Here is a 144,179-nt window from a genome sequence, read left to right on the forward strand (position 1 = left end):
GAATGTGAAGCCTTGGCCTAATTTCTAAAATTAAAAAAATGATGTTTTTGATAAATGCAAAATGTGTGCAGAAACTAAACAAAATAAAAAAAAAAACTCATTATTTTGTTCAAAGAGAAACTGAGGTGCTTTCCTTGATTCACACTAATTTGGGTGATTTAAAACAAACTATGACTAGAGAAAGTAAAAGGTATTATATTACTTTTATAGATGATTTTTCAAGATATACTAAAGTATATTTATTAAGGAATAAAGATGAAGCTTTTGAAAAATTCATTTTATATAAAGTGGAGGTTGAAAATTAGTTAAATAAAAGATTAAGAGAGTCAGGTCATATAGAGGAGGAGAATTTGTTTTATTGAATGAATTTTGTGAAAAAGGAATTATTCATAAGGTGACACCTCTATATTTGCTTGAGTTTAATGGTGTTGTAGAAAGAAAAAATAGAACTTTGTGAAAAAGAATTGATGAATATTTTGCTTGTAAGTTCTACTGCACCTGATGCTTTGTGGCCTGAAGTGATTTTGTTTACTTGGCTTTTGCAAAACAAAATACCTCACAAAAAATAAAGAAAACATCTTATAATTATGGAGAGAATTTTGCCCCTAATCTTAAATATTTAAAAGTGTGAAAAAACAAGTAGACAAAATCACTTATCATATATACTTTTAACTTTATCTTATCACAATTATTGCAGATTAATTGAGGCCAAATATAATGTTGTCAATTCTCTATTACGTTCTTAAGTGCATAAAACTTCTTGGCATATGTTGGATATTTTGAGGTTATATCATTATTAATTCAATTGTCATTAGTTTAAACTATGTCTTAATAATGAAACATTTCAGTTTACATCCTTTGGTCCAAAAATAAATCTTTTTTGATTTTCCTCCTCTAATTTCCTCTGTAATGTGCTTGTTTAGTAAGAAGAAATAGTAAGGAATGATACAATCCTCCCTAAATTGCATAAATTGTAAGGAACTAGCAAGGTAAAATGATCATCTCTAAATAGCAAGGGATTAGAGAGGAATAAATATTTCTCTTTAAAAAAGTTAATAGAAAAAATAAAAAATGATGAGAACTAGAAGGGTTCTAACTAGCATTTATTTATATAAAATATACTTATTTATGGCCAATAATTTGAGCCAAGCCTAACAGATCAATCTAAATAAGCCTAAAAAAATGTTAGAATAGGGATTAAAATTTTTTTGTATTTTACAGTCAGGCTAGAATGGACTCGACAAAATTCAGGCCAAGCCTGACTAGGTTCAGACTTAGCCTAAACACCTACTCCCTCCGTTAAAAAATATAAGGTATTTTTAACGAATATCACCCCCAATAAAGTAGTTACCTACTTTTCAACTGACCTTATCTTGTCATATTTACCCTATTAAATACTCTATAATAAATATAAAGTCATTATCAATAGAGGCAATTTTAACAAAAAGGTAATGATTACACTTCAAAAAAACTAAAAATACCTTACATTTTTGAACATCCAACTCTTTAAAAAATGCTTTATATTTTTAAACAGAGGGAGTAGATAAAAAAATTATTTTTAAAACATATACTCCCTCCGTTAAAAAATGTAAGACATTTTTTGAGAAGTTGGATGTTAAAAAATGTGAGGTATTTTAGTCTTTCGAGGTGTAATTATTTCCTTTTTTCAAAAGTGCTTCCATTGATAATGACTTTATATTTATTGTAGGGTATTTAATAGAGGTAAATATGAAAAGATAGAGTTAGTTTAAAAGTAGATGACTATTTTTTAGGGGTAATATTCTGTTAAAAATACCTTACATTTTTAAACGAAGGAAGTATAAAATATGAAGTAATTCATTAAGTTTTAGGTTATTTTATACTAAGATACTATATATTGAATACACAATTATAGATAATTTTTTTAAAATAAAAATATTATATTGTCAAATTTTTATTATTTTAATCTATAAAATATCTTAAAATAATATTTAAAATATATTCTAATCTTTATTTTTAAATTTTAAAATTCACATATCTTTTTAAAAAATGTTCAGTGGTCTAGATCTTTTAAGTATTAAAAAAATATATTTTATATTTATCATAAAATAAAAATAATTAGTTTTAAAATAAAAATTTAATTTAATTTTAAAAATAAGAAATTTTAATTCGGGTATTTGGGTTGGCCTAAAACCCAAAGAGTTTATGGCCAAACTTGACTATTCAAACTTTATTAAAAGTCTAGGTTATGGTCTAGCTTGAATATATCCGACCTGCTTAAATTACTGGCTCTATACCTTTTTATCCAACAAATTATTACTTTAGAATATTATATATATATATATATATATATTCTTAAAAATTTATATATATGTATTCTTAAAAATTAATGTCTTATATATAAAAAATTATTTTTAAAATTTTTAATGCCTTATATATAAAAGAGTTGTTTTTACTATTTTATAATGTCTTTTATTTAAGAAATTTTAAGAAAATTAATACCATATATTTGAATACATTATTATAGATAATTTTTTTAAAAATAAAAATATTTATATTATCAATTTTTTATTATTTTTAATCTATAAAATATTTCAAAATAATATTTAAAATTAATTTTTAAATTTAAAATCCACTTATTTTTTTACAAAAGTGATCTATATCTTTTAAGTATTAAAAAATGTATTTATTTTTTTATAAAATGAAAATAGTTAATTTTAAAAAATAAAATTTTAATTTAATTTACTTTTAAAAATAAAAAAATTGTTAATTTGAGTATTTGGGTTGGCTTAAAACTTGAAGAGTTTATGGCTGGGCTTGGTTATTGCAACTTTTTTAGAAGTTTAGGTTATTTGGCTTTGCATGAATATACCCGACTTTCTCGAATCACCAACTCTATATCTTTTTATCTAACAAATTTATTATTTTATAATATATATATATATATATATTTATATATTCTTAAAAATTTATGTCTTATATATAAAAAATTATTTTTAAAAAATTTATAATGCCTTATATATAAAAAATTATTTTTACCACTTTATAATGTTTTTTTATTTAATTTTTAAAAAATTAATATCTCCCTAGTTTTCATAGACTAAATTCAATCCCTTCATTTTCCTTTTTCACTCTCCTCCAATTTTCTTTTTCCCCATACCCAATAGTGGAAACCCTCACTCTATGCAGCCTAACCCTAACCCTAACCCTTTATCTTTCTCTTTGTCAAAGAAGACAAGGTCAACAGCTCACCTTAAACTCCTCTTTCTATTCTACCATCTTAAGTTATCACCTAGCAAGGTTCATTCATATCTATCGTCTCTTCTATTCATTTTTCTTATTGATTGTGATTTTTCAATTTTTTGCTCTCTTCATTTTCCCCTCTTATGGATGGTAATCAGCAGCTGACATTTAAAAGAATGACTACACATTTTTGAATATGCTGCTATTTTAGATACCCCATTTTTCATTTCTTGGTACATGATGTGCAGAAAAATGTATCACCGTAAATGTATGAGTCAAAATACAATATATTAGTGTGTTAAGGTCGATCCTACAAGGAATTAATAAAAATAACGATTACGAAATAAAGTTTTAACTTTTGTTTACGTTAAGTTTAAACTAATTGAAATTGATTAATTAACCAAAATTAAAGTTGAATTAAAAAAACAATGAAAGGCTTAAATCCAACAGTCACTTGAGTAAAAAGTAACTTAGAGTCACTAACCTCCTGTTAACTTTTTAGACTCCATTTTAACCTAATTAATTAATTTTAAAGCCAATTTTATTAACTAAGAGTTTTAATAGCTATTAGTCTTTCAATCCACTAATAACTCTCTCTTAAATTAATTATGTTATTTCTAACACAATTATCCAAGAGGCTATCCAAACCAAGAACACCCTACAATAATTATATGAGGCAATTAGGTCTATGTCTATTCTAATTACAAATTAGATAAAATCTAATTTCATATTACTCAATCCAATGGTCTAAATGAGATTCTCCTTTATCAAGAAAAAATCCCAACACCTAAAATTACATTTAATATTGGCCAAGCATCAAATAGACATTAAAGCATAAAAATGAGCAACCAAAATCAACATTAAGCTTAATTAGTGGATAAAAATGAGTATAATCTATCAATAGATTCATAGTTCCTCTAGGTCTAAAGAGATTCAGCCACACATAAGTTTGGAAATTGCAAAAATACAAATAATACATCAAAATGAAGAAGAGAATGAGAAGAAAAGCTTAATCAAAGTGATTTTAGATGAAAATCACTAATCTCCCATGAAACCCAAGCTTCTCCACCTCATCCATGGCATTTTTCTCTTTTCCTTGGTCAGTTTGTAGCTATTAGAGACAAGCCAAGACAAAGAATGACAAGCAAAAATGTTTAGAACCCTAAAAGTATTAGTTTTCAATAACGCGATGCATTTTATTAATTAACACTTATGCTGTGGCATAATCAGGTTACACTACAACGTAAGCTGCTGTATCACTAACACTATCACTGTCACTATGTATTATGCTATAGCGAAATCTAGATATGCTATATCTTAAGTCCTGTCTTTTCTTCATCTTCAATTTTTATTTACATATATCACTTTGACTCTTAATTTAGATCATGTATAGACAACATAACATCATAAATAAAATTTTAGCTCAAATAATCCATTTATTTCACCAAAATACCACCAATTCTCCCTTCTTATATTCAAAAGTACTTTTCTTTTTTTCCCCTCAAATAATAGTCTCATTTTCTCTCAAAATTACTTAGATGACTCCAAATTGAACCCAAAATTCCCTAATAACACATGAAAATTTTTGGAGTCATCAAAGCAAAGCCAATTTCTTGGTGCTCTATTCCATGCTGTCTATTTTTGAACTTGCAAATGGGAACTTTAATTTGTTGGTACTATACATTTGTCGTAAGCTGCATTTTTTTTATTACCATGTATTTCATGCATCTTGTCCTTGGAAGTGGATTCTTTAATTGTTTTTGTTAAACTAACTGAAATTTTCAGCTAGATTAGTTTCTGCTACTCATCTTGTCCCTAATTATGATATATAGATCATTTTCTCCAACCAAGTGGGTATAGGCAAAGCAACCTCTATTGGGTTGGATAGGGGAAGATGGGAAAACATAGGAATAGGGCAAGCAATAGACAAATATGAATATTTTTTAATATTTTAATTAAATTATAATATACAAATGTAAAGCTTTTAATCTCACCCATGAGACTCACCCTAAAGTCTGAACCATATGGATTGTTTTCTTTGCACTTGTGAGACAAGCAATAAATCTTCCACTCACAACAATTCCAAATGCATAAGAACATTGAAGTTGACTCAAGGGCTTGTGGGTTAAATAAAATATTGTGTTAAAATTATATATATATATATATATATAAAATTCATAATGCATTTCTTGTATTTGCAACTAATAAAAATGGCACTTTTTGCTTTTCAATTACTTTCTTATATTTGCAAATCGATTGTATATTGCTAAGTGTAGTGCCTACTTTATTTTCTAATTTTCTTGTCTTGCTTTGATTTCTTTCTTCCTCTATAGACATGTGTTCTCAAAGTGAGCATTCACTATGATGGGTGTTAGTAGAAAGTGAAGAAACTACTTTAGAAACTTGAAGGCCCTCACCTTCTCTTCTTTTCATGTTTTTTTCATTTAAAGCCTTATCCTTACTATTTAGTATTTACTCCTATTGCCATTTCTTTCTATTATCTACAATTTTTTTGCTTCTATTTTTGCCTCCATAAGAAATAAAGTTCATTCTAATAAGGTTTATGTTTTATTTGAATCCCTTACGGGGGACTGATATGAACGCACATCAAAGAGTATGACACATACAAAATTTTTGATGACAAAACTATAGCTTAATCATAGAAAATTTGCGTATCCTTTTTATTCATTATTTTTTTATTGCAAAGGGAATTCTATTAATAAACTAGAAAAATGTATAGAACTTGCAATAACAATCTAACAACAAAATCTAAGTCCTTTCACCATCCACCCCTCCTTCAATTTGAGGAGGTGGATGATTAAAGGTGCATAAAACATTAGAAGAAAGGTGACCAAGTTTATTCATCCTCATTACTTTATCTTTTCACGAGTTATGAGGTATGAAAGTCTAAGATCATATTTAATGGTCCTTTTCACAAGCTACATCTTCTCTTACTATGGTAGACATATTAACTAGACCTCTAACCATGCTTGAACATCTAGATTGATGTATATAAAAATGTATCATCACAAGTATATAGGTTAAAATGTAATATATTAGTGTATCAAGGTCTATCTCACAAAGAATTGAGCAAAATAGCAATTAGATAATAAATTTTTCATTTTTTGCTTACGTTAAGCAAAATTAATTGGAATTGATTAATTAATTAAAATCAATAAATCTTTAATGACAAACTTAAATCTAGCAACCATTTTAGTAAAGAGCAACCTATAGTCACTAATCCACTATTAATTTCTTACACACCATTTTAACCCAATTAATTAATTTCAAAGTTAATTTTGTTAATTGAGAGTTTTAATAGCTATTAAGGTCTTTCAATCCACTAATAACCCACTCTTAAATTAATTATGTTATTTCTAACACAATTATTCAAGAGACAACTCACCCAAGAACACTCTACAATGATTATATAGGATAATTAGGTATATGTCTATCCTAATTATAAATTAGATAAAATGTAATCCCATATTACTCAATCCAATAGTCTAAATGAGATTTCCCTTTGTCAAAGAAAAATCCCAACACCCAAAATCATATTTAATGTTGGCCAAGCATCAAATAGACATTAAACATAAGATTGAGCAACTAAAATCAATATTAAGCTTAACTAATGGGTAAAAACAAGTCTAATCTATCAATAGGTTCATATTTCCTCTAGGTCTAAGAGATTTAGCCACACATAGGTCTAGAAATTGCAAAACTAAATAGAGAATGCATAAAAATGAAGAAGAGAAGGGGAAAAAAAAAGCTTAATTGGAGTGATTTTGGACAAAAAATCACTAATGTCCCATGAAACCCCAAGCTTCTCCACCTTATCCATGGTGTTTTTCCCTCTTCCCTGGTCAATTTAAAGCTGTTGGAGATGAACAAAGATGAATAATGATGTACCAAAACATTCAAAACCCTAAAAATATCAATTTTTCATGAAATTGTGCATTTCATTAACTGATACTTAGGCTGTAGCATAATCAAGTTATGTTGTGGCATAAACCCCACTGCTACTACCACTATCAATGAATTATGTTGTAGCATATTTGTTGAATCATATGTTTTGATGATTACAAAACTAAAAGAAGAGGTGTGTGTTATGTGTGCAGATATATGAAGATTCATGGATGAAGACAAAACCTCAAGGGCATAAAGAATTAAGAGAAGAAGAATATTTATAAGATAAGTTATTTATTTTTCTTAGATTCAATGTGCAAACTGAGAGCTTAATCACATGTTATCATCCTTAAAATGAATGCATCGTCTTGGCTTGTAAGTTTTATTTGTGCATCTTAGAACTTGTTTTAGTCAATTTAAGCTTGGGAGTAATGTCATTCTAGCTTGAATTGGATCACAGAAGTTGAGTTTTTCTCTATATGATGATTCATGCGTGATTTGTCACTCTAGGCAAACTGATTGACGTTTCACACCTGAATCAATAGTGATCTACTCATGATTTGTCACCTGTGTTTGTATGATGCCTTGATAAAGCTTCTTTGCTCCAATTCATGCAAGGTATCCTTGTGTACGCATGCTTGAATTGTCACCTTGTGTTCCTTTACATTTTGTGTAGCTAATAAAGAAGTATTTTTAATAAAGCTAGATTAGGCTATAGATCGAAATAAAAATATAAATATTATAAGAACTTCTTTATTCTTGTGACTATGACTAACTCACCCAAGTCCATTTATTCATATTGTAACAAGAAAGGACACATGACTAAGTCATGTATTCATAGGAGGCAAGGGTTGAGTGAAAATATTAGTGGGTTCTAAAGGGATCTACTAACTTATCAGGACCTAAATAGATTTAGGTATCTAAGAAAACTTGATATTCATGCAGGTATTGAGAAGAGTCACAAATGAAAAGTGATATCTAGACAATGGCTGCTCCAAGCACATAACTGGTGACAACTCAATATTCTTATACATGGTAGAAACTAAAGATGGTGGGACTATTACCTTCAGAAACAATGAAAAGGGTGGAATTCTCAGTATAGGTAAGGTTGGTAAGAATTCTTCCAACTCTCCATGCATAGAAAATGTTTATCTTATTGATGGATTAGGATATAACCTTTTAAGCATAAGTTAATTATGTGGTAAAGGTTATGAAGTTATATTTAATATTGTGTGTTGCATTGTGACAGATGAGGAAATAGGAAAAATCATTCTAGAAGGGAAAAGAGTTTAGAATGTGTACTCAGTCAACCTCTGTGATGAAAATTCCTTAAACACAAAGTGCTTGATTTTTGTAAATGATGAAAATTGAATGTGGCACAAAAGATTAACTCATATAAATATGAAGTAATTAGACAAGCTGATTAAGAAGGATCTTATTATCAGATTACCAAAGATAAAATTTAAAGGTGACAAGTTATGTGATGCTTGTATGGAGGGAAAGCAAATCAAGACTACATTCCATAGTAAGAATGTAGTTTCCACCTTAAAACCTCTTAAGCTGCTTCATATGGATTAAATTGGTTTTTCAAGGATAAAAAGTCGAGGGGGTAATCTCTACAATTTTGTTATTTTGATGATTATTCTAGGTTCACAAAGCCTATCTTCATGTCTCATAAGGATCAAACTTTTGATTATTTTATGGCATTTATAGCTTAAGTTCAAAATGATAAGAGTTTGAAAATTGTGAAGATTAGAAGTGACCATGGTAGATAATTTGACAATTTCAACTTTAGTGAATTTTGTGAAGAACAGAGAATAAGTCATGAATTCTTAGTACCAAGAACTCCTCAACAAAATGGAGTTGTAAAGAGAAAGAACATAACCTTAGAGGAAATGACAAGAGCTATGCTAAACGAAAAGAAGCTCCTAAAATACTTCTGGACTGATGCAATGAGTACAGTTTGTTATATCACAAATAGAGCTCATATGAGACTAATTCTGAACAAGACACCATATGAGCTTTACAAAGGAAGGAAGCCTAATATCTCACATTTGCACATTTTTGGCTATAAATGTTTTGTACTTAATAATGGTAAGGATAATTTAGACAAGTTTGGCTCTAAGAGTGATAAAGCTATGTTTCTGGGTTATTCTAATAGAAGAAAATCTTTTAGAGTCTTTAACAAAAGAACTTTAACCGTTGAAGAGTTAATATGTGTTAGATTTGATGAATCCTTATCAAATGAGAACAAAGAAAAAGAAATTATAAATATTCCTCTTGATATTCTCTCACTAAATGAAAAGAAGGAAAATCAAACCAATAATGATACCATGACTGATGATCAAAATGGGTAAGCAAATGAACTTTCAAGAAGTTAGAGATATAGTAAGTCTTATTATATTTATGAAGTTATTGGAGAAGTCAGTGATAATCTTAGAAGTAGAGGTTTACTTAGAGAATTATGCCATTTCAATACATTTCTTTCTAACGTTGAACCTCTTGATATCAAAGAAGCCTTATCTAATGAATATTGGCTCATAGCAATATAAGAAGAGTTAAACTAGTTTGAGAGAAGTCAAGTTTGAAACTTAGTGCCTAGACTTAGTAATCATTCTACGATAAGGATGAAATAAGTCTTTAGAAATAAATTTGGTGAAATTGGTATTGTGGTAAGAAATAAAGCCAAGCTAGTAGTTAAATATTATAATCAAGAAGAAGGTATTGATTATGATGAAACCATTACCCCTGTTGTTAGATTTGAGGCTATTAGACTTTTACTTTCCTTTTATTGTATTAAAAATTTTGAGCTTTATCAAATGAATATTAAAAGTTCTTTCTTGAATGGACTAATTAATGAAGAAGTTTATATAAATTAGCTTTAGGATTTGAAAATCCATCAATACCAAATCATGTCTACAAACTAAAGAAGGCTTTGTATGGACTTTAATAAGCCCTAAGATCTTGGTATAATAGGTTAAGTACCTTCTTACTCAGTAAAAACTTCAAAAGAGAAATGGTGGATAAAACCTTATTCTTTCAAATTAAAGGTAGTCATATTTTAGTTGTTTAAATCTATATTGATGATATTGTTTTTGAAGCTACTAATGAATTTCTTTGTAAGAAATTTTCTATGATTATATCAGGTGAATATAAGATGTGTATGTTAAGGGAACTGAATTTCTTTCTCGAATTACAAATCAAGCAAATGAGAGATGGGATCTTTATAAGCCAAACCAAATACACATATAAGTTGCTAATGGAGTTTGGGTTTGAGAATTCAAATCCAAGCAATTTCCTTATAAGTGCTTCAATCGAGATGGACAAGCATGAAAAGGAAAGAAGGTGGATTAAGCTATATTTAAGCAAATATTGGATCTTTGCTATATTTCACTGCTAGCAGACCTGATATAATGTTTAGTATCTATATGTGTGTAAGATTTCAATCAGACTCAAGAGAGTTTCATCTAAAAGCTGTGAAGAGGATCTTCAAGTATCTCAATGGTACAGCACAGCTAGGATTTTGGTTTCCTAAAAGAGGAGAGCCTGAGCTGATCACATATTCAGATATTGACCATGTTAGATATAAAATTGATAGAAAGGGCAAAAGTAGAAGGCTCAATCATCTCATGGTTCAAAAAAAAGTAAAATAGTGTGTCTTTATCTTTGTGTGAATCTGAATATTTAGTGGCAGGACGTTGTTGTATATAGATCTTATAGCTGAAACAACAATTGAAAGATTTAGGAGTTCGTCTCAAGGAAATTCCAATCAGATGTGACAACACAATCACTATTAATTTGGCAAAGAATCCTGTCCAATACTTAAGGACTAAGCACATTGATATAAGATATCACTTTCTAAGAGATCATGTGCAAAAGAAGGACATTGTCCTGGAGTTTGTCCCTACCACTGAGTAACTAGCAGATATATTCACCAAACCTCTAGCTGAAGAATAATTTACTTTCACAATAAGGGAACTAGGAATGGTAAATCTTAATGAGTTGCGAAGTGTTTTAAAGTCTAATCTTATTATATTTGAATCTTTTACTAACTTAAGGTTTAAAGGGGTTATAAATTTTTTTACAGGGTTCACATTATAAATCTTGGCTTTCTGGATTGAGTTGGAATGATTCTTAAAGTAAAAGTCAGTTGATCAGGTATTACTTTCTTAAGAGAGTTGTTTTCTTATGTTTTAGGACATTTCAAGCATGATTACATGCTAAATCATGCATGCAATGCTTAACTGTAATATGTCTCTTATAAGGCATGACAAATCATGTATGAGACCCAATTGGTGCTTTTATGAGGCATGATAAATCACATGTGAGACCTAATTGGTTTCAAGCGTGAAATGTTATATAGAAAGCTACCTTGCTTAAGTCATGACAAATCATGCGTGAATGCACTTGTACTTCAAGCGTGAATCATCTTATAGAGAGGTATCTCCTTGAGTCATGACAAATCAAGTGTGAAGGTTGAAGCTTTCCTTACATGAATGTGCTTCCGGGAGCCTTTATCTTTTATCCTAAACATATCACGCGTGAGACTGATCAGTAACCATGCGTGATCAGCATAAGCCAAAATGTCGCATTTCTGGATTGCACTATGTGGACAAATCACGTGTGAAACATGTTATGTCTTAAATGAAAACATCCATATAAGTTGAAGAAATGACAATGTGAAGCACTTCTTCACCATGCATGATTGGCTTGTTACTATTTATACCCTTATGTCAAATCCTTCATTTCACACGTGCTCTAATGTTACAATATCTGATAGTTACAACTCTTCTTCATTAGTAATTGCCTTCTTAATCCTTCTCTAATTTGAATAGTGTTCAAAATTCATTACTCATCTTTTCTAAACACTATTTCACAGCTTAAATTCCTCTAAACCTTCTTAATCTTCAACCTAGACTATCTTTCCATTCTTTCTAAAATGGCCCGAACTAAGGTTACTAGGAAGAAACAGAGCTCTGATATGACTAAGAAGAGGAAATTCAGTGAAGCCTTGATTCAAAAAGGCAGTAAATCACTTGCTCAACCATCTTAGAAAAGAAGAACTCTGAGAATTATAAGAGATCTTATGATAATTTCTAAACCTACATCTTCAAGAAAGCAAGAAGATGAATTGACCAGGCTAGGTAGAGAATTATCCAAGGATGGCAGCAATGTGCCTCCTAGTGACATATCAGAAGAAAGCTTGAGAAAAGGGAAGCTGCTCAGCTTATAACATCAATCTCGCTACAACCAATTCTTTTCTTCTAGAGTGGTGATGACTGGTCACTTCACCAAATATGATTACTTTATCAAAGCTTACAACTTTAATATTGATGAATACTTGAGTGACTATAAGGGGTTGCTTAAGCTAAATATAAGTTATTCTTCAGAGGTTATTAAAGCATTCTATGCAAGCTTTGGCTGGGATAGAAACAAGAAAACATACAAGGCTTGTAACCTCCCTGAGGTTAAATCACAATTGACTTCAAATCATGGTAATTCAAGGTTTAACCCTTATAAGATTACCAAATTGTAAGGTAATCCAGGGTTTAACCCTCATAGGATTACCAAATTGAAAGTTCTATAAAAGGAATTTCTCAAAATTCTTTTAAAGGAATCCTAATGTCAATAATTCAAATTTCACACATTATTTAATAAGTCTGTACCAAAGTTTTAAAAGCAAAGCAGAAGCTTGAAAATTAATTGAAACCTAAAATAATGAGATTTAAAACTCAAAAATAGATTTTGTGCAAAAAGTGTCATGTGCACCGTGCATGTCTTCTCTATGCCATACACCGCAGCTCATTGCACAAAATTTTACAGCATTAGTGCTATTATTTGACAGCATGGGGATCAAACTTCTAACGCTTCCCAAAACTTCGTCCGACATCCAACTAAGGTTGTTTCAGTGTCTATACAAATTTTTCTCCTAGCTTTAGCTAATGGCACCAATTGCACACTTAAACTCATTTTCTATAAAAAGTTAAACACCAAAACTCATTTTGACCACTTTTTTATAAAATTTCACAAATGGGGTATCCCAACTCAACCACACGTGTCAAAAGCTCACACCAACCATTCAACCATACTTAATGAACTCTTACAGACTCGTACAATGCACTACACACAATCAAAAATAATTATCTCATAAAATCACCACTCAACCCTGATTTCACAAAACATAAAAGGGGAGGAAATGTTGCATAAAATCAACAATTTCATTCTAAATTTCTCAAAATATATATGTTTCTACTTGTACAAGTATTTTGATCCTATCCACAGGTTCACAACCAAAACTCATTAAACCAGGACACAAAATACACTAGTTATATACAAAATCATGCAAGTAGTGCATAAATCATATCAAATATCCTAGTTGGCAATTACATTAATAAATACACATAAAAATAACAAAAGAGAGGCATATAGAGGATTACTCCACAAATCCTAGGCCTTTGTATATCTTTCCCGACTCGGATCTGATGAGCTAGGTCCTGAAAATATTGAGAATTGAGGGGTGAGTACAACCACTCAATAACCAAGTTTACTTAACCCATATAGTTACATATCAATGGTAAATATATGCAATTAGGCAAATAAGCACGAATAAACACATAACACTCGACCACAGTTCATAAAACTAACAACCATGTGACCGGGCTTACCACAAAATACTTTATCATGTTATTTAGCAAAAATAACAACCATGTACCCTCAACACATGCCAGACCATAAAACTAACAACCATGTGGCTGGACTTATATGCATGATCATATGCCAACTTTATATTCTCCTGTTACCTCTAACATGAAACGGGTGGCTATCACGTGACTACATCCTTTACGGACTAACCCAACCTTCCACTTGTGAAAAGCTACCAGACCAGGGTAAACTCACTCACTTATGTAATCTGACTTCCTTTAATACTAACAACCATGGAGTGTCGTACCCATAATCTTACCTCCTCCTGAACTGGTGGAGACTAGTTAGATTCAAGTCCCTCATAGAATAAGTAGGACAGTCCTAAATCAACATGAGACAAGGGCTACCTCTCGATTCTAACGGTCGGTGTCAAGGCTAGTTCTCGATTCCAATGGTCACTGCCAATATCATGTGGATTTCAACCAATCTACTCCTCTCCCTAGGAAAACTCCCGCCAATGGTCATGCTATGCACATTTCTCATATAATATGTATTTTTAACAATCAATTCATAATACAGGAACTCATATAACTTAAAACTCCACAATTCAACACATAATATATCACAATTCGCTACCCATAGTAATAAATCATAATCAATTTTATAAAATACCAAGGGTGGTAAAATCAAGGTTTTCTTTGCAAAAATCATTTCACAAATCAAACACTTTGCCAATATGTATCATTAATTAACTCATAATTCACATTTCACAAACACAATTAACATTCAACTATAAAGATTAAGTTTTCCTCAATTACTCAAACTTTTGAAAGGTCAAACGTTTATCCCTTACCAACTTTCCAAGCTTCATAAGCTCAAATGGTGCTAAAAATGAATCTCTATACATCCATACCACAAGAATTTCATCATTGTCTAACTCTTGAAACTTTATCAACATATAACTCCACACATTCTATTTGTATTGACTCATAATCACTACCTATTCATACCCAATACGCTATTAAATTTTATTATGTACACTATTATTAACAACACCTTAAATCACCATTAATGCACATAAACCTCGCCCCCAACTACTATATTTATCAATTTTCAGATATTAAATGCTTTCATGACCAACTACTTCCAAAATCATTAATGTAGTGTTCCAATACATTAAACAACTCCCATTATACTTGTTTTAAACAATGAAATGATACCCATACTCCTATAGACCAAAAATCCATCTCCCAAGTCAAACCCTACCATAAATCATCATAAATAAGGGAGAGAAAGGAAGAATGAAGCTTAGATTACCTACCTTGAGTGTTTGGGAGCTTTAAAATATCAACAGTGGGAGCCAATGAGCATGCCTTAGTAGAGCTCTAACATTGTTTTCGTTTTCTTCCTCTTTTCTCTTTTGTTTTCTCCCATAGACGTGATATAATTATCAAAAAGTTTACCCGTGCATCGCGGCACATGGCACAGAGGAGCTTATTTATTTAAATTGGTCTTTGTGCACTACAGCGGACTAACCACGCACCGCGGCATGTGGCACAGAGAACAATTCTTCATTTTCTCTTCCTATTTCCTTACCCGAGTGGCCTGCCATCAATTTGGACTCACTTCTAGGGCTAAAATCACAACAATTATGCCAAGTTAAACCGTTCTGGGGCCACACCTCATCAACTCACTAATTACCCTCATCAGGTTAATAAACTAGGGTTAAATTTTCTCAGATGTTACAAGGCTCAAGTGAAAGGCTATCCCATATTCTTCGTTGCCAAGAGCTTGACGCATATTCTGGTAATTGAAGCAAGAATATGACAGTGCCACTAAGAAGAATGCTCCAAGATTTCATTATGTAAAGGAGAAGTATAAAACAATTATGATGACTGAAGGAAGTATTAAAGCTAGGATTCCCCTTAAGATTGATAAATTTCCCTTTCAACCATAGGATGCTAGCTTATGTTGTGGGGAGATTCTTCATCAATAAAAGGACTATATTCAACACATGCAGCAAATTTGAGGCTAACTTTTTGAATAGATTAATCAAAAAGCAGAAAATCAATATGTGTCACTATGTATTGATAAAGATGCTTTATGTGTCCAAGATAGGTTCCAATAAGAAGAAGGAGAAGAAGGATAAAAATCCCTACTTCGCAAACATATCTCAACAATCCTAAGGAAATTCAGAATAAATCACATTGAAGGAGTTGTTGTAGAGCCTAAAGAGTTCAAAGACACTGTACTCTTTAAGATGAGGTTCAAGCTTATTGGGAAGGACTTTATCTCAAGAGAAAAATATGAGCCCATTTATGTGATAAAGCAAGGAAGAGAAGAAAAATGAAGAAGGTTGAAACCGCTGGAGCTTTTTCATCTTAACCATGGCCACTTATGCCTACTCTTTAAGGGTAATATGTCCATTGCCTTTTTATACAAAATTCTTAATGGAATTGAGGGCAAGTTGAATCAAGCTGTGGTCTACCTAAAGAATGATATCAAGGGCCTTGGTGATATAATGCTCTATCTAAGTGGTAAATTAGATATAATTATGGATCACCTTAGCATTTCTGAGGCTCAAGGTAGAGAAATAAGGAGGGAAGATGAAGTTAGTCCTTCTAGATTCAGAGAAGATTCTATGCATACTGTTAACTTGTCCTCAACTTCCTAAACCAAATATGTGTCTCTACCCTCACCATTTTGAATACCCTCACCTCATGATCCTTCCTCACATGAACAAGAAAATCTCCTCTTCTATCGAGACCAAGAATCCTCCATTCACCATCAAATCGAAACTCAACCATAAGACTCATTTCATCATACTGAGTCTTAGACAGAGTCTTAAAGCCATTAAGGCATATCCAAGCCAATTCATCCTTTTGATGGCTTACCTAATCTTGAACTTCCTTTACAACCAAAATCCACTGACACCCTAACATTTAAAGAATTATATGAAGATATAGCTGATATGAGTATTACTAAACTTATTGGTAAACTCACCATAAATGTTGGAGAGCCAGCCATTTTCTTGTCCATTCCTATGGCTATGCCTTCACTTGCCCTCTTATCTACCCAATTCATCACTAAAACCTTCAAAAGAAAGAAATCCATCCTAAAACACAAGCACACCAAACTTTCCCTTCATTGAGAATACCTACTTGTTGAGGAAACAATTATTAAAGAACCTGAAGATTAAGCCACTGAAGGCCAGCTTTAATAAAAAGATCAAGAAGCTCTAACAACTAAAGGTCAGCTACAGAGCAAGCTTAAGGGGTTCAACCTAAAGATCTTAGAGCTACTGATGGCTCAGAAACTATATTAGATCCCATTCCTCTAATAGACCTAAATGACTCTTCTACATGGGTTATGGTTCCTTTTACTCAACCTTATAGCCCAAACTCTTTGTTTGATAGAGAAGTCTTAGAAGTATATCTCAGATCTAGAGTTCATTCTCTCTTAGGAAGGCCTGCATCTTTTTGATGATGCTAAAAAGGGAGAAAATACTAGACTATAGGCTTAAGAGGGAGTTACAGGAATTCATAAACTATAGGAAGAGTTTACTTAGTTTTTGGAGGAATAATCATTGATAAATTATTCTAATATTGCTTGTATCTTGTTATTTATTAATGAAATATTTTGTTCTATTCATTCATGTCCTTTTAATCTTTAAATTTTAAGTTATTATTCTGCGCTTATATTTTGAAACTCCTATGCCTGATTAAGGGGAGCAATTTATTAAATAGAACTAAGAACCTTGATCTTAGGTTTTGTCATCATCAAAAAGAGGGAGAATGTTGAATCATATGTTTTGATGATTGCAAAACCAAGAGAAGAGGTATGTTATATGTGTGCAGATACATAAAGATTTATGGATGATGACAAAACCTCAAGGGCATGAAGAATCAAGAGAAGAAGAAGATTATAGGATAAGTTATTTATTTCTCTTAAATTCAATATAAAAACTTTGAGAGCTTAATCACATGTTATCATCCTTAAATTGAATGCATCATCTTGGCCGTAAGTCTTATTTGTGCATCTTATGACCTGTCTTAGTCAATTCAAGCTTGGGAGTAATGTCATTCTAGCTTGTATTGGTCCATAGAAATTAATCTTTTCTTTGCATAATGATTTAGGCATGATTCAGTATGGTCACACGGGTGATTTGTCACTTTTCATGCCTGAATCAGTAGTGATCCACGTGTAATTTGTCACCTATATTTGTATGATGCCTTGATGAAACTTCTGTGCTCTAATTCATGCAAGGTATCCTTATGTACACACGTTTGATTGTCACCTTGTGTTCCTTTACATTTTGTGAAGTCTTATTTCATGCCCGAATGGGAAGGTATTCACACATGTTTTGTCACTAAGTCTTTTGAACACATTTTGCCAAAGTGAGTCCTTAGCCATTTCAAGCCTGTTTCATATTGTACACTTGTGTGATTTTGTCATCCATTGTTCTATATCTTTTCAATCATGCAATCTTCACTTGAATGCACATGAGATCCATGCATGATATGTTTAATAGAATGCTTAGTGTTGTAACTAGCCATTTCATGTGTGTGTAGTTGAGTGATCCACACGTGATCTGTCTTTTAGAATGGTTTGGGTTTTGTGACGAGCCATTCCATAAATTGGCCTTAGTTTTCTGCTAGCTAATTCATGCGTGAGAACTTGAGGCTCACACGCCTGTTTTGTCACACAGAACTTCTTACATCTTATTTTCTTATTAAACATGTGTGAATTACTCTGATATTCACGCTTGAATTGTCATATATGCTTCACTGGAACTTACCTAGCTCTATTTTACGCGTGAATCATTTGGTTACATGCAAGGAATGTCACTAATGGCTAGATATACTATTCCAATGGTCAGTTAACTATTAAAACTATATATGTGATATAATTCAAGTCTAGAACAAGAATTTTGATCTTTGAGTGAACTATTGATCATTAGAACATACTTAAAAGCTTTCAAAGTTGTGTATTAAAGTATTGTATTCATTCATTTATCATTTTTGATAAATCTTGTGAAAAACCCATTGAAGCTTATGAGTTTAGTTGAAAATCTCAAGGGTGATCTTGAGAACTAGACGTAAGCCAAGATTTACACTGAACCAGGATAAATCTCTTGTGTTAGATCTCTTTATTCCTTACACCTATCTTCCTCTCTTCTAAGTTCACAAGAAAAATTAAGTGTTACCTAGTTCACCTTCTCTTGGGTGCTAATCTATCTAACAGTATTCAGATATGCTATAGCATGAATCTTGCATTTTCTTCATCTTCAATCTTTACATACATGTAGCACTTTGACTCTAAATTTGGATCACCCTACACACAATATAACATCATTAATGTAATTTTAGCTTAATTAATCCATTTATTTCAACAAAACACTACCAATTCTCCCTTCTTATATTTAGAAATACTTTTATTTCAGTTTTCTCAAATAATGGTCTTATTTTCTTTTAAAATTACTTAGATGACTTGAAATAAAACCCAAAATTTTCTAAAAACACATGAAAATATTTGGAATAATCAAACCCCCACACTTGAATTCTTGCTTATCCTTAAGCAAAAGGAAATCACTGTACAAAAAGGACAAAAGAAATTATGAATGTATCAAGATCAAGATCAATTCCAACTTTTAAGGATTCAATTTGATTAGAAACTTTTCCAACCTTCCAAGAATGCAAGTAGCAAGGTAATTAATTAAACAAATATAATTTTTAACAAGTTATCCCTCACCAGTCATGTGTTTGCACTCTGTGCTTGATGCTACTGTCGAATAGCACCAAAATTAATAAAAACTAGATTTTGTAGCAAAGTATAACCTAGGTTGTCTCCTTAAAAGTCAATGGATTAACTACTTGAATTAGGATTATAAAAAGCTAAAAAGTGGGGGGATTTCTAATGAAGAAATTAATTTTAAAAAAAACTAAGTTAAAATTAAATAAATAAAATAAATTTAATTGAGAAAATTACCAAGAATAAGCAGTGCAATCAATCACAACCTACCTATAATAATCTTCCTCATCCACAAAATAAATTAATTTTATTTAAATTTATTATTCTAGTTTTATTATACATTTTTCAAATTATCATTCAAGAATTAAATAAAAAATTAAGTTATAGATTAATTGAAATCTCTCTTAATCCACAATCTAACAAATGTTTCTATACTAATCACACCAGAAACTGTAAGGTCTCTCTTATTAATCCACCTTAAACTCCAAAATCATGGTAATCAAGGGATAAATCCGTAAAGGATTACTAAAAGTGTAAAGTTTCATAAAAGAGAGTTTCTCAAATCATTTACAATGAAATCCTAAATTCAGCATTTCAAATCTTAAACAACACTTATTAGGCTTAAAACAGACTTTGAAAATAGTGGGAAGCTTGAAAATCAAGTGGGACCCAAACAATGAGTTTCAACATTCAAAACTGAATTTTGTATAGAAAACGACACGTGCACCGCGGCTTGTGACATGTGCATCGCAGCGTGAGGGGCCATGTGCCATGGCGCATTGCACAAAATTGACAACATCAGTGCTGTCATTTGACAGCATAGGGAGCGAACTTTCAACGTGTCCCAAATCTCCATTTGATGTTCGATTGAGATAGTTTTGATGTCTAGATGGAGCTTTCTCCTAGCTCTAGCTAATAGGACTAATTTCACACTCATTGTTTTTCTAGAAAAAGTTGGATATCAAAATTCATTTTGACCACTTTTTCATAAAATTTCATAAGTAAGATGTCCCAACTCAACTTACGTGCTAATAATGTACACCGACCATCCGACTACACTCAATAAACTTTAACAGACCCCTGTAACACACCACATACAATCAAAAACATATATCACTTGAAATCACCACTCAACCCCAAATTTTTACTAAACACAAGAGGGAGGAAATGTTGCACAAAATCATTATTTTCATTCTAAATCTTTCAAATTACACATGTTTCTACTTGCACAAGTGTTTTGGCTGTATCTATGGGTTTACAACTAAAACTCAAAAATTCAAGGCACAAAATACATAAATTATATACAAAGTAATGCAAGTAGTACAAAAATAATGTCAAGTGATCCTAATTGGCAAACACATTAACATATACACATGAAACAATAAAAAGAAGGCATATAGATGATTACTCCACAATCCTTGGCCTCCATGTGTTTTCCCTGACTCAAATTCAATAGGTTAAGCCTTGAAAATAATGAGAATTGAGGGGTGAGTATAGCCACTCAGTAACCAAGTTTCACTTAACCTATATAGTTGCATATCAATTGTAAAATAAATGCAACTAGGCAATTACACAAATATCACATATGAACACTTGGCCACAGTTCACAAAACTAACAACTATGTGATCGGGCCCTTAACATACAATATCATGTTAGTTTGCAAAGCACAACACGAGGTAGCAATAATAACAACTATGCTTCCCTAACACATGCCAAACCGCAAAACTAACAACTATATGGCTAGACTTATATGCATAATCATATGCCAACCATATACCCTCCTATTACTTTTGACGCGAAACCGGTAGCTATTTCGTGGCTACGTCCTTCACGGACTAACCCAGCCTTCTACTTGTAAGGAGCTACCCGGTTAGGGTTAACTCGCTCACTTATGTAAATTGGTTTTTCCTAATACTAACAACCATAAGGTGTCATACTCCTAATCTAGCCTTCTCATGAACTGGTGAAAATTAATTAGATTTGAGTCCCTTATAAAACAAGTGGGACAGTCTCAATTCAACCATAGGACAAGGGCTACCTCTCGATTTCAATGGTTGATGTCAAGGAAAGTTCTCAATTCCCACGATCACTGCCAATACCACGTGGATTTAAATCAATCTACTCCTCTTCCTAGGCGAACTCCCACTAATGATCATGCTATGCACATTTTACACATAATATGCATTTTAAACAATCAATTCATGACATGTAAACCTGCATACTCATATTCAATCACTCCACATACCTAAAACATCTCATATCACAATTTTTCACTTTCACAACAATATGCCACAAGTATATATATATATATATATCACAAATAAACACATTTCACGAGTTAAACACATTTTCCAATATGCATCGTTAACTTAATTCATCAATCACATTTCACAAATATAATTAACATTCAGCTATAAAAATTAATTTCCCTCGATTACTTCAAACTTTTGAGAGGTCAAAGGTTTACCCCTCACACAAAAATACTTCTAAAGCTTCTCCCAAGCTTGAATGGTACCAAACTTAACTCACACTACAATCAAAATCAAGACTATCATCATTATTCTAAATTTTGAAGATCTACCCATACCAAACTTGACATATCCATTCTATCAATCCATAAATTACTACCCATTCCTACCCAATGGGTCTACTATATTTCATTAATGTACATTATCATTAATAATTCTTCAAACCACCATTAATGGACATAACCCTCTCCCAACTACCTTATAAATGTCAACTTTTGGATATTTACTACCCCATGGACCTACCACTCTAACAATCATCAATGTGGTGTTCAAATATCTTAAATAACTCTCATTATACTCATTTTAATCAAGGAAATCAGACCCATAGTTTTATGGATCAAAAATCCATCTTCTAAGTCAAACTCTATCATAAATCTCCATAAATGAGGGAGAGAAAGGAAGAAAAAGGTATAATAAACTTACCTTAGGTGTTTCGAAACTTGAATTTATCCACAAAGGTCCAAATGTATGTGCCCTAGCAGAGCTTTAATGTTCTCTTTGTGTTTCTCTCTTCCTCTCTTCATTTTTCTCGCTCAGAACATGTCTAATTTATCAAAAATTTTGCCGACGCATGGCACAAAGAGGCCCGCCACAATCAAATCTACCCCCATGCGTCATGGCGGATTGACCATGCACCATAGTATGTGGCACAAAGGGTAAAATTTAACTTTTCCTTCCTCTTTCTTTACTCGGGTGGCCCGCCTTCGACCTAAACCCACTTATAGAGCTGAAATCATAACCATAACACCAAGTTAGGCCCTCTAGCCACACACCTCATTAACTCACTAATCACCCTTATTAGTTTAATAAATCAAGATTAAATTTTCTTAAATGTTACAAAAATAAAGCATGAATAATCACCCAAACTAAGCCAAATTGCTCTTGAGTTACTATATCAATCGATTATAGCAAGTAAAACCTCAAATAAAATTTATAACCTAAAAATTATGCAATAAGGCTACTCTAATCATCAATAGCAATTAAAGCATAAAATTTAGAAGTAGAAAGAAGAGGAGCAAATTGGAATAAAGCTAAAATAAATTTTTTTAAAATATTAAAAGCTCTGATCAAAGTTTAAGATCATGAATTATGATTGATCACACTAAAAAAATTAGTTCCTCATGACTCAAGACTTGTAAATCACAACTACATAAAAATGAATGCACGTCTACTCCTTTATTCCTTATTTCTATTCCAAAATGTCATGCATCTACTGCCTCCTTTATATAAAAACAACAATACGTCTCCTTAAAAGAATAAAATCTAATAATTTATAAAATGATAAAAACTACCCTTAATAACCCTAATTAAAAAACTAATCCAAAATAAAGATAAAAAAATTTTTGCTATTTGATTATTGACTTGATCTTCAAGTGTGCCCACATTCTTATATCCAAAATAATGTTTATTAATATCTTCTAAATTAGATGTAGAGAATCTGATAAATAAAATAACATTAAATAGCAACTGTGTAAAAATATCAAAGATATCATCTATACTTTAAAATCAAATATTTAGATAGTTAAAGTCTAAAAATTAAATATTGGCAAATAAAATCAAATAATATCCAATTAAGCTCAATTAACCTCAAATAAATATTTAAAAGTCTGAATTAAAAGGATTAAAATATATAAAATTGTCATTTATTAATTCCTACACACTTAGACTTTTGCAATCATGGGCAAAATTTAAATATCAAAATTCAAGAAAAGAAATGTGAAAGCAACAAAGAATAAGAACAATTATAGCTCTTCAATACTTTAACACTCTAATCAATCTCTCTTTTATCTAAAATAACAAGTATCATGATAATTTCATTTAGCAAGAATGAATCAAGTAATAGCCCTTTACAAAGGTTAAGTGTTTAACTCTCAACTCTCAAGTGTTTATAGGAAAGTATTTCACTCAAGTTTCCCTATGAAAACCTCACTACCATAGGCTTATTTATCATCTAAGTCTCCGCCATCTATGCCATATGCAATGCAAAAATTAAAAGGACTTTATTTTATGTTGTAATGAGATTTAGGTAAAGGTATGGTATAAAAATAGGAAAAAAAGAAGGCTAATAAACTTTAGGAGAATGAAAAGCATTTTTTAAACAAAATACATAGAATGAAATAAATAAAATAAATTGATTTGGGTTTTTTTCTCTTTTTTCTATTTCTCTTTTCTTTTATTTTGCTTTCCACACCTTTTCATTTTTCATTTTTTCTCTTTCTTTATTTCTTTATTTCTTTATTTTGCTTTTTGGCTTCTCTTTTTTCAAAATAACCCAAATCTTTCTTCAAACATTTTCTTTCATTTCAAAAAATATTATGATATGCTTTTCATTACCTAAAGTGGGGGTGAGAAAAATGAAGGAAAAAAATATTTTATTAGTTATATTTTTAATTGGCTAAAATTTTAAGGAAAAGGTCTAGGCTCAAAGGGACTAACAAGTGATAAATTGCAAGAGATGGCTATTTGGCTAAATAGGTTAAAAGAAAAGAATGCCTAAATCATCTTCATACAAAACATATGCAATTATAGTCTCAACTAAGAATCAAGACAAGTTCTAGAATAAGAGTAGTGATAGGAGAATATACACAAGAAGAGAATAATATTAGGCCCAAATCCTCACAAGCTAAAGATTATCACATTAATCCTTTAAAACTAAACTCATTTCCACTTAACTTAAATTCCAAACATAAGATCAATTACTTATCATGCTCAAATACATCCAAACTAAAATTGCTTTAAACTTGCAACTTCACATAAAAAGACACTAAAAGTATTAAACAAATGCAAGAAAACTTCATTTTGAAAAAAAAATTTCAAAATTTAGATAAATCCATTCTCCTACATTTAAATCTTACATTGTCCTCAATGCAACTCAATTTAGAATAATCCATTCAATCTAGTAATAGAATATTAAATGCAAGGTAAAAGTGAAAGGAGAAGAAACAACAAGATAATTTAAATCTTTGTAAGCTTTTAAAGTTGAAATTCTCATCTCTGATGGAGAATATATACTTGTTTAAAATATTCTTCTCTCCAACTTCATCAAAAGCTCCTCTTGGCAGTGGCTTTCGATTAATCGATAGAGGATCCAAAGTGTAAAGAAAATGATGAGCCAAGCCCTCTCTATATATGAAAAAACCAATAAAATTGAGTAGGCTCTCATTAGTAAGAGTCAAAGCTTTTGCAAAAAGAGCCATCAACACCTTCCCTTTATTTGGTTGAAGGTTACATGACAATATCTTCATTGAAGATAGCCTTAATGTAGTAGAAGGAATTTTTCTAATTACAAGTACCTGCTTATGAAGCTCAACAGAAATAAAATCCTCCACACAAACACTATTAGAGTCAAAATGCATAATATAATTAATAATCCCATGACTCTTAATATTATCAATACCATCACAAAAGGCCATAAAGATCACAAAATTAATGCTATTTAAGCAACCAATCGACTGCATGATCTCATAAGTATCATCATAATCAGAAGGCTCAACATAAATAGATGGACTAATAACCTTAGTAGAATCAATACAATCAAGTGGATCATCACACTCAATAGAGTTGATGCAAATAAGAGGATCCAAAGAATCATCAAATTTCATGAATTCATCAATTTTAACACAATCAATTATGTAAGCCATCAAATGTACAATGCATAATGTCTTCATAATTGACCATATTAGGCAATGCAACAATCAAATTATCCCAAGGCTCATCACATGGATCATCAACTAACATATCAAGCATGCTCACATTAATAACAAAATGATCCTTTACAAGATGTTGCATAACCTCTAAGAGATTGAACTAAATAACACGTCTTCCAAATTCCATAGAGAGAGTACTATCTTTAACATTACTGATAATGTTAGCTATCTTAAGAAATTGCCTACCCCAAATCAGTGGCGGCGGCCCATAACTATCATCTTTATCCATATCCAAAATATAAAAATCAACAAAGAAGACTAAATCCTTTACGTTGACTAAAATGTCTTCAAGTATACCATTAAGATAGGCAAGTCTCTTGTACACTAATTACACAATAATTCCAACTGGCTTCATCTCACAACCCTACAAAGAAGAAAATAGGGACTTAGGCATAACATTTATTGCTGCATCAAGATCAATTAAAGTATTAGAAAATTCTAAATTTCTCATAGTAAAGGGTATAGTGAAAGTCCCCAGATCTTTGCATTTTAAGAGCATGAAAGGTTGACACTACATTCCTTCATGGAATAAAGCTAATACACGTTTTCTTAGATTGACCTTCTCATTAGCTTTAAATCTTCTCTTATTCATGCATAGGTCTTTCAAGAACTTTGAATATTTAAGAATATGCTTTATGGCCTCTAAAAGGGAAATATTGACTTTACCTTTTTAAAAACATTGAGCATTTCTTTCTCCAATTCTACTTCCTTTAACTTCTTGCTTTAATTCTCTCTCTTTAGAAATAAAAGGATCTTCCTTAGTTCCTTTTCTTTGTTAGACTTCTCAAGTATGACTTGTGCTTTTGTTACAACTGACTTATCCCTGGTAGATATTGTAGAGGGCTCTGGAAGCTCCTTTCCACTTCTAAGAGTGATGGCACTAACATTACTATAATTAGGATTCACAACTACCTGAGAAGGCAGCTTTCTAGAACCTTGACTCTTCAATTTATTATTGGAGGTGGACAATTACCCAATTTGATTATTCGATTGTTGAATGACTATCTCAGTGCGTTATTGAAATTAGATGTTATTAGTTGTCATTTACTTTATTAACTCTTCTAGACTTGATCCATCATTTATAGACTTTTGAATAAGAGTAGATTGCCTTATTGGTTACATAGACTGTGAATTTTGACCTATAGCATTATGTTGTTGTTATTGACTTCCTCCATATATGAAGTTAAGGTGATCTCCACCTTAGATTATAAGTGTTAGAGAAAAGATCATATTTATAGCCTTATTGCATAGGTTTAGTTAGAAAAATTTCAGCACAATTCTCAACTCTTTTAGCTAATTGTGGGCATTGATCAGTAGTTTGTGTGGCCAAATAGCAAATGCCACATAGAGGCCCAACCAAAGCTGAAGATGCACTAGCCTACTAAGGATTGTAGAACTAAGATTGTACATACATCTATGGAGGATATATGACTATAGAAAAGTAGGCATTAGTGGTAAATTTATTAATTTTTGTCATGTTATGGCAATCTGCCTAACCATGCTAGAGAGCTCCTCCATCTTGTTTTCAAGTCTAGGATCATATTGTGGTGTTTGAATCTCATTCACCCCTTTGACTGCTTGGTTAGCCTGAGTACCAAATTATTGAAAATTTTGTGCCATCTTAGGCCCTGTTTGGTAGAGTTGAATCTTAAGGATGGAAATGGAATTGGGGTAGGAATCTTAACAAAGAGATGTTTGGTACATATGAATTAGAACTCCCATGAATCCTAATTCCATGAAAAAGCTTGAACTGGATTCCTTACTTAAAGCTATGGAATCTGGACCAATTCCATAGAATCCTATTTTTCAAGACAATTTTATCCTCATAAAAAATTGAATTCACAACCTTGCCTTGTAAATCATGAGCGTGAGCCTTGTGTGCATTAGAAGCTTTTGGTCTTCAAAATGTGGTGGCTGACTTCAGCAAAAAAAAATGATAGCAGCTGAGTTTGTTTCGTTAGCTTTTTTCTTTTCTAGCTACTTTTTTTTTTTGTGTTCTTTATCCTGGTGTTATTATGGGCATAAAATCTTTATATAAATTATATAATATATATATATATATATATATAATATAGTATTATATATATTTGTATATTTATAATATATATTTGTATTATATATATATATTTTTACTATTATATATAATATTTTATTTATATACTAAATACATGAGGAAATTAAAACACAATCAAGCTTTTAATATATATTATTTTAATTTTAATTTTTAGGGGTATTTTTGTCTTTTATGTATAATTCTATTTTTATGTCTTACATGCCAAATAAAAATAGTGTAAGGATTCCATCTACTTTTTCTAACATACCAAACACACTTTTAAAACTCAATTCTATTCCAATTCTGATTTTGATTTCAATTTCAATTCCAATTTCGATTCCATCAAAAACTTTTCTATCATACCCAATGAGGCCTTAGAGATAAGATTCATGGCATCAGCTAAAGTAAATTCTACTAAAGCAACTAGTTGCAGTATCAACAAACTACCTATCTGTTAGTAAGAGACCTTCATAAAAATGTTGAACCAGCTACTGATCAGGTATTTGATGGTAAGGGAAGCTTACACATAATTTTTTAAATCTCTCCCAATATTCATGAAAGTCTCTCCTATCATTTGACTAATCCCATAAAGATCTTTTTTAATTGTTACTATGTGAGAGGCAGGGAAGAATTTTTTTCAAGAATAACTTTGTCATTTGATCTCAAGAGGAAATGACACCTAGTTGCAAGTAATATAACCAATCTTTTGTCACTTCATCCAGTGAAAAAGGAAAAGTCCTTAATGTGATTTGCCCTTCTGAAACTCTTTGAGGCTTCATGGTGGAGCACATAATATGAAATTCCTTTAAGTGCTTGTTTGGGTCCTCTCTTGCAAGACCATAAAATTTAGGTATCAAATGTACTAAACTATATTTCAATTCAAAACTATCATTTTCATGAATACAAAAACATTACTTGTACTAGTATCTCAAATTCCCACAACTAATACATCATAATTACAACACCCTAGGCTAAAATACCTACTTTTATATAACAATTCTCATGCAAGTGACCTCAAAACAACACATGACCATAAGTTGGCGTAATCAAAAATGATTCGTTGCAATTACAAAATGAGAAAGAGAGAACTATACAAACTTAAGCCTCTCCAATCTCTGCGGCACTTTCTTTATCTTTACTCCTATCGGAGTCTTTACCTATAAAATGTAACCACGGGGTAAATGGAGGAGTGAATAACCAAATAATCTAAATAAACTAGTCGTGTATGAAAATAGTTAGTGAGCATGTGAAGTGGTATTTAAAACAGATATTCCATATAGGGCAAGTACACACACACACACATGGCTATACAATAGAGAGATGCATGATCAACACACCGCCTTATATCTTCTTGTTTCTTCCCATTGAATCTATGGGCTAATAATTTGATATAACCTAATTCATGTGACTAGATTGGCTCAAGCTTATTGAACATGGGAGGTAATCTCGACTAAGGATACCTTTACCTACTACAAACCATAGATTTTCCCTTTCCATGAATACCGAGGGTGTTGTATGCCCAATCTATCTTAAATAGTACTAGAACTTCTAAACAAATATAGAACTGTGCATCGGGGCCTTTAGGGTGCTAGTTTACCATATGAATTTTCAAACAATATCCCCTAACAACACTTGGGTAAGATCCCACCCTTTCATAATGATTATGCCAAACATATGCTCAACCATTCCACACATAGCCATAAACTTGTAATTTATACTAAAATAGTCCTTTTCATGATCAATCGTACAATTTCACAAGTACATATACATGAACATAGGGTTTAGCATAAAACTTTCAAAAATCACAATTATGCAAAACATGGTTATCTATTCCACTTCACATAAAATTTTTAAATTGATAATCATTTACTAAGAATATACCAGTTTAAAATAATAGATGAATGAACTTTCACAATAACACACAACCGTCCAAATATACAAGTAATAAGCTTAGATAATTCGGTTACCTCAACCCTTTTATTACTAAAAGGGTTACCATAGTCAATCAATAGCCCCATACATGTCCACTAGCATATCAACGCCCCATCATATTTAATTTACAAGATTAAACATTTAACATCAATTCTCACTCAACTAACCCCCTTAAATTACTAAATTATAGGTACATACTATACTCAAAAATCTTACTTTAATACCCTCAACACTTCCATTAACTCAGCCTAATACCCAACCACACTAATAATAACACCATTCCTTTACCTAAATTGCTCTCAAACTCCTAAATTCCACTTAGGTTTCATTCAAACCCTAGCAAAATTTTCAAATCAATATAAAACCTATAAATCTAGGTTTAAGAGCTTAATTTAACTCCCTAAGACCTTAACTAAGGCAATGAGTTTAATTACAACCTAAGGAAACATAAATTCAAGTCCCACATTACCCCAAACATTCAAAATGTTCACATGGTGAGGAATGAAGAGATACAAGAAGCTTACTTAAGAATGAATCTTGCCCAAAATACCTCCAAATAGCTCCAAGAATCAAGCCCTAGCAAACCTAAGAGTCTCCTATGTTGCCTTCTCACCTTTTCTTTCTCCCTTCCTTTCTATTTCAAAAGCAAAGATAAGTCTAATTTAATTAGATTTTTGCCCATTCGCTGTAGTGCATGATGCATCTGCTACGGCAGATGGCATAGTAAAGTTCATTACAATTTTGAGCCTCCTTCTATGCTCTGGTCCACTCAAATTCTAACTTAGCCCTCTTCTAAAATTGTCTAATGATCCAATTACCACATTAGTTATCCAAAAACATTATTAATTTATGAATCACTTAATTTTTACCAATTTACCCTTTTAAATACTTGAATTTATAGGTTTTAAATTTAGGATGTTACAGCCTGTATACCTCAAGCTCCCTATTCTATAAGGATATGCATTCTTTGGCATTCTCTCTTTATTCTGAATGCTAAATTCCTTGGAAAATAACAACAAATTCTTATTCGTACATATGTATACAATCAATAAAAGGCACCCAAATTCTAATTTAAGAAATACTAATACCTTAAATTTCTTCTCGAGCCATAAGGCAACAAAAGCTTTCCAATCCTTTTGTTTTATCAAAGATTGTAATAGGGGAGGAACTATAGCTACAAATTTAGCATCAAGATCTTTTAAATATTTCTATGTGATGAAATATCTGAAAAAGCCTAATGCCCTCCCAACTTTTGAAGGATGAAATCCTTCTTGTCTCACCAATTTCAAATCTTGATTGCAAAATAAAATAATCATGTAAGGAGCATCAATTTAAAATTAAAAATATAATAAACTATAACTTGGTAAAATACAACTCATAGCCACGATCTCCCAAACAACATCTTCATGGCATGATTGACTTTATGCTATGATTTCACTGTGATAGACATAGTAGTATTTGCCACCACCCCAATATAACTTATAAACTTTGAAGATCTGATAGCTTTCCCTCTCTTGTTCCATTACATGGCAATATTTTTTCCTGCAACTCTTTTTTTTATAACATCTTCTATTACTGTCAAGCCTCACTAAATGTTATATATCCTTGCTCTAATTTTTTTCCTATGAGGATAAAGCAATAGTAGAATTTATAGCAGGATTTGATAGAGAAATTTTAGTAGACTCAGAATCAAAAGCCATTTATCTATAACACAATTGATTCATTAATTAGTCAACTTAAATAAAAATAACACAATTAATTGAAAAATTAATCAACTTAAACAAAAATAATACAATGAATTCAAAGATTAATCAACTTAAACAAAAATAACACAATCATTTTAAAGATTCATCACCTAAACAAAAATAACACAATTCAAAGATTAATCAACTTAAACAAAAATGACACAATTAATTCAAAGATTACATGTTCAAGTCACTCACGATCAATCTTCTTCTATTATGAAAAATCAACATGACAAAGCATATTGTCTTTAATCCTTTCATGCTCATTCCATGTTAAGCTTTTCACAACTTTTGCACTACTATACATGCGTCTAAATCAAGACACAATTGAAAAATACCATAGTGCATTTACTAGACTCAATCCATTCTGCTTGTAGCACGAAGTACTTCACTTAAAACACTTGGTTGATGATGCATATTTATTCTAAAATAAAAGGCAATCATTAGGGGACACACACACACACACACACACACACACACATATCTTTTTATAACTTATGCCAATTGATCATAACACTTGTTTTGTGTTATATGTCCAGCAAGGAAACTTGTTTTCCTTAATTAGGAAGTAATTTTGCTTTCAAATACCCAAGAAACTCAATAAAGAACACATCACTCCATCCATATTTTTCTTTTATGTTGTACAATTTTAGTAGTACTGCTGACAACTTTAATGCACAACAACCAGTGTACACCAATGTCTCCGCTTTACTTTTCAACTTCTCAAACATTCCTAAAAAATCCTCAAGGTCCTCTTCAATCATTTTGGCCATCTATTTGAGATAATCTTCCTCAAGTGTACATGTGTCAAAATCATCAAAATATGATGAATAGCTTTCAATATGCTCCCAACTACAGCCAATATCATCCCTTTCCTTGTTATACATTGTCTAACACTTGTAACTTTGATCCATCCCATTAATTACTAAGTATTCTTCACAAGTATCCAGACTAGCCCACTTCACAAGATAGAACTTTAAACATAGGAAAACAATTTTGGTAAGGTTTTCTACATGCTTAACTACAAACTTAATGAAGTCTTCAACCCCATCCCAATAGCTGTTGATAGATGATTAGCAGACATCCATTTCTTATCCATAATTCCAATCTACCATGAAAGATTAAGAGAAAAATATGATTAGTGACTCACAAATATTAAGAAGAATTAAAGAAAGATTAGGATCTTTAATCCAAAAAGAGAAATGGTAATTCACAAGTCACTAGTCACATTAAAATTTTCCTCTGTAATCTTGTCATGAATTTTTAACTAATTAAACTAATAACTAACCTAATATATAAAATATTTTATCCTAAGGATAAAATCTTTTAAATGCTAGCATTTGAAAAAAATTTGGTAGCATAACAACTTAAAAACAAAAGTTTTTCGAGCTCTATGCCTTCTCTTGATACTAAAATTGCATCCTACAAGTTCTAATCTAATAGTGTTATACTTAATCAATTGAACATGCTAAATCATATATTTTGATGATTACAAAACTAAGAGAAGACGTGTGTATTATAAGTGTAGATACATAAAGATTCATACATGAGACAAAACTTTCAAAAGCATAAAAGAATTAAGAGAAGAAGATTTATAGAATAAGTTATTTATTTCTCTTAGATTCAATGTGAAAACTATGAGAGCTTAATCACATGTTATCAATCTTAAAATGAATGCATCATCTTAAGCTCATTAGTCTTATTTATGCATCTTAGAACTTGTCTTAGATAATTCAAGCTTAAAAGTAATGTCATTCATGCTTGAATTGGATCATAGAAGCTGAGCTTTTCATGCACGATTCAAAATGGTTTCACACGTGATTTGTCACTTTAGGCATACTAGATGACATTTCACGCATGAATTAGAAGTGATCCACACGTGATTTATCACCTTTATTTATGTGTTGCTTTGATGAAGCTTTTGTGATCTAATTCATGAAAGATACCCTTGTGTATGCAAGCTTGAATTGTCACCTTGTGTTCTATTGTATTTTGTGTAGTGTCATTTCATGCTTGAAAAGGAAAGTCTTCACATGTGTTTTGTCACTGAGTTTCTTGAACACATTTAGCCTAAATGAGTCTTAAGCCATTTCAAGCCTATTTCATATTTTATACTTGCGTAATTTATCACTTATTAATCTGAGTCTTTTTAATCATGCAACCCATGCTTGAATACATATTGGTTCCATGCATGATATGTCTAACAACATGGCTTGGCCTTGTAAACTAGCCATTTCACACATGAGAGGTAGAGTATTTCACGTGTGATTTCTTCTGGAATGATTTGTTTTTTATAACTAACTATTTCACACGTGATAGTTAGATGGTCCCACGTGTGATTCGTCACCCTAATTGGCTTTGGCATTCTACCAGCTAATTCACATGTGAGAGCTTCAAGGTAAAATGCCTGTTTTATCACACAAAATAGTTTGCATCTTCTTATCCTTACAAAACACGTGTGAGTCACCTTGATGTTCACACTTGAATTGTCACATATGCTTAACTAGAACTTTCCTGCTTCATTTTATGCATGAATCTCATAGTTGCTTGCAAGAAATGTCACTAACAGCTACATTATTGTTCTAACAGTCTATCAACTGTCAAAACTATATATATATATATATATATACAATTCAAATCTAGAACAAGAATTATGATCTTTAAGTGAACTATTCATCATTTGAACATTCGCAAAAAGCTTTCAAAGTTGTACATCAAAGTCTTGCATTCATTCATTTATCATTCTTGATAAATTTTATAAAAAAGCTCTCATAAGTTCTTCAGCTTTCATTTGTACTTAATCTACTCTTTCTAGAGAGTTTATCTTTGAGAGATCTTTATTATGTGAACAAGCTAAAATCTTAAAAAGGGATTTTTTTTAAGTGAGTTCTAACAACTTACTAGTTGTAAAAAGGTTGAATTATTGATACAAAACTTGTCAAGTTTTGTAAATTATACTGAGGTGGCAAGCACCCACTTAAGCTCGTGATTATAGTTAAAAATCTCAAGAGTAATCTTGAGGACTAGACATAAACTAAGATTTGGGCTAAATCAAGATAAATCTCTTTTCTTACATTTATCTTCCTCTCTTCTAAGTTCTCCAAAAAAAATTAAGTGTAACTTAATTTACCTTCTCTCTTGGGTGCTAGCCTATCCAACAGAACAAACAATAATTGAAAAAAATTTGACAGCGTAACAGCTTAAAATTGAGTATTTCCTAAGTTTTATGATCTTAGAAAAATTATATTTTCCACAACAATAACAATAACACCACCAATATATAATCTCACAAAATAAGAGCGAAGTTTGTGTGAATAGTAAAATCCTAAAAATATATTGCATTTTCAGTTATTCTTTTAATAAAGAATTGTGAAATTTTTAATAAAAAAGAAAAATGCACATACTAATTAAACTAATAATTAAATTAATCTACAAAATTCTTTTCATTGCTACTACTTTAAATACTAGCCATTAAAAAAAATTTTGATGGCATAACAACTTAAAAACAAGAGTTACCAAGGTTTGATGCCCTCTTAACATAACATTCAAGTAATTAAGCATTCCATCAATCAAATTTTGCATTCAAGTAATCAATCAAATTTTGCAAATTATAGTATACTCAACACAACATTCAAGTAATCAAGCATTCAAGTGTGAATTGTACAAATTTTAATTCTTATAATTCCCATGAATGAAGCATTCAAGTTTTCTTACGCATCTTAACAAACACCTTATGGACATCAACAACACAATCAAGTTCAAGCTCATTCAAAGAACAAATAGCCAGCTCTAAGCAAAAAAAAAAAAAAATCATCCAAATCACACATTTTCAACCCTAAATTAAAATCAATAACCCCACAAATTCAAAACAAGGAAGAAGACACAAGCATGCCCACAAGTACCTATAAACAAATGACAATAGAAGTGGCAGATTAACCCTTTAGCACCTATGAGCACAATGACATCGAGAATCCAAAAACCAAGAAGATTGAAGTGCAAAATGATGGTTTTTGGCCACTGGATTGTCAAAAAGTGGTTTTTGGAGGGGTTGCGTGTGTTTTCAAGGAATATGGGTGTTGTAGAATGCGTAACAAAAATAAAGGTAAAAAGTGATTTTAAAACACAATATTTGAGGTTATACAGAAAATTTTGTAGAGCATTACTTATTTGACACTTATTTTAGAATAACTGTGAAGCTGTGAAGTATATACCTAACAAACTTGACGATTATTACAAAACAAGTGTCAAATAGATATCTTTTTTTAAATATTATATAGTTAACACTTGTTTGGAAATAACTATCAAGTATGTTAGTGTAATGACCTATGAATTTTATATAAAATTTAAAAATATATCTTTTAATAGTACTTATATTAATTTTTAGGATGAGTTTGACAAAAAAAGAAGTTAGTGTAGTGGAAACCATCTAGATAGTCCATTAAAAGAGTCTCAGGTTTGAATCTGATCAGCCTCTAAGGAGTATTATTTTTATTTTTATACTTTATGAAATTACAAATCTGCCCTCATCTTTATCAGGCTTTTTTTTCTTTTTCTTGGCCTTCTTCGAACATTCTGGGAGAGCAGAGAGAGAGTTAGAAAGCTGATCCCAAATCCTTGCTCTATCTCTCGCCGACTTCTGCCTCTTACCTTCTCAATCACTGGTCATGCGCTGTTCGTGTGAGTCACTGTTATCGTTGCTGGTGTGCTTGTCACTAGTTCTTCCTCTGCGGCTGTGAGTTCTTCCTCTGTTTTACCATCGCTCATCCTCCTCTATCACTACCTCAAGTATGTTTGACTTCTCTTCTTTTCTCCTCGCTGTTTCATGTGTGTGTAATTGATTGGGTGAGCTAAGATTTCTTTCTTCCTCTTGCTCGTCCTGTCATATTGTTTATTTTTCTTGATGTATGGTGGCAGTCCTTCCTCTCTACTGTTCATACCTGAAGCTATTTCCTTCTTTCTCTGCTGGTGCGTGTGGTTCCTTTAAGTTAGAAACCTGATCTTATCTCATTTCCTTGGAAGATTTCTGTACGTGTGAATGGATGAAGAGATAGAACTGACGCTGGAAAAAAAAATCGTGTCCTGTATGCTGCGGTCGGTGCCTGAATTTCTTTCTTAATTTCGATTAGCTTTCTTTTTTTTTTCTCTTCTTTATGGTTGCTGACTCATGTCTGAAATTTTAAACCTTCATCTTGATACTTTTTTGTGCGGGCATTTTTAATGGTTGAAGCTATATAATTTTGGTGTGTTTGGCTGCTGCTCGTGTGTCTCAGAGAATAAAAAATTCCAATGTTGAGCTGAAGATCCATCTTAAAGCTTGATACTAATCTTCATATGGTCATAATTTTTAGAATAAATTAACTTGATTGGAATGATTGATGTTGAAGAATTTAGTAAAATGAAGTTGGAAGAGAAGAGGTTAGATATGATGATGGGAGATTAGTGTCTATAAGATGCTTATTAAAATGCTTATTAGAAGAATTGAATTTGACTTTAAAAATTTCATAAATTCATGTGGGAAGTAGAGTTAGCTCAGAAGTTAATAATCTATAAATTTAACTTGAAAGGTGCAAAGGACATTTGACTATGAAATTAATAATATATGATTATTGGAATTCTTGGAGACTGATACTTTGTTGAGAAAATATTTAAATGCTAGAGTTGTTATAAGGAGATTGGAAAGGATACATATTTGGTGCCTTGAACAAATGTTGATGAAAAATATATTTTTATATATAACTTCGGTTTTAAATTTTCAGATTTATTATAGTTGATTAGTGGTGGAAATGCTAAAAGAAATTATTGTACTAGTTAAGGGTTGAATAGAATTTGAATATGATTTATAGGATATTTGGAGGAGGAGAAATTTGATCAACAGTGAGAGGTGAATTTTAGTTCTGGGAATTTTAGGTAAGTGGATACTGTCCCAACTAATTGTCTAATAAAATTTTCTGTTAATAAAATATTACAATTTTATGCAAATCATTTTTACAACAACAATGTGAATATTAGATAATTTGTTGATCAAACTTCTTTATTTTATGAAATTACCTTTATCACTTTTAAAGTGTTAATTATTCAATAAATATAAGTTTGGACTTTGATTGTGGGATTTCATTCTAAAATTTTTATTGTTGCTATGGAAAAATGATTTATGCGAGTTTGTCATGGAAAATGGAAGTTTTATTTTGAAAGTGGTGATTTTCTCGCATGTTGAAAAATGGATTTGAAAGGGACTTTATACAGAACACCGGTTGCTAATGACAGTTTTGTTAGCCATTGGCGCGCCATGGTCCACCTAGTTAGCAGGGTGCTTATAGGAGGTACTAGCCCCATGCGATGGCCAACGCACATGGAACGGAGGGATGGTTATTCGTAAGTGTTGTACTCACGTTTGATTTCGTGGCTTTGAGCCGCGTTTGATTAACAGTACCCTCATGGACTGTGTGTCCATGTTTGTTTCGTGGCTTTGGCTGCGTTTGGTTACTTACCCTCGTGGACTAGTGTGTCCACGTTTGTCTTCGTGGCATAAGCCACGTTTGGTTATTTACCCTCATGGATTATGTGTCCATGTTTGATAATTGTTCTGATAAGTCCCGATAATTATAATCTGATTATTTGGTGATTTTATATTCCATTGGCTCTCACTTAGTAACTTATTTATAAGTATTTATTTCATTTACATGCTTTCTTGAAATCAAGTGATAATAACAATTTTTATGATACTTCAATGATTTACGATTTTATTTAAATCTTATAAAGCCATTTCATTCCAGAGCTTATGGAAATTTTTTTTATGGAAGAAGTTGCCTCTTTGGTTACATAATTATTTTGAACTTTTCTATTTATTCATGATCAATTATTTTTATTGGGACGATATTCACTAAAAAATTTATTTGGATCTCAGATTCGTTAGCTGACGCTGATCCTATCACCGACCTCGAAAAAGGGCAACACAGTTATATTGGGTGAAAAATTTTGCTTGATATTGTTACCTATTTATATAAATATTTTAGTACTCATACATTTTAAATATAGAAGAAAGATTAGTTGCTCCACATAGATTGTTGTTAGAATTTTATTTTGATATATATAATCTAATTATTTTTAAAAGGAAGGAATTTTCATTTTAAGGCTTACGGAAATGCGTGATGTAGTTCGCACCTGTGTCGGTCACTCTATTTTTGGAGCGTGACAGTTAGGTATATACTTAACGGTTATTCTAGAACAAGCATTAAATATGTATATGTTATATATTTAATGATTATTTCTAAATAAACATCAAGTATATATTTAAATATTTGACGTTTGTTTCAGAACAATCGTCAAGTATTCTCTACCTCTTTTATTTGTCACTTTTTTGATATAATCGTTAACTATGAGGCATCTTATTTGGATATATTTTGTGGTAGTGGAAATGTTTTCCCAAACATTTTTAACAACAATGCAATTTTCCCATTAGGATTTTTCATGTAGCTCGATTGCTCGAGATGCTTGGCATTGCTTGGTAAAATTTCTCCCAACCCAACTTGAAAAGATTTGGACATGTTTGAGTTGAGCTGGTGTTTAAGTGGGTTTGGGTAGTGAGGACTTATAAGAAATTCAAATAATTCTTGACTCATGTCATAGAAATTATGGTTTTATTAAAAAAATACATACATAAATCACCTTTTCTGAAGTTCATATTAATATTCTTGTAATGTTTAAGACTTTATCACGTTTATTTCTTTCTTTCATTTTACAATTAATTTTTTCTCTTTTTTTATATAGATAAAAGTTTAAGTAAGTTAGGTTCCAAAAGCTTACCAAGGTTCTCTTTTTCAATTTGTGGCACATTAATTTATAATTGTTTTTTTTTTGTATCTTTTTCCCTAAATACTCCTCTTTTTTTTCCAGATGTTTACCAAGTTTGAATTAGTAAAATTTTCTTATCATATGATGGACAAGGCAACAGCCCAAAATGCTTGAACATCTCACAAGAAAGGCTAGGCAACAGGCTGCAATATGCAGGCCATTCATACTTAGAGTTGGGCATCAAGAAGGAACCTTGACTAGCCCTTGTGCACCCCATTTTCCATGTCAAACAATTTTGATTGTATTGATCGTTAATTTAAAAATTTGGCCATTATTTGTCTTACTAGCTTACCACATTGAATCTCTTCTAAAGTTATAAGAGTCTTGGAGAGGCTCTCAACAATAGTATAACAATCAACAATTGTATTTTCCCTCAAGATAAACAAAAACAAAAACATTATTTTTATAAGAGAAACATTATTAAAAAAAAAAAATCTAAAATACTATGAATGACTATTGTATTTAAAATAAAAAGTACACACATTTTATCAATTATTAGTGGGAAAAGGAAGAAGATGGCATGCATGGAATGAATTCTAGGTCTAGGTGGGTCTTATGATTCCAAAAGGTTATAAAAACTTGAAATGCAATAAATTGAAGGTTAAAGGTCTACTTTTGCCCTTAAAATATTTTTTTAGGAGCACCTAGTGCCTAAAGTCTTTGTCATAGTATTTGTGCCTTTTAAGTAATTAAAACGTGTCAAATTTGCCCTACGTTTTAAATCTCCAAATGTTGATTGTTAAGTTGGGTGAGAGAGGGAGAAATTTGACTTGTAATAATAGGTGTAATCCAATGTGGAGTTGGGTGGAAGAATAGATTGAAATCAAAAGGACAAAATGGACATTTAGACTTTAGCTGTGCTTGGACCCATTTGAATTGTGGCTATGTAGGACCAAATCCAAGAGTGAGAATCGGGTTGGTGCTTCATGTTGTGGATAGCCAATTCGGTACCACCATCGGAATCAAAGATACTAAGAAGCTACTTCATGTTGTGGATAGAAGATTCAAGAAGGTTCAAAACTTTTCAGAAGTCAGCAGTATAGGTAATGGAGAAGATTTGATGAAGAACCAAACTATATTTCTCACACTTTCAGACAAGGGTTAAGGCTTGCTTGAGATTCTTGGAGACATCGGTGACAATCCAATGAACGGGCGGATCATAGAGAGAGGGAGTAGTGGAGGCAAGTTGAACGATGGACTGGAGCATTGTGAAGAGATGTTTCACTTGCTTGGCAAGTTCAAAGCAACCTGGCTATGAGGATTGGCGGCTTTGATAACTCTACCTCTTAGTAAAATGGGAAATGAGAGTTCTTCTTGCATGATTCTTTCATCTTCAAGGTTCACTATAGGAAAGAAGACAACAATGATGACAAACACAAGGGAAGAAGAGACAAATGACTTCTTTGCTTTGTTTAGTTGTGTTTTTTAAAATAAAATAAAATAAAAATTGAAGAGTGAGAAAGCAATGTAGAGAGTAAATGTCCATTTTGTCCTTTTGCTACTCTTCCACTTAACTTCACATATGATGACACCTGCCCTTATAAGTCAAACTTCTCCCTCTCTTACCCAACATAATGATCAACATTTGGAGATTTAACAGGGTGGGACAAATTTGTTACATTTTTAATTACTTAAAGAATAAAAATACTACAAGAAAGATTTTAGGCTGTTGAATGTTCCTATCAAAATATTTTTAAGAGCAAAAATGGACTTTTATCCTAAATTGAATTGATAATTAATGAGAGGTTCAAAAAGCAGTAGTCATGTGGCTTATCTAGCTAAAGATGATCCGGATGGATTGAATTGGTACTGATCATGTCGCTAAATAATTAACGAGTCAAGGTCGACCAGAAAAAAAGAAACACTTATAAATGGTCAAAAAAAGTTGCCAAGAATAATTCAATATACATGAGCTATGAATGTCACTTTGTTCCGCATTAATCAATATCCATTCCCAAAACAAACGCGTGTGCGCACATTCCGTAATAAATACGTAAGCAATTATTCAAATTAGTCATTTTCCATGGGCATAGCAGCGACCGACCACGGACCTGTATGCTACTTCTTTCATTTTAAATTATAAAATATTTTTTTAAAAAATTTAACATCTCAAAATATAAAATATTTTGATAAAAATAAAATTTTATTTATAATATTTTTTAATATTATTTTTCTTATTATATTATCTCTTTTTAATATTCTTTTATAAATATAGTATTAAATGAAAGTCATTTTAAAAAATGTATAATATTGTTTTGAAATAAATTAAATTATAAAGTGTACTTAATAATCTTATTAACATGTATAATTTTATTTAAAAATATTTTATAATTAAAAGTGATAGAGTATGTAAGATTTTTTGCACATTTGTTGTCTTTTCCTTTTGTGTTAACTTTGTTAAAGAGTTGGAAAAACAGGCATGTAGGCCAACCCACTCTAAAATTACGAGTTCAAAAATGTTGCACTTAAAATAGAAAATGAGTTTATGAAAATTAAGAGCTTGTTTGTTTTCTATTTTTAAAAACTAATTTTTATTTTTTAAAATAAAAAAATTTAAATTTATTTGGATAATTGTTTTTCATTTAGTTATTTTCAAAACTGTTTTCATTTTTTTTGTTTTTTTTAAAAAAATAGAAACAACTTTAAGTTTTTTTCATTTTATTTTCTTATTTTTAAAATACATTTATTTGATTATTAAAATTATAGTTACCCTTGACTATTTTCTATTATTAATCACCATCATTAACTGCCTATAATCATCACCATCAGTTCATTTTTTAATTCTAAAATTATTTTTAAATTACATAACCAAATGGCTTTTTATTTTATTTTTGTTTTAAAAATAATTTTGAAAACATATTTATAAAACAGTTTTTAAAAAGCAAAAAATGAGAATAGAAACCAAACAAGCCCTAATTTTTTGGATTCGAGAGTCTAAAAGAGCCAAGCTCTTTTATTTAAATCAATGTTAGTTAAAAAAATGTTTATATTTTAAATTGGAGGGAGGATTAATTAATAATTCCTGGCCTTGCATTTTTGCTTAATCATCTAAAAATTGAAACGTTTCACTTCCTTTTCTTTCTTTTTCCTTTTATATCTTAATTGAAACGTGAGACTCAACTAACTTTGTATGGTAGTGAAATTATGATAAGCTCTTATTTTAGATTCGTACTCATACAATTAATATTAACATCACATAGAAGACTGCCCACAAAAGATTCTAATTGATAGGAAGTTGAGTAAAGTGGCGAGAAGTGGAGTTGACAAAGATATTAGCTTTTAAACAAAAGTCTCTCTATTCAATATTATAAGGCATTTTTTTTTTCAAAATATCATGTTAAATAATATAAGGCAATTTAGATCTTTTAAGGTGCAATTAATAATTTTTTTTCATAAATACGTTAATCAAGAAGTGTAATTAATAATATTTTTTAATTGAGACATCCTGTTAAATAAATGTTAATATTGTGTGAAATTTAAAAAAAAATTAATTAATTTATTGAGAATGTAATTCGGTAAAAGTGACTAATACTAGACTGAGGGAATATGTTAATAAATATAAGAGATTATCCTTCTTAATAGACTAATCTTTTATTAGGATATGCTATTTTTATTTTTAAGTTAGGAAGCTAACCACATAGGGTAACCTAACTGCCATCATGTCTTTGGCATATGCTCTACTTTTAATGTATACTCATAGTATTATAGATATATATATATATATATATATACACACACACACACTTTTAAATGTATGCTCATAGCATTATATATATTTCCTTCGAACTACATCACTTCCTAAAAATACCCTTTGATTCAAAATATATGATATTAGTTAAATTTTATGTTTCTGTACCATTTACACCCTTACTTTTTTTTTTTTAATATTCCTTGTCTTTAAATGCTCAATATTTAAAAACGATATATGTGTTACTTGAAAAATTTAAAGGCATAAATGTAAAGATGTAGACATTTTTTTAAAAAAAATAAAGTTTCAACCAATATTATTCGTAAAACGTAAATTAGTTATATAGACTTAGAATTAATTGTTAATTTACCAATATGATTTATAAATTACATCAATTAATATGTTAATAATTATACAAGATTGATATCAGTTGTTTAATTGTAAGCAACAATATCAGTTGTTAAATTGCTAACTTTATTGATTAATTTACTAATATTATTTGTAAATTATTAACAAGTCTTGTAATTTACAATTGATGTTAGTAAACTAACAAGTAAAGTTAGCAAATTAATGACTAATATTACTACTTTTCCAACAAACTGATATAATTTATAAGTTATATTAGTAAACTAACAAATGAAGTAAGAAAAGTAACAACTAGTGATTCAAGTCTTGGACAAAATTAATAAATAAATGGTACTTTAATCTTTTTTTACTAGTGGAAATTATTTCCATCTCTATCCTCTTGAATTGAACTAAAATTTTATATATTATTCACATTTCTAGTCTTTAGTTGAAATTCTCCCACAAAAATATTAAGAAAATTATATTATTATACCTTGAATCATATATGATGACCTAAATTTTATTTTCATCATTATAAGAAATATAAATAATAATTAGAGAGTTAGTAATATAGGTCAGCTCATTCAGTTCATGAAAATTAGTAGATTATTACACCTTTGAATGAGAAACATATTCTAAACAAGCTGACCCATTTTGTCTTCTTTTTTTGCCTTTTAGAACGCTTATTCCTTACTTTTTTTTCCTTCAAACAACTGCTCTTGTAATTGGTCTCGCTCCCCGCCCTTATTCATTTTGAAATGTGACATATGAATTATTATATTTGTAAATTTTGCAGAGGATTAGAAGAATCTTTGAAAAAAAAAATGATAATAAAATTCTTTCTAAAATATATAAATAATAATTTAGTCTCAAAATGTCATAAATCCTTAAAGTCTCTAGAAACTTTTCTATCATTAATGAATTTATTTAAATTATCAAATTATCTTTGTTAAAAATAAATGATTTATAAATTTTTTTTTATATTCACAACAATGCAATAATAAATCAGAACTTCACATGTTAAATTTCTTATTTATTGTGTATTGTTACAAATATAAGAAAAAAATTTATGAATATTTAAACAAAATTTATGAATTATTTATTTTTAATAAGAATAATTTGATAATTTATATAAATTCATCAATAATAAAAAAGTCTCCAAGAACTTTAAAAAAATTATAACATTTCGAAAAACTAAATTATTATTTATATATTTAGAGAAATTTTATTATCATTTTCCCATCTTCGAAATATCATATTACTTGCTTTTTATGATTTATTGTATGAATTGTTTTGTATGAACTGTGATGATTAATGTGTCTGATTAATTGTAATGATACGAATTAGTTGAATCATTGTTGCATTAGTAATTTAGTATAAATCATTGCGGAAGTAGTTAGTATGAAAAATACTACACATGTTTCATCATTGTAATTTTTTTTTCAAAAAAAAAGGCCCATCAGGCTCATCAACCCACTAAAAGTGGGCCAAGCTAAGAACACTTCACCTGATTCCCATCCAAATCCAATATAGAATTAATAGTGGGCCAGCCCATCTTGGGATGCGGTCGCCTATTTTCCTTCTCTCTCAGTTTTTTTTTATCTGTTTTTTTCCCCCTTTCTTTCACCTTTTCTCTCATTCTTTCAATTGAAAATTTAAATATTTAAGGGATAAACCCAAAATGTGACATATTTAAAATGGCGCTGGCCGCAGGGTATATTTCCAACTAAGGCAAGCTTTTTGTTGACGAAAAGAGCAAAAGAAGAATTTTAAGTCAAAGATGTGAAGCTCGATGGTGGAGATTTGATGTATGAAATTACTAAAGTCTACTTCGTTATATAAAGTTTATTAATTATTAATTACTTTGCATGAAAAGATGTGAAAAGCTGATATGAAATTTCAAATTGCTTTTATCCTTTTGGCTACAATTACGCCAAAAGAATAAAGAAAGAAAGAAAGCAAACCGCGCACTTTTTTTTTCCTCATCAATAATTGTAAAATTATTAATTTAGTCTTTAAATTTAATTTTTATGAATTTAATATTTAATATTTTTTAAATGATCATGTTAATATTTTAAATTAATTTAATATATAAAATATATTGATCACTTGACATGTATATGTTGATAAATGAAAATAAATTAGGCTTCAAGTTAATTTAATTTTATTTAATTAAATTTCTTATGTTGTGTTTTTTTTTTACTTTTAAAAATTTTTAAGTCCATTTTTTCTTATCTAACTGTATTTCTTTTTATTAATCTACATAATCTATATCAATATTTCTTTATGCATGCATGTAAGTTAATTTTATCAATATTACCTTATCTTTGAATACTAAGGACTGAATCAATAAATGAGGCAAATTTAAGAGATCAAATTGATAAAAATTACACTTGAGAGATTAAATCAATAATCTAAACAAATTTAAGGAAGTAACCTGTTTGGTTTCTTTTCTTTTGTTTTTTTAAAATTGTTTTGCAATACAGTTTTTAAAACTGTTTTTTCCAAACAAAATGAAAAGAAAACATGTTTCATCGCGTTAATTTAATGTTAGTTTATAATTAAAAAATTGATTGATGGTGATGGTTATTAGTTAATGATGGTGGTTTATGATAATTATTAATTAAGGTAATTGTAATTTTTGATAATCAAATATACTTTACTTTGAAGACTAGAAAAATAAAATGAAAATAGTTTTAAAATTTTTCTATGTTTTTTTATTTTTTAACAAAATGAGAACAATTTTAAAAATAATTTTTTGAAAAAATAAAGATTTATTTTTGAAAATGGCAACCAAATAGACCCTAAAAATTTCATCATCCCTATAGCCTATATTCAAATATTTAAAAAAAAATTGGGGGAGCGGACTATCAATAACTACAAGATGTGAATTTTATGTGCATTCATATTTTTTGTTATCCCGTTTTTAAATATGTAAATACATGTGCGTTAGAAATTTAATTTGAAAAAAGGTGGTCATATTGCAAAATTAATTATACGAGATGCTTTTCTTAGCGTACTTCCCCTGCATTACTTGGAAAAATTTATATATTAATGAGTTTATTAGAAAACCAAAGAGAGAACGTTTCGTTTAAGAAGTAAAAGAAAAAAATGGGAACTGAAAAAAACAAACGTAAAAACATTAAAAAAAATAGAGTAATAATATTGTGCATTGGGAAAAAAATTGTGCACCCAAAAAGACGTCCATCCTATTTTCAAGCCATTTTGGACTAACAAACTTGTTACTGATATTTAATTTGCATTATAAATATTGGGAGACTTAACAACCTTCTTCCCAGTGAATCTATGTCAGTTACTTTTGGCAAATTGAAACATACAACAAATAATTACTTTCTTTGATTTAAAATATAGAAAATTTTTGAAAAAACTTGCATACCAATAAAGTATTTATTCCCATAAAATTCTATATATATATATATATATATATTTACCTTTAGTTTCAATTGTAAATGCGCTTTACGATGAATAAAAGATATATTTATACAAATATTTAGGATAATAAATATAAAAAAATAATAATTTTTTATATATATTAGCTTACTTATATATTGAAAAAAAAATATTTATATTTTGAATAAGAGAGAGTAATATTAACTATGATGCCTTGACCTTTTGTCTTTTGTTAACCATCGACTGCCTTTCGGTCACAATGTCCACTGTCTCTTGTTCACTATTGACCTATTTTTTGGCCTCATGATTTTTGTTCACTATAACTATTGACTGATGCTCCGCCCATCAAGTTGATCCTATTTCAACAAGTTACTTGTGTCATCCAGGCCAGAAAATTCCTGAATTACAAAGGCAACTGGGACAACCATATGCCACCAAATCACTAGTGGTTACCACGATTGGTTTAGTCTGGTTTTTCATTCAATATGCATTTAATCTGCATATAATATGTTTTATATTGTCATGGCTCTCCAAAATTAAGAGTTGGGTTAAAATCCTATTAATGTGCAAGAAGTTTATTAGCAGATAGTTAATGAATGCTTATTTGATCATCTTCCTCTAGATAGCAGAACCCAAAACACTATATTCCACTATTAAGGGCTCATTATGAAGATCCCAACTTAGCCAATATTTATGAATATTTTTTATAAGTGCCTTTTGAGCTATCAAATTTACCATGATTCTACGAATGAGTCAATGGCTCCTAAATTCATGTAAATATTATTCCATAAAAATTAAATTTAATTGTAAGTGGTTGGAAACTTATAGTCTGATGTGTAATCATTATCATCAATTAAAATGATAATAATGTGAAGGAGAGGCTTATCTGGTTTGGCACTACATGTGGTCAACGCAGATCCTGCTAATGCACAGTTAGTCCCACGATCATTCTCTGTCATTGTTTGTGTTTCAATTAAAATGGATGAGACAAAGAAGATGAGTTAAGCCAATCAATGAATCTCATATAACCAAAGTACTGTACTCGGAGACTCTTCAGAAAGCCAAGATTCAAAGTTTCATGGGCAAAATGAAATCGTGTCTCCTTGTGGATCGGATCGAGTTAATTGCTCATTATACACTTTATTACTACTAAAAAAAAAAGGTTGAAATTTATTTAATTTTACTTTTGCTCCAGCATCCTAGAGTAACTCGATTAGCAGCTTGAAGGCACCCATTTGGAGGACATGCCTCCCAAAGAGCGTTTAATCGGTGCAACATATTGAGAAATTGAGCTCAATACCTCTAACTAATTAAGACTTAAGAGAGACCAATCTCCCATCCAGTTGATCCAAGCACTCAATAATAAATTTACTTTAAATATTAAAGTGAAGTAATGATCCATGAGCCCACAAAGCATAACACAATATAACAATTGTGTTGTCTTCAATCATGCCTTTAGGTTAACTTACTCCTAAGATAAAATGTATACCCCATTAAAGCTTGCACCCAAACTAACCTAGCCAAGTTTTGAAGGGTTAAGGTTAAAACTAACATTGCCTTGCCTAAACGTGCGGGCGCATGGGCATACACACACGCGCACGCACGTATTTAATTATTTTGAAATTTAATTATTTTATAATGTTATTTACTAAAAACTCCCTCCTTCATAATTTTTAAAACAATTTTACACAAAATTAGGCATATTAATAAAATACATTAAATATATTTTACAATTTTTTTTTTAAAACATAAATATAAATTTTTAAAAATACTATTCATTTAATATAACATTATTTGTGAAATATTAAATATAAAAAAATGTATAATAAATTTATTTTTTTAATTTTAGTGAAATATATTGAAAGTGACTAATATAAATAAAATTAGAGGAGTATGTATTAACACAAATTGCTTCTTAATTTATTATAAGGATCTTTATAGAAAATAAAAAAAAAGAGTCAGAATAAATACCAGCCTCATAACATGACAATGCTATGCCCATGGAAATCAAGACAGTCACGCGTAAGATTATTCTGAATGTCGTTAATCAGAATAAGTTGAACAAATATTTTTTTTTAAATTTTTGAAAAATTATTTACTAACCTTCAAATAGAATTGGATTATACTTTTAGAAGGTGATGATTTACTATTCAGATGGGAAAAGAGAAAACAGAGAGAAATTGGTCGGAAAAGGAATAATCTCAAGATAACGATCACCCCTCTTTGAAGGACCTGAGGTCTCTCTTTATAAGAGGAACATCTCTTTACTATCCCTCCTCACCTTTAATTTTATATAACTAATAAAGTTTGCCATATCAAATTAATAACATGCACATCACATGAAAAAAAAATATTTATATTAATTTCTAACACAATTTAAGGAGGGATAAAACTATAATTTTTACTATTAAGAAACATAACGATACTCTTATTTTTTGGTTAAGGGACCTTTTTCTCATTATTCACTGTTAACACAATTTAAGTATAATTTTATTATTTTTTTATCAATTAAAAAATCCATTTGTATTAAATATATGAAAAAATTTAAAAAGTTTTCATTTCAGAACTATATAAAATAAAATTTATTCTTTAATACAAAAAAAACTATGTATCATTGATTTAAAAAATATGGATACAAATAATATAAAAGTAAATATTTAAAACTAATATAAAATAAATATTTAAAAAATAATATAATTTTTATAAATTTATTATTTACTTACATAAAATACCACGTAAGCTTCTATGTGACTTTTTTTTTTAATCTGATATGGAAAATTCTATTGATAATATAATAGAGTAATTAATAACAGGGGTTTTGAAAAACAAAACTAAAAGTTAGGGGGTTAATTTAAAATATTAAAAGGTGAAGAGAGTCATATATAATTGCCTTAAAATTTAAGGAAATTTTATGCATTTTAATCTTATATGTCTTTCTTTTCTAATTTTAAGAATAAGGTTTTAATTTTAAATACGTATAAAAGTTTAAATTTTTAAATCAGTCATAGAAAGAAAATTTAATTTTAACTTGAAATACCATGGAGAAATTTGGAAGTTAAATATAAATAAAGGGACAATTAATCATTTTGACTTAGTTGGTAGTTTAATATTTAAATTTAACATATTATAACATAGTTAGTACTTATAGTTTCAACTCAATTGTAACATTAGTGAGGGACCCATAAAATTTAATTAGTGAGGTCAAATTTCACCAAATATAAATATCAAATATGATATAAATATGTTTTTAAGTATTTATTAAATTAATATAAAAATAATATTTACTAAAATTAGTTACTAAAGAACTAGTATATTTTTATAATAATTTAATAGAAAACAATATTTTTACATATATCTATTTCGTCTTTTTTAAAAAATAAATCAGGTCAGGCATACAATATTTTTGGGTTGGGGGCAAAATGAAATATTTTAATTAGAGGAGGCAAGTGAAATTTTAAAGGGAATTATGTGTAATTTTCTTCATATAAATGGAACCTGCAAGTAATATTAAGCTTTTGTTATTACAAGTAGGTCCGTCTTTGGTAATATAGTAATGAGCACAACTTGATCTTATTACTGTATAAAATACTTAGAAAAAATTGGGTTTCTTATCATGATATATATATTGAAAACACAACTCAATGATCAATTGGTCCAATATTCGTGAGAGCACGCACTAAAGGGGTCATGGATTCAGGTTGAAGAGTCATAACGCACAAGGTTCGCCACAAAAACTTCACCTTTCCACTTTGTGATGATGAGATTTCTTTAATTAAATAGAATAACGACGACAAAGCAATAGTTAAGTCTTTTTCTTTTTTGTGACCTATTTTCTAAGGGGAACAACCAATTTAATTGGGAATATATACTATTTCCGTTGTACTTATCTCCATTGAACAGCAGAAAATGGTCAAATATACCAAATATATTGCATACTGTGTTACCTTGTTTGTCATTTTTCTTTGGGTTAAATGACAAATTGTTCCCTAAATAATAAGTCAAGGAGTGCTTCGGATTTTATATTTGTTTAATTTGGGTGTAATGTTTTTTTTATTTTTTAAAATAATATAATATGGCCTCTACTGTTGACCAAAATTAATTTTGACTATTCTTAGTTGACTAGAAAATTATAAAAGAAAAACCCTCAAAAATCACAGAAAATTATAACCCAAAAATTATAAAAGAAAATGGATCAAAAAACTACAAAAAAAAAAAATCTTGGTCATATTATGTAATTTTTGAGAATATTTTTGGTATTTTTTTAATAATTAGTGATCAAAGTTAACATTTGTTAATGATAGTAGTCATATTGCACTATTTTAAAAACTTAAAGAAAAATATTATATAAAAAATGAGTTTAAGGTTTTAGGCATTCATAGATCTTCAATTTAAAGACCAATTTTCCGTTTAACCCTTTTCTTTCTCCTTTAAATTATATCTGCTTTGATCTTAATTCTTAAATGTAAAAGTTAATAGGCTAATTTATCATAATTTATTTTAACCTCATCCATTATTTTCCCTCCAAACTACTTCTATATTTAAGAATTTGACGTATGGTTAAAAGGGAAGATATTTAAGAAAGGTGACACATTTTTTTATAAATAACTAAGTTATTTAATTTTTTATGTATATAAATTAGCTAAATATTTCCTACATTTAGGATAGAAGGGGGTACGAAATCCCTATATTAAGTCATGTGCAAATATTTTTTAATCAGTTCAAAAAATTCAATAAGTAATCCTTAGCTTTGTAAGCTTTCAGAGATTTCTTTACACCCCCTCATCTATTAAGTCATGCTCATGCTTTTAAATCCATTGACATTATATTATAGGGTAAAGGAGTAAAAATATTCATAAAGTAGTCAACCACAGGCACCCAGTATCCTAAAGTGATAAAAAAGACAAAAATACCATAATGTTACATGGATAGGTGTAAAAGTGATCAAATCGTTAACTTTGACCTAGCACCGTTAATTTAGACTGTTAAATGTTGACTATCCATATCATGTGTCAATCTTTACTAATGTAAAATAATAAAGAGGTAAAAATATTTAAGAAATCATTGGCCAAGGGCAAAAATACCCATGAAGTCGTTGGTTATGAGTAAAAATACTCATTTATCAGAGTTGGTGCAAGAGTAACAGTCCATCAAATCCCTTAGATGTAGAATGTTTAACTAACACTTAAGCAAAAGTTAATCATTTTTTTCGCTGATACGGATAAAAAATATTTCCAAATGAAATTATCTGAAGGTTAATTAGTCATTGTATGAATATCATGTGAGAAAATGTCATTTTGGCCAAATATCAAATTAAATTGCTTGTTTTTTACAGCAGTAGTGAAAACCATTTGAAAATTTTGAACATATCATTAATACAATTTCTTAAAGTTGTGAAAATGTTTTTAAGCTAGGTGTGCTCAATCTCGATCTTTGATTTTGTACAATCTATCTTACTATGTTAAATCTCAGGTTTTGCAGATAAGAAAAATGAGTAGAGAGGGAGGAAGGAAGGGAGCAAGATATGTGGTGATGGAAAGAAACCATGTGGCATTGATTTTGATAGATTGGTACCTATTACAATAATATTATGGGTAATCATATGATGATTGATCAACCTCTAGAGAGTTTCATTTGAGAATATTTTTTACCCATATCAACAAAAAAAAATGGTTAACTTTTCCTTAGTTGTCAGCTAAACAGTTAACATTTAAAGGATTTGATGGACTAATCACTTTTGCACCAACTCTAATAACGTTATGGGTATTTTTACTCCTGACCAATGACTTTATAAGTATTTTTGCTCTTGGCCAATAATTTCGTAGGAATTTTTGCCCTTTTATTATTCCACATTAGCAAAAACTGACACGTGGCATGTACAATCAACATTTAACAATCAAAGTTTTGCACTCATCCATGTAACATTATGGGTATTTTTATCCTTTTTTTTACTTTAGGATACTGAGTGTCTATGACTGATCACTTTGTGAGTACTTTTATTCCTTTACCCTATATTATATTGCAAAAATTTCTCAATCTCATTTGGTTATATGCTTCTCCTGCCATCATCATCATCATCATGTCACAACCACAAGTCCATTGAGTAGAACTCACCCCAAAAAGCATCTCATAGGAGGAAGGCACCCAACTGTATGAACCATATTTCACCGATGTAACCTCTCGATATGAAACTCATAACATAACCTACCCCTCAAGAGCCAACGTCCATGATGGCTCATGATTCACAGTGCTTCATTCGACCTTCAACCAGTCAGCAGCACCAATGTCACGACCACAAGCCCTTTAATAGAACTCACCTCCAAAAAAAGTCTCATAAGGGGAAGGTGCCCAATTGACATATAAACTATGTTCCACTAATATGGATTCCTGATGTGGGACTCATAAACACATCATCATCATCATCATATTTTAGCTAATTAGTTGGATTTTGTGGATCAGCATGTTATGAGGATAAGTTAAATGGTAAAGCCTATATATATTTTAAAAAAAAATGGTCTAATCCATATTTAAAACGAGATTCTCGATGTCCATGCATTTTCTCACCTACTTAAAGGAATCCCCTTTGTGTAATTCCATTTTTATGGCATGGACCTCTTAATGTGAACAAAATAAGGGAGAACTCATCTTAAACACCAATTTATTGGAAATAAAAGTCTCTTAAACTAATAAATATATAACTTCATTTCTCTTGTAAGACTTTTTGATATTAAACTTGTAACAAAACTCATATACACATGACTGTTGGTTGTGGGGACATCCTGGATGAACAAACAAGTTAAAAAGCCAATGTACAAAATGAGCAGACTCTCCAGAAAAAATCCCTTTTAATATAATGAAATTATATTATTAAAACGAATAACATTACACATATATATACACACCTTCATAGGTTTGCTTTCCTAGGATTCACGGTATCATGAAACAACAACGAAAACAATAATCAAAAGGCTTTTTTTTTTAATGTATATCTGCAAATCATTATTAGTCCTCCCCATCTATTTTTTGAATCATTAAACTGTTTAAAATTTAAATAGAATTGAAAAAACCTAGTTGCGTTTGGGAAAAAAAAAAGAATTCAAGAAACATGATTGAGTCTGAGCTGTAGAAATTGTTTTTAGGATCCTATTCCTAATAATAGAACAGATAAATTCTATCTCTCGTGTCGACCAGATCGTCCATCATAATTATACGCCGTTTCCTACACCATAGAATTAAACTGCAAAATAAAAAAGGTGAAGAATATTTTGAAAATCATTTGACGGAATTGATTACCAATCGAATAATAATAAGAATAAAACAGAAATAAAAGTTGATGACGATATATGAGTATACAGTTAGGAACCAAAATATTTCTTTACAATTTACATATACGATCAAGTACTCATAGATTTAGAATTTTTTTCAAGACTTTCTCGCGGTTCTCGTATAAATTATATTTAATGTCTTTTGAAATGTCTACCATTAAAAAATGAAAACATTTAATCTATTATAAGTGAACTGTCGTCTGTCGACAACTTCTCAAGTATAGGCGCTTCTAAATCTTTGTTTAGTCTCAAACTATGGTAGCACTATTATGTTTAAATATTTAAAAACTAATAATTCCTTTTTTTAATACCCAAAAATTTAGTTGCTCGGGCTACAAGGACTTGTTAAGATTGTGCGGTATCCTTGCTCAAAAAATAATATTTATAGAGATCTTTGGAAATTATTCGCTAAAAAAATCTTGTTTTTTATATATATTCTTCAATCGAAATAAAGCAATAAGTTGCTAGCATGCTTTTAATTTCTATACAATACTCTATGATATGTAGTTATTAATTATTAATTTGAGTGAATGTCAAAATTCAAAAGTCACACACATCATTAAGGTATCAAAATTTCAAATTCCCAAGAATCATGAAATTAATTAACTTTAATTTGCCTTATAATTAGGGCCCGAGGTGTTACTAGACTTGAATGGGAACACTTATAAACTAAATAAAATAAAAACTATGTGTATTTTATGAAAGTCTATATGAAGGAACACACACACAAAAGTCATAACAAGATAATTAATCTAGAACAGGATAATTAACAAACTAAATAACAAATATTTTTTCTGATCCTATTTACAAATTACTTATAGTATGTTTTATCAAAACTAAAGAAAATCTTAAAATTCATTAACTTTGTCTTAAAATTTAACAAGTTTTCACCTTCACTTGCAATAAATATTCTTAAATTTTATTATTAGTATTTTTATTTGAAGCATTCAATAAGGAAAAAAAATATAAAGAAGAGTATTGAAAATTGGCAAGTTCCACATAAATAGAATTAAATTTTTTTCTTCTCGATCTGTCCCATAAATAGAATTAGAGGAGTAACTTATTAAACATAAAACTGGGATTGACAAGAGGGAGTACACACACACGAATAACTAACTTTAGCGAAGGTTCAACCAAATGTGTAAAAACGATTTTTTTTTTAATTGAACGAGAAAGTAAAACGTTTCCTAAAATCAGTATATATTTATTCATGTTATAGCACAATACAACCACCCACGTTGTCACAATTGGAAAATTCCACTACCGATAATCATGTTTAATTTCATGCTCCAGGAAATGATCTGGAAGTTACCTAATAACATTCACGACAGATTTCATAGCATTTTGAACAAAAAGAGAGAGGTAAATAAATAAATATATATATATATATATACAGAGAGAGAGAGAGAGAGAGAGAGAGAGATTGTCAGGTAAGACTATTATCCTAATCTACTTTTGTAAATGTCCTACCCACGGTGGGGTACAGTGGAAGAAAATCTTCAGTATAAAAGGGGCACGCAGGCCTCTAGTTTTTCAATCCTGTAATCCAAGTGTCTCTCTTTGAAACTTGTAACATGGATATTCTGTTAAAAGTGAAAATTTTCTGCACATTGGCTATTGTTCTTGGGCTATTTTGTGCAAAGCCTGTTGCATCTTCCAGACACAGGCAATATTGTCCCGGGAGTAAAATGAGTTCTGGAAATAATAATGAGGATCGCGTCAACAGCTTGCCTGGTCAGCCTCATGCAGATTTCCAGCACTTTGCTGGCTATGTCACTGCGAACGAAACTAATGGAAGAGCACTCTTTTACTGGTTTTACGAGGCCACCACCAAACCTCAAGAGAAACCCTTAGTGCTTTGGCTTAATGGAGGTAGGCATATGTATGTATGTATGTATGTCTGGAGCTGGAGGGAGCGAGTACTTCATTAATCTTTTTTTTTATCTTCCCTTAGATTTGGATCCTTTCTCATGTAATAATGTCATAGTCTCGTGAAGTAAGAGGCACTATATCTCTTTCTTTTCGTGACAATCATGTCACATGAGATAACACATGGCTTAACAGTATAGGAGTTATCTCTGGAGATCTGAGTTCGAATCAGAGTTAGAGACAAACTAATGAGATAAAACAAAGGAAAGCATAATGATAGAGTTTAACCTTTATGACGTTTGTTATATCATCCTTTTTCATAGTCTGAAATAGTTCAAACATATGTTGCTGATTTCATTAGCTGCTTTTCTTATGTGTGTTCTTGGCTAAGGTGACAAGGTGCTTTTTTGTTGCAGGTCCTGGGTGCTCTTCTGTGGGATATGGAGCAACGCAGGAGATTGGCCCGTTTTTAGTGGACAATGATGGCCTTAAATATAATAACTTCTCATGGAATAGAGGTATGACTTGTGAGGACCACGCAATTCAACTTTCTGGTGCAAACCCATCTCACTACTTTCCACGTAAAATTCTGAGATGAACATTAACTATTGTACATAGTGCGCCATTATTTGTCCCCACAACAATTATTAATATTGGTGTTGAGTATTCTTGATGTGTGTGTGATGATGCAGAAGCCAATGTTTTATTCGTGGAATCTCCTGTTGGTGTCGGCTTTTCCTACTCAAACACAACCAGTGATTATGAACATCTCGGAGATGACTTCACAGGTTACAAATCAATTAGCCTTAACATTGCATATTTAATGCCAGCCACTAATTGAGCTTTATCTGTCTTATTATTTCACTTTTGATAAAGGATGCTATATAATTCAATTGTTGTTTGTGACAGCTAATGATGCTTACAATTTTCTGCACAAGTGGTTTCTTAAGTTTCCATCTTATAGAACTAGGACGTTTTACATAGCAGGAGAGAGCTATGCAGGTATAGATTTATCTACAAGATCTTTGAACTACACACTATAACATACTCTTGTTTCTTAGTTTGATTTATCTCAAGATTGTTTGATGATGGAATATCCACATGTATGTATTTTCAGGAAAGTATGTACCAGAGCTTGCTGAGCTCATCGTTGATAGGAACAAGGACCCTTCGCTTCATATTGATCTTAAGGGTATCCTGGTATGGTCCTACATTATTTGAAAAGCGTTCTCTTGCTAGACAGGTGCTAGTTAATCAACATAGGCTCAGCCAAAGCATAAGGAATCTTTCTTTAAAAGAATATGTTCTTTATACTTCGACATGCATGTATGTAATTAACTTCCCATATGGCCCTTTGTGGGTTTTGAATATTATATCTATTACACACATCATATCCCACTAACACCACCTGACTTTCCACATTTTATGATTCTTTATTATCTATTTTTTTTTCAGAAGCATGATTTATAAAAATTATTAACCGATCAACATTTATTTCTTTAAAATAATCATACATGCATGTGTCAGAATTGAATTAGCCAATTAACCTGATATCAACATACACATTGAAAATAAGAACCTAAATTTTCTTAAATTTTGTTGGCAGCTGGGAAATCCAGAAACATCTGATGCTGAGGATTGGATGGGTATTGTGGACTATGCTTGGAGCCACGCCGTAATATCAGATGAAACTCATAGAGCAATCAGAGAAAGTTGTGACTTCAAAAGCAGTAACCCATGGAGCAACCAAACTTGTTGTGATGCTGTGGATGAATTGCTTGCACAGTACCACAAGATTGATATGTATAGCCTCTACACTCCTGTCTGCTTCGCCAATACTGCACATTCCAATGACCAATCTACGCAAGGCCTTATGAGTTACAAGCGCTCATCATTGAAAATGGTTAGTGAAGAAAAATTCTGAGACTAGCTATCACCTTCTTTTAATTATTTTAAGGATTCGTGTTTCAGTATGCGCCATGTGGATTTTCTTGAGCAGATGCCTAGGATCATGGGTGGTTTCGATCCATGTTTGGATGATTATGCCACAGCTTTCTATAACAGACCAGATGTTCAGAAGGCTCTTCATGCCAGTGATGGTCAGAGTCTTAAGAATTGGAGTATTTGCAAGTAAACCACTGTTTCACCTAATAATATACTCCCTCCGTTCAAAAAGATAAGGCATTTTTTAAGGAGTTGAATATTTAAAAATATAAGACATTTTTAATCTTTTGAGGTATAATCATTGTTTTTTTTTTCAAAAGTGCCCCTACTAATAATAACTTTATATTTATTGTAAGGTGTTTAATAAGAAAAAATATGGAAAGATAGGGTTAGTTAAAAAGTAGGTAACTATTTTATTTGGAGGTGAAATTCATTTAAAAATGCCTCACATTTTTTAACGAAGGGAGTATAAAATTTCCATTTTTTTAATTTTCCTTTAGCAAATATAATATTGTAATTATTACATGCAGCTTCAAGATATTCAACAATTGGGAAGATTCAAAGCCATCAGTTATCCCAATTTACAAGAAGCTAATCTCTGCAGGACTTAGAATCTGGGTTTACAGGTAATTAATTACCCTCTCTGAAGGCGCTGTGTTTAGAGTTTATATATATATTGTACATATGGGTCCCCCTTCCAGACAACATAGGGATATTGATTTATTTGTATTGATGATCAAAATTTATGGTTCAGTGGAGACACGGATGGTAGAGTGCCAGTACTGTCCACAAGATACAGCTTAAGTACTCTGAATTTGCGTATCACCAAGACATGGAGACCATGGTATCACGAGAAGGAGGTAGAATTAACCTTAATAATCTGGAGTTAATTACCATAATTTTAATTCATAATTAATTAATTGAGGTGGGTTTGTTTGTGGCTGAAAAAGGTAAGTGGGTGGTTTCAAGAATACGAGGGGCTTACTTTTGCAACATTTCGAGGAGCTGGACATGACGTGCCTAGTTTCAAACCAAGCAATTCACTTGCATTCTTCTCCTCCTTTCTGCTCGGACAGTCCCCACCAGAAACTAAATAAGACTCAACACTGATCCATATATATAGAGATGATGGCTATATATATATATATATATATATAGGTTTTGTAACTTCATATAAGAAGATTTTGGCCCTTGATTAAATAGCTCTGGTACGCTAGCAGGACGTCTTGTGTAACCTATGTATTTGGAGAATCAAAATCAAATATATATAATGGATAAGAAAGTATATCGAGTGTCCCCAAATAGATCTTATTTGATCAACTTTATATTATAGGAAAAGAATTTCAGAAGACATTCCACATAGATAAAGAGACAATTTTTAAGAGCTGTCCATATATCTAAAATGATTAATGAATTAAATAATGGTCCAAAGTATCATTGTCCTTATCAATTAATTCATATGTAGTCTTTATCCTTTTCATGCCCATGTAGTTTCTGTGATTTTTGTCTGTTTCAAAAGAAAATGAGAATTTCTCGTATCAAAGAATTTTATCAATTAGAAACTAGAAATCTTTTTATATGGATCCCAACAATAGTTAGATGATATTTGCTCATGGTATAGTAACGGGAGAATTTCGGCTAAAGACGATTGTAGAGATTTAAATTCAAGTAAATTCAAAAAATTTTAAAATTTTAGTTTAATTCAGGAGAAAAAAGTTAAAAGAATTTCAATGACAAAAAAAAATTAAAATACGCTTCACTTATTATACAGAATCACTGGTTGTTAATTTATGAATACGAGTTGATATGTCAATAATTATATAAGATTTGATATCAATATTTCAATCATAAGTAGCAAAATCAATTGTTAAATTGCTAACTTGTTAATTTACTAACATTAGTTATAAATTACTAATAGGTTTTATAATTTACAACTAATATTAGTAAATTAACAACGAATGTTACTAATTGTCTTACAAACGAATGTAATTTAAAAGTGACATTGATACATTAATAAATGCAGTAAAAAATTAATAATTAGTAATTTTGTGTAATAAGTGAACAACATTTTAATTTTTTTACTATCAAAATTCTTTTAAACCTATCTGAAATTAAGTCTCTATGATGATCCTTAACTGAAATTCTCTTTATAGGAATTTGTGAAAGTACGTAGTTGGAGAGTTGGAGTTAGCAAAAGGAATTCCCATAGCGGTTTTTGGCAAAAGAGACAAATGAAATATAATACGCGCACGCGCCGTACGCACAACAGATATGTATATTCTCAGAAATTATCCCAATTATAACAACCATGATATATAATTATTATATTTATATTGCAAGTACATGGCTAAAAATCAAGATAAAGATTCATCTCCATAACTAAAATATACACTTCACACCTTATCTCAAATATATATATAATACATATATACTTAAACTTTTTCTTGCACAGAACAAATAACAACACACTTCCCGCGCAAGTACATGACGAATATGCTGATATGCTAAGTATGCAAATATGTATCAGATATGGACACAAATATAGACACATGCAATATCATCTTTAGAGCTCTTTCTATATGAAGCCTCCCACAACTTTTGGTGGAATCAGGTATATTACATTTCTTAGGGTATACTGAGGAACTTGGATAGCAGCAACACCAAAGCACTTAGGTTTGCAGCACAATTTGAAGTCGGAGCTTAATATTCTTGCATCTTTCTTGTTTAGCCCTGAGTGAACAGCTACAACTTTAAGGCTCTTCTTCAAGCTTCTACTCAGAGGAAGATAGATTGCTTTGTCAATATCTTCCAGCAGGTCTGTCTTTGAGTCATAGCGATTGCTTGAGTTGTAAAACATCTGAAAGGCTTTCAAGCATGACAGATGAAATTGCTTGCTGGGTTTAGGCCAATCACACATTTCATCCATTAGAACATGCTCCATAAACTCTTTCTTCTTCTTCTCTATTATCTCTCTCACAAAAGCTATTGAATCTTCCATGTCCAACTCTGGATTCCCTATCAAGTTTATCAGAACAGAATTCACTTTCCCCTCCGGCTCTTCCTTCTGCCCGTACAGTAACCATGTTTTAGGTTCCATGAACACACTCAAAATAGCTATATATAAGTACAAGTTTTAAATTATTTGGGTATAAAAGTACCTGGTAGCTTTGTATATCATTCAATAAACGACAAATAACCATAAGCAATTTTGTGATGGTTTCATAGTGGGATGGCCTGAGCATGTCAATAGGTAAGCTGGGCTTCAGAAAGCAGGAAGCTGGAAGAACCAAGGTGTGCGCGGCAATGGAGATCATGCCTGTCTTAAGATGTTCATCAATGGAGGGTGTGTGTCCATTTCTGCTCCACTTTGCCTCTTCCAGCCACGAAAGAAATGTTTCATGCCACTTCACAGATTTAATTAATTACCACACTTAGATTGATAATTACTTTTAAAATTGAGTCACTAAACTAGGTAACTTACAAGATGTCGGAGACTACTTGTTATATCAGCTCCTTCTTTTTGGCGATATCTTTGAGCAGCTTCCCTCACAAGATCATCAAGAGCATCGCATATAACCTTGCTGCAGCTGCTCAAGCCCCCACTATCCCATCTATTTTTTATTAATCAGTGAAAAAAGGAACATTATTTCGATCAAAAGTGATAGTTAATTACGATCTAAAGTAAAACACTTCGATCACTTTTAATTAGGTTTATATACCTTCCTATTGCATCCAGGAGGTCATCAAGTTGAGGAAGAGAAGCTTTCATGTCAAAGAAATCATCAGCTACGGTAATGATGATGGCACTTTTTGCCGCTAACATTCTGACATGAGAGTCATGTTGTAGAGAACTGGCAGCAGCAGTAGCAGCGTAGTAACAGTATGCGGTTTTCTCTCTGCCAAAATCCCATACTTGTCAAGCCCAGTCTTCAGACCACCTATATTACTCACATGCTAATTAATTATTAGTTCTAACGAAGTAATTGTGAAGGTCATATTAATTTGGTCAGTTGAAGATATTTCTGGACATAAAATATGATATAGGAACGTTGTCCTGCATGCAAACCTTTTCAGTTCCTCCAACTCATTTTTGTAAAGTGATTGCCTAAACTCGTAGTTCTCCACAGCAAGTTGTAGTAGCTCGTCGTTGCAAAGGCATGATATCCTACGTATACAAGATATAATAAACTGCCAATAACCAGTCCCAGTAAATATATACATAAGCCAATTTCTGAATTTCATAGATATGGAAAGGAAAATAAGCAGAACGAGATCGACATCATAAACACATGCCTATTGTACGAGGTCTTTCCTTTCCAAAGAGCATTAACTTCACTTTCTTCTATCCACATTCAATGTTCCAAATGATCAAGCCGAGCAAGCCATGGAAGATTCAACTCATACTCAATCTACAAAGTAAAGCAAAACAAAATGAAGTGTGAATAGTCTATATCAGTGAATAGTCAATGTCTTTTCTGAGAAATCTAGCATTACGACAAACTATAAGTGGGGTTAATAAAGAAATTAAAATGGCCCATCTGCAATATTTAAGATAAATATTATTAATTAAAACCAATTTTTAAAAACAAGATCTTAATTAGGGCATTTAAATCTCATCTAAATCGTCGAGACCAACAAGGGATTTAATTTGTGAACGTGGCGATGCCCAGTTTTTGGATATTCTTAATTATGTATAGAAAAGTATTTGACCTGTGGTTGGTGGTCTCTATCCCTTGAAGTCATTTTCGCAAGTAATTTCCCGACAAAAGACCTTGCTTCCTCAAGTTGATATTCTTCGCAAAACATGACATTCGTGGCTCTGTACACATTTATCATGGCACTTGTGAAATATTCAGGATGTTTCTCCACATAACCTCGGATCTCTTTGTCACGTAAAAACCAGCAAAAGCTTGCAGCAGTAATTATTATATATGAAAAATATATTAATATAAGTAGTTATAAAACAAAACCCCGCAATGAAGCTTAATGTGTCAGTGATTATTAATCACGTATCAAGTAGCTAGCTATTATAATGGCATACATACATGGCGATATTCTATATCCGTACATCCTCAGAAGCTGAAATGCCAGAGAGTCTTTGTGAAGCTGTGGTGCAATCATATTGTAAGGTTTCACCCACGATTTTCGATCTATGAAATTCCTGCAAATCCAATCAAACAGGAACCTTAATTATTGATGACAGACCCATTTGTCAACTGGTCCGCCACAATATATATCTTCTACTGATCTTGGAGATGGGATTTTACCCGTTAATTTGAGCTAAGGTCTCATGGATCTCTTCTACAAAATACTGAGCCAACCCTAACTTTTCTATTTGATTGACCATGCACAGTTTTATAAGGTCCTCATCCATGGGATAAGTTTGTGGAACTGTACCAGTTAAATAGAAGTTACATGAAGATAGAAAAGAAGTATATCTTAACACGTTGGTTTTGTTAATTTTAGCATAAAAATGAGAAAAATAACTGTGAACCTCCATTCGGACATCTTTGAGCTACAGACTGTAAATAAATGAGGCACTCTTGCTTTCCTGTAACCATAAACGCTTTTGCTGTGGCAGAAGGTGACTGAAATAATGAGCCATCACCACTCAAATTGATTGATATGTCTTCTGTGGTTATATCGAACGATGGAGACAACGCTTCAAGATATGATAACAATGGAGGGTAATGCTGCCCCCCAAGTGTCTCCCTACAATTTCATTCAATAATAAGTTTCTTTAGTGAATTCTTCAAGTTAAAAAACTCAAACATAGTGTGTGTGTGTGTGTGCGCGTGCGTGCGTGCATACTGCATATGAAATCGCATACGACAATGAAGTACTACTTATTAAGAAACTTTTGCCGACAACTAAAGATGTACGATATTGTCTCCCGCACAGTTTCGGGGAAGACGACTTGTAAACACTTAGTCTCTGCAAGTTCAACCATGGCAGGTAGAAAAATGGCAAACCAATGAGGACAATGGTTTTTCACATCCTTCAGTAGCTTCTCAGAATTTGTTTCAATGAATGACAATCCTGAGAAATCAGAGAAGCCGTCAAATCTTTAATTCAACAGAAGTATTGAAATATCGATCAACCAAATAAGCTGGGGATATATACCTTTCTGCACAAGAACCGGCCCAGTATTCCACATTTTGAGGGCAACAATGGAAGCAAGAGTGGCAGGTAGGGCTTCAATGGTGGGGTTGCCGAGCGCATCACACTGTCCCCAAAACCCTTGTTCCTTCTGATTGTGTAGCAGCCAGTTCAAGCAATTCCTGAACGTGGGCTGCAAATTACAGTGATCAGGTTCAGGGCAAGAATCAGGGATCATAGCTAACCATGCTGTGTCATACGCGGAAGGACTCACGAAAGAGTAGGGATCGATGTATATTGAGAACATCGTCCCCTTAATCTTTTGGGCTCTGCATTTGATGTGGGATAAAGAGGAATCCGATAGCATTTAAAATCAATAAACGTAAGTGGAAGAAGAAAGCAGTTTGGATTGCCAATGGATTGTTGCTAAGTTATGTTCGTGAAGCAAGCTACGTACTGTATTTATAGTGCTTTGCATGAACGTTACTGCTTATGAACGCACATGGCCTCGTGTTTTACGAATCAGTCCGACTAATATGGTCCTCCATAATCAGCTCGGGACTTAGACAAACCAACTAGTGGCCCAGAAATCTAGCCAGCACGGTGGCCCCGAAAACAGAGAAAAAGCAAAAACAAATGCAAAGGACAAGACTAGCTTGAATGTATCTAGTACTGGATACCTGCAAGAAAGACCCTCTCCAATGTGTACTCCAAGACTCCTTTGCGGCTGAGAGAAATTTCGGCTTCCTAGATAGGTGCATCTTCTCAAATGACACAGCGAATCACTTGTAGAACTAACTCAAATTCACATGAGTTGTAAAGATTCTAACCAATTAAACAAGTAGTTGTAGATTCTCATTCTTTATGTATGTAGTAATTTAATTAAGTATGAGATATTTATCATTTTCCATCTAACCCTCATTACAACAATAAAAAAAAGGAAAAAAAAAAGAGTAGAGGGAACATTAAAATATAAAAAAGTAAATCAATTATAAATATATAAGCTTAAAAATATCTAATCAAATGACTTAAACTATTTTAGTAAATCATATACTATGCTTAAGCATATTTAATATAAAAAATCTAGTAACCATATCCCTAACACACAAAAACAAAATATATAGATAAAAAATAAAGCTTTTAAGATATCAAATATTCTCATTCCTTTACTTAACATGATTAGCTTTTTAATTTTGTCCTTAAATAATACTTGTCTTGTTTCAAGCTTTTAGGTTTAATAATGATAATGACTTATTTTTAATAATCCCACCTTTTAATTGCCTCCAAGTATTAAATGTTGCGATGTTGAGTGAAGGGCAAGAATGAAAAACAAAAAATAATTGATACATTATACTTCCTCCATCCCAAAACATAAAATATTTTGAAAATATTAAGATTTCATTAAATAAGTTTATTCTTATATTACTATTTATTTCTCTATTTAATTTTCATCCCTCTCTCTTTTCAATACCTCTTAAATTATAAGTATTTTTTCTCAATTAATTTTAATTCAAGATATAAACAACTTAATATTGATACGTGAGATTTCGTCAAAAGTGTCATTAATTTGAAATTGAGGGAGTATTATTCTTGGTTGAAATCGGCGTATCCTAGAAAGACGACAAAAGAAAACGTAGGGATGAAAAACATTATCCAAAGATGCTAATGGGTGTGTTTGGATTTTAATTGAAAAAAATTGATTAAGAAAAAAATTGATTATTAGAATGTGATGGTGTTTGGATAAATTTTCAAAAATTGATTATGATATTGATTTTTTAAAATGGAATAAATTTTAACTTATTCCAAATGGAGTTTTAAAACCAAATGGAGTTTGAAAAAATTGGGGTGTTCGGATAAAAATTTTTAAAACCATGATTTTGAATCCAAAATTAATTCTAAAAGGGTATCCAAATAGGCCCAATGTCTATTGTGGCCAGTAAAAGGTACTACATACTAGCTAGCGTGTGTTTCTCGTCACCTTGGACTTTTGCATCAGAAAGAGCCTCATGATCGTGACCTGCCAGGCTTCGAAGTCTGAATTGATGTATTGGAATCGGCTGCATTCAAAACAAACAGTGCCATATATTGTCCACACTATGGAGACCCTGATTGTTTTATTATGAAGAATGTTAACTGTAACTAGAACATGCATGGAGGCTGGAGCAATTCTAGCTATAAAGAAGGACCATAACATTAAAATTGGGAATGACATATAATGATTTTGTCTAGTGAATTTGGGAGTAAGAGTTGGAAATTTTAGTTGTGACTCCCAATTTTTCAAACAAATTAAATTTGTGATCAAGTTTCGGCACTTTTGGATCCTCAAACTTGATTTTGACTATGATTTGAGAGTAGAACCTAATTGTCATTAATTTAATACTTTGATATCTAAATGATACTTTCTCTAAAATTTATGATAAGTTGTAAGATTAGGATCTCTATTATTTATAAACTAATTGTGGAGTAAAATACAAAACTGGGACAAGAAGAGAGTACGTAGGAGTGATTCTTTAGAAACGACCTTGTCGGATTTTGCCTCCTTCGCTAGTCCCACCATATTTATGCCTTTTTTCATGATTCACATTGTCACGAGAGTTGGCAATGTTACACATGGTTCGGTTTAATTAGAGAACACTTTAATTTAGAAATAGCAATTCAGGTATTATTCAAAACCACAGCTTAATTAGTTGGTCTTCACTCTTGCGATGCTATTTCTCCTCATGTAAGAAATTTGGCAATTCACATCCCCATTTTTCTTAATATTACGTTATAATACCTTGTTTGGTAGTATGGAAAAGATTTTGACAAAAGCGGAAATGAAAGAGAGGTGAAAACAAGTTTTCAAAAGATGATTAGTATGCACATAGAATTAAGTCATTTTTATATTAAGGAAGTAGGTTCCATCAAAATTGACGGATCCAGATTCTCTGAAAAAAAAAAGTTAATTAAGATCTATCATCATACCAAACTTCTCTAATTGCAATTTCATGCTACTCAATAGGGCATAAATTTGCCACAATATTTTTCATTGTTGGATCTTCTATAGATGAGCCCATTACCAGAAACGTGTAAACGTTAACCACGCCCATAGAGGCCCATTTTTGGAGGCCTATTTCATATCCTGGCCCTGTTATTTGTTATTCTTAGGCCCCGTCCTTCTGGTCTCAGCGTAGAACGCTAAAAATAAAAATAAATGTATATGATACATTTAGAAAATTTGAGATAAAATTTACATAGAGAAATTAAATGTGGAGTCACATACTAAAATTTTATTATATATGTCATTAATTTATTAAAAAAATGTACAAATATAGATATAAGAAATCTATTTTACGGTCAGGAAATGACTCATTGCAAAGTGGGTATTATAAAAATATTGACGATAACACCATCGCTAATTGGCATGCTAACGAGAAAATTAAACTATTTATCAGTGAGGTTAATCATTTTTATTTTTAGCTTAATTATTAGCGGACCATAATTAAGTAGCGATTTTAGTTAATCTGGCGCAAAAACCCTTTCAGATCCGAAGCTCGTTATCAGTATTATGATATTTTTTATGTTAAAATGAATACATTAAAAATATTAATTAGTTTAATAGAAATAAAAAGAAACATTTTTACAGATCTAAACACCAAAATATAAGTATCCGTCATCACATTTAAAATAATGCAATCTCTTATAATGAATACTACTCGCGAATCGGGATTTTGAATATTTAATTCATTGTTTCAGACAATTATTATATTTAAAATTTTAAATAAATGTAACAACATAAAATAGAATTAATAATATGAGTCAACCAACAATTTGTAGGTTGGCCAGCAGCAGATTACAAGTTTTGTTAGGACGGGTTGGCATAACCTGCATCTTATGCCGGTTATATATAGGCCAACCAACTAATCCACCAAAAAATAAATTAATATTTTTAAATTTTCAAAATAATAAATTCATCTCTTTTAAGGTTTTTTTTTTGGTAAAACTCTAGAATCAAACACACCATAAGGGGGAAAATTTACTTAACATGTTTGGTCTAAGGAGGGATGGAAGGGAGGGAAGGAAAGGGATAAAAAAAATAGAGAGATGAGGCGAAAATTTTTTAAAAATATTTCCCTCCTCTTCGCTCCTATATATTTTCTTTATTAAGTTTTTGGCCCATATTTATATTTTCTAAATTATCATTATTAAAATTTTGCTTCCCATTTCTAGAAACTAAACAGACTGCATGAATTTGAATTAGTGATGGTTGAATACTGTGAGATAGTTTGTTAGGAAAAGATAAAAATTGATTATCAGTGAATATTTTGAAATTTCAAGTTATATTAAAAATAATATAGAATATATATCTATATTATTGTTACTATTATCATCATTATTATTATTTGCATCTATTATTCCATATCTTTGTTTTAAACTAATTATTGCGGGAATATTTTTGGAGGGCATGCACATCTCATTAAGAATTTAATTATTGTTATATATTTAAAATTTGAATAATATCTTTTTAATTAAGCTAGATTAATCCTTTTATTATCAGGTGGTCCAAGCACATCCTGGTAATATTATTATATTTATGTTGCATGGTGCGATCTGATGTGAATTATGATTTCTCAAAATGTGAATAAATAAGGAGGAGCAAAAATGATGATGGAGTGATTATCACACAGGAAAAGGAGCCAAGGGTGAGTGAGTCTCTATCTTTTTATTAAAAAATAATAAGTGGGCCAACTCATTCAAATTATATGAGGTGAGCTAAATCTAACCTGTATAAAAATGAATTCATTTTTCTTCAACTCAACCTACTTATTTTTGCTGATTGGCGGGTTGAATCTATAAATTCAACTCATATTATCAGCTCTAACATAAAATTAGTTCAAGAAGCTAAGACAAGATGAGTTGTGAACTTGTGATATGAATAGTGCCAAAATAAGGGGTTCGTGTGGGGCAAGGTCTAAGGACTACTATTTTTCTTTAAATTTTCTATTATAAAATTCTTATAAATTTATAAATCGCATATATAATCTCATTATTCTCCAACTATGCTGTGGCCAAACAAACAAACGAAATCTGCAACATATAATATTTGATCCCATATTTTGCATTTGTGAGATCCATATAGGGTCAAGAGACGAAGATCACAAAGAGTGACATTTAAAATCGATGTGTGACGATGACAAAATTATTGCAGATGAAAGCGTTAACAATGAAAATGACTCCTATTGAAAGCTCTTTTGTTTTGATTCTGTAAAAGGGAAGTACTTATCCATTAAGGAGTCTAACTAATTAATTAGGTTTAAGTCAAGATTTATCTTAATAACGATGAGTCATACATATAGCTCTCACTCAATTCTTATCCACTTATGTAATTGATTATGCTCTATAATCAATTCTATATAATCTATTTTTTCCATGACAAATTAACTATTTCATGTGTCCCAGTCAGCACATAGTTTCATGCTCAACTTGGCCTCTTGTTACAGTTACTGCCTTTTAAATTTCATACTTTCAAGTTCCGTACCTAATTAGTTATTCTTTAAGTTGCCCATTCGATTTTATTATGTTGGAAGCTTAAAAAAATAACACACCAAAATACACACACACACTCAATATATAAGTACTAGATTTCATGACATAATCATAAATTTATTAGTGAAACATCTCAATGTGAGTAGATTTAACTTGATGTGAAAAAAAGTAAAAAAATCAAAACTCTCATATCAATCAGTCGAGAGAATTGAACTAGTTTAAATATGCAATTTTAAGTTTGAATCTTGAGATATACAATCATATTGAATAAAAATATTAAAAGTATATATGCCTTCAAGATATCAGTGAAGCCATCGTTGATAAAAAGTGTAAAAATGAATAAATGATTTCGCACAACAAAAGTTTAGTTTATTGTACTTGTATGTATCGTTTTGCACTTCCAGTCCCAAGTAAATCAATCAAGGATTATCTCTTTCAAATTATAAAATTATTTTAATAAAATATTTATCTTAAGTTAGCATTTAATATGCACACTTTAAGATAAAATGATTCAGCATTTAATAACTTTCCCAACATTTAATAGAAAAAAAAGAGTAAAAATAAAAACAAAAACAAGGGAGATCCCATATAAATAGAATAAAAAGAATATTCTCTCTACCCTATAGACTAGAGTATATAATTTGGTTCCATTCCTTGATTTTTTCTATTGTCCATATTGTCTTTGTTGATATCAGTTTCACGGGGTCGGCCGTTATCGTTGTTTTACCCTGTTTCTGGAGCTTTGTTCAATTTACTTAACAGATATAATTTTACGCATCAACAATGTAAAATTATAAAAACTTTAATTTGTTTCGGGTTAGTGTTATCCCTAGAAGTTCCATATTGATGGTTCATATAATTTCATTGCCAAATTGAGTCTCAATATTATATTAATAACCATAATTCGGCCAAAAAATATTAATAACAATCATGAAAATGAATCGTCATGCGATAATGAGATATGTGGAAAAAATTGTTTTAGCGGTTACTAAGGTGTGGTGGGAGCCAATAATTTGGCGATACATCAGAGGGAGACTTAATTTTCAACGAAGAAGATAAGAAGACAACAACATTGGTGCTTTCTCGAGAGCCAATGCGATGGCGATACATTAGAGCTAATCACACAAACTGTAATTAATTCTCATTATAATATATTCTCGAATTAAAATCCACACGTCTAATCCTAACGCGCTTTCATATTATAGTCATCAAAACTTTGATTTTGATCCCCCAATTAATATTCATACGTCATTACATAGAAAGGTGATCAGGCACTAATTCACCCACTAATTAATTATTCTCCTTTTGCATGTCGGTATGTGTCATAATTCCTATTCTAATTATTATTTTCAACTCATTTATTACGTTCCTTCACACCTAAAATTCAATAATCTTTAGTGCTAATCATTTTTTGTCTTGATTATAAAACCATACCCACAACTTTAATTTGCATATAAAAGCTACGACATCGTCTTTATTCTTCGTCACACATCCATCATTAGTTTGAACTAATTAACCCAGCTAATAAATTTTAATAATCACATTCTTTTTATATAATAATAATATCTAATATCTGACAGTACTATATCACGTGTGTACTGATTAATTCTGAAGAGCACTCTGGAAAGTATTACTATTTAGAATCTAAGAGCGTTCCTAAAGATTATCACTTTTAAAAATTTTTAATTTTAAAATTTTTAAGTGCACTTTTTTATGAAACGTTCTAGTAGGCTTAATTTATAGGGGACTTAAAAAAAATGCTTTAATAAGTTCCACATCAACTTATAGAAATGCTTTTTAAAAAAGTGTTCTTAAAAATTTGTTCTGAAACATAAATTTTACGGTTTTGTGATTCAATTATTATTATTGGATTTTAAATTAGAGTGACACTTTTATTATGCCCCTGAAAAGGGTTGATTTTCAAAAATAAAAAACATTAGAAAACAATTATATAAAAAGTATTCGAAACTAATAATTATATATAATTAATGTTGATGCCGTACTAGTGTTGTGGTCTTTTTCTTTGAAATTGTAAAATATTCTACTATAACTTTGACTTGAGGTAGTTAAGCTGGACCTAGCTAGGACAATCATATATTATGCGTCAGCATAGAATTAATTTGTAATTTGTGAAATGAATTTAGAGAATAATATGTTCCGAAGAAAACTCAGATCCATCATGCCCCAGAAAAAAAACATCACATCTATCGTTGGTAAAACAAAAAACAAAAAAAAAAATCCCATCTATCAAGATTAATTCTCAAGTAATCATTTATACTCCACCCAATAAAAATGTAACAATTCAAATCAAAAAAAAAAATTTAAGGATCACTATGTAATATTTATATGAGATAAAGATTAAATATTTCATAATAGCTCTGCAATGCTCTATCCTTCTTACATATTAATTTCATAAGTGAAAAGATTAAAATGTCCCTCAAATAGTTAAAAATATAAAAACAAAAAGAAATCCCACCATCACGGACCATCGGACCACCACCAGCGGTGAGGTCACCAGAGCTCCTGTTGTCGGTGGTAGGTCACCAGAGCTCTAATGGTGATATTTTATTTAAAAAATGAGATTTTTAGGTGGAACTCTTGACTCTTAATTACCTAAAAAGCTTGACGCCCACTAAGCCACCAAGCTCTTTAATAAGTTATAGTAAAAAAAATATAAGTAATAAATGAAACACAAAATCACTTTCATATAATAACGTAATGATATATTGTTAATTTTTGAATAGAACTTGTTATTTTACAAATATTATTTGTTAATCTAACGTGAATAATTGCAAATTGAGGGTTTTAAAACTTCACTTATTTTACTTATTAAATATTCTAATGTATTGTTATCAATCATGAATGGGTTATTGTCCAAACCAAACGGATACTTGTTAATGAATGACTAACACATATAATTAAATCTTTCATATAAATTTTTCTAACTTGTTAAAATCATAATAGATTGTTGTTAATTTCAAATCAATTATTATTATTTTATAAATGTTACTTGTTAATCTGACGTGAACAATTACAAATTGGAGACGTTAACAATACATTAAGATGTTTAACAAATAAAATGAATGAAGTTTTAAAGTCCTCAATTTGTAATTGTCCACATCAGATTAATAAATATCATTTATAAAATAACAACAGTTTATCTAAAATTAGCAAGAATCTATTATAGTTTTAACAAATTAAAAAAATTGACAAAAAGTGTTTAATTGTATGTGTTAATCATTGATTAACAAGTATCCGTTTTGTTTTGACAATAACTTATTCGTAATTGACAACAATACATTGAAACGTTAAACAAATAAAATGAGTGAAGTTTTAAAGCCTCTAATTTGTAATTGTCCACGTTAGATTAACAAATAACATTTATAAAATAATGACAATTTATTTAAAATTAACAATAATATATTATGATTTTAATAACTTAGAAAAATTAATAAAAAAGGTTTAATTGTACGTGTTAGTCATTTATTAATAAGTATTCATTTGATCTTGACAACCTATTCATGATTGACAACAATACATTAGAATGTTTAACAAGTAAAATGAATAAAGTTTAAAGCCTCCAATTTATAATTGTTCACGTCAGATTAATAAGTAACATTTGTAAATTAACAAGCTCCATTCAGCAGTTAACAACATACCATTATGTTATTACATGAAAGTGATTTTGTGCTTATATTTATATTTTTTTTGGTATATGTTATTAAAAGGCTTGTAGCTTTTTAGGTGGCCAACGGTCATGGCATCAAACTTTCTTTTAGCCATCTAAAAACCTTATTTCTTAAGTAAAATGTCACCAGCGATCTCGTCGCCGATGGTGGTCCAACGAACAACAATAGTGGGATTTCTTTTTTTTTTCTTTTAACTATTTGAAGGGCATTTCAATCTTTTTGCTTATGAAATTAATATGTAAAAAGGACCAGAGGAATGCAAAGCTATTATGAAATCATTTAGTCCTTATCTCATAAATATCACACAGTGGTCTTTAAATGATAGTTTTCCTTCAGATTATTATAATCCCATGTGGCATGCTTTAATTTATATTTGTATTATTATTTAAAAAGTATCAGGATCATGCCTCCCCATTTTCTTCACTGGCCACGGTATTTTTTTTTACTTTTTTAAGATAAAAATATAAATTTTTTAAACAAACATTTTATATAATACTTCATTGCTCAAAAAATATTAAAGAGAGAATATATTAAAAAAATAATATAAAAATATTATTAATAAAACTTTATTTCTATCAAAGTATCTTATATTTTAAAATATTAATTTTTTTAAAAATGTCTTATAATTTAAAATGAAGATAGTATTATGTTCCTTCACACATAAAGATTTTAGTGCTAATCAATTTTTATTTTGATTATAAAACCATACCAATTTTGCATATAAAAGCTATGACACCATCACATTCTTTTTATATGTTCTCTTCATCCTAAATTATAAAATAATTTAAAATAAAATTTTACATACCAATAAAATAAAATAATAATATTTTACCAACATACTTTTTTAAATAAAAATATAAAATTTTAAAATACTCTTACATAATTAATAATTATGTTATAATATTATTTCAATTATCTCCTCATTTAAAAGGTAATATTAAAAAATATTATTATTAAAAATTTTTTTATATTATGATATAGTTTGAGACAAAAAATTCCTCCCAACCACTGTATATAATTTGGGATAGAGGGGGTGATAATTATCTAATATCTGACACAATGCCACGTGCGTACTGATTAATTCTGATTTCATTATTATTATTGGATTCTGAATTGGAGTAACACTTCTAGTATGCCACACCAAAAAAGTTGATTTTTTTTTAAAAAAATAGAAAATAATTATATAAATAATAATTCTTTTGACAGCATCTAGAAACTATTCATTATATCTAATTAATGTTGATGCAGTACTAGTGTTGCTTTTTCTATTTGAAATTGTAAAATATTCTACTATAGTTTGACTTGAGGTAGTTAAGCTGGACCTATAACAATCATATATATACGTCAGCATATAATATAATTAATTTGTAATTTTTGAAATGAATTTGGAGAATAACAATGTGTTGTTCCAGAAGAAAACTCATATCTACCATGGCCCCCAAAAAACCGAAAAGCACATCTAAAAAAAAATTCACACCTATCAAAAATGAATTGGTGGGGCCTCCGCATAAGTAGAGCCATGAAAAGATTCCTACTCAAACACTAAACACGATTTATGCTTTGCGATCTTTTACTATGAGGGTTTTCATTTTCATCTTCATTTTGCTTGAATTTACATATAGTCAAAATCCCATGCTACTTTATACATGCAATCGACATTTTCATGGAATTTGACAATATTGTCACTTCTTGAGGTAAGTACCAAAAAGGTCGCACACAAAGCTTGAAGATAAGATATATATACATCTCGAAAGAAACTTTTCTCTCGTCGTATCTATAAGATATATATATATATATATATATATGCGCACAAGCTAGGCAATTACAAGCAGAAGCTGATGTTTATCTGTGCAAACCTTATTGCGATTATTTCTCAAGTGATGAATTTGATTAATAATTATTATGAACAAAAACAGAATTAACATTAGAAAAACCATAATTTCCTTGCTCAAAAACAAAGTAATTAATATATTAATGCAGGTATATATATTCTACACACACACACACACACACATATTACCCAGATATCCCCCTATATGTTTCTTTCTTTTCATTCCCCCTCCCCCATGGCAATGTAATGGTAATTATATAAGCTTATATCTATAGAGACGTCTCTTCCTTCTTGTATGTCATATATATGTTTACAGGGAAAAGAAGAACTAATTATTAAGATCTGCATGAAACATACCTACATTAATGGCGGCTCCCTGTAATCAAAAGCACACTATGAGGTCCAATTCAGGCTCGGAAGTTGAAACTGCTGTCTCAAGACACCATCGCCGAGAAGGGCATTAGGGTGGTGAAACGTCGTCCTACTCTGATGAGGAGGAGGAAGCTGGCTCAGCAGAGAAATGAAGGAGCTGTTCTCATCTGCTGAAGTATTACTGATCCCACCGGTGCCGTTAAGATCACCGTGGAATCTCTTGTTCGACGAAGAAGACCCTGACGGAGACCCAAACGGCGACGGAAGGGGTCGTTTCACTGGAAGGAAACTGCTAGATCTTGATGAGTTTGAAGACAGCAAGTGATGATCATTAGAATCGCCGCCGCCGAGAATTCCATCGAAGAAGTTGTCATCATTCTCAAGTCCTAATGAAGGATTGGCGTTACCAGTATTAGCCATTGATAAAGTCGAGATGGTGGGAAGCATAGCCTCCATAGAAATCTCCCTCTCCTGCTCCATCAATGGCGGCCTCTGCAGAGTGGTGTTCACATTACTGTTGCTTTTCTTGTATATTCGACACAAAACCCAATTGTCAAGCTACCAAAAAAAAAAAGACCATGTCCAGAATCAGAAATCCTCCTGAGAAAAACGAAGCAAACACACAAATATATATAAATACAGTACCCTTAAGGAGTTTTTCTTGTTAGATTGAGACGGAGGACTATCGGAAGCCATTGGAGGAAGCTTAGGGATAGAATTATTATTGTAAGAATTGCTATCAGTGAGCCTATACTCGTGCATGATCCAATTGGTTTTAACGCCTTTTGGAGGCTTGCCGCCGTAGAAAACCAGAGCTTTCTTCACGCCGACCTTCTGGTTTCGTCCGTCCGACGACAATATAGGCTTGTCCGTTCCGGTAGCTTTCCAATATCCTGAAGTAGCTGCCCTGTTTGGCCTTGCTCCATTCGGATACTTCCGATCTCTCGGGCTGAAGAAGTACCACTCTTGCTCCCCAAACGCTGCCTTACCTGTAAAACCCAGAAACGACAGAGATTCAGAAACTACCAAGCGGGTATTGATGAATGGAAGGGACGAAGAGATGGGCCGTGTTGGAGTCAGAGAGAGCTAGTACTTGGAAGCTCCCAGGGGTCGAACTTGTACAGATCGACGTCGGCGATGATGGAGACGGGAAGCGGAGCAGAGGCGGCTTTCCTCTTCAGGTAGTGAACGACGAGCTCTTCGTCGGTGGGATGGAATCGGAAACCAGGAGGAAGCTGAGGATGAAGACACCCTGAGGATGAATCGGTGCTATCCATAACTTCCACCACCAAGCTTACCGATCTATCTCAATCTCATGCGCACGCGCACACTCTTCTTTTTGAATCTCTCTCCCTGTGTCTTTCTTTTACTGGGAATTAAAAATTGAATTGAAGATTTGGAATCAGAAGAGCCTCTGTGTGAGTGAGAAGAGTCGATCGAGGTCGTTGTGGGCACTGATTAATGTATTGTTATGGCACACGGGAAAGTGACACGTGGCAATGAGGGTGGAGGATCGTGTGACACGTGTGAGAGAGAGGAAGTGGGGACCAAAGGAGAGAAAGAGGAGTGAGGATGGATGTGTGGGCCCGGGTATTGTGGGAGAGCTGAGTTTAATTTTGGAACTGCCCAATACGCTTTTGATGTCACGCTTTTCTTACACACACATATTTCTGACTCACACACCCATCGCGCTTCCACCACAAAACGGAGAGCGCACACAAATTTTTCTTTTCAAAATATACATTTTTAAAATAAAAAAAAAACCCCTCCATGAGTTGCATGTCAATTCTCAAGAGTTCAAAGTCAAGATAGATCCAACTACTAAAAAATGATTAAAAATAAATGTACTGATTAACAAATTATTTACATTCATAATGAGATTCGAATTGAAAGCATTATAAATTATGATATCCTGACCCTTGTTTACTGAATTACTTTTAATTGAGAGATCAGCGCAAAAAAAAAAAAAGACCTTTGAACAAACAAAAAGGAGAGGGAAGATGGATGGCACGTGTGCATGTGCTGTTCTTCTTTGGCGTGATATATACTTGTGTTTATTTTGTGGGGTTATAAATGGTTTAAGGATATATGTACATGGCCGATGATGTAAGGTTTCACTACCATAGTCCATGCTCGATGAATACGATGAAATGGGTGAATAATTTTCGAAGGAATTTTTTTAAGGAATATAGTGGCTTCACAAGGTCAAATCAAAGGAATATGCAATGTAATGATTTTTGTTAAGGTTGAATACCATAGGCAATATAGCGGCTTCAGAGGGTCAAATCACAGGAATATGCAATGAATGGATTGAAGTGAAGTTAATTTTCAATGTGAAATAGTGAAGATATCATTGATAAGTGAAAAAAGAAATATAGTGGAAGAGTGGAAGTAAGCAACCAAGCTTAATAATAAAAAACTAGAATGTAGCGAAGAGTCTCATATTAATTAACTAAAGAAATGAATAGAAAAATGAGGGTTGTTAATTTAAAGGTCAAGTTAATTTGGAAGATGTTGAACTCAATGCATTTATAAATTGTAAGCAATTGTCCACGTTAAATGGCTTTAATATACGGTGAAAATTTAAAAATCTTTTGAATGTGTTCATAATTGACTCTATCATAAAAAAAATTGAGCCTAAGATAAGTGGAGATTACCCGAACCAAGAGATGGAGGATAATATCTCTCTCTCAGTTTCTACTAATTTCTTGTGCAGTTGTCCAGAATCCAGATAATATATTAATGCATAATCCATAATTTTACTCCCTCCCATCCCTATTATATGACAACCTCTAACTACCTTTTCAGAATCAAGAAAAGAAAAAATAATTAAATTATTAACTTTATATAAAAATTGAATAAATTTTAAATTTTACCTCTTTTTAAAAGAAAGATTTTCAAATTTTTATTTTTCCTCACATAGTTAATGAGTTTAAGTGAGGATAATATTAAAAAAATATAATTAACATCTTATCAAGTGTCTTATGTGAAAAACAAACAAAAAAAAGACATCCCATAATACGGATCTAAGGAAGTATTTAAAAAAAAAAAACAAGGGTATGCACGTAATTAAGTGTGTATTATCGACGATATTTTTATAATCTCTTTGAAAAAGGAAGCCACTTAGAGAAGCCAATTAATTAGAAATTAATTAATTTTTCTCTGAAAATAGAATGAGAAACAAATTATTATTGATATGATTGCTTTGTGCTGCTCCTTGTGTTGAAGAGAGAAGCAATTACCACTATGGTTTATTCTCACAAATCTCAGTGCCTGATTAACCACTATGCCATCAAAGCAATACTTTCTCCAGTTCCTTATATTTATAACGCAGGGAGAGAACAATTTTTTTGTCAGTCTTATAAGTTGTGTACTTCAATTTTTGTTATGAATTTTTCGTTTTACCTTTCATTAAATATTAGTGAGAAAAAATATGTTATTAAAATATATAAATTTAATATAAAAAAGTTAAAAACTTATTAAATAATGTTTTTCTTTATTTTTAGTAAAACATATTATAAATGACTTATAAATAGTACCGAAAAGAATATCATCTAATTAAATTTTATATCCATGGATATATATCCATCAAGCTCTTTTTTGCTTTTCTATTTAGATGAATACATGTCAACACAATGTACCAATTTATAATTATATATTCTCAAATCTTATTATGGTTTCAAAGATATAATTAGTGGAGGTCAACAAATATTATGTGATAAACTGTTGTTCATTAGGAAGTTAATTGTCATGATCTCATGCCCTTCATGGTCAGCACTACTGATTGACCATTTAATCAAACAAACATATGAAATTTATTTTTTTAAAAAAAATGGTAGAGAAAACATGTGGGGGTTATATATATTATTTAATTTTGGCTTGTCAACATTATGCATTTTTTGAAAAGGTAATTATAGCTTGCTAATTCTAGCATACATACGTACTCTCAAAGTGGATCTCAATTATCAATATCCTCTTGGAGTTTAATTTTTTAAAAAAACAAAACACAGAACAATTTTCCATCATATACCAAGGGTTTTTTTTTTTAACTCACAAGCATCATTCTATTAAAAACAATCATATTCGAAATACAATTGGACACTAAATATAAGCACCAAAGTTGTTATATGTTAGATCCTCCTCATTCCTCAATATTGGCCCATTATTTTCCTTTTCATTTTCAGTTGAATAAAAACATACATCAGATTCTTCAACTTTCTTCCTCTCTGATTTTCTCTGCAAGGATTTGGACAGTGACAAATTGGATGACCTCTCCATTTGGGTATAGTCCTAGTTTTTTTAATTTTTAGTTTGACACATCAATTCCAAAGGGTCACAAGCTATCTCTTATCTCATATACTCACCAAAAATACAATCACAGACACATGCCGAATGTGCATTCACATGCTTTAGCCTAATAAAGCAAATAGTTTTGACTTCCATATATATATATATAACATAAAATATATGAAAACCCTAATTGGATATTATATCATAATCACGGTGAGGAATAGTTATTCGATTCAGTAATACATAAGACCCCCGGATATAAAAACAAAAAATGTTAAAGAACCAAAGACATAATTTTGCTTTGTTACAATTAACTTTAATTTCCTAAGACCTAGTAATAATTTCCTTAAAATATTTTTATTGGGTTTTTAAATATAATTTTTCCAATATTAGACTCATCAAAATCAACAATACCAGGAGAGGCCATTATTGCATCAATGTGTTATGGAGATGGACAAACTGGTTTTGCACTCTATGACAAGTCTCATTAACTTAACCTCTCGTACCAAATCTCTGTTAAGCGGTGACGTTAACACACCATTGGCCACATGGTGCATCCATCTGTATCACTTGTCCACTTTAGAATTGATGATGACGGAATTTATTAGGCACGCTAATACTAGCTTCATTATTATATTGACCCTATGAGTTATTAATTTTCTTTATTTTGATACTAAAGCTATAGAAAAATCTCACATATAGTATTAGTTTTAAATGATATACTCCTCTTATCCTATTTATAAGGTAGAGAGAAAAGAAAAAAATTAGTCTTATTTATAGGGCATTTGTCAATTTTCAATGCTACTCTTTATATTTTTGCCCTTATTAAATGCTTTGAATAAAAATATAATGAGATTTAAGAATATTTATTAGAGATAAAGGTGAATATTTGTTAAAATTTAAGACAAAGTTAATGGAACTTAAAGTCTTCCTTAGTTATGATAAAACATACTGAGAATAATTTATAAATAAGACTAGAAGGAGTATGTTAATATTAGTAGGGGAAGACTTATAGTCATTGTTGAGAGAAAACTTCGTGAGGACCATGTGTTAATGCATACTTATATAGCCTTAATGACATGATAAAATTAGGCTAAATGCCTACTTTGAAAAAGAGTGATACTTGTCTTGAACAACATTTCACACCTATCCAATCCGGCCAGCTTGTTTGCCTTTCATCATCTTCTGTATATTCAAAATCCTCTGTGACAATTTTAATTGACAATGGACAAGTCCTTATCTGTCACCATATATATATATATATATATAGCCATTACTGGGGTGTATATATACTGAGGGGTATAAGTCAGAATTCTTATACTTGGGACAGGTTTTGTAATTAAGGTTCACTCACTAATCTGTAATATTTAAAGATGGAATTATACAACTTCATCTGCAGATACCAGATAATTACTTATAATATCCCCTGCATCATTTATATTTTGTAATTAAGAATCTGAGTTTTTTTAAAATCCAATACTAAACTTCTGGTTCACTTATCGCTATTGAACGAGGAAGAAAGAGTTGAGATCATAATTCACTGCTAATTATTAAATATAACTTGCCTTATTAATCAGAACATGTGTGCAGCTGATACTCGCATACAGTGATTCAGGGCCATATATAGTACCTGTAACCCTGCTATTATGCACTACTTTCAACATATCACCTTTTCTTTATTAATATGAATACACTGAAATCTTCAACAGAGAAGGTCTCTATTTTTTATCCCAATCTTAAGGGCAAAATAGGCAATGAGTCTATACACTACAAGCATGACAGCCAAGGCAACAGCACAAAGGCCTTGATTGTCAAGACCAGCATGCTTAATCACAGGATGGCTCCCAAGTGAGCAGGTCACACTAGGTCCTCCACGAGGGTAAGTATCACAATTATTGAACTGTGACCCCAGTAAGGGCTTGAAGCAGTAATAGCTAGGTGATATTTTCTTTATCCAACCAAAAATCATAGGCATGTCCTGAACATAGAAGCCATTGGCATGAACAAACAGGGTCATCACTGTTGATCCAACTGTTGCAGCAGCCCTCTCATTATAAATCAGCGCACCAATGGCTAGTCCAAGACCTTGTGCTACTAATATATAGAGAAGAGCAACAGATAGAGTGTGGAAGAAGATCACAGCATTCACTTTTAGCCCTCCCATCCAATAAGTGATTGTGACAAAAGTTCCTGGGAGGGATAGCTGCATTGGAAGGTCCACAATATTGAAAGCCATGAAGTAAGATGAGAGTCTGTACATGCACAATGACCTTTCCTTTATTAGCATGCCAAGATCACGAGGAAAAGTAAAGATGGCATGAGCCATAGGGTAGAATCCACAGAACTGGGTATAGAAGAATAGCAGTGAGACCTGCACAAGAACAGATTTAATACGCCAAACTACTTTACTGATGCAATATAATGGAAACTACCTAAAAAGTGTTGCCATACAGAACAGGTAATAGCCGCCTAGACTATGTCTAAAAAACTTTGCCAATTGTAATAGGCAATGGTTTTTTGACTCTTTGGCAATGGTTTTTTTTTTTTTTTTTGACTCTTTGGCTATAGTTTCTGGATGATGTTAGAAGATAAAAATGTTGTGGCGTGCAATATAAAAATGGAAAGGGGATGCATCAGAATACCTGGTCTTGCATGTTTTGAAATCTGGATTCCCACCAAAGAAGGCCTGAAACAAGAGAGATGGCCAAGATTTGGCAGATTCTGAGGACTGAAAAAGACTCATGCTTTCTTTCCTTGAATCCTCTTGCCAGCAATACAGTGAACTGCTGCCACCAGGTTGTGCACCATTGGCTATCTCTGTTATTTATTGAAGTCTCTTGGAATTGAACCATGGAATCTTGAAGTGCCATCTTCAATTGGCGGCCAAGGTTAAGCTCAAAAGCAGATAACAATGCTTGTTTTACAGCTCCTGTATCCTCATTAGGATTCCCAGAAGATATACCTTGAAAAGTTATAGATAAGAGTTTTCAGTGGCCGCACAAATTACTCAGGAGCTTCCTCTTGATGCAAAATTCTTGAGCCAGCAAAGATTAAATTTAACTTAAAATGTTCATTGCCCCAATTAGTCCACTTCAGTAGGACCAAACTATTATATTTACATGTTTATATTCATGATTGGCCTGGTTATCTGTCTTCACAAACTAACTCTAGTAAAAAAAAGAAAAAAACATCCTTCCATGGTAAAAATTTGATATATACTTACCATTTGCTAGATCAAGTAAGAAATCTGAAGGGTTCATGGCTAAGGGTGGAACACATCCAATGTTGGAGAAGTAATCAATCACATGTTCTCCCTTCCCAAAATAAAGGCTATAACCATCTGATAACAGCAAAACCTTCTGAGACATGTAAAATAGCTTGCTAGAAGGCTGGTGGATAGTCATAACAATGGTTCTTCCACTTTGTGCTAACTCACACAAAACCAACACAAGTCGTTTGGCTGTAGTTGAGTCAAGACCTGAAGTAGGCTCATCAACCAGCAATAGACTTGGGTTAGTCAGGAGTTCTTGAGCTGTACTTACCCTCTTCCATTCTCCACCTGAAACACCTCTTAAAGACGGCCCTCCCATTATAGTGTCCTTACAACGGGTCAGGTCAAGCTCTTCCATAATGGCCTCTCCATGTGAGACTTTCTCTTCTTTGGAGAGACAATTTGGCAAGCGAAGAAGAACAGTAAAAACTAGCGTCTCACTGACTGTGAGGTGAGGGTAGAAGACATCATTCTGAGGAACATAACCCATGTTTTGCTTCACTTGTTTAGAGAAGAGTTTGCCATTGTAGGTTATGCTTCCACTGGTTATACTTTCTCTGAGTCTACCTCCTAAAGCCGCAACAAAAGTTGTTTTGCCACTTCCAGAAGGGCCTAAAATAGCTAGCAGTTCTCCTGGTAAAACAATACCACTAACACCTTTCAGGATCATCTCCTCAGAACTTGCCTTTTTGTTGAACCAGCTTTCCCCTTTCCTGGTTTTGGTCTTATACACGACATCTTCAAACTTCAAAAACAATCCAGAAAATTAATAGATGAACAGTTTTGTTTTGACAGTTAGTTCAGAGAAATGAAAGACAGAAGCTGAGGAACAGAATATACCTTGAGAGTAACTGGTTGGTTAGCCTTCACATATATTTTTCTCAGTTTTGTTTCTTGTGTCTGTGTTTTCTGGGATTCAGAGTTCAGTATTTCACTAGCCATTTCCTCTAACTATATCGCTACATTTCCACGTTCCTATCAAGTCTCAGAAGCTCTTTTATGAGCTACCTTCACCTGGCTCCAAGCATAGTACAGAGCAAGAAAAAGGAAATTTCATTGATTGACGAATTTTCATGCTTCTTCATATCTTTCCATTCTTAGTAGTTATGCTCTGCATTGAAGAAGCCTTCACGACTCATATTTTCAAGAAATCAAGGGGAAAAGAAAACAAAAACCCTCAATACTTTGTTTGATTACTTAGTTGTGTGCTTCAGAATCTTGGAAAATAGTCACCATTCATCATCATCATTAAAGGTTAAAAGGCATTTCAATATGGGCATTCATTGGGAGCATGACATTACAGGGCAGTGCCTTATTTATTGTTTTGTATATCAGATATTTTAAGAATATATTTTAATATATAATTCAAAGTAATAAACCTTTTAATTTAGAATTTTAATTCCTTGCATGGCTCTACTTTTATCATAAGTTGCAGGCGCCACATGGAGTTAGAAACCATTTTCCGAAATTGCGTGGATGATAATGATATAACTTGTCAGATTGAAAAATGGGAATTTGAGTGAGCCAGATCAACTACACTTATCCTCATTTAGTATCATGATGGAAGATAAAGGGCCTGTTTCGGTAACATTCAAACCATACATAGAATATGCTTTTGCCAAATTCAACAAATAGTTAGAATAAACTTTTGCTAGATATAAACTGAAAACTAAACACACACACTCTCTCTTATCTTCTTTTGTAAATATATAAGTTTTATTACTCCCTCTGAATTAGGGGCAAGAATAGGCTACATTCTATCATATCTCAAGCTAACCTAGTCTATTTATTAAATAAGCTTAGGCTAAATTCAAACTTTTATTTTATTTTATTTGGTAGAAGAGGAAATTATATTAAAAAACTAAGTGGGGGAATTATAATTCCCAATACAATCAATCTGCTTAGGCTTTTAATTAGGCCAATTTAGTTAAAGAGGTCATGCCTATTTTTTTAGGCTTAACCTATAAGCCTAAAAGGCTAGCTTATCTATAAATACATATATTATGTAATATATCACAAACTCACCAGTTTTATCATTTAATTTTTAATCAATCTATTCTTTTTTTATTTTTGCTTATATTTTCAATTATCTTGGAGTTAAATATTAATTTTAATGGTGTTCCTTTATTGTTATATTGTACTGTAATTTTTAAATTTTTTAATTATTATATATTGTAATTGATAAATTAGATTATATATTACATACTATAATGGTCCTAAAGTATATTTAATATATTTAAAATTAAAATGCAAACCTATTTAAAAAGATTACTTTTAAGTAGGCTTTTAAATAACTTTCAAGCTAAGCTCAAATCTCTGATTTATCACACAAGCTCAGGCTTATTTAACCACAATCTAGCTTAGCCTAACTTATTTCCATCCTCATTCTAAACTAAAATATAAGTTGTTTTTTTAAAAACAATTTTTAGTCTAAAATATACGGCATTAGATAGGTGTTTAATTTTTATTGAGTAATTAATAAGGGTATTTTGAATAAGTCAGTTATTATATTTATTATTCTCTAGAGTATGACTGAAAAGATGTGAAAATTTTTAAAAAATAAAAATCTTAACCAACTTTTTTTATAAACATAAATTAGTTAATAATAATTTATATTGTAGTCTAAGGCAATATACGTTAATAATTATTAATTATTCATTAATAATGGATAGTGTTGATTTTTATTGTTTCTTGACAGAATATATTGGGGATAGTTAGGGAATGTTTGAGTTTGTTAAAACTGTTTTTTCATTTTTAAAAATAAAAAAAACTCGTTTGAATAAATGATTTAGATTTAAATGTTTTTAAAATTATTCTATTTTAAAAAATTAAAATTTAAAGATATTTTCATTTTTTTGGATAAAAAGTCAAGGATATATATATATATATATATATTAGGTACAAGAAAAAAATCACATAATAGCAATTCAAGTATTTTTTTTTAAATACACTATATTTCACTATTGAAAGTTATTCCAATTATGGTAAAATCCTTATTGAGAAAATTAACTCAATGATCTCAAAAAATATAAGTTTTATAAATTAGGGATGAGGTTTTTGAATAATTTGAAATATGACTCATTCATAAAATTAATTAGATGTATTTTTTTATTTTTTATCTTCAAAATAAATTTATTATTAAAATAGAATGTATTTGATTTAACTAATTTTTAACTAACTTGATCTTTTATTTTTATCATCAAAAATCGTATTGTGTGTGCTCCCTTTCTAATTTATCATCTCTTAATATTTTTTCCATCAAAATTTTTGATCTAATTTGCCTAGGTTACTATCTTCATTGCAGAGCTTTTCCTCTCTCTCTCTCTGTTTTTCTTCATTATAAAGAGAACATTAGATATTAAAGAGGAAACTTTATTACTGATTTATGATACTACATTATTGATATATGACTGTATATTAATGATAAATAAATTGATAAGTTTTCACTGATATAGCTTATATATCAGTGATATATAATAGTATATCATTGATATACTATCGTAAATCAACATAATTAGACAATCAAATATAAATCTATTTATAATTGATATACAATCGTATATCAATAATGTAGTATCGTAGATCAGTAACATGAAAAACACATAATCATTTGCCCAAAATAGATTAACCATAATCTACAAAAAAATATAGACTTTTAGTTTATCACAAAGAACAAATACCTAAACTAATAAAATACAAAATCATGAATCTATAGCTCCATTTTTCCCACCGGTGTGCTCTGTTCTGTCGATGTACCTCACGTCGTGTTTGTCTTTCACCGTCGTGATTGTGGTTTATTCACACTACTTTGCTATTTCATGTTCGTCTTTTTCGTGTCAAGTTTCGTCTTCTCTCTCGCATTTACCTTTCTCGTTTCAAAGATTTTTTGTATTTTCAATCTCTTGAAATTTGAAAAAAGCATATATTAAAAAGGACAGTTTTACAAATTAATTATAATCTAAATATTAAAAAAGTTATTTTTAAAATTTAAGAAAGGATAGGGTTTTTTTTACTTGGTCTTATAATATAGACCATCTGTGCAAAAGCCTCAATTATTATTATAAGCCAACATAATTAATCATTAATGACTATCATTATGGTCGAATTTTTAACTCTAAAATTGTTTTTAAATCAACATAATTAAACAGTTTTTTGTTTTGTTTTGAAAAACAATTCTAAAAATTATATTACAAAATAACATTTAAAAACAGAAAAAAAACAATCAAACACGCCCTTATTGTCTTAATTATTTTATTCAACTTTTGCCGAAAATATATTGGAGAATGATAATGAAATCTTAGAATTAGGAATTTGTGACAGTTAAATCCCCAATAAAATTAAAAAAATAAATTTTAAATATTGATCCAAACAAACAACAGGAATCTCATAATTAAGAATTTGTGACAGTTAAATTTTTGACAAAATTTTTTTAAAAATAAATTACAAATATTGATTTAAACATTTTCAAACAGGAATTTCAATTGCAAACAAAGGTTCAGAACTTCTAAATTTTTAATTATCTAAATAAAAATTTACAAATAATTTTTCATAAAATTTTTCCAGAAACCCAATTGCATTGAATCCGTTATTTTAAAATTTTAACTTCATTCTCCCAAAATATATCAGTGCTTCATGAGTCACAACAGTAATAAATAAAGGAAAGACATAGAGATAACAAAATCACTCCTATAGGCTGAGTCACCACTCTGTAGATGATAATCATGTTGCAAACTTTACTTGCGAATTTATAAAGATGAAAATGAAACAAAGAATCATTATTTTTTTTTAAAAAAAAATAAAGGATTAAATTTTATTATAATCAAGTAAAAAGTATCCAGGTGAAAGTCAAAAAGTCAATGATATTAGAGAGACCGACAGAGATTTGCTTGTTTGACAACTTTTTATTTGTCAAAAGAGTCAAGGCATCTTTTGTGGCGCGGCTGATGTATTTATTTATTTATTTATACATAAAGGAATTAGAGAATGGAAGATCTGAAATCCCATAGGGAATAGAAAACACGGTTTGGGCCAGAATGGGCCCTTTACCAAATCAAACAGAGTCTTCTAACTACAAAAACCGTTTACAAGGTCTTCCGCCGCGGGTTTGTTGTTGCGGCTCAATCTCAACAATTTTTGTTTTCACTGTCCCACTTTTTTTTTTAAAAAAAAAATTTCTGGCTCTGATCATAATACTGGATATTTCTTAGAAACGTTGCGTGCTTTAAAATTTGTAACATTGAATAGTTTTTATAATTATTATTTTGATTTTATGTTTGTACCTCCACTTCATTTATTATTTATTTTTAAAAAATGATGTATATTGAATTTTAATTATTATTATTAAAGTATTTATATAAAATAATATTTAATAATGGTATAATAGGGAAGATATATAATGTTTTAAAGGATTATGGCTTTTATAGAATAGTGAAGTCGTTACCAATACCGTATATTGTTCAATTAAAATTATTCTTTTAATAATTTAACATAGCTTCATACCGAAGTCTCTAATATGAGACCACTGATTAAGTTAACATAATACCTTATTAGTTGAGTTGTATACTTGTTGGTCAATTAAAATTATTTTGGATCCACTAAATTGCAAAGAGTTTGGAAAATGTGTCTTGTTACTAAGACTTGGGAGAAGATTCTAACCATTAATATTGGAAAACTTAGATTTGAATTTTTATTTAAAAAATTATATTATTTGTACTGCAAATTTAAACTATTTAGATTAAATTTTAGTAACTTGAATTTGATGTGTTATCTTTTTTTATATATAATTCAGTATTTAATAATAATTTATAGTATTCAACAATTTTCATTTAATTGTTGAAAAAGAAAAAAGAAGGGGCATGAAAACTTGTTAAACCTTTTTACACTGCAGAAACACATTTCTTATGAAGTATAGAAGAAAACTTCTTTTATGGGCAAATAGGCACATGTTGATGATAATTATTTGATCAAAATGATTTCGAATTTCAAAAAATTGATAATAAATACTTATTTTTAAGTGTACCATTGAAAACTATTATTACCAATGAGAAATATTTAAAAATAATATTTTAAGCGTTCTTCTGTTTTTAAATTTTTAGCACTCTTTCATGAATTTTTTTTTCCAAAACCTGAACAGTTCACAAATTCAATGGTCAAAAATAAAAATTCTTGCCGCAATTTTTTTTAAAAAAAATGTTTTGAAACAATAAAAGTTTGTTAATTCACTGAATATATTTTTGTCATGAATCTTCCATCATAAAGTGGAGACTGGTGGTTAGTAAGAGACCAAAATTGAAGGGAAAGCGATGAAATGAATGACTCAGTCGTTCATCCAAGCCCCACCATGAAACATATGTCAAGACAATTTTACTGTTCTAGCGGGGGGAAAAAAAGGCGTTAGAACGTGAGAGAACAATGAAAATTACATTTGAGAACCTAATTTAATGGAAGTTAAAAGAAAATTTTCAAGAGATCCAATGTCTAAATATTTAAATTACATTAATTAATATTACACCCAATAATCACTCAATACATTTTTTAAAATATATTTTGTCAATTTTGATGATGGTTGTTTGAACTTTTGAAAAATAATCAGAATTTGAAAAATATTAAATTTTTTTTATTTTAAGAAGTTATTTTGAGTGGCATATTAAAATGATCTAAGAAAGAATATTTTAAAAAAACGAGATACGTGAATATATCATAAAATTTTAAAATAATATAATAATAAATTATCTTTATAAAAAAAATTAGAAAAGATATCATAAAATTTAAAAATAATTATCGAATACTTACTTTTTTATTATTTTGATCAAACATAAAATAATGTCTGCTTTTTATAAAATCTCTAAAAAATAAATCTCTTTTTATAAAATCTTTAAACTACTTAAAAATTACTTAGTTTTTAATATTAAACAAATAAGTCCGAAAACTCATATTAAGAGAGCTATTCTCAATTCTATTTGATGGTATTTAAATATCATTTAACCACGATACAAAATATCATGTTATTATATAATTTTTCTTTAAAAAAAAAGTAGCAGTTCTTAACTTCTTATGTCATTTGATGTACTCTTGAATTTAGAAGCTTTAAATACAAATATTTTTAATTTAGGTTTCTTTACAATAATTTTTTCAAAACAAATTGAAAGGAACAGATATGGTTTCACAAGTGTAGGCCGTTAAGCATACATCATTAAATCAAACAGAAGAAGCGCGAGCGGCTTTTCAAAACTTTGACGTCTTCTTAATTACAGTGATAATAACAGTAGATTAACGAGAAAATTGACTCTTCAAATTCATTGGGAGAATTATATTTAGGAACCTCAGGAGTAAAAAATCTGCAAACAAGGTCCAATAGAATCTAATACTCCTTTCTTCTCAAATTATAAGACACTTTTAAATAAAATTTTACATACTAATAAACCTCATTAAATACACTTAATAACTTTATCTTTTCATGATAAAAATATAAACTTTTAAAAATATTCACCATTTAATATATTGAAAAGAAAATAGACAGAAATTAATTATAAAGAGATTAAAGATAATATTGAAATTGATATATTTAATAAAAAATTAATCTACCCAAAGTGTTTTATATTTTGAAATAAAAATTTTTTTTAAAAATATATATCTTATAATTTAAGACAGATGAAGTATTACTCTAAAAAAATAAATGTCTTATTTGCATTTATATTTTAAGGTGAAATAACTCATCTGTCCAAAGCATTCACAACTATTCACTTTTGCTTTTTTCACCTTCAACGAGGATTTCCAAATCTCTTACCTCCAATGAGGATTTCCAAAGAGGATTTCGGAATCCTCAACGGAGGTAAGAGAAATGAAAGAATGAACAATTGTGTATGCTTGAAGGAAATATGTGATTTTATTTAAAAACATAAATGCAACTAAAGTGGAAGCTCACAGGCGGACTAATAATATAAAAGTTCAAATTTTTAATATCTTACCGATTGATTGTAGCAATTTTTTATATGCTAACATGACCTAAACTATCTCTCTACATGAATTTTATCATGGCCTTGTGTTTTAAAAAAAAATGCAAATAAAGCTTTTGATCCTTCAGAGTAATATCAGATTCGATTGAGTCTTAATATATAAACTTTTTGCTTTGGAGGCCTTGAAAGCAACTCTCCCAAGTTATTATTTGGATGGATCAATATATTGATTAATTATAAACTTTAGACTGCATGATGAACATTTTGCACTTCGTGTCAAGTCCTTTTGAAGTATTCCCTCCATTTTTATTTATAAGAAAAAAAAACTGTATTACACAATTTAAGAAAATCAATTAGGTATATTAATTATGTTTGAAAATAAAAAAATAGACTATAATAAGTTTTATTAACTATGTTAGTTAACCCTTCATTAATTATTTCTCATGACTATGAATGATAAAATCATGAGGGGTAATTTAACAAATTTGCAATAAATTCTATTGAAAAATATGATTTTGCTTATATAAAAAAACAAGCTAAAAAAGATTGTTTCTCCTATAAATAAAAAGGGACTACTGCTATATAGAATATTTTCATTACACATATACAAAAAAAATTAAAAATAGAAAATTCCAAGAAATTCACTTAAGAATTGAATATGCCAAGTTACGTACATATAGGTACATAAGTTTGAATATTGAATGAAAATTCATATACCTATATGTGTGTGTGTGTGTATATATATATGGCCAATTAAGAGGGGTCAAGTTTGAAGCTTGAACAAGAGACTGAATTGTCATGAAGACCATGAAATTCTAAAATCATGGGAATTAATTAAGGATTAATTTGTGTATCACGAATATTACAGGTAACATCCAAGCACAAATAATTAAGATTAATAAAAGAGCACAAATATTCTTTGAAAATGTGTCTCTCTTATCGACCCAATTCTTGTGGTCAGTTTTGACCGATTCGCAGGAGAAGAACGGCTTGAGAAGATCTTGTTAACTCTGATTAGTCCATGTTTTAGTAAAAGACGTACGCTTTATATATATATATATATATATAAAACAAACATTGTATAATGTAAAATAATAAACAAGTTGATCATCGTAATAAAATTGATTTCGTTTTGATCATTAATTAATGAAATTGAGGAAAGTGGGAAGAAATAATTAAGATCAAACTTCTCAATATTATTATGATATGCATTTCTTATTCTATTGTTAATATAATTAATACCCAGAGAATGTGCAACCAATGTATAATATGGGCTAAACATAAAGGTTAATTATTACATTAAAAGTTACAATTACCTATCGTGGATGATAAATTGATAATCAAATAACTCGAATTATTTTTTTTAACTTTGAATGTCTAGAAAAAATTAAACGGTAATCATTGATTAGTTATCTTCGTATTGTATAAATGATATATATTTGATGTTTATATATTTTTAAAATTTATAATCAGAACTGGTGTAATGCCAACAATGTCAAATTATTATTTAATTAAGTACAATTATAAATATAATTAATTAATTAATTAATATGAGATATAAAATATTTAAAATATCCAGATTTAATTCCTAGTGCTTCTGGAGCTTGATTCATGTGCAAACGCAACAGATTGGTTAAGATGATCAAATAAAGCAACGGCGGGGAAAAAAATTAAAGCAGTCTGAAAAGTAAGATAAAACGATTAATTAAAACTTAATCAAAGCATAAAACAACGACATGAGCCTAATTAATCAAGTATTAGCGGCACGTTCTTGTCCGCGTAAACCTTGAAAACTAAACGGCTTTTGAATATATATTTCTTACAACAGAAAAGTTATTTTTTGTCTAGAAGAGATCTATGGAAAATAATTTCCATCGACAACTAATTACTATTACAAATAATCCAGTACTCTCTGTTTTTCAATAAGAATTTTTTGTATTTCTTTTAAAAAATAAATATCATATATAAATCATGTTTCTCATCATATATCATCGTCATTATTATAGCTTAAGAAGATGCAGCTTCTACCACTTTTACTTTTGATCACTGTATCTGTAATTGATTATTAAATGTTGGTTAAGCTACGTTCTTAATTAATAATGTACTTTGTTTCGATAAGCAATCATATTGATTGAATTCAATATCTTAATTGGTCCATTTGGAAAACAAGTAAACAAAAGCAATAGGCCTTAACTAACAGAGACTAGCTAGAAGCAGTTTCTAATTGATTTCATTATTAATTATAATAAATGGATGCAATCATTAACTTAGTTTACGGGACAACAAATATGACAAGATATACTTTGTAGTTAATGTTATTTTGATAATAAATCGTCAATATATGTAAAAAAATAAAATCCATAGGAAATTCTATTATTCTCAATTTATGAATAATGCTGAGGACAATGTAATTTGTTAGTAAAAATGAAATGTTAGACAATTCAGTTTTAAAATTAGGAAAAACACAATAATTCATCTATATAATTTTTTTAGTATTTTCAATTTCTAAATTTTTAGTAAGATTGAATAACTTTTGTTACTCAAGTTCTTATAGTTTAAATGATTTAACACTAAAAATATTATAAAGTTTAAAAGCAAAACTCGATAAAATTGTAGCAATAAATCATTGTGTTTTTCTTTAAAATTATTTAGATGTAAGTATATGTGTGTATTTGAATCATAATTGGTTGTGGAGAAGTTAAAAATAATTAAATTAAAATAGCATAAATGAGATATCATTAATACATTATATACATGCATATATAACGCCTTTCTCCAAAAAAAAAAAAACAAAGGAGAGATAAGAAGAAAATTTCCATTTCATACTCATTACACGTATGAAAATTCTAAAAAAATAAAAATAAAACTTATACCTAGAAAGTGGTCATGATCACTAAGATATGAAATTTTAGATTTTGTTATTGGAAAAGTCGCCCAGCACATGTACTGAACTCTACATTAAATTGAATTTATGTATTATTTGTTACAAAATGGGTAATATATCATGGCTCTCACGAGTTATATGTATATAACACATTAGCACATGCATATCAAACAAATAAGCTTACAAAATTATCAACTATGATTATTAAATGGATATATTTCTAGCATCTCATCACATGCACACATACATACATACATACATACATACATACATACATACATAAATATGGACCTTTCAAAAATGCGTAGTCTCATTATTCAAAACCTGTGAATAATGTAGCTTTTGTTATAATTTTACATTTCGTATCGACATTGATGGGCATTTATAACTTTTAAGCTACATATATACATATATTACCAATATTAATTACATGCAAGTCATTAAAATTAATGTTGGCCTTTGACAAACTTGAAAATTAAAAGAGAATTTGAGGTGAGAAATTGGAGAGTATTTTCTTGCAGTGTGGTCGGTCGGGGATGAAGCATGAAACAGAGAAGGAGGACTCGGAAGCAGAAATGGTCAACAAGAAACGTACATAACAAAATAAGCATTATTAATTAATTAATTAGTGGGTATAGAACTGCCGCTTTTGTTTGCGCGTACCCAAAAAAAAAAAAATCTATTCATGTGCTTCACAACCCTTCTCTATTTTGATCCCATTGATTTTGGTAATTAATGCCTATGACAAGTTATTGTGGTATTATTATTATTATGTATTAATATTCCATAATAAAATTCATGTAATTTCCCAATACTTTCCTGAAATCGTTAGTACGATCTACAGTAATTGATATGACTACGACCAATGGGATTTTTTTTTTTTATATTCTCTTTTTCTGTTTGTGGGCCAAATGCCTTTCCTCTTCAGCCACGCTCCGTCATTTTCATTTCCGATTTAATTTTTTATTGGTTTCGAACTAATTAATTCAGCTTAACGGTGAAGATGCGAAATTTCCAACGACATAAAACTTACCGCAAATTTAATATATCGCACTTTTCGGCGGGTTTAATATTGACATGCCTTCATTTATGTTCTTATTCCCTTTTTTTTTTCTTTTTCTTTTTGAAATTTGATCACACACACACACGCACACACAAAGTTGCGGTGGTATTAAACTTCATACCTAATAGTTTAATTTTGTGTGCGTGTGTGTTCTGTATTAAGAAGCAACCCAGAATTTACAAGTAAATACCCCAGCTAGCACAGTTGAGATGTGAAGCACTCATTGTTTAGAGACAAGGCATTTAATTCTCTTTGTGTGTGGTTAGCATTGATCACTTGTGGTTCATGTTCATGTGCTTATATATAAACGAGAAAGTTTGTCAGCAATTTCTTTGGTTTTCCACGTATTATTCTCTATTAATTATCCTGAAACTTCATGCCTACGTTTCATACCCAATCATATTTAATGTTAATTACTTTCACTTTTTTACCTTCAAATTAATGTCAATTACCCTCATGGCAATATATATATATTCTCTCTAATCCTTAATACAAGGCAAATTTTGAAACCTTTTTTTTTGTTCTTTTATATAAGGCAAAATTAGAGTAATTAATTATTTTTTAATTTTACCCTTGTTTATTTATTATAATTTAAATTCAATTAATATAGTTATTAATTGCAAAGTTACATATTTTTGAACAATTTTAGAGATAAAAATACTACTTTTATAATAAGCACGAAGCTAGTTAAATTTGCCTTATATTGAGAACTGAAGGTAGTATCAATTATATAATAACTTATAGTACGACTAGTTGCCTGTGTTGTGTTTTTTCCTTTTTTTGGTCTATCCGTAGTCTATATGAGTATATTCTATGTAGTATGTATCCAATCTTGGCAGCTAATTAAGGTGATCACACTTATGGGTAAAATATTTTTTCTTTTTAACTATATATGTATGTATAAAATGAATATAATTATATTCCTCTGGTTCTATTTATAAGATAAAGAGAAGATTAATTTTCACTTTACTATTTTTTATGTTTATTTTTACCTTTTTACCTTTATTAAATATTAGAAAAAATTATTAAAAATAATTTTCTTTTTCTTTATTAGAGGTAGAGTTAAAAATTTATTAAATTTTAAAACAAAATTAATGAGGTTTAAAATTTTTTTTATTCTAGTGAAACATATTAAAAATGATCTATAAATAAAATCAGAGTGAGTTTGCTTTGCAGCCAAACAAAAAATTATTTCCAATATGAGTCATACATAAAGCAAGTAATCAACACTTGAATCATCAGCAAGTAGCAGTACTAAGTCATTAATTGTTCAACTAACATTATTTACAAAAAACGTTGAGATTTAAATAATGCATGAGAAAAAATGACAAATGTAAGGATAATTGAAGAATTAAATTGAATAAAAGATGAAGCGCATAAAAATGAAAAAAAAATCATTATTTAATTTGAATGTTGTACATATAATGTATTCTCCAAGTATACAATTGAATGAGAAAAACAAAAGTAAGAAAAAGAGCACAACAACGTAACATTGTGTGCTGAGATCTTTCCACGAATTTGATCAACAGAAAGTCTAAACAATAAATTAAATTAATATTTTGGGGCCTAAACCAATGAATAAGCTAATTCAGGCCAAATAATGAGTAAGTAATTGATGTTAAGGACAGGGAATAAGGGATCTCCGTGCTTTGATCAATCCCATATATATTCCCAAAGAATAACGAATTTGATTAATTAATTAATTTGTAAATCATGGTCCCGTGTTTTCTGTTCTGTATATCCACAGTTACAGTTGCCTAACGGCGTCGTTTCCGTTCGTCTTCAACCTCCAGCAAGTTGGTAACCACAGCTTGGGAAGCATCCTTCAGTAATTCCGACCAGTCCCTAAAACCCATCAAAATCCAAACTCCAATTGACACGAGAACTCGCATTTGCAGTAAAATCAACATTCGTTGACGATTAAAAAAAAAAAAAGATGAAAGAGAGAGAACCAGGAACGTACCCTGTGACAGGGTCGAAGGTCAATCCCACAGTGTATTTGGCTTCTTCAAGTGCGTATCTGAACCTCTGAAGCTCCTTCGCCGAACAAGTCCCATTGTCCCTGACTTGAAGCTGTGAAGGCTTGACGTCAAAGAAGATCGGAACCACCCGTTTCCTTGATTCCATGAGAAGAGCGAGCTCGTGGAGGCAGAAGTAAGAGTCGCAGTACCGAGGGCTGAAGACGGCGACGCCGACCTTACACCCGAGAATGGCCTTGTTGATGTGATCAAACAGCCGATCGCCGGGCTTCATGTTCATGCTATCGAGAAACGACGGAACACCCATGCCGGAGAGGTGGTGGTAAATCAGTCCGGCGACGTTCTTCTTGGTGTCAATGCCACGGTGGTTGATAAAAACGTCGCATGCCGGACGTAGGACGTTGCGACAGATCTTGGCAGGAAGACTCTGCATGGCTTTTCGGAGAAGAGACTTGTATGAAGACGACGATGGAGTATCGGTGTGGGTACGAGAATGATATGAGAGACGTGTTGTGTCTGTTAAAAGGCAAGGTAGAGAGATGTGGGAGGGAAGAGATGAGAATGGTAGCATATAAATAAGGAGGTTATTCAGAGAGGATGGAGAGAGAGAGGTTTGAATTTGAGGCAGAGAGAGGAAATTACAAAGCAAAGTTGAAAGGACCAAAAAGAGTAAAAAGGTTTGAAATAATTGACTGCCTTTCTTTTCAATTTTCTTAAATTTCTCTCTTTAGAACTCTTCTCATCTCTCACTCCTTCGTACACGTCTTCACCCGTCGTGTCTTGCCCTTGTGTGTGTGTGTGTGTGGTTTTTTTTTTTTTAATAAATTTTACATATAATATAAGATCGTCGTCTTACCTCTTCATGTTTTTGCTTCACGCTTTTCTGGAAACTCAGCGGTTGCTTCCTAATCTTCACCACAATCTCTCTCTACATATGTTGTTTTTGCTCAACTTTAATTATATAGGTCCGACCCTTATCACTGTATATGATTTCCTATTTTATTTTTTAAAAAATAAAAAACTCAGTAAAATTATTCTCGTATTTAAAAAAAAATATAAATATTTTATAACTAGTGCCTAGCGCTGTGGCAACGACAGTGGAGCAGCAAGAGACGACAATGGCAATAATTGATCAGTATCGGGTGGTGACTGATGGTAGGGCACATGCTTTCAAGAATGTTCTATAAGTATCAAACATATTTTTATTTTATTTTATTTTAGAAATAATTTTTATAAAAATTGATTTGTAAAATAGTCTTTAAAAATGAAAATTGCGCACCAAATCAAAAAAAGCCAGCTTTTATTTTTTTGAAAAAATTAATCTTTTAGTTCTGTAACTTTTAAGTCACTTGTAATTTAATCCCTTAATTATGATTTATTGTGACTTAGTTCCTCAACTATTACTCGTCTATGACTCAATCCCTTAACTTTTGAATCACTTACAAATTAGTCCCTTAATTTTTATTAATTTTTTTTCATATTAGCTTATATCTCACATCAATGAGCAAGTGGAGGATATTTTAAAATAATATATGAGCATTTTTGTATCCCTCTTATTTAATAAGAAATTTTAAAAAAATAAAAAAAAATAAGGATTGAGTTATAGGTGAATCAAAAGTTGAAGGATTAAGTTACAGCGAGTTATAGTTGAGGGACTGAGTCGCAACAAGCTATAGTTAAGGGATTGAGTTACAAGTTAAAAGTTGAAGGATTAAAAATTTTTTTTTTCTTTTCTTTTATCAAGCTTCAAGTTTTGGCATTATCCAATTCTAAAGTATAAAATTTACATCTATCAATTGAAAGGTCTGCATGTCTATATTGTCGACCGTGATGACCTACACACAATACAAATATATATAGTGACAGTGTTTTGTATGACTTTATCAAAAATATACGAGATACTAATATGCCTGTATTTTTTTCGGTGCAAGTATTTAACATTAAAAAAACGACAATACGCACAATTTTTTTTTTCTGTTTTTTCCATTCAGTTTTTAATTTCTTTTTGATGGGTCATTCAGGTTTTTTTTTTTAGTACGTTTTAGAATGAGCATAGTATAGCAATAATTAAGATGTCGATGCTATATAGTAACATTGTTTTGCATATCTCTTTTTTATCAATCAAGTTACGTCTATGAACTCAAAGGTCTACTTGTTATATATAGAAACAAACAAGATAATAGGTGTTTTTTAAATAATAATGATAATATGTGGAAATTAGTAGGTATATCACAATCACATTCGAACTAAGATTTGGTAGGTAATTTAGACCTAATAAATTTAAGTAAATCAACCTAAATTTTCCCCAAATCATACTGTTCCACATTGAGAATTACTTAAATAAATTGACTGCATCACATCATTTATAATCTATCAAATAAAAACATGACATATAAATAACATTAAATATAAATTAATTTTAATATTAATGATAGTTAAGAGAGAAAAGATAAAAAATTAAATGTATATTCTACTACAAAAATAAAATTAACTTAAAAAATATCACACAAGAATTTATTTAAATTACTTATAACATTTTAATTGAATAGATTATAGATGATACTTCCTCCATTAAAAAATATAAGGTATTTTTTGAGGAGTTGAATATTAAAAAATAAAAAATATTTTTAATCTTTTGACATGTAATTATTGCTTGTTTTTCAAAAGTGCTTACATTGATAGTGATTTTATATTTATTATAAGGTATTTAATAGAGATAAATATAAAAAGATAGGATTAATTTAAAAGTAGATAATTTTTTTATTGAGAGATAAAATTCGATTAAAAATATCTTATATTTTTTAATAAAGGAAGTATAATATATTTAATTTATCTAAGTATTTTTGATCTCACATCTAGGGAAAAAAAAAAATCAAATCACCTTGCTATTTTATATTGGCATTTGGGATTGATCATCATCCTTGATATAAACTAATCATAAAATAAAAAGTGTGAAAGCGGGACCAATAGGATGACAACGACAGATGTGTAAGTACTCACGTGTTCTCAAATTATTTTACGGATAATTTTTATAAAGAAAGTTAGCTTATTTTTTGAATATTTTCATTTATTAATTAAAATTATACCATTCCGGCATACTTTTAAAGTTACACAATCTGAACAAATTTTTAGACGCATCTCAACTAATTTATTTGCCTTTAATTTGACCGTGCAACCTATTTATGTCAATTAAAAAAATCCCTATCTTTCTCTGTAAATTTTATTTAATTAATTTTTAAAAAAAGAAAGTTAGAATGCATCTAATGGTGGATTATATTACTCACTAAGTATTTATAATCAGCGTATTATAAGCGATAGACTTATCTTGATTTAAAATTAGAATTATGAATTTGCATTATTAAGTTCCTCACAAATTTAATGCACATTAAATTCAAATTGTGAATGGAATTTATAAATCAATAAAGCAAGGACAATATGATCATGGGAAAATGACAATTAAAAACTCCCTAAGGACATTAATCTCAATTAAGAACTACAAAATATTGAAATTTTAATTAAGAATTATGGTCTTTATTTGAAATAAAAAACATACCTAACTTTACAGAATTGTGCTTCACTAAACACTAAAAAATATCAGCTTATTGTCACGGATGATATTTCCGTGACCGTGTAAAGACCAAGATAATGAACGGTCCGCTGGTTAGCCTCGCACAATATGGGTAAAGGGGGCGACATTAGCATTGGGGGTGTTCTGCCTCAGTCTTCGGACTGTGTGCACAACTGGTCGGGGGCTAGTGCCGCCTCCCTGATGAGCCCATGGCAGGGCGAAACCAGTGTGATCCGTACGTGGTAAGGCTTGTCCTGAGGATTATGGGGTCCTCCAGGACGCCGCACGGGCGCCGTGTGCTGCGCCAGACTCTCAGCCCGTGACATTATGCTTTTGTTCTCTGTTTGTTTTGGGCGTGAAAAAATTGTTCTCCTACGTATAAAAAATTTGAGCAAAAAATCATAGTATTTGGTGGAGTAGATCATCATTTAGGTCATCATTTTGTCTCCCTCTTAGTGATAGGCAATTATATTCATTACTTCTTTTTCATCTTCTTCCTTCCCTTGTGTGAAAAATCTGAAGTTTTACAGGTTTTCTCTGCTCTTTTAGTCGAAAGACAATTTTTATATTTTTGTAAATAATATTTTACATCCTTTCTCTTCTATAGCTAAGAAAAAAGAGATCTTGTTGATAATTATATAGATTATACACATACACACACAAAATAAATGATTTTTGACACAGATAGTGTTGAAAAAAATTGAGTAAAAAAAAAGAAAGATGTAATGTGAATGTTGATTTTTTCTGTAATGTGATGAAAAGTACACCGATATTGAAAAATATAACATGAATGCTGAATTGTTATAGTCATAGTTGGGATTACAGGAAAAATAGTTGTGAAGTAAGACACAGATAGTGTTGAAAAAATTAAGTGAAAAAATTGAGATGTGATGTTGATGCTAATTTTTTTCTGTTCTGTAACGAAAAGTATGCCAATGTTAAAAAATGTAATATGGATGTTGAATTATTGTGATCATAGTTGGGATTACAGGGAGGATAATTGTGAAGTAATAAATTTATATATTACTCTTAGTTGTTTCAAGTTTATTTCTTATATGGCAAGTATTTAACAAAAGAAGTATTAACCTATGCGTAATTGTGAATGCAAGATGGAAGATTTCTTACTATGATCATTGCCAAAATCTCTCTCTGGACAAGAGCTTGAAGGTATATCACACTCTTTGTCATATTTAATACAAAATGCTTGTGCACTACTCCCTGAGGTTAATTAAATAAAATGAAAGGATTTATTTATGAGTGTTAGATAGATATTTGATGATACACCTGTATTTATAAAAGCATCTTTGCACAAGAAAAATTTATAGCTTCACAATAATTCCGGTGAAAACCATTGATATGCCTCAATTGACTGAACTACATTATGAAGATTATTATAATAATACCTTTTTGGAACCATCATTGATTGCATGTCCCCTAAAATGACCAAACACCAAGCGAAAAGAGTCACAGTTTCAAAATAAGGTGTACCATTGCTCAAGATTTAATCAAGCTACACATACCAAGAATAAATGTAGAATTCTTAATTCAAGAATAGATGTAGGGATTGAAAGGGGGTGAAAACTATATGCATATTAATTAGTTTGATGTATCTAGTTTCTATTTATTTAGTATGTTTTTCTACTGAATGGCTTTTTTGTATAGACATCTATGCCATATTTTGTGTACTTGTGGTGTTGATAAATCATGCAAATAAGTTGCAGTTAATTTTATTTTTTAGGAAATAAACTGTACAAGTACCATTTAGGTAGATGAGATATTTTGTATGTAAAAAAGAATGCAAATATGGTGTATATATATTAAAATTAGTGTAATGTAATGCTAATATTTATTTTAGGTTTAATTATGTGCAAGTATAACTACTGTGATAACATAAGACTATTGAAATTACCAACATAGAATGGGAAATTATTATTGTAACTTGAGAAAACATGGACCCCACTTGGAAATAGATTTTTCCTCAGTGTTAAAGAAACTTTTGGAATGTTATAAAGTCACTTATGAATGCACTAACGTGGCATGGGAATATTACTATTGTATTTTGTAAAAATATGAAACCCCATTTGAGAATAGATTGTTTTCCACAATTTCAAAAACTAGACTTTGAAAAGTTCTAATATTACTTCTGAATATACTAAAGTGGCTTGGAAATTCACTAATGTCAATCAAGATAATTCACCAATAAATTGTCAAATTTCATGCTTGTCAATATATAATCAGCTCCATTTGGAATTCACTAATGTGGCATGGGAATATTGATATTGTATTTTGTAAAAACATGAAACTTCACTTGGGATATGATTATTTAACAAAAAATGACTTGTCTAAATTGAGATTCACAAACGTGACTTAAAAATTCACTAACATGATTTAAAAATTTACTAACATGGCTTGAGAATTCACTAACGTTAATTAAGATAATTCACTAATGACTTGTCCAATTTCTTGTAAATTTAGCAAAAAAATATCTAGGATTAATTTCATATACATTGAGTCACAGAAAATACTTAAGTACACAAAGTTTTAATTTATATCATACATATAATCAAAACATAACTTGTGAAAGTCTATATTATAGCTGCATAACTTGTGAATGTCTACATCACAGTTGTCTAATCTATGCATTCAATCTTTTTGATCCTCCCCCTTGCATTTAAAATAGATGTTATCATTTATGAGGCTATTATATTGGGTGAATGAGTCACCAACTATTACAATAGCTCAAACCTCATTTTACTCAATTGTTCTTATATAATTAGAGCAAGTCAATTAATGGACGCATGGTATGTCACATCAGTCCTCTTGCACAATATTGTTCCATTATTTAAGGTAAATGATGACATATATGTGACAATCACCTCTACATAAAAAATTTTCAAGATAAAATTTGTCAATAATTTATTGCTTCACAACTATTCTTCTTGTAATTTCAACTATGACTATAACAATTTAGTATCCATATTACATTTTTTAGCATTGACGTACTTTTCATCACATCATTCACGTTATATCTTTTTTTTTCACTCAATTTTTTTAATACTATCTATCTCAGAAATTATTTATTGTATATATATATATATATATAATCTATATAATCATCAACAACAGCTCTTTTTTTTCTTATTTATAGAAGAAAAATGATGTAAAATATCACTTAAAAAATACAAAAATTATTTTTCGCCCAAGAAAGAAGAGAAGACATAAAAGATAGAGAAAAAAATAACTATAAAACTTTATATTTTTTACACAAGAGAGGGAAGAAGATGAAAAAGAAGCAATGAATATAATTACTTATTATCAAGAAGGGGAGAAGATGATGACCTAGATGACAATTTACTCCACCAAAAACTACAATTTTTTGTTTAGATCTTTTGCACATATGAGAGCAATTTTTTGCACTCAAAACGAACAAAAAACAAAAGCATGAGCTAATATCTTTTAGTATTCAGTGGAGGGCAATTCTGTAAAGTTATGTATGTTTTTATTTTAATTAAAGACTATAGTCCTTAATTCAAATTTTAATATTTTATGATTTTTAATTGAAATTAATATCTTTAGTGAATCTTTAATTATCATTTTTCCTATGATCATTATTGCCTTCTGTTTGTTTAAAGGAGATAAACACTTTTTTTTCCCTTTAGCCAAGGCATGCTCTTCAAAAAGTAATTTTTATAGTTTTAGGAATGTAACATTTTTCACAATATAGAAAGTTACAAGTGATTGGATTATTCACAATATCCTGGTCCAAAACCTGAATAAATAAATAAATAAATAAACTTATATACTTAATCTTATGTATTTAATATATTTTAATTTAATTAATTTAGAACAAGCATGATTTATCTTATTATTATTAATAATATTAATAATAAAAGTCTACTCATATAATAAATAATGTACAAAAATTTTACTTTCCTTGATTGGATTGAACACAAAGTATTTTAAGTATTAGAAAATTTTTGTAATTTCCTTTTCACAAAGCACGAGGTTCATCTGTAATAACGCGGGCCCTAAATGTCGGCTTTGATACTATATATATATATATATATATATATATATATATTAAGTATTAACATTGTTTCATGACCCATATATATAGCATATTACTATTATTATATTTATAATGTCACAGAACATGGGACGAAATGCTGTGGAAAATATGGCTTCATCGAGACTATACGAGAGAGATGGAATAAGACGGTCGTTATAAGAAATGATTGATTACTATTCAGTACATAATTAAACTCTGTGGGCATACAAAATCATTTATCAAAACGTAACGTAATAAATTGAGTCAAAGAACATACTCCAAACATAAACATGCCGTTCAGCTTGTTGAAAGAGAACATAACGACAGTGAAAGCATTCACAATACTATTTCCGTGCTAAATTATAAAAGACTTTTAATGAATATTCAATATTTTAAAATATAAAATATTTTAATAAAATTTAAGAAAAGATAATATTAAAAATATTTAATATTATCTTTTCTTAACATTCTTTAACAAATGAAGTATTAAATAAAATATATTTTTAAAAGTTGATATTTTTATTTTAAAAAAATAAAATTAAAATATATTTAATAAATTTTATTAATATATATAATTTTATTTAAAAATATCTTACAATTTAAAAAGTATGAAATATATATTAACTTCATTGTTTTGTCATGTATTTTCTTTCTTTGTTTTTTTTTTTACGAATAGTATGTTGCGTATTTTCTAATATTAATCAGTTTTCCATCAATTTTTTTTCTAGATAAATTGCCACATCAGACTTATTCACATTGTTGATACTGTCATTAATAACGCCAATTAAATCTCAAAAGCATTTCACATACAAATGAATGCAAAAAAGATATAAACTTCGTATTCCTTTTTTCAATTCAGTGAATTAGTCCTGATTATATTCATACATATGAATGTATGATCAGTTAAAGAAGTCAAAGAGCACGTGGCGTTTTCCTTTTTCGGAGTTTTGACTCGTTAAACGTTAGCGTTGTGGGCTTCGTCTTTCTAATGTCTTGAACCTTTTTTTTTTTTTTTTTGGTAATCAGTGTATTGAACTTGTCACACGCGCGCGCTCACGACAAATCTGCCCTACTAAACTAATTCATATCCATGCTGTTTGCCTTTGGCCAATTTGACAAATGTGAGTTTTTTTTTTGGGAGAATTATGTCGAAACATTTTCTAAAAGAATTATTCAGAAGTAAAGATCAATAATAAGGCATCATTTAAAACAAGTTATTATAATCCTTTTGGAAGATCCTTGTCTCTCTCTCTCTGTTTTTTTTTTCTAGTTAAATTGACAAATCTGAAGTTGATCTTTTAAAGTGTACACATATAACTGGTTGAACTTTTCATGGTATTGAAATCTAGGTTAAAGCAGCTAATTTAAATTAGTAAATCAGTGAACTAGTACCTAACATTGACTAATTTAATAAAATATTTTGTGCATAATTGATAAGTCATGAACTCTTAAAACACAATATCTTGATCACAGTTCAATTACCGACCCATTTTACAATACTCTTTCTAACCCTTATCATAAATCACTCACTGAAACTAAACAGAGGTGGTTAAATTATTAATTTTGTCCAAAAATAGAATAAAGTTTTAATTTTATCTCTATTTAAATAAAAAAATTTAAATTTTTATTATGTTCTCTCTCATGTAGTTAATGAATTTAAATATGAGTAATATTAAAAAAAATGTAATTAACATCACATCAAGTATCTTATATTAAAAACTAAAAAATCTTTTTAGAAAGCGTTTTATAATAGAAATAGTTCCTTGAAATATTTGAATCATGTATATATATTCAATTTTGTTCGTTAATTCTTTTAAAATTTTGGATTTGTAAGAATTCCTCTTATCATTGATTAATAACACATCATTTCATTAACGCAGTGCATCATGTCATTATTTGAATATCACCTAAATTGGGAGTTAGATGTACATAACTGAAAATTATAAGAGAATTGTCTTTCCAAAAATTAAGTAAAAAAAAAAGACTGCAGGACCCAAAAAAGCATTGCGATAATGAATAATTGAATCTATTCTGGTGAAATCATTCTGTTAATCAAATTTTGAAATTTCTCTCATGATAAGTTGGAACCCAAATTTGATACACAAACAAAATATAGCTTTTTGAATTTTTCCGAAAATGGAATCCTCAATTTTGACATCTTTTATGTCATAATTTTTTTTAATAAAAAAATTCTCATTTCTTGTACATTGAATTTTGAATTTCTTACTTTGATCAATTGAATCTAAAATTCCAAGCCAAGTTTATTATCCTCCCAAATTTGTCCTGAAAGGAGATTCTTACATTGTATTTCTAATTTATTTTCTAAGTTCTTAGGGTTTTTTATAAAATTTTTAATCCCATACGCAATGAAAACTGAAATTAGATTCTTGACCAATAAAAATTTCAACGTAATGCAATGCACAGAAACGACATATTACGCATTAATTGATCAGAAAATAACAAAAAAGGACCAAGAAAATTACAAACAAAAACTCAAAAATTAAATGAAAGGACCGAGGAATTTGTCTTGGTCATTTTCAGTAACTTTTTAAGTTATTTTTATCATTTTCTATTCAACTAATATTCAAAGTTAATTTTTATTAATGATAGAGGTTATATTGCACTATTTTCAAAAGTTATGAGAAAACACTACACAAAATATGAATTTAAAGTCTCAAACACTCTTGAATCTATAGTTGAAGGGTTAAATTACTATTAATAGTAATTTAACCCTATATTAATATTATTAATATCTATTTTGGCATATATATCATGTTGATGAGATATACATATTCTTTAGCTCTATACTTTCTTTGCATTATTTTATCAGATACTTTTATGTGACTTGATGTTTCATGATATATGCTGTTTTGAGAAAAATAATGTTTCATTCATAAAGTTTATTTCAAAAATACATTTTACTATTTCACTCCTTAAGTATCTTCTCTCTCCCCTCCCAATATTAATTGAAGGATAATTTTTAAAATTTATATTTTTTAAAGAAATTAAAATTCCACACTTTATTTAATTAAATTTATTAGTATTTGTAATTTTATCGAAAATACATTTTATAAAATATGGCAAGGTGAGTAGTAAGCGGCTTTGAAGCCTAGCTAGGGCAATGCTTTTGATCTTCTCCGTGTATTATAGGAAAGTAAAGTACAGCAGAAGCTTTCAGACAGTCAATACATTTGAATTTGAAAGTCAGGGGACTGTTCAACAAACACTTAAACTCACGCTCACTGCATTAATTTGTTATTTGTTATTGTAACAATAACAACCAACACTTTCGGAACATTAAGCAGAAAACGCATTTGAGAGAACTATTTTTAATTAGGCCCAGCAATATTTGAATATGACACAACCAGATAGTTATATCAAATAAAAAACTACTTCATAGCTAATATAATAAGTATTCAAATAATGCATGTAGCTGTTTGTTTGACCATACATAAGCAAATTAACGAGTTCAATTGAAATCAAAGTCTTTGTTGATCTTAGACCACCAATATAATTGATCAAACCCGGTGACTAGGGTAAAATTAATTGAAATTTATATTGTTCCTACATTATATTCTTTTGCGTTAACTGCACTCATATCCCTCTCCTATAACATCTACGTTTAAAAAAAAAAAAGAGTTTCACACACACACACACACTGGCACAGAGACATCAATTAATGTCACAGTCTGTCGTTCTAGTTTTGATTTTGTTGAGGACACATTAATTTCAGTCTTCGTTCAAATTGTGACATTCTCTGTAATTAACACATTCGGCATGTGCAACATTCGATGCGTGGAGAGAAAGCAACGACGAAGTAATCGAACTTTTCAAACTCGTGAGAACGAATTTTCTCCCGACAAAAAATTCATCATCTCAATTCCTAATTTCAGTTAATATTTCAAGACTTCACAACCCCAAAACGAAAAGCAAATATAGTGGGGAATTTTGGTGGCTATTAAATGACAAGGATTTCAGTATGTCATAAACTCATACGATGAATAAGGTTGAAATAAAGGAATGTAACGATATTTAGCTGATGAATGAAGGTAGAGTTTTCAGAAGAACACGTATATAGTTTATCTGTATCACATTTGTTTAAAACAATTGGTATATTACTTGCATAATTGGGTTTCCATATATTATTATTATTATTTGAATATATATATATATATTAGAAAAATATTTAATTATTTTTTATGAAAGAAAATAGCATTGTCAATATTAAGTTAATTAATGTTAAGTTATATCATATTAATTACTACACTTTTATTCTCAATATGATATCAAAATCATTAAGTAACTATATTTTTGGAAAAATTTACAGCGGATAAAAATAAACTTTATCATGGTAAGTGGATCAAAAGGAATTAGGTAGAACTTTTGAAATCATTTAAAGATGTTGCAAGTAACGGTAATCTGGTAATCACTTAATAGTCAACCAAAATGGTTGGTTAAAACTTAAAATGATATTTTAATCTTTTACATTAATAAAAATTTAACATTTGGCTCTTTATATTTACGTATAATTTAATAAATTTAATTGTTACTAATTTTTTATAGAGTATTTATTCATAAATTTTTTGGTCGTTTTTATAATTTCACAATCCTTTTAATAATTTCTTGAGACAACTACTTATTAAAAATTAATATTTATTAAAGATAATAACAACATTATTCCATTTTTAATTGTTGAAAAGAAATATTACATTATAATAAAATTTAGAATGTTAAATATTGCTACGTGAATATTTTGTTTTTTGGGCCCAATTTCAAAGCGAACTGATTAAGACCAAAACACTGTGGTTTCCTTCCTTCATTTAACGTGTCAAATATGGAAGAAAGAGCGTACTTTTGGGCCCCTAAATATTATTGTTTTGGGCTCATAATGCTCTTTAGGCCGCTTATACTTTCTCAGTCCAGTATGAAGGAAATTGTGCACTTGACATTAAAATTTCTCCACTATATAACCAAATAGGTTATGCTTTTTTTTGAATATGAACATAAAATATTCATTTAATAGAATGCGAAAACAATACAGTAGCCAAAACAAACAAAAAGAAAAAACAAACCAACCACCCTTAATCAGCTAATGGGTGGGGTATAAAAATACTAAAGTTATTGAGTAATCTATGGCCTAGCTTAGTAAGGTAGTCAGCCATCCTATTATCATCCCTATAAAAAAGGTTGAAGTTCACAATCCAATTTCTACAAAGCATCAAATTTATAGAATTGATAATACTTTGAAAGGGATAGTAACCATGGTTGTCCCTTGTGATTGTTGAGATCGCCTATACATAATCACAAAAATCTTCCACAATTTTGCACCCTTTTTGCTAGCATAACTCAAGACCCTTAAAAATACCAAACAATTCAACAATGGAATGAGGGACATGTCCTAATTTCTAATTAAAACCCTGAATCCAGGTATTGTTTTTATCCTTCAAAACTCCTCCACACGAACTGCGGCTATCAGTAAGAGTAGACCCATCAACTTTAAGTCTAACTCCCTCCAACAAATGTTGATATCGAGCATCACATCTGCCACTCATGAGGAATTGGGACAGGTTATTTCTAAGATCTTGGTCAGCTACAACTCTAAAGAAAGATGTAGAAAGTTCCTCCATTGTCCAATCCTCTCGAGCTTGGAAAACTAAATTACAATGACTCATCCATATATCCTAGCAGATATAAGCGAATAAAATATCCCAAGGAACCTTCTTACTGAAAGAATTCCCTCCTTGATGTTTCATATTCCAATCGAGCCAGTCCTACCTATTTAGGCCTTGGAAGGTCTCCACATAATCTGCAAGAACAAATTCCCACCACCAGCGCTTGGCATGAGTACAATCTCTAAACAAATACATAGTATCTTCCAATTCATTACATCCAAAGGGGCAAGGACTCGCTGTATTCAACCCTCTTCGTACTCAAAAAGTTATTGTGTGAACTCTATCATGAGCAATCTGCTACATTAGAGTTTTAATCTTCTCTAGTATTTGCCATCGCCAGATTCTCCTCCACATGGGGTCTGTAACACACCAAAATTTTTTTTTAAATAATTTAACTCAATCATAGTTGGGTTACAGCCATCTAACACATTTTTATATCAATAATTTCAATATAAAATATTTTATAATTGGCTTCAACTCACACACTATAACATTTCAGATAAATTTTTACCTCCCACATGCCATTAGGCTAAATCACATTTGTCCATCCTTATACTTCAAACAAGTAAACTAAATCACATTTGTCCATCCTTATACTCCCAACAAGTAAAATAAACAATTTAGTTAATTTTCAACACAAGCCAGTTATTTGGCCTTATAATCATGCCATTTTAACCAATCCAAAGTAAACCAAATATTAAAATTACAGTTATCCAAATTGTACCAAAAATAAAAATAGTTTGAAAGGCATGATTACATTTATATATTCATATAATTGACAATAAACAAAAAGCCCTAATATTGGTAATATAACACATTATAAATCATAAATTAAATACCCAAAAGAGACAGTGGATCTATACCACTAAGCCTCTAGGACTCCTCCACGTGTCACTCGTGACTCTTCTCCTGAAAATTGTTAACCACATAATGAGACTCAAAAGTCCCAGTAACCAAAGCCAATTTATGATAGTGTATACAAACAGTTAAGTGTGTGCTTACTAAGTGAGAATTAAAAATAATATAATTCTAACAAATATAAGAAATAATACAATACACACAAACAACCATCCTTATATCCCTCCATTAACCTCGAGCCGTAGCCCTTACTCGGTGCTAAATTACCCGGCCAAAGGTAGATTAGCCCGAGCCCTTACAAGCCACTTATTGAGCTCCAATAGGGACGTACCATGTGACACATAAATACAACAACAATAGCAAGTCTCCCAACACCTCCCACAATAATGAAATAAATTCATAATAATATTACACAATTATACAATATTACAAAATTCATAATTTTCTCAACAATCACCCAATTAACATGAAGTAACACTAATCACAAATTAAAAGCATGGTTACCTTGTGGCTTTTTCAATAAATTATTCCTTAAAATTTCTCTCTCACCACAATCTTCACCAGTAATACAATCTACAAATAACATATTATTTATAAATATTAGTTTCAATTTTTGAAACTAATAAAATAATTCTAATAATAGAATTAAAAATATAACATAATTTCTAATCTCAATCTTAATACAAATCTAGAGTTAATACTATTAAGTAAATTTTTTTAACTCCTTTTTTTAATTATCAATAAACATTAATAATCTAAAAATCAACTTCTAAACTAATTTCTATTATCAAAATTTTCTTTTTATTTCATAAATTCGTACCTAAAATACCCAAAAATTTAAAATTGAGTCTCTAGCTTAGAATCATAATTCTATAACCATAATAATTCATTTCTCATCCCAAATAATCATCTAAACCTCAATAAATCAATATATATTTTCAGATCTAGTTTAGAATTTGATCCATAAGCCACAAATTCAAAGATCATCAACAAATTTATACTCTAGAACATTTATTATACCACTGACAACCTCAAAAGCCATATTTATTTAACATAAATTCATCCCTCTTCCAGATCTTAAATTTTCTACCACTACAAACTCAAAAATCAAAGAAGAAGGATGACTAAGAAAAATTTTTAGAACACTTACTTAGTCTTGAAAAGCTTAAAATCACACCCTAAATATCCTATTAAAAACTCTTACCTTAAAAATTTAGATATTTCGCACCGGCGACTCGCTTCTCTCTGCCTCAGCACGCACGAAGGAATGAATGAAAAAAAAAACGAAGGAAAAGGTGAGTTTTTGTAAAAATTTAGTGGGTCCCAGATCTTTTTTTTATTATTTATTCTTTTCTCTCTCTCCCCTTAATATTTTTATTTATTTATTTATTTTAATTATTATTTTTTAAATTTTTTTTAATTTTTTTTAGAATTATATCCTAAGTTAGATTTAATAATCATCTCTTACTAATTTTCTTACCTCTAAATATTATTTTTTTTTAAATTTCTATTAACCCCAATTAACTATTAAAATTTAAATTGGGATGTTACAGGGTCTCGATCAGTCTCTATACCTGTAAGCAAAAGAGAATACCCAGATTTCATAGTATAATTTCCATTAATAGAGAAGAGCCATATGTGTTTATCCTCACCACTCTCCTCACATGGAATATGAGTACTAGTAATGAGGTACACTACAGAACTAGACAGCCAAGGTCTCATTTTACAACTATCCCACACTCCTGATTGAAGCACATAGTCAGACACTATTTCATTGGCATCTATAAATTCCTTCCCTTTTATTACAAAATCAATGAGAGGTTTTCTTAAGGGAGTCCATTTATCAAACCAGAAGGAAGTTTGATTACCCGAACAAACCACTTTTCCCGTTCCTTGTGGAAATGAATCCCATACCTTTACAATGCTCCTCCAAGTGATAGAAGCTCCGACACGCTTCTTAACTTTAAGAATATGTTTATTGCCACATCTGTACTTAGATCGCAGGACTTGCACTCAAAGAGCCGTCAGATTTGTTATGAGACCCCAACATAACTTCCATATAAAGGCTCTATTCTGGTTTTTAAGATTTCTTATCCCTAAGTTGCCACATTCTAGATGTTTCTATATTACTTCCCAAGCTAAAAGGTGGACTTTCACCCATTTTCCCTATCACCCCAAAGAAACTCTCTACTAACCTTTTCCAAATTGTCAAGGATACCTGATGGGAAAAGGATAGTTTGCATATAGTAAGTAGGCAAAGCTGAAATGACTGACTTCACCAACGTCGATCTCCCTGCTAAAGTGAGGAACCTACACTTCCAATTTGACATACAGTTCTTGGCTTTCAGGAGGATAGGCAAGAATATCCTATTAGTGACCCTCTTATGAATAAGAGGAATGCCTAAGTACTTTCCTAGATCTCTAGTAAGACCTACCCCCAAATCATTACTTAGCTCCATAGCTCTATTAAAGTGGACATTTTTTGAAACACAAAGCTTTGTCTTCTCTTTATTCATCTTCTGTCCCAACACCACACAAAACTTCAAAATATATGTATTCATAGCTTGAATTTGACATCTAGACGCTTCCCAAAAAAGGATCAAATCATCTGCAAAAAATAAATGGAAAAGTAGGGGACCATCCTTAACTAATTTGATAGGTTTCTATTTGCCCCTAGAGACTTCATCTTCAATTATGTGGCTCAGCTTTTCCATGCATAAGTTAAAAATGTAAGGAGATATTGGATCCCCTTATCTAAGCCCCCTAGAAGGGATAAAAGTAGCACAAGCCTCACCGTTCCAAATAACTTTGGTTGTAGGACTAGAAATGCAAGCCATAATGACCTTATATAGATGTTTACCAAAACCAACTTCCCACAAGCAGTAGTGAATAAAAGGCCATTCCAGTTTGTTATAAGCCTTCTCTAGGTCCACTTTAACAGCAACACAAAGCCTTTCTTTCCCATTTTTCTCATCATAGAATTAATGACTTCTTGAGCAATAATAATATTATCTGCACTTTGTCTGCTTGCAATAAAGCTACATTGATTTGCTCCAATGATTGTAGTCATGAGCCCTTTAAGTCTATTTGTTATCACCTTAGTAACTGCTTTATAACTCACATTGCACAAGGAGATTGGTCTAAAATCTTTCATATTTTCAGGTCTTTCTATTTTAGGGATGAGAACAATATTAGTATCATTAATAGCTAAAACCTTACTTGGATCAGAAAAAATCCCCTTCACAAGAGTACACACATCCTTTCCCGCAAAGTCCTAATATTGTTGATAGAAGACAGCTTGAATACCATTCGGCCCTGGTGCCTTATAAGCTCCCATATCAAAAATAGCTTTCTTTATTTCTTCATCCATCACCTCCTTATTTAACAAATCAAGCTCCTCCCCATTAAGTCTAGGGAAAGGGTTAACAGAGAGATCCCTTGGTGAAGTTGACAGTTTAGACTTGAACAAATCTTGATAATAGCTCACAGCAACCTCTTTCATTTTTTCCTGTTCAAAGATCCAAAGCGCTTCAATCTTGTTTTTCTTTCTTCTAATAGTGGTAGTAGTATAGGAGAATCTACTATTTCTATCACCCTAGTTAAGCCATTTGCATCTAGATTTTTGAAACCATAATAATTCCTCCTGAGCAAGCACTTTATTGTATTCTTTCCATAACTCTTTTTCAACTTGTTGTAGATGATGTGAATCCTTTCTTGCTCTAGCAGCATCAACACCTTCAAGCCTCCTCAAAAGTTTATTTTCCTTTTAAGGAATATTTCCAACTCTGTCTCTATTCCAAATTGTAGCTGCTGATTTAAATTTCTTCATTTTATCATTCTAGTTGCCTTCACTCCAACATCTTTTGACCAGATCAACAAATCCATTTTCTAAAAACCAAGCAGCCTGGCATTTGAACATTTGTTGTTTCCGCAGGCAAGGAGAAAGTCTAGGAGTATGAATATAAATGGGGCAATGATCAGATCCAAACCTTCCAAGGTGAAAGGCCTTAAAGTCCGAAAACAAAGAGTTCCATTTAAAATTTTTGAAAACCCAATCAATTCTCTCCTTAATACTCTTGTTTTCCCAAGTGAATCAATCTCCCACTGTAACCATCTCGCTTAACTTGGCTTTATGAATTCTATCATTGAACTGTTTCATAGATAAGAGATTTGGGGTTGCCTCCCCAAGTTTATCCTCCTCTGTAAGATATGCATTAAAATCCTCTACCACCAGCCACGGTTCAAAAATGTGATTACTCAATAATTCCAAACTCTTCCAAAGGTTAATTCGGAGTTGTTGGAAAATCTCCCCATAAATACATGATAACCAGAAAGATTTGTCAACATTTCTAGACTTAACATACACACGTAATAATTGTGTGTTTGAAAAGGCATACTCAACCAAATAGATTATGTTGCTCAAGGCGTTGGTCTTAGTGAAAATAGTTTTGACTGTTTAAGTATAATGTTTCAAATTTGAGTTCATGTAAATATCTTTGAGAGAGTTACTATTAATTACGCTCAACAATACTCAAATCAACTCAATCAGAATGTTGTAAAAAAAAAAAATTATGATGTGGTGAATAGTAAAATAACTTTTTTTATAACAAAATAGTAAAATAATTTATTATACTTATTGGAAGATCGTCTCGTGGTGTTTGTAAGGTGAGAAATAAAGCTAGCAAAACCACGAGTGGAATTAAAAGGAAATAGACATCTCTTTCACTTGAGAAACTCCATCTTTGAGACGAAGATGGAAGGAGTATTAAGGAAAATTAAAGTAATAATTATGAAAATAAAATATTTATTTGAGAAAAAGACATTTAGATTTCAAAACAGTGAATTAATACCCGTTAGTTCCTGACAAATTTTTTTATAAAATGAATTATAAATATTAATTCAAACAATTACAAATAAAATTTTTTATTATAATTTAATATTTAAAAATTTATATGTAATTATAAATTTTTGATTTGTAATAATTTAAATTGATATTTTTAACTCACTTTTTAAAAAAATTTGTTGAAAATTTAACGGGTATTAATTTACTGTTTTGAAATCTAATTATCGTTTTTCTTATTTATTTTATACTGTGCTGACTTTCTCATCATCATTAAATAGTATATGTACTTTTTATTTTTGATGAAAATATCTACTTTTTATTTAAACTGGAAGAAATGAGTGGGAATTAATGGGTGGGAACAGAAGTCAATCGGACAGGAAAACGTTGTTAATGTGCCCAAAGAAAAAAAATATTTTAAAAATATTCATTATTTAATATATTAAAAAAATACAAATTAATTATAGAGAGATAAAGAATAATATTGAAATTAATCCATTTAATAAAACCTTAATCTACTCATGAAACTTTAATCTACTTAAAATATTTTATATTTTGAGATGGAGTAATTTCTTTAAAAGTGTCATATAATTTGAGATGGAAAGAGTATCATGTAATAATTAAATATTTATTCTTGTTTGTCGTTATTATTTTTTATAGTAGATCTGATAGTGATTTCCAAAACTCCGACATAGTTTAATAAAACCACCCTAAGCAGAAGCTGATTCTGCCTGTGCTGCGTGTGTGTGTGTGTGCGTGTTTATTGTTTTTTTTGTTTTTGTTTTTTTTGTTTTGTTTTTGGGCCAAAATGCCTGTGTTGTGTTGACCCTGGTCCATCATTCTGTGGGCACAGACTATGTGTATAAATAGTAATAATATTCACATTTACATTCTTTAATTACATTCTAAATTAAAATTAAACCATTATGGCTTTGAGATGGAGTATTCATTATATCAGACAAAAAAGAAAACTTAAAAAAAAAAGGTAAACTAAATCAAATAACCCTACCGATCTATCACGTCATGCTAATGTATGCATCGAATTACATTATGCTTTTCGTTTCAATTAATCCATGTGCATTATTGGAAACACCGCTGGTCTGAGATAATTAAACTAGAACGACCCTGTATTTGTAAATAGTATACATTTCTACAACTTTAATAAATATATTAATAATAATATATAATATGTCAAGGTTTTCATCTCTTTTTTATTTTTTTAGTAATAACTAAAATATATCAATCTAAATAAATATTATTCATAATTTCTTGGATTATGTGCAATGGGAGATTGTGTTTAGTTACATGCACCCACCAACGCATACACACATTGATTGTCTAAAAAAAAAAACACACAGACAAGTAGATGCAGAACGCTTGAATGAAATTTAAAAAAAATGCTCCACTGATTAATTCACGATAGATTATACATATTGATTTATAGTAGCCCCACTATATTCCAATATAAGTTATAAACCATATAACTTATTTCAAATTTCATGCAAAGTATAAAGCGCGCTTCTACATACATATGATAGATTTGAAGTAGCAGTAAATTAACACACAATCAAATCTATATTAACCATCCAATCAGTCCTATATCAATTCTTAAAAATATAGATAGAATACATAAGCGTACCTAGATTCATTACTTGTTTCGATATTCAAGTATGTGAATGAGTGTGTGTTCTAAATTTATTATTGGAGGTGATTTTGTTTGTTAATGAAGAGGAATTGGAGAACGTTCTGACTAATTGGCCAAATTAGTGATCACAACCAATATTTATAAAGTTAATAGGTTTGTAATATTTATGATTTAACCCCTAAACAAATTATAAATATCATCTTGATTTCTACATACTTATTGCATTACAATTTTACCTCTAAGTCTTAAAACTTTAATCTAAATATATCATTTTATTTAGATTTAATCAAACAATGGCCACACATTTTTAATATATACATGTGTGGCCTCATATGTCGGGTTTTATTTCCAACAACATGTACACATACAATTAAATACACATACATACTATATTATTAAAGCTCTTGTAACATCACAAATTACTATTTTTACTTACTACCGGTTTAATCATATCTCAAAATTCATTTAATGTGTATATATATAGGTAGATATATATGTGCGCGCGCGCGCCCCCAATGATCTAAAAGTAAACAAAATGCATGCTCTACTTGAGTTCTTCTAGAGCTAGCGTTTACTGATGTGGAGTACAATATTGCTTAATGAGTACTTGATGAGCAAACATTTTTATTGGATCGAGGAATCGAAACATTACATATTGATGGTTTAAAGACTAAATTAAAGCCGCAATAAACTAGCAGAAATTTAGCCACTTAGCTTCAACAACGCGACATGCATCATTGTTAGTGGAAGCTTCTAGTTAATCAAGCTAAGCCAGACTGAACGTACAATTGAACTGATTATGAATGCCAAATTTTCTGATTAACTCATGCACTGACATGTTCGTACAAGTTGCTCATCACTGCATCTGAAGCTTTACGTACCAGGTCCGACCAGTCACTGAAATGAAATGCAAGTGACGTCCTATCTCAACGCTTTAGCATGAGAGATAAAACTAAAGAGACAGGGGAAGAAAATAATACCCTTTTGAGGAGTCGAAGGGCAGCCCCACAATGCATTTAGCTTCTTCAATTGCCAAATGAAACCTCTGCAGATCTTTCTGGGAGCAGCTCAATATTCCAGCACTGTTCTTAATCACCTCAAGCTGGGACGGCTTCACGTCGTAGAAAATCGGAACGATTCGTTTCTTTGATTCCACGAGCAGTGAGAGCTCGTGGAGACAGAAATAAGATTCACAGTAACGAGGTGAAAACACAGCAACCCCAACCTTACATCGTCGTACGGCTTCCTCAATCGTGTCCAACAATCTGTCTCCAGGTTTTAGATTTTCTGCGTCCAAGAACGGCTTACGTCCTTGTTGCTTCAGATGGTCGTACAGCAACCGAACCACCGTACGTCTCGTGTCAACCGTACGATGGTTTATGAACACGTCGCATGCGGATCCTGCAAAGTTAAGCCAAATTCTTGCATGCAATCCCATGTTACCAAAACCAAAAAAAGCTTGTGTCTACCAAGCTAGCTACTGTCCTAGGTTTGGTTTCTGTCGCCGTAGATTTATAAGCAAACATGGTTATGCAATATAATGCTATATATGTATATATGAATTTTGAGTTTTGAATCGGAGGGGAAAAAAAGACGTGAAAGTCAGGGCTGGGAACTTACGTAGTACTTGGGAAAGCTGACTCAAGCACAAAAGAATCCGCTGTTTTTAGTTATTTTTTTTTAATTATGCATGTTGAGATGTGCTTTTCATGATGTTGAAATATGCTTGTTCGTTAGAAATATTTTATCAGCTCCTATTACTTTTTTTTTTTGGCCAAAATCAGCTCCTATTACTTAAGTTGTGTCTCCTCTTTGAATTGGAAATATAAATTTATTAATTGCATATATTAGTTTATTTTTTGCACACTTCTTCGCCGGAGCAAGTACATTAATTCATCTACATATTCGCAATATGAATGTATATCAGTGTATCCATACACACACATACATATTATGCACATGCAATATATAGAATGGGCAACTGATAGTTAATACTATATATGTTAAAAAATATAAAGTATTTTAATTTTTTGAGATATAATTAATATATTTTTTTTCAAAAGTGTTCATAATAAATAAATCACTTTATGTTTATTCTAAAATAAAATACTCTATTAAATAAAAATAAATATAAAAAGATATTGTTAGTTTTGAGATAATTAATTACTTTATTAGGGACGAGATTCATTTAAAAATACTTTATATTTTTTAACATACGAAGTATAATACTCACAATAGAATTCCTTCTTGACTAATGAGGCACTTACCAAAGTCATTAATTTCATCGCTTATAGAGCTTCCAGCGCTATTAATTAAGTCATTTGTTGATGTTGTACTTTAATTCATTTTGCTTTTTTTATAAAATTATTTTGGAAAAATTACAATCAAGAGACAATTAATTATACTATAAAACCAAATAATTTTGATATTACTCTATAGAACCCCAGGACCTAAATGCAATTAAAATTTATTGTGAAAAGACAAAACTATCCTTGATGTATATTTGTTGTGATGGGGTAATTAATTATTGTTAAAATAGAAATGAGACTATTTTTTCTCGAATGAAGATTTGTTTATCAGACTACAACAACTCCTCTACGAAATTATTTTTTTAGAATTGTTAATAAGGGATTGTTGTGAGAATGAAAATGAGACTTGTTTTTCTCCAACAGAAACTTGTTCATTGAATCACAATGCTTGTTTCTCTCTACCACCAAATCAATATGTTGGAGTTGTTGATAAGGAAATTAATTGTTGTTAAAATGGAAATAAGATTTGTTTTGTTTCTCGAATGAAAACTTATTCACCAAATCACAATATTTGTTCCTCTCCACCGCCAAGTTAATTTTTTGGAGTTGTGAATAAAGGAATTGATTATTGTTAAAATGAGAATGAAATTTATTTTTTTTCAAATGGGGAGTTGTTGCTAAAAGAATATAAATATACTCCATTTGGTCTCATTTATAAGACATATTCTAGAAGATCTATTTAGTCCCATTTATAAGTTACGGTGTAGCTTTTTAGGTAATATTTAAAATATATTTTTAAAATTACCCTTCATAAAAGAGAAAAAGTAATATGACATTATTTTTTAAATTTGTTATATAAGAGCATATTTGAAATTCTACACATTTTATTTCTTGTACTTTTTCATTGATATTGATGAGATTGGTAGAAATAACTTATAAAGAGGAACAAAGGAGTACACATGAAGGGTAGTTTTGTCTTTTCACAATAAAGGTAGGTCCTATAGAGTAATATCAGAATCATTTAGTCTTGCAGTACAATTAATTATCTTTAGTGGTCATTGATTATGATTTTCCCAATTGTTTTTGTTTATTTTTTAAATAGAGAATAGCATCCAAGGACTAGTTGTAAAGAATGTTATTCACAAATAAGAACTAATATGAAAGAGGTTGTTAAAATAGGAAAGTAGACTTATTTTTTCTCATATTGTAACTTATTATTAGTTCTTATCTATGAATAACATTTTTCATAGAACCTTAAACATGATTCTTCCCTTTGTAAATGAAAACTATACATACTTCTAAAATGTAAGTCTTTTAGATTCCTCATCTATCCTTCTACATACATATATACATACATACATATAAGATACTCCCTTCGTTTTAAATTATAAGATATTTTTAGAGAAGATTCAGCGTCTCAAAATATAAGACACTTTGATAAAAATAAAGTTTCATTAATTCTAGTTTTTTAATATTACTTTTCCTATATATTCTCTCTCTTCAATATTTTTTCGTCAATGGAGTATTAAATGAAGGATATTTTTTAAAGTTTATATTTTTATCTTAAAAAAGTAAAGTTGTGAAGTGTATTTAATAAACTTTATTGATATGTGAGATTTTTTTCTAAAAGTATCTTATAATTTAAGACGGATGGAGGGAGTATGAATGATCAATCAATTCTAAAACGCACAACTTATGAAGAGCATATAACTAAATCTCCAGCCCTTGCATTTGAATTTAAATTTTTTAAAGTTGAGAATTCGTAAATTTCATACAGTTTACTTTCTTAAGAAAAAGCGACGATATTTTATATTCTATAAAACATAAGAAATTAGAAAAATATTAAAAAAATCCACACAAATTCATGAATCTCTATTTTATAGGATTTAAATTCCTTACATTTTTCATAGGCGAGAGATACGAGACCACGCTATCTACAGCTTTGTGAGCAGTGCATGCATCTTCTCTTAGTTTTATATGTATAAATTAATTAATATATATTGTAAATCAAATATTTCTATAAGTTATTATTTATATCGTATATTGTCTGTAGAAATTTAATTTTGCAAATGAGAAGAGGTAATTGATGTCTTTGAAAATAGAGACAGGCGATCAATAATATTTAATATCTGATAGTTCAATGCACGCAACAAAGGCTGTCCACGTAATGATTGCCACGACTTGATGCCCTGCTTCTGTTGGTCCAATAGCAATTAGCACTTTTTATAAATTTCTTCCGCAGCCAAATAGTCCGTGGTTTAAAGATATACTAATTTAATGATAATCTATCATGTTAATTAAGTCAAAATTCCACGCTACATTTTTTTAATTATACGTACATATTACTCCCTCCCTCTCAATTTATAAAATAATTTTAAATAAAATTTTACATACCAATAATTATCATTAAATACATTGAATAATCTCATTTTTTTTAAAATAAAAATATAAATTTTTAAAAATATCCTTCATTCAATAACCTTAAATCTACACCTATTAAGTATTAAATAAAAAGAGATAAAGGGTAATATTAAAATAAAACTATTTAATAAAATATTAATATTTTTAAAGTATTTTATATTTTAGGATGTTAAATCTTTTTCAAAAGTCTCTTATAATTTGAGATGGAGTGAGTAAATAGTTAAAGGAAAAAAGGGATTAAAGTGGAGCTTAGAGTTGAAATTATGGTTTGAAACATTGAAAATTTCTATGAATTTATTCGGCCACACTAATTCAATAACTTAATTCTTCATTAATTTGTGTTTACCCATTAAAGGTTGTTGATCCATTAATCACTTGGTTGTAAGAGATAGAAGGACCACCTATATATATACACTCCATCATATCCAAATTATAAGATATTTTTTTACTAACTCATCTTGATTCAAAATATAAGACACTTGATAGGTTTTGAATTTTTTTCCTATTTTACCTTTGTATTTATTAACTTGTTTTGTTGTACAATATTTATTTCATTTTGTACACTTTTCATGATAGCTAAAACTTTATTGATCTATAAGGAGAATCACAGTTTCTCATGTTATAATAATTCATTAAAAAAATATTATCTCTCTCATTTAATTTATTATCGACAAGTGGGGGAAAGAGTAAAAAGGAAAACTTGTGATATTTTTAATTGAAAATAAGGATATAATTAAATTTTATTGGTATTTGAATTATAATTAAAAATGTCTTACATTTTAGATGGAAAGAAATAGGTTATATGGTGATTGCCACGCATACAATATTGTTTAAGTTGATGTGCTTGCTTACTAGGCATTTAGTGATAACTAAATCCTTATTATTTTCAATGATCCATCCTCCTAGGTGCAGAAACCTTTTTGGGTTTTGATATAACATGTTTATTTTGCACAATTTATCCGTCATGGCCTTGTGTTCAAACAAATATTGTTCTAGTTATTCGAGTCTCTAGGTATAGATGTTTGATATATATACTAGATACTTACATGCAGTACAACTTATAAGGAAAAAAAAATGTATATGTTGAGTTTGAATACTGAATATACAATAACGATTAAATTTTTAATAGGAGCTATACCTCTCAAAGAGGTGCTCTTAAGCTGCCAAAAAAGTCAACAATTATTTTATTAATAATATTAGCAAATTATAAAATCACTTGTATTGATTTGATTAAATAGAAGTATATATAATAAGTACATAAGATTAAGTATCTAAGTCTTATCCTTTAAGACATATGGACCGAAATGTAAATATAGAATTAAAACTTTAGATGCTTTTCATGTCAGACTGGACCAACACAAGCTATATGTATGAATGTATACATTATATGCTTGAATCATATTTTTTGTCATTAGTTTTGATTGTGTTACACATGTTTGACGTATACTAACGTGCTAAACTAAAATTAAAAACGCGTTATTGAATGCAATAAAAGCAAAAGATTATTTTAAGATATATGGAAAGATATATATATTAAAAATAAAGAATTAAAAATTTACATACTTTCATAAGAGTATGGACAAACAAGCTATGTCTATATATTTAAATAATTCGTCATAACTAGTTCTGTTTGTGTTAGGCGTCCTTCTCAAGCTCATATAAATGTTATGATAATGTGAAATGGTTTAGTAATTTTGTTAACGAACAAAAGAATTGCGGCTATTGTGGTGTCAAACATCATTGAGACAGAAATTAATGTCTGATGTCTGACGTTATGTTGGGAAGATCATCATTTGATGGAACCTGATGCCACGTTATCCAACGTGGCTAAATTTAAATTAAATTTTAGCTGATACTTTATGCCGAACACGGTTAAATCAGTGTTGACATTTTATTTAGTGGTAAAATTAATATTTATATAAGATTTTCCAAAAAAATAATTAAATTATTTCTTGTCGACACGAAATATTAATTAATTTCCTGCGGCTTGACTTCCAGTTTTTGGTTTTCACATAAATTCAGACTTGTTTGACTAAAGTAAAAAACGATTATCAATTTTTTACTGACGATGGCATGATCTGAGCAGCCTCGTATTCTGCTAATTAAGTGATTGTCCATCATTGAAAGTCTATTTATGTTTGTAAAAATATAAAACGCCATAGGTTATAAGATTATTTGGATTGAGTAATTGAAAAGTCAAGCTCAATTTGAATAAAAAGGTCGGCCCCAAAATTCAATAAAGGTCATGATAAAATAAATATGCCGAAATCCCACCAGTTACAAACGTTGGATGGTTGGCATATGGAGACATGATCTTGAGTAATTCTGAAATCTATAGACATCGTGTCCAAGTATTTTAGTGAGACGGGCTGATTATCAAAAATGAAAAATACAGAATAAAGACATGCCACGAGTTTCGTGAGATCCTTGATTCTTTGGCAAAATGTTATAGGTCTTAAGGGAGAGGCTACCACCATGTGACACTATAAATAGAAGATGAAAATACAGAAGAAAGACAGTCAACATTCAATTAAAGACTCGCATTCAGCACCTTTAGCTTTTAGTTTTATCAATTAGTTTTTATTTTCAATCTAGACATGTAACTTTTTCACATTTCAATACAAAATCAAACACTTGTTCTACCAAAGTCTTGTGTATTTTTTACATCCTAATGAACTGTGGTAAGGGAGCTTAAGACCCTTTTGTTATCAATTGAGACTTAGCGTCTTTGGCACACTTGGTATTTGTTATTCACACGACGAATAATTTTTGGCACATCTTGTGGAACCTATGTAACAAAGATAACAAGGACGAGAAAGGACAAAAGGACTGATGAAATAGGTAATAGTTCTGATGAACCAAAAGGGACCTCTATACACGTAAGGTTAGAACACTTAACGCTTGATGTTGAAGTAGTTGAACATCGTGAGCAATAGTGTCGATGTCAATAGGTAGCAGTAACAGCACAAGCCTTGGCTCAAAGCTAGGAAATGGACAAGCTAACCCACTGATCATATCCGATGGTCCTGTGGCAGAAGTGTTGTAGGAATTCAAGACCAGATGGATAAGCAGTTGGAAGCATTATTTGCAAACTTGGATTGGACCGACAGATTAGACCGACGACCCGGCCATGTGTCCGGTTCGGTTTTCTTGTTTGAGGTAGACACACTTGACTCGAGTTAACCTGGATGACCCGGGATTAACCCGGATCAACCAGCTTAAACCCACGGGTTAAGCGGTTTGGGCAGGTTGGATTTAACCCCTAAAAATTTAAAAAAAAATAAGAAGAAGATACAAGCTTGTGAAACTCTCCACTTGCTCTTGAATATCAATCGAGCTTTCCTCATCCCTCATGTTCCTTAGCGTCCACAATGTCCATTGTGGGTCTCATCTTCTTCATTAGTCCCTCAGTGTTGCACTATTTGCTCAAGTGCTTGATGTCGTGTTATGTGCATTGTCTTTAAAGATTAAGCAAAGATACAGAAAGAGAAGCAGATGAAGAAAGAAGAAAGAAAGAAATGAAGACCCATATTTGTGACCCAATGCATGAAGGTGAAGTTAAAAGAGGTAAGGTGAGTCTGCCACACATTAATAAGAGAGCAATAATGATGATATTTGTCAGGCTATCTTAGGAGATAGGTGGTAGTAGTATTGGAAAAGTGAAAGACAGGGAGAGAGAAGGAGTAGGGAACAGTGGTGTTTGAGGAGCCCGATAAAGGAGAAGGAGATGGAGAAGGACGTGGGCCATAGCATATGCAAGAAACTTGTAAGCATTTGGACACCACGTGATGATTCAAACTAGAGGCAAATAAATAGAAAAAAGTATATATATATATATATTATAATTATAAATTTTATATATTTGTATTTTTTAATAAAATATTTATTGTTTATTATATAATGAAAAAATGTATTGTTTTATTACAACCAGTTTAACCCTTGATTTAACCCCTGTTAAACCCCTGACCCTTGACCCCTGACTTTAAGCGGTTCAATAGCCAATCCAGTTTTAAGTACCTTGGCTAGAAGAGAAATAAAGGTTCTTCGCATTATCCCTAGAAATGTGAGAACACAAGGAGAAAGAACGACAGCAAACCATGATGCAAGCTCCGCACGATAGCATGAAGAATATAGCCACGGCATTGAAAAATACTCCTCTAGAAGTAAGCCCAAATTTAGGGCCATATGGAGGGTAACAAGCATGAATCAATGTAGGTACTGGCCCTTGAGGCTGCCTACTTGTAACGAATATTACCCTCAAATTTTTACTAACACTAATCTTCTGACTAATCCTGTGTACTATTTACAAGAGCCCGGCACAGCGGCCTGAGCATGGCAATAGTCTCAAAGCATTAGAATGAGCCTCTTAATCGACTAGTGAACATGAAGGCCCTAAGGGATGCTATCCAGGATATACACGGACTAAGGTTGAGGCCAATTGGCTGCCTTAGCTTCTCAAAGCCATATCCAAAGTATATAGACAGGAATAACCCATACTCTCAGGGATATAGGATATTTGACTTCACACTATTCTCATGAGACAGAATGCAGTCCACCCTGGAGCATATTGGGAGGTTCACAATCCAATATGGGAAAATTGTCAATTATGAGAACTTTGCCAACTTAAAATTGAGATTGTTCCTGAACATTCTCACGGGCTTGGCGTTCACATGGTGTGTTTCACTGCCCTGCAACTCAATCATCAATTAGATGAAAATGGAGCAAAAGTTTCATGTTCAGTTTACAAGGTAGAGCTGGAAGTTAGCATATCAAAACTTTACAAGGTTATCTAACAGGCTGGAGAGACAGCGGACTAATACTTGGTGAGATTCAAATAATTGAGAAGCAGGTGCCATGTCTTGCTTCCAGAAATTGAATTCGTCAAGCTAGCACAAGCAGGACTGGATATAGAGCTCTAAAAGAAATTTTAGGGGATGGAATTTCAAGATTTCTATGAGCTCATGGCCAGAGTATGGGGATATAAAGAGCTGCTTAAAGAAGAGGATCATTGCCGATGGACTATGGTAGGAACCTATCTTAGTGACCTTGACGTGGCAGTGGCAGAACTAAAAATGCTAGCAACTACACAATATCTGACCTTGATAAGGAAGGTTAAAGAGATTCCTAAAAGGCCAAATGCCATTTAGTATACCTTTAACACCACTAGAATAGAAGAAATCTTTGATTTTCTCCTCAAAGAAAACTTTATCTCCCTACCCATTGATCATAAAATCCCTTCAAAAGAAGAGCAGAGAGGGAAGGAATACTGTAAGTACTATCACTCATAGAGTCACAACACCAAGGTCTGTTGGGGCTTTAAGAACATTGTCCAAGACTGAATCAATAAGAAAGTTCTTAAGATCCCTAAGGAGAATTCATGGTTGTAGACGAGGACCTGTTTTCACCATGTGCCACAGTAAGATGGTAGAGATAAACTTTAGCAAACAATAGACAAGGAGAAATAGGAGGCCCTGGAATGTTTGGAACAGGGAGGAAGTAGCTCAAGAGAGCTCAAGAACAGTGTAGGATCTCTTGGAGGAACCTATAGGCCAGTCCAATAAGAACAAGTCTTCAAATTGGGATATTGGCTAAAAAGGACAAATTGTAAAGAGCCTGAACAACTCTAAGGTGGTTTGGGATTTCCTGGGAGAAACCACGGATAGCTCAAAAGTCGACAACTAGTAGAATGTAAAAAAGAACAGCAAATGACCCTCATGATGAAATATTAGCTCAGGGGGATTGATAATGATAGAGCTATATAGATCTAAGTAGTCTGGGACCCTCTGGGAGAGCCGTCTGGCAAATTCAACTTCTTTGTTAAATACTTAACACATCCAGGAGTAGGTGAACGATTTATAAGGACACCGACAGGTTGGGATGTAGTAATGGCCTACCTTTAACACATTAATGCTATCAAAGAGCACAACAGAGCTTCCTTTAAAACTAAAAGTTGTTAAAAGGCTCAGGCAAGTTCGTTATGCCACCTGGTAATATGTCGTCTTTAAATTGGAGATTCGTAAGGCACAAAAAATTGCTAATTGCCTTAACGAGGACTTAAAAACTATGTCTTTAGTGAAAATAGGCTACACAGAGATACCTCAAGCAGCAAAAAATTGAGGTATAAGAAGGCCTTGATATGTAGGAAACTAACAAGTTTAAAGAAAATCCACCGAGCATCAGAACGAGGGGAGTGAGAATGAAAATCAGTGTGATGAAACCATTTACATTGGGAAGATATCTCTTAATCTCTACTATGTGGTTTCATTAATACTCCCTTCTCAATTCCTATCTACCACCAGTAGGACCCAGGATCAGTACGAGTAAAACTCCTCAGGGCTGACGTACACAAGCCCATACCAATATTGCCCAATAGAATCGAGGAAGGAGGAAGAGTATGAACCACCAGAGACACAAAGGGAAGGCTTCAAAGCCTAACTATTAGGTCACCTTACAAGCTGTAGAAGGAAAGCCGAAACAGGGCATCCTGGAAAAACTAAGTGTTAAGATGACACTTAGCACTTGAAGCCTTTATACATTAAAACACACTTTGACTGGAAGCCAATGACTAGTGCTCTAATAGACAATGGCTCAATGGTGAATATACTGTCAGCCCGTATGATGCTCAAGATGGGGCAGGAAGAATGAAACCTAATGCCAATTGAGGTGTGCTTAGTAGGATTCATTGGGAAAGCCTTTAAAGTCCTTGGTGTATTACTATTATAGGACAACTTTAGGACTAAATCCTCTCTAACATCCTTCTTTGTGATCAACATAATAGCAAGTATTAGGCCTTTCTAGGTCGGGACTGGATCCATGCCAACAAGTACGTACCTTCCTCACTACACTAAATGCTTCTCATGTAGAAAGGGAAAGAGGTAGAAGTAATCTAGGCTGAAGATAAACCATTCACAATAGTCACTAACTTTGTGAATGCAAGGTATCACAACGTTGATGTGGGCCCATTCATATTTTGAAGGTCATAAGAGGATCCGAATAGAGTCCTTTCATGCAAAATAAATGTTATAGTGCCTTTAGCATCATAGAGGTGTGAACCCATTATAGAATTGATAGATGATTGAATCAGATAAAAGAAAGGCTGTAGCAGCCTCGACCATCTAAAAACTATGGTTGCACAACATGCAAGAGAGACTGGAAGACTATGGACCCAAAACCTTTGGGACTGAAGTCGTATATGAAGATGAAACTTAGAGAGTAACACAACTGCACAAGCTAGACCCTGCACATCTGAAGTATGAAGACATAGCCTTAAAGATTTAGGATCTGCTGAAAGAAAACCTTAGATCCCTAAAGGAGCTAAGGATTACTTTCATTAGCTCACTATTAATGAAGAACAAAAGAATGTCATCAAGCAAGTACTGTGAGAGTTAAAAAATTGCTTTGTATGGGACTATGATGAAATGCTAGGACTAGTGAGACAACTAGTTGAACATAGGCTGCTTATAAAGCCAAATTACAAACCGCATCAACAGCTTGCCAGGAGAATATTGATTAAAATGGAGCTATTGGTAAAAGAAGAGATTAAACACCTCATACAGGCCAAATTTATATGGCCTTGTAGTTATGCCCAGTTGCTCTCAAATATAGTCCCAGTAATAAAAAAATGAAAAGCTATGAGTTTTGTAGATTTTTGAAACATAAACTTGGCCATACTTAAAGACGTATATATAATGCCTATTGTAGATAGGTTGATAGATGTTGGGGTCGAGAATGCTTTACTATCATTTATGAATTACTTCTCAGGATATAATCAGATATTTATCGCGAAAGAGGACAATCACAAAATTGCTTTTAGATGCTTGTGTTCTATTGGGACATTTGAATGGATAGTTATGCTATTCGGTCTAAAAAATATCAGGCCACCTATCAGTAGGCTAGAATACCATCTTTCACGATATGATAGAAAAACATATGGACATGTACATAGATGATATAATGATTAAATTGAAGAAGTCACATGATCATATTGAGCATTTAAGGATGAGTTTTCTATGAACGAGGAAAGTAGGCCTTAAATTAAATCCACTAAAGTATGCTTTTGGTGTAAATGCAAGCAATTTCTTTGGATGCCTGATCTATAAAAAGGGGATTAAAGTAGATCAAAATAAAGCATGGGCTATCCTAGAAGCAAAGGCGCCAAACAATAACAAAGAGCTTTAAAGATTTTTAGATTGGGTCAATTATCTCAAGCATTTCATCTCGAATCTGGTAAGGAAGATGAAGGAGTTTTTTGAGCTCTTGAAACTTAAAGATGCTAAAGAATTCATTTGGATTTGACATCATCAGGCGGCCTTTAACAAGATTAAAGAACACTTAATGAGGCCTCCAGTCTTAGTAGCCCTGAGGGAAAACACCCTATTTTTATTGTATTTAGCTTCAATTGCCATGTCCATAGGTGTATGTTAGCCCAAAATGTTGATGAGGAACGTGAGTAGGTGGTCTATTATTTAAGTAGGTGTTTAACTCTCATAGAGACTAAATACTCAATTATAGAAATAGTGTGTTTAGTGCTATATTATGCTTGTACTAAATTAAGATATTATATAATAAACGCAATTGTATATGTGGTTTCCCATTCTGATTTAAATAAATACATGCTTAATCGATCAATCATGACAGGCTGTATAGGAAAATAGAGCTTGGCCTTGGTAGAATTCTCATTAATATTTTTGCCCCAACAATTAGTAAAGGGCCAGGCATTAGTGAATTTCCTAGCTAATCACCCTTCAGCCAAGCTTCTTGATGATGAAAGAGAACTACCTGTGTTCTCACTAGATCTAGGGCCCTGGGTGCTTAAGTTCGATGGGTCTAGCATCAAACAAGCATTTAGGGCCGAGATAGTAATAACTTCTCCTACTAGGGTAAAAACTATTTTATCTTTTCAATTAAATTTTGAATGTACTAATAATCAGGCTGATTCATAGGGCTTGAAGTCCTTCAAGAAATGAAGGCTCGTGACATGGTCATATAGTATAAATCAAAGAATAAAATAATAAAGAATAAAATTACATATGTCCACTTTTCACAATAAGTCTGGAGGATTTCTCATGTAGCTAAAGCTGAGTTCAATTCAGTAGACAAGGATTGATGTCGACTAAGGGCTGTCTCAAATTTAACCATTGGATGAAGCTTTTCATTTGAGATAGTCTATGCATTGTCCAAGGCTTTATTTATGACCTCTAACTCGAACTCTACAGGACCCTCTTCAACTTTAGCCTGTGCCAACTCTTCCTCGACAGTCGCTAGTTGATGCTTCAAGTCAACCACCTTAGCCCATAGCAATTGAAGATGATCCATATGAGGAGTGATCTCCTAGACTTGATCATTAGAAGTAGTCATTCAGGCCTTGATAGCAAGGTGCTCATCCCTTACAGACTAATTATTCATCAAGTAGTTTGAAAGGAGTGAGAGTTCCTTGCAGTAGCGGTTGATGTTGCTGTAACTCACTGAGACTTAAGTGTGTAGGAACACCAGCTCAGGCATAAAGACTACCATCTCCACGGTCTTGAAGGCCCAGATTATCTCCTCATAATTTTGCTCAAGAATGAGGAGTGGTCTCGGCTTAGTTGAAACTGAACGATCCTCCAAGTGTCAAACACTACGTCTATTTTAAGGATGTGGATACGGGCTAGGAGAGTATCAATGGGGACTACCTTTATTGAAGCAAGCTAAAAAAGGAAAAACCAAGGTTAGTTATGAGAGAAAAAGGGAAATGGATAAGAAAAAATAGCAAAACAGGCTGACACCTGACTCAGATCCATGAGTTCTTTATCTTTGCCTATAGATTGAGGGCTACGTGTGGATCGTGCAATAAGTTACAAGGCCTTCTCCACATGACTCGCAGGTGTGAAGGATTCAATTTAGCCTCATACTGAGACACCTTGAGTGGAGGCCAAAGTGACTATCATATTCTCCAGAGTTGAAATGCCAGTAGCTGTGGGACCAATGATAGTTATTGCCTGAGATCTATCTCAGGGTCTTTCAGAACCTCTGACCTTAAAGGTGCCTGCTAATCTGACGATCAAGATCGAGCTGATGGGGGAACTACCTTTAGGGCCTTAGTGAAGGCAGTCTTCTGGACTTCATTAGCCCTAAGACCCAGCTCACTACTCTAGGCTCTTGGCCAATAGCAGCACTGAGGTCTTCTTGCTCACCATTCGAGGCCATAACAGACATAGCTCTTTAAACCTCAACGGTAGCCTCAGATCCTTCTATGCTTTCTATTACCTCTTAGGTCATATCCCGAGCAAACTCTAATAGATCCTCAAGGATTGCAACAAAGGTAAACCCCTGGGAGTCTAGAGTTATTGAAGGGATGGCAGAGTCAGAAGAGGTGACCACTTAAAGGTATGGTGTAGGCTCAGATGCAGCAGCAGAAGTAACTACTTAAGGGTCCAACATGAGCTCAGATACAGTAGCATAAGTAGCCACCAAGGGGTTTGAAATCTGAGCCGCTACCCCTCCATAATGAAAAGGACTCACCCTGATTTCGTCAGATTCTATCGACAAGATCATGGTCCACTAGTACTTATGCATGTGCTTTCCTTTTTAAAGAATGGGCCTGATTGAAAGAGAAGTGGAGAAAGGTTGATCGAGGGGAGCAAGCATTGTCTTCTTCCTCCTTTTAGAATCAGGCAAAGGAGATAGAGCCCGCTTCCTCTTATCAGGTCCATTTTCTTTTTTCGATCGACTTAAGGAGTGATTCTTCTTAGCCCTGAGCTTCTTTGAGATTAAGACATGAGAGGATGCATCATCCTGCTCTATTGCTTGGATAATGGTCCTCAATGAAGGGGCCATCTAGGTCTCCAAAGCAGTAGGGGCGTTGATGTTTCCTATCAAGAATGTCACTAGCACATGTGTTTACGTCTAATTATGACCTACAAAAAGGTTAAAACAGGTTAGATTATGTTAAAAGGTGAAAAAAGAATGAACACAGGGAATAATACTTACTAGTATGCTCTTTATTATGTGCCAAAAGCACTGGGGCCACCATTTATTAAAGTGAAGGCAGGCATATCTATCTACAAGCTCTACCTTGCACTACCTTTAGGCAGTGTATGGAATAGCTATCTACTCAATAACCTCCCGATCTAGTAGCTTCATGCTGATTTGAGGGGACAGCCTTGGAAGGATGTACTGACTTAACCTAAACTGGCCTGCCACCAGTTGAGGGTGATAATACTCCAAGTAGACCTTTAAAGACTTGAAGAAGGAGCCAGTGTATAGTAATCACATCTTTTTGGGAGTGGTGGTTGAGAGAAAGACCTTATCCCTTAGTAGCAAGGCAGGCTTATTCTTTCAATCTGCCAAATGTATATACCAGATAAGAAGGTGGCAATTTGGAATGTTAAAGAGCTTTAGGATCCTTCTCAAGGACCAACTTTGCTAATTAAAGAACTCAAAGAAGTTCTTCGACTCGGTTAGAGGATGACCACTTTAGAGGTAAGTGAAAAGGTGGTTAGCGTGGGAATCTTTGGAGAAAGGTTCTCGATGATGCAAAGGAAAGTAGGCTGTCATCCATAACTTCAAGAACCAGATAAGCCTATAGAAGTTGTTGAAGGGCTTTTTCATCAGAAACTCCCTCATGCCGTCGTAGAGACAACACAAAAATATGGTCCATAGGTGTAGTCATATGGGCTTCCTACCCCCCAGGGCCAGGATCCAGATGAAGACCAGGTGCTCCGTACGGGTGAGGCTTATAATTGGCTTCTTGGAAAATAGCTCCATGATTCTTGTGTAGAAGCCAACACCCCTAATCTTGCTCTCTAATTCAGTCGAGAGGGTGATGTTGGAGTCATGCTTCTTAGGGATGGCATGGAAATTTTCCCTCTCCAGTAATAGGAAGCCCTATGTACATAAAGACTCAGATTGAAGATGAAGGCATTGCAGCCCAGAGCCTAGAAACTCAGGAGGGCCATAATTAGGTTGATTGAAATGTCAACATAAGCTAAGGACAGCTAGATCAGGTCATAGAGACCTATCTCCTTCTATTAATACGCATAGGTCTACTTCAAACATGTCACTTAGTTAACCTAAGAGTGAGGTCACCAGGGCCAATCTGCACTAGGATCAAGTTGTAAATTGAGGTTAGCAGCCATGGATTTAGTTGAGTAGGAACAGTCACTTCAGACAAGTTGGGAGAAATGGTCAGATACCCGATGTTGCTCTTATTGGAGATTTAGAAACTCTAAGGAAAAGTATTGAAAAGACAATGAACATCTAGTATATTTCCTTAATAAAATAAAAAGTCTAAATAAAAAAAGTGAATAGCTTACTAAAAAGTGACGGAATCATGGAATAAGGAATCCTTTTGTAGCGAAAACAAAGAAATATCAAAATGAAGACCTAATCTGGGGAGATAAGGTTTTTTAGCAAGCAAATACATACCATCATTAGTCCTCCAAATGAGGTGATAGGATTCTAAATGGTAGCTAAGGAATCAAGTAAACTTTCGACAGATATGGAAGATAGAGCATCAGTAAAGGCAGTGACAATAGCAAAGGAAGCCATTTATGAGTAAGAGGGATATGGAGATTGGAGCAAGGGATGCAAAAGCTTGAATGTCAAGAAACAGCAAAAAAGGTAAGAGAAATGACTAGAAAAAGAAATAAGTTTATATTAACAAAGGGCTCTTAGAGACAAAGTAATGTTTTAGTTTTTTCAAACATGCCATGTGGCTTATGTTATCAGCCACCGCCATATCAGGCCATTGTTTAGGCTAAAATATGAAACGTCACTCAAATAGGTCATAATACTATTTGGGCCGAGCAACTGAAGAGTCAGGCTTAATCTAAGTAAAAGGGTCGACCCCGAAGTTCAATAAAATCCACGATAAAAATAAACATATCAAAATCTCGCCAATTACAAATATTAGACCATTTGCACATGAAGACACAATCTTGAGTAATTCAGAAATATACGGACATTATGCCTAAGTATCTCGATGAGACGGGCTGATTACCAAAAATGAAGAACACAAAATAAAGGCCGTGCCTTGAGTTTTGCGAGATCCCTGATTCTTCAGCAAAATGTTTTAGGTCTTAAGAGAGAGGCTACCACCACTCTGCCACTATAAATAAAAGACAAAGATACAGACCAAAGACAGTTAACACTCAATCAAAAACTCGCATTATGCACCTTTAGCTTTTAGTTTTATCAGTTAGTCTTTTTTTTTCAATCTAGACTTGTAACTTTTTCACATTTTAATAAAAAATCAAATACTTGTTCTATCAAAGCCTTATGTATCTTTTACATCCAAGTTAATTGTGGTAAGGGAGCTCGGGACCCTTTTATTATTAATTGAGACTTAGCATCTCTAACACGCTTGGTATTTATTATTCACACGACGAACAATTTGTTTATATATAGTTTTGACCCTATATATTCATAGGAGAAAAATATTATATACATGTATATATATATATATATATATATATATTTATATATATATATATATATATATTCAATGCAATATCACATTCTATGAAGTATAGGTCAACCCACTTGATTGAACAGTTAAATTGTTTTATTTTACATAAATCGGTGCATGTTTTGACCAGTTTAATACTTTGTTTATGGTCAGTCTAATTACGATTCTATTATGGTTTTAATTATTAACTCTTGAATTAATATCTTGACTAATTTAATTCAATACCTTTGCACAAGAATGTTTGAATATAGGAATTTATGAATAGAGATTATTCATTCTAATTTATATCACAATTGACTAATAGTCATCATAACTACAAATATATTTTTATTTACTATATTGTATTGCTGCTTTAGAAACACAATTGCTGTAATTATTGCTCAAGAGACTTTCTCACCAAATTCAACTTTCTTTAAGACTTGATGAAAATTTTCTTTTGAAGATCGTGTTGTTGTGTTGTGTCTTTTCTAACGCTTATTCATTGTCAAAATAAACAAAATTTAGCATCCTAAATATGTTGACACGACTAGATTTATTCAAAAGGTGAATCGAATACACACACATATCAGAAAAAGCCAAGTTATAGTTATATATATATATATATATATATATAAAATAGATCCTACGATTGTTTTAATATAATATAACGCTACTATTAACCAGATCTGCACATACGATAGCGATTATTAAAAATCATACATGCATATGAAATGAACATTATTTTTATTAATTTGGTTTCTACTTTCTACGTTCCAAAATATGTTTCAGCCTATCCATTCCGGTTTGTTTGAACTATAATGAATATATGTGGTTATTATACTAAGGGGGAAAAAACCAATAGACTTGGTCTCTATTAACTAATTACATTATTATAGTCATATATATACAGCAACAGCTGACTCGTTTAATTTTCACATGTATTTTTTTAATCCTTAGAATTATATATATTGCTTTTGTTATAGTCCCTCTGTTCAAAAATGTAAGACATTTTTAATCAAATCTCACCCCCTAATAATGTAATTATTAATCATTAAACTAACCATATCTTTTCATATTTACTCTTATTTAATAAAGTATTTCACCCTAAAAATATATAAAGTAATCTTTTCAATAGAGGCATTTTTGAAAAAAAATGATATGATTATACCTTAAAAGACTCAAAATACCTTATATTTTTTAACATCCAACCCCTCAAAAAATGCCTTATATTTTTGAATGGAGGGAGTATAAAAAAAAATTATATATATTGCGTTTAATTTGAGCAATGATTTCTTCATTCTCATTCATACATGGAAAGATGGTTGGTTAGAACCTGTCAACTTGTGTATAACCCTTTAATGTGCATCTTTCCATTTTTTTATAATTGAAAAAGCTAGGTAAAAACTAGAAAAAAAACAAGCCAAAAAATTAGGCCTGTTTGAGCAGTGCAACTTCCCCGAACTTTATCCTGAGAAAGTAGATTAATGCAACCAACAAGTACTTCATGAAGGAGTGATACGTGGTGAGGCATTTCCTAAGCCAATTTGTCCAAAAATTCTAGGCCAAGGTTGGCTTCCTATGAAATATATCATAGTTCAAGGTTTTACTATTCACAAACAAAGTTTTGAAAATCCATAATATCTGAGTAAGATGGGTTATTACTTGTTGTTCCTCTGTATATTAGAGCCAAAGCTTCCATAGAATCTGATGCCAGAATAACATTTCCCTCATCTAATTGTTTATAGACTTCCAATCCTTGCTTAATTGCTTTAAGTTCAGCAATTGTAATTGGAATATTTCCCAAATTGCAGGTAAAACCAATAACCCAATCCCCATTTGAATCCCTTAGTAGTCCACCACATGCAGCATTTTTCTGATGGTTTAGTGAGGCATCGACATCCATTCTAAAAGTTCCATTTGTTGGTGCAGTCCATCACCTCTCTTATCCCATCCTTTGGTATGTAAAATTAAGCTTCAACTGATTCAAATCCCTTTCCTCTATTAAAAGCCTTTTGCAAGCTGAGATGATGTTGTCCCCAGAGTGACATATATTCTTAAAAATGCTACTGTATTAGGTAGTTTATAATAGCCAATAGATGTCTCCAAAGACCTTGATCTAAGGCCAAGATTGAAACCAACATCCCCAAATCTTGCCTAGTATTCCAGGCCACCTAATCCTGCAAACTGCAATTAAAAAACCATGTATGAATATTAACATATATAATTTTCTCCCATATATCTTTTGCCTGCTTACAATCTCTCAATATGTGTATAATGCTCTCCTCCTTATCGCACTCAAAGGGGCATGAAGCATAAAGGGCCTCTTTGTGCTATGCGCTGCCACGACACAAAACCTTTTTTTACAGAATATTAATCATGAACTAAGATAAAAAAAAATAGAGAGAAAGAAGGAGAAAATGAGAACAAGCAACCAAGTTTAGCTAGGGTTCATATTTGGGACATTTGGGAAGCTAGAAACACTAAAAGTAAGTATCACACACTTTGATCCCCCATTCTATTTCATATTTATGAAGTCTTTAGTTAGGGTTTGATGATGGGGGATGATTTTCAATTCATATAGGTTATGAGTTTGAATTTATTGACTCAAATAGAGTTAATGGGAGTAGATTTGAGTAGATAACCCTAGAAATAATGAGTTTTGATATCTTTGATTGTTAGACCTCATTAACATCCAAAATTAGTATTAATGAGGGTTGTTAGAGGAATGGTAATGCCATTAATAAGAATTTAATGGCTCATTAATGTTAATGGGGACTAAAGAGAGTTAATAAATTTAATGAGAAGGTCCAAACATAAGCAATGTGGGCGTAGGAAAATCTAAAAGTGGAGGATAAGAGTTGAAATGTGTGGGTCTAACATTATTAATGAAGTTTAACTTAGTTAATTGTACATTAAGCTCTTGAACACAACTTTGGCTTGAGAATCAAGCTTGGAAGCTTAGAATATTGAGGGATAAATTTTTGACCTCTTAAAGATTTGAGATAAATAGGGGAACCCTACTTTGGGTAGTTATATTTTAATTGCAATACGGTGTGAAATGTGTGTTTAACATGTGAATTGTGAATTGTGACTTGTGAATATGTGTAACATATTATGAAAATTTGTATTTACATAATTGCTTTAAAATGAATTGTAAAGTTGCAAAAGTAATTTTGAAATGAATTGCAATTGCAATGTGATATGAAATTGAATACTTGATGATGAGTTTGACAGAGGCATGTGTTGAGTTTGAAAGTAATGGATTCATGTGCTAAATGTAAAAATAAGCATCGATGCTCACTTTGGTAGTGCACAATCATAAGCCCAACGTGTTGATTTTGATAATGAATAAATGAGAATGTGGAAAAATGAGTAAGCATCAGATATGACATGATTAGTGGGCAGGAGCTTGCCTAGGAAAAGAAGTAGTTAAAATTCATATGGTATTTTGGCTACCCTCTGGTACACAAGTGTAACATCCTCAATTTAAATCCAAATTAATTAAGCTTAAAAAGATTAGTAAAGTGAATCTTTGAGGTACATGGCCAAAGAGGCTTAACGGGTGTGTTTGATCTTGATTTTAGTACCAAACGCAGGTCTGAAGGAGAATCAGGTCACCCGAGGATAAAAGAGGAAGAATTTTTGAAGGGAGTAGTTATGTGGCACGTGCCGTGGTATGGGGTTAGTCCGCTGCGGCGCATGCATGCCAACATGCCTGGGAGAAGCTCTCTGTGCCATGCGCCACGGTGCATTATGCGTCTGCCCAGGTGCATGGCTAGAATTTTACAGTATTAAGTCGCAAACCTGATGTGAAATAGAAGAGCAAACAAAGGAGAACGAAGAAGTAGTGAAAAAGTTGAGCTAGGGTTTGAAGAAGCTGATTGTTGGGAGTAATTTGGAGCTCATAAAATACTCAAGGTAAGCCTCCTAGCTTAAATCTTCCTCTCTTCTTCCATTTTCTTAATGGCAAAAGTTAGGGTTTGATTTCTAATGGTGATTTTCGGTCCATAGAGGTTATGGGTTTGAACATATTGACTTAAATAGAGTTAATGGGGGTAGATTGAGCTAAATAAACTTGATAATTATGATTTTATGATGATGGGTGCTTGGAGGACATTAAATGTCTGAAATTCCCATAAATTTGGTAGTTAGGAATAATGTGGCTTTATTAATACCCATTTAAGAGCTTAATGTTATATATGAGAGTTAAAGGAAGCTACGAAACCTTATAGGTACTTCTACATGTGTTTAGAATAAAGCTTGAGTATTAAGAAAATGATGAGAATGCTAGTAAAAAATAACTCAAAATAGATGTTGATGTTTTATATGGTAAATGCTTGTAGTGTAATTACCATTGGCACCATTCAAGCTTCTTGGAAGCTTCGGGAGCGAATAGTTAAGGGGTGAAACCTTTAACCTCTCAAAAGTTGAGGTAACCGAAGAAATTCTAACTTATGCTTGTGTGCCTATCAGTTTATTGATTTATGAATTATTATTGAAATGTACAAACTAGAGAAAATGCAAGTATGGCTTAATTTGTGAAGAAATCCACTAGATTAAATTTGAGAATTTTATGCCTTATGATGCAAATTTTTCTTGAAAACAAGAATGGTAGATTTTCCTATTAATGTTTATTAGGAGTGCAATGATTTTTACAAATTGAGAAGTAAAATGAATCTTCGTTATGAAGAGTCAATGATGTTTGAAAATAGGAAAGTTCAATGATTTTAAAAAGTATGAGGTACAATAATTATGATTCAAGAGTTTAATGATTTGTTTGGTTAGAAGTTCTATGAAATGTGTTTGAGAAGTTCAATGATTATGTAATGATAAAGTTCAATGATTTTAAATTGTGAGGTACAATGATTGTGATTTGGAGGTTCAATGACTTATTAGGTATTGAAGTTCCATGAAATATGTGGGAGAAGTCCAATGATTGGGTAATGTGATGTTCTATGAATTGTATATGTGTAAGTTATGGCATGAATATTCATTGCATGATCTTGAGAGGCGAGAGTTTGCTTAGGAAGTGGAGTAGATGAGAAATTCACATGGTAAGGCCCCATTTATGTGGTGGATTGCCTAGTTTGATTTTATCCTTACTGTCCCACTGGTTCAATGAGGGACTCAAACCTAGCTAGTTATCCACCGATTCAATGAGGAAGCTAGTTTAAGGTATATGACACCCTATAAGTGAGTTGGGTACACCTTGGCCGGGTAATCCCTCACAAGTGTTTAAGCTAAGGAAGTTAAAGAGTATAGACTATCCCGTTAAGCTATAGCCTACAGTTTGTGTCAGAGGAATAAGGAGGTGATAAAAGAGGTGTGATCATGCATATAGTGAGTAAAGACATTGTTGTCTATATTGAGTCCATAATGATGGCATTTTGAGTTGAGCATTATTTTCTTCTTTTATGCTTCTCAATAAATTACTTGATCAACTCTGTCTCTATGAAAAGTGTTAAAAGTGATATTTTCCTAGTAGTTGCTATTATGTGAGCTAAACTATGGATATCAAGTTTTCAAATATCTCACATGATTTAGAGTATTAATATTAATTGTTACTTGCATTTAAACTAGTTGTTATGCATTAGCATGAGTTGGCCGGACCTTAGTTACTGAGTAGTTGTACTCACCCTGTTACCTTCAATATTTCAGGAAATAGCTCAAGAAGTATGGACAGAGGAAAGCAACCCAATGCTTAGGATCACAATCCTTTTATAGTAGGCCTCTTTAATTTAAGTAATTTATGTGTATAACAATTTTAATTGTTAACTAGGATTCACCTTTTGTTGCATTAAGAGAAAAGTAAATTGTAATTGGTATTTTGAGCCCCAGTGGGGAGTTGGTTGTTATGTGTTATATTGCCAAAATACTAATACAAGTGAGGGTAATGTATATATTGTGATGATTTGGGAAATCTTGATAAAAATTGTGATAAACTCCCCCTCCTATAATTTTGAGTTAAGAGGTCGAGTAGTGAAAATTTCATTTGGACATATTTCTTTTGTTTTGGTGCCTTGCACGAATAAAGTCTGTTGAGTTGAATGTGGTCATTTGGTGTCGGTGGCCATTGGTCCTTAATTTTAGGATAGGACACTTGAATTTGGCGAAAGTTGAGGTAAAGGAGTAAGTTTTGAAAAAGGTATCCGATTCTTGTTTTAAAAATAATTTGAGCTTAAGACCAATGCCATTAGTTAGAGCCTAAAAAGAGCTTTCCGTAGACTCCTAGTTCACGTCATTCAGACGTCGAACGAAGATTTAGGACGCATCAGAATTTAGCCCCAAATCTGTCAAATTGACAGTAGAATTTACTATCAAAGTTCGTGCATTTACACCGCGGTGCATGGCATCACAAGTTGCGGTACGTTTCACAAAGGTGAACAAACTGCGGTGCATATTCAACGAGTTACAGCGCACGCCTTTTAAATTTTCAAAATTTTCTTGTTCCATATTTTTTGCACCTATGTAATCACTTATGCGTTAATCCCTTGCTTTCACATATTTGCGAGCTCTATTTTGCCTTTTTACAAGACTTGATTTGACTTAGATTTATAATCTTGGGGGCCTTATTTTGTTAACCAATGAGAATTTTGTATTTAATAAGATAAAGGAGAAGGATATTATAATAGGAGTATTAGCCTTGTCCTATAGTTTGTCAAGAGACTAAAACCTAGCTATCCCTACTAGTTTATCAAGGAGATTGGCTTAAGATATACAATACTCCATAGATTTAAGAGTAAGGGAAGCCGTGGTTTGAGAGTAAGTCATGTGGTTTTTGGTTGGATCACACTTCATAATTGGTAAGCTTGGGTAGTCTAGTCACACGGACAAAGCCTGACTTGATATTATAGCCCACAATTTCAGTTGAAGGAAATAAGGAGGATATAAAGATAGTTGATCATTGCCTTTTTGATTGTATGATGTGTCATATGATTGAGTTGTGGCAAGTCACGTCAATATATCGGGTTATGGTCATATGTCTAAGTGTCTTGTGGCTATGTTTCCATGTGATTAAATAGAAAAGAATTGATTGAGAAATAATATGATGTGATCCATGAAAAGAAAGGTGAGTCTAACCACTCAGTAATCAAGGTAAACCTATCCTATATAGTTATATATTAATTAAATAAACACAAAAAGTATGAGGAGTGATTTTGTGCTATACTGGTATTTGAGCGTATGTGTTGTGTAGTAATAATAGTCCTAGATCTAATAAATATGGTCTGGGTGTTAAGAATGGCTTTTGCATTTTTTTTAGGTTTTAGACACTCTTTTTGATTGTGAAAGTTGTAAAAGTAGTAAAATGTGTTTGGGTATCTAACTTCCTAGTGTGACTTATTTTGAAAGTGAAACACATGCCATTAGCTAAATTATGAAAAAGAGCTTTCCATAAACACCTAGATCATGTCACTCGGATGTCAAATAGAGAAATGGAACACGTCAAAAGTTGCTCAATTTTGTTGTCAAATGACAGTAAAATTTGCTATCAAATGCATGCAATACGCCATGATGTATGGCACCTAAGCCATGGCACATGACATAAAGAGTAACAAGCCATGTGTAGAGTGCACAAACCGCAACATATTGGTCTGTTTTCAAAAATAACATATTTTTTCAACTATTTTCAATTTCTTTCACTCCTCTGATGTATTTCATGCTTTTGTAACTTGATTTTTACTCTGATTAAAGAGTTAATGAATGGATTTAACTCAATTTGGATTATAAAAAATTAGGATCCAATTTTCTTAAATTACAACTTAGTAATCTAATTATGAGTTGATCTCATGGTTACTATAGTGTATGGTTTTAAATGTTGTTTGGATAAGGTGGTTATTTCAACTTGCTATCTGAATGTTTTTAGCAGAAGCATTAAAAACATCACCATTTTTCATCTTATAATGTGACAAATAACAATTTTTATATATTTTTTATCATTTTAATTTAGACTTTTAAATATTTATTTAAGGCTAATTGAGTTTAATTAGATATTATTTAATTTTATTAGCCAATATTCAGTTTTGAAATTTTAACCATCTAAATTTATGATTTTAAAATATAAATGATATCTTTAATATTGTGCACAGGTGCCATTTAATTTTATTTAATTTGTGTAGATTTTTAGATTTAATTTGGAAGCTATTGATAAAGAATATTTTGGATAAGAAGAATTGAGCATACTTGGAGATCAAATTAAGAATTAAATCTTTAAATTTTGTTTAGATTTATTTTGGGTTATTTATTGTATTTTCAATTAGAGTTACTTAGAATAGTTTTATCATTTTATTTATTAGCTTTTCTTGGCCGTACAGAATGGAATCACTTTTGTATATATAAAGAAAGCAACACACAAAGGAGAAAAAGGAGAAGAGAAAATGTGGGCAGCAAAGGCACGACTTATTCTTCACGCAAGGGCAATCGCTCTTCATTTTTTTCATGTCTCTTCATTTTAACGTGCAGTGTTGTTCAGTTTTTACTTTTATGGAGAGATAATTTTTTTAGTGTGATTAATCACAAACATGATCCTAAATTTTAATTAGAGTCTTTGATATCTAGAGAAGATTTTATTTTAGCTT

At 31.0% G+C, this 144,179-nt stretch overlaps 4 protein-coding genes, 1 long non-coding RNA gene and 1 pseudogene across 6 annotated transcripts; 2 read left to right on the forward strand and 4 right to left on the reverse strand.

The window, feature by feature from the left end:
• The first annotated feature begins 35,966 nt into the window (after positions 1–35,966).
• Positions 35,967–37,739, forward strand: LOC129306905 (uncharacterized). Its single transcript, XR_008592272.1, has 3 exons — positions 35,967–36,272; positions 36,402–36,578; positions 37,331–37,739. It is a non-coding gene; the product is annotated as an uncharacterized LOC129306905 (long non-coding RNA).
• A 17,929-nt stretch (positions 37,740–55,668) lies between these two features.
• Positions 55,669–59,199, forward strand: LOC129307139 (serine carboxypeptidase-like 31). Its single transcript, XM_054948020.1, has 10 exons — positions 55,669–55,976; positions 56,390–56,491; positions 56,666–56,761; positions 56,883–56,975; positions 57,091–57,173; positions 57,580–57,876; positions 57,973–58,103; positions 58,448–58,543; positions 58,672–58,777; positions 58,868–59,199. Exons 1-10 carry the CDS (start codon positions 55,679–55,681, stop codon positions 59,012–59,014), a joined length of 1,449 nt encoding a protein of 482 aa, XP_054803995.1. The 5' UTR covers positions 55,669–55,678; the 3' UTR covers positions 59,015–59,199.
• Positions 59,200–60,492: 1,293 nt separating this feature from the next.
• On the reverse strand, positions 60,493–64,383 carry LOC129305402 ((E,E)-geranyllinalool synthase-like; annotated as a pseudogene).
• Positions 64,384–75,315: 10,932 nt separating this feature from the next.
• Positions 75,316–76,871, reverse strand: LOC129306429 (NAC transcription factor 25). 2 transcript variants are annotated; one of them, XM_054947041.1, is made up of 3 exons: positions 76,528–76,871; positions 76,080–76,423; positions 75,316–75,926 (listed from the first exon to the last, which is right to left on the reverse strand). In XM_054947041.1, exons 1-3 carry the CDS (start codon positions 76,709–76,711, stop codon positions 75,456–75,458), a joined length of 999 nt encoding a protein of 332 aa, XP_054803016.1. In that variant the 5' UTR covers positions 76,712–76,871; the 3' UTR covers positions 75,316–75,455. The 2 variants fall into 2 exon arrangements, with proteins under 2 accessions (XP_054803016.1, XP_054803015.1); XM_054947040.1 differs by having other exon boundaries at positions 75,316–75,992; positions 76,528–76,870.
• A 4,541-nt stretch (positions 76,872–81,412) lies between these two features.
• LOC129305403 (ABC transporter G family member 9-like) lies at positions 81,413–83,937 on the reverse strand. Its single transcript, XM_054945439.1, has 4 exons — positions 83,836–83,937; positions 82,948–83,740; positions 82,367–82,686; positions 81,413–82,095 (listed from the first exon to the last, which is right to left on the reverse strand). Exons 1-4 carry the CDS (start codon positions 83,935–83,937, stop codon positions 81,427–81,429), a joined length of 1,884 nt encoding a protein of 627 aa, XP_054801414.1. The 3' UTR covers positions 81,413–81,426.
• A 12,634-nt stretch (positions 83,938–96,571) lies between these two features.
• On the reverse strand, positions 96,572–97,316 carry LOC129305040 (TIR-only protein). The gene is made up of 2 exons (XM_054944942.1): positions 96,861–97,316; positions 96,572–96,742 (listed from the first exon to the last, which is right to left on the reverse strand). Exons 1-2 carry the CDS (start codon positions 97,307–97,309, stop codon positions 96,655–96,657), a joined length of 537 nt encoding a protein of 178 aa, XP_054800917.1. The 5' UTR covers positions 97,310–97,316; the 3' UTR covers positions 96,572–96,654.
• Between the last annotated feature and the right edge of the window lie 46,863 nt (positions 97,317–144,179).

The sequence above is a fragment of the Prosopis cineraria genome, unplaced genomic scaffold, assembly GCF_029017545.1.
Source record: "Prosopis cineraria cultivar Desert tree isolate PC_DT_omini unplaced genomic scaffold, ASM2901754v1 PC3, whole genome shotgun sequence".
Taxonomy (NCBI): domain Eukaryota; kingdom Viridiplantae; phylum Streptophyta; class Magnoliopsida; order Fabales; family Fabaceae; genus Prosopis; species Prosopis cineraria.

Bases quoted from the DNA above. Each gene is read 5' to 3' on its own strand.
- LOC129305403 (XM_054945439.1), bottom strand. From the start codon at position 83,937: ATGGCTAGTGAAATACTGAACTCTGAATCCCAGAAAACACAGACACAA. The intron at 83,741-83,835 runs GTATATTCTGTT...TTGTTTTTGAAG, and splicing joins ACCAACCAGTTACTCTCAAG to TTTGAAGATGTCGTGTATAA. The intron at 82,687-82,947 runs GTAAGTATATAT...TAACTTTTCAAG, and splicing joins CTTACTTGATCTAGCAAATG to GTATATCTTCTGGGAATCCT.
- LOC129305040 (XM_054944942.1), bottom strand. From the start codon at position 97,309: ATGCAGAGTCTTCCTGCCAAGATCTGTCGCAACGTCCTACGTCCGGCA. The intron at 96,743-96,860 runs GTACGTTCCTGG...GATGGGTTTTAG, and splicing joins ACCTTCGACCCTGTCACAGG to GGACTGGTCGGAATTACTGA.
- LOC129306429 (XM_054947040.1), bottom strand. From the start codon at position 76,711: ATGGATAGCACCGATTCATCCTCAGGGTGTCTTCATCCTCAGCTTCCT. The intron at 76,424-76,527 runs GTACTAGCTCTC...TGGGTTTTACAG, and splicing joins CGACCCCTGGGAGCTTCCAA to GTAAGGCAGCGTTTGGGGAG. The intron at 75,993-76,079 runs GTACTGTATTTA...TTTTTTTGGTAG, and splicing joins ACAAGAAAAACTCCTTAAGG to CTTGACAATTGGGTTTTGTG.
- LOC129307139 (XM_054948020.1), top strand. From the start codon at position 55,679: ATGGATATTCTGTTAAAAGTGAAAATTTTCTGCACATTGGCTATTGTT. The intron at 56,492-56,665 runs GTATGACTTGTG...GTGATGATGCAG, and splicing joins TAACTTCTCATGGAATAGAG to AAGCCAATGTTTTATTCGTG. The intron at 58,104-58,447 runs GTAAACCACTGT...TATTACATGCAG, and splicing joins AAGAATTGGAGTATTTGCAA to CTTCAAGATATTCAACAATT.